This window comes from Rattus rattus, chromosome 7 (genome assembly GCF_011064425.1).
Source record: "Rattus rattus isolate New Zealand chromosome 7, Rrattus_CSIRO_v1, whole genome shotgun sequence".
Taxonomy (NCBI): Eukaryota; Metazoa; Chordata; class Mammalia; order Rodentia; family Muridae; genus Rattus; species Rattus rattus.
Genome location: NC_046160.1, coordinates 38,575,516 through 38,719,694, shown reverse-complemented (window position 1 = coordinate 38,719,694; position 144,179 = coordinate 38,575,516). Strand labels below are relative to the sequence as shown.

The window sequence follows — 144,179 nt, the reverse complement described above, 5'->3', positions numbered from 1 at the left end:
CTCTGTCCACCCCTGTGAATTACAGATTCTGAGGCGTCACGGCCTCACTCCACCCTATCTGCCACTTCTCCACGGAACTGAGAATCAGGTATGAATCGAATAATTGCCCTCTCTTAATTGAAGTCCCTAACCCCAGTGCCTCAGAGTACAACCTAATTTGAAGGCAGACTTTACCCAGGGATAGTCGAGCTAAAGGGAGGTCTCTAGGGTGGTCCAGGTCGACCTGACCTATATCCTTATAAGAAGGGGAAACTTTGACACAAATATGCTAAGGGGATAAAATTATGAGAAAAGAGAGCTTTGACCAGCCGAGGATAGAGGCCTGGACTGGCCCTTCCTTACATTTCTCAAAGCAACCATACTTGAGCTCCCACTTCAGATTCCAGAACTATAACGTAATACATTCCCATTATACATACAGTTTGAAGTATTTTGTTGCAGTAACCCCAGAAAGCTACTGTAAATGCAAGATCTGAAACGCAGAGGGGTCTATCCATCTGCCCCAACATCTCAGCCCTATCTTGGCTACACGGCATCCCAGATAGTCTTATTCAAGGACAAACTTCCACATCCAGGGCCTGAGCTGTCTTCCTTGGTGCAGACTCACGGACGATGACCCCACTGCTATGCACATCTGGGACCCAAGGTAACGCTTTTAGAGAAACCTGGGTAAATGACGTAGGTTTGAGGATGGTCACAGGTCGCTCACAAGGTCTTTGGGGTAGCAGATGACCCAGAGGTAGAAAGGGAAGGGGAAGAATGTGGACCTCATGAACTCAGAAATGGGCCCTTCTCACACCCCACATCCCAAGGAGACTTGAAAGCAACATGTCTAGAATAGTTGCCTTCATCCCTCAGTTTCCCCGGCAGCCTGCCTCCTCAGGCTCAGCGCCTCACTAAAGCTTGCCTTTTCTCTCAAATCACCACGCCCTCGGCTAAACACTTGGGCCGTCATCGAGGTTTTGTTTCCTTTACGTTACGAACGCCCATCCCTTCTTCAGAAGCCTGCTTTATAACAGCCAATCTGAGCACTGCTGTCACGTCAGAAAAGCTATTCGCCCTTTAACGACTGAGGAAAGGAAAACCATTCACAGGCTCCTTAGCAGGGCCGCCGCAGGCTTCTTCACAGAGTTTCACTTGGGTTTCTTCCATCATTGTGATGAAGTGACTGAGTGTGTGTGTGTGTGTGTGTGTGTGTGTGTGTGTGTGTGTGTGTGTCCGTTCATACCTGTGTGCACACATGTGTGCTTGTGTCCATGTATGAGTATGTGTGTTTTGTGTATCTACATGCGTGTTCACACAGATCATTTGGCGAGAACATTCTGCGGCGGCATTTTTTCATTCTCTGTTGATGTCTACTCCGTCCCTGGCATTCAGGCTCTCCACCAGCCTCATTACTGTTCCAATATTCTTACCTCAGGGCCTCTGCCCCTTCCTGCTGCCCCCCTCCCAGGTGTTTCACAGCAAACTCCCTCACCTCTTCTTCATCCAGATGCCCCAGCTAACAAACCTTTGTTGGAGGAACTGGGTAGTGTGGTATCTTCAGTCCACCCCAGACCCTCTCTCCCTCCCTTACAGCCACTGCTCTCCTTGTCCTAGCCCTTCCTCAGTCTTCCAAACTTCCTATTTTAGGTACTGTCCCACAAAGTCGATGGAGACCTGACCCCATGACCCTTAGAACACGTGGAAGTCCCCAGGACACGCAGACCCAAAGGACATGACACTCCTGCAGCCAGGGACTCTTTTCAGACTTACAATTTATTGATACCACCAACACTGCCCTAGCACCTAATAATTCCAGTTTTTAATTTGTGTTTGTCTTTGTTTTGTTCTGTGATGCTAGGAATCAAACATGCTAGAAAAATGTCCTAATATTAAACTCTAATCCAGGCCAATAAGGCCACTCACTAAATAGATGGCCTCTGACCATAGTCTAAGAAAATCAGGCAAAACATCATAGCCAACTTTGAAGAGTTTGCTTTCAGGCAGGGGCTGTACCAGGCCAGGCATCAGGACTAGTCAAGGTGAGTGCAATGGGCAGGAAGATAGGGGTGTCCTGGAGGGGAATTGTCAGAAAGGCTTAACGATGAAGGACGATTCAAGGAGGTTCTTGAAGGAGGAGATTCTCCGTGCAGAGAGTGAGAGGCAGTGAGACCAGGGGACAGCCAACAAAGCCACACAGAGAGGTGGCTGGGCCATTAAGAGCACTCTCCAAAGGAGTCTGTCCTTTCTATGCTGGTACTAGTCATTACAAACAGCTCTGAGTGAGAGAACTAGGGTCTTGAATGCAGACTCTAAGGTGGCACCTAGAGTGACTAAGATAAATCGCATTTTATTGAAGTATGTAAGAAATCAAAACCAGTCCAAAAATCCATGCTGAGCAATACTTTTCGTTGTTATATGTATGGGTGTTTTGGCCCCCTCTATGCCTGAGCTCCCTATTCATGCAGTGCCCACAGAAGCCAGAAGAGGGTGTTGGATCCCTTGGAACTGGAGTTAGAGATAGTTGTGAGCTACCAAGTGGGTGCCGGGGATTGGACGAGGTCCTCTGGAAGGGCAACCAGTGCTCTTAACCACTGAGCCACCTCTCCAGCCCTAGATACGCAAGTTTTAAAGATAGGAACAATATTTATAGATCTGGGTTCTTTCTTACTTCCACCCTGAAAAAAAAATGCAGCCTTTCGGATGTTTCAAGCTATGAGTTTTAAAAGATTTGCTTTTTGTCCCCTTTGCTGTTTTATTAACGGTAACCTCCTTGGTTCTATTTCTAGGAATAGTGAAGGAAAGACAATATCCACGACCGGGTACCCGAAGCTCCTTCATTCCTGTCTTGATCTCCAGACTTGTCTCCCTTCACCTCTTGCAAAATGAAAACTTCTCAGCTGACCTTTCAACTCAGGAGCTGGAAGATCTCTCGCATGGAATCCGTCTCAATGAAGCTCGTTTCCTCTGTTACCTCAGGCCCAGCCCAAAGCCCAGTCCACTGAGTGCCAACCTGGAACGAGCGGATGCCTGTGCGTCCTGCAGGAAGTCACGGCGCTGGGCCGGAAGCGGCGATTGTGAAGGAGGTCAGGCTCGAAGGAAGCTGGACCATTCTGGTCCGAGTAACCCAGGGCTGAGAGAGGAAGGAGTGAGCAGATGAATCTGGTCATTAGGGGCATTATTGAAGATTTCTAAGGAAAGGGAGGAGGTGATTTGAACACTCCAGGGATTTAATTAAAGGGACAGGCTGAGCCGACACTGGGCCGGTGCCAGCCAGTGCCAGTGGCAGAGCAGCCACATGCTCTGTCCCCAGTCCTCCCAACTGAACTGCCAGCATAGGCCCGTGCTAGTGTCAAGGTGCCTTCGCGACCACTACCCCTGTGCAGGTTATGGGCATGTTTAATTATGGACACTTTTAATAAGGTTTCTTCAATCTTAGCAAAGAAGCTGCAAACTTATTATCAGAGTTGAAGAAAAATCTCCCACGGGCCACTAATCTTTGACATGGCTTTCCACTCATTACTGAATATTGCAAAGCTCTGCAAAAGTGAGCTAGCCAGTTCATCAGGGCTCTGGCAGTACACAAGGTAAAAAAAAAAAAAAAGAGCCAATTTGAGAGGAAGAATTTCCTCCAGGTGAGGGAGGGCCCTGGCCTGCCTGCCATTTTCCCAGTTCTCTGGGTGATTTGTTTTTAGAGTCCCCCACTAACCCAAGCAAGCCAGGAGCCCTGTGGTATCCACTCAAAGCTCACAGATGTCTGCTGGAGCAGAGCCTAAGAGAGGCTCTGAGAGAAAGGTGTCTCCCTTTACTGACCCCGAAACAGACCCATTGTCGCCTAGTGAGCCATAAACAAAAATCACAGAAGGTGGAGACAAACGGTCACTGTTTTCATAGCATAGCAGAAAGCCAGCTAACTTTGGGGTCATACAGCAGCAATGGAAGGCTACGACATACCTGTCCACTTTCCTAAAGTCCATATAGCACCCCAGTGTCTCCCCTGAGACAAAGGTTAGGACTAATAGAGAACCCTGCCCTGCCCTCTCTCTGATTTCCTATAATCTATGATGCAGGCGTCCCAGCCCTCGCTTTCATCCCTCCCTCTGAGCTGTCTATCCAAAGGTTCTAGGGAGCTCTCCAAACAGGGAGTGGCGATGAATCTGATGTCATCATTCACCTGCCCCAAATCAGCACTAAAATACCCAAGGGAAACACAGGGCACAGGGGGCACAGCTCCAAGCTGCAGTCCCTTAGGATGTGGCCTAGGCTGAAGCCCTCATCTTAATGCCTACCCAAGCAATTAGACCAAGAGTGTAGGATTTGTCACAGCCTCATCTACATATCCTTGACCCTTCTGTTCATGTCCCCAGCAGACTAAGCCCCAGTGACCCCTGACACCAGCATCTGAGACTCAGAAGCCTTAGTTCTCAGTGCAGGCTGAACTGAACCCCTGCTTTGGCCTTCCTGTCCCTTGAAATTCACTCCCTTGTGTTACAATGTACAGTTGTGTGATCCAACTCACTGATAAAAATGGTTTCCTATGCTGCAGACCGAGCAGTGGCCACAGCACTGATATTCAAATCGAATCAATGGATGGAGTGAGTGAATGCATGAATCACCCCCATGGCGCTTGCACAGCTGTTTATCACCATGCCTCTTGGCCTTTTCTAAAGATTCATTTTATTTTTAATTATGTGGAAGTGTGTGTGTGTGTGTGTGTGTGTGTGTGTGTGTGTGTGTGTGTGAGGAACTGTGTGAGAGAGACTGCATTTGTGTGTGTGTATGAGAGAGGAAGAGACTGTGGGTGTGAGAGGGACTGTGTGTTTGCACACGTGTGAGAGAGTGAGACTGTGTGTGAAAAAGAGACTATGTGTGTTTGTATGCATGTGTGTGGGACTGTGTGTGTGTGTGTGTGTGCATGTGTGCAAGAGACTGTGTGTTTATGTGTGTGAGAGAGATTTTGTTTGTATGTTGAGAGAGAGAGAGAGAGAGAGGTTGTGTGAGAGACTGTGCGTGTGAGAGTGACTATATGCAAAGAGACTCTGTGTGAGAGAGAATGTGTGTGTGTGTGAGATTGTGTGTGTGTGTGTGAGAAAGAGATTGTGTGTGTGTGTGTGTGTGTGAGAGAGAGAGAGAGAGAGAGAGAGAGAGAGAGAGAGAGAGAGAGAGAGATGGGGTATGTGCATACAAGTGGAGACCAGAAGAGGCATTGGGTACCCCAGAGTTGCCATTATAAACAGCTGTGAGTTACTGGACATAGATGGATACCAGAACTAAACTCCATTCTCCTGCGAGAGAAGTATCAATTCTTGAAGGCTAAGCCATCTCTGAAGCACGCCAAGACTCTTCTTAAAAATGGTGTCATTAGCCATGTGGCCTGTCCTCTAGGCTCAGAGGCCCTATACATCAAGTATTACCCGATGTCCACCTGTTCCAGCTCTTGCTCTCGCTACCTTCAACAAAAGCCAACCAAAGCTAACTGCATTGCTGCTTCCCTCTCCTACCCATGAGATGCTAGGACGCCGTACCCACTCGGTACACCGTTAGCTCTCTCTGCAGTTTGATCCTGACTGATCTTACTAGCTCGTCCAGAAAACATGAGGACTTGATTTTCTCCATAAACAATGACCTTTGTATATACATTTCCAAAAAGAAGCTGGAGTCAAAACTCTCCCACCAGTGTCCAATGTACTCAGCATCATCGGGCCCAGGTATCTTCTTTTGGTCTGTTAGGAACAGCAATAGAGTCAAAGCTGCCTCATGACTGTCTGCTACCTCTCACACCCAGGTTTAAAGAAGCACCAAGCAGCCAATGCCAAGGGGACATGCAGAGGCTAAGCTCTGCCCTAAACTCCCATAAGCACTTAACAGTGATGTGGTGTCCTTAATTCCTTCAAAGGAATCACTGGCTTGGTAGAAAGAAGTGACTGCAGACTGGGAAGACAAGGGCCAGAGGGGTCACATCTCCCTCCAAAGCAAAGAGAGTCAGCACCCTCTGCAGTGTGGCACCTTACAGGGAGGGGGAGAGGGAAGCTACCCTGGGAGATTTCTACATTGGTGTATTTTGCTGTTGATACCTTGCACATAGGGCCAAGGCTGCCCTTCCTCACTTGCCTTGGAAAAGGTAGACCTCTGTTAATGGGAGACCAGACACTCCAGATCATCAGACACCTTCACTGGGAGTAGGCTTCTCAAGAAATGACAGTAAAACTGGTGCAGAAGGATGGAGCTGGGTACCACCTCCGTGGATAAAGCACTGGCTATGTAAGACCTGAGCTCCAGTCCTAAACTCTATGTCCATGATTGAAGCATGTTCCTAATGAAAGAGGTGAGGCAGAGACTGGAGAACACACACACACACACACACACACACACACACACACACACACACACACACACACACCAGAAAAGCCAATGTAAAGGGAAACGCATGCCCCTTCTCTTGAAGAGGCAGCACTTTTCAGTGTTGGGCAACCCAACAGTTAAGCTCTGTTGAGCAGCTCCACAGCTCCAGTGATTCCACAACTTGCCTCTCCTCAGGAGATAAGGAGGTTTTTTGTTTTTGTTTTTGTTTTTGTTTTCATTTCTCTGTGCTCTTTCATGGTTTTGTGCTTTTTATTCAGGCCCTAAACTCCGTCCTCCTCGGGCCTGGAGTTTCTGAAGTGGAAAACTGTCCAATAATCCCACCAACATGGGACACTACTCCACAGGTATATGCAGGTCTTTTGTGTCTTACCTACAGACTGATTCCATTTCTGCTCAGAATAATATTTTGAATGTCTATGCCCTTGGTCCCAGTGCTGGATGCCAGAAATTAGCAGTAAAAGGGAGACCCCATTGGCAGGTCGCTAAGTTTAGTGCAGAAATAATGGGCAAATGAGTAGCAGATACTCAACGGGAACTCACTGGTGCCTTTCTCACCCAGGGTCACCCAGTCACAAAGGAGAAACTGGGCTGCTCTAACCCAAGGGCTAGACCACACAAGGCGCTGGATATGGCTTGACAAAGTTGCACCTGCTTGTAATCCAAGCACCCCAACAGGCTAAAACAGCAATTACCATGAATTTGTGACCATGGACTATAGGATGAGAAAAGAAACCTTCCAGGTCAGAGGGCTGGGGGACCAGGTCTATGAAGAACTGGTCCAGGGCTCATGCTGGAATATCAGGCTAAATAAGGAAGCAGTTTGGTGCTGGAGTATTACTAAAGGAATCGTTGAAGAGGAAAGATATAAAAACTTGACCAATTCACTGCTATTCTTAAATCTTCAACTCTACCACTCGGAAGACTTGGACATGAAGATACATCAAAGCAGTCATCACAGGTAGTCTAGACGGGAAGGTGAGACCCAGGCGATATGACAGGAACAGTGCTTCCAGGCTGGGCTGCACCTCCAGGCATCCAGGCTGCACTCCAGGGAAACTCAGAGGAGACACTGAGGAAATCTAGTGTTCTGAGAGGCATCAGGAGTATACTGTAAGACCAGAAAGGGGGCTTTTGGGGTTCCAGCCTCAGAGGAAGGCAGGCTAGATGCTTTGTCAAGTTCTACCGTCTTCTTGTCTGCTGTAGAAGCCACCCAGAGACTTGGATCCTGTCTTAGTTGCTTTTCTATTGCTGTGGAGAGAGAGAGAGAGAGAGAGAGAGAGAGAGAGAGAGAGAGAGAGAGAGAGAGAGAGAGAGAGAGAGAAACCATGAACAAAGCAATTTATAAAAGAAAAGGTCTTTATTAGGAATTAAAGTTTCAAATGGTGACTCCATGACCATCATGGTAGGGAACATGGCAGCAGGCAGGCAGGCATGGTGCTGGGGCAATAGGTGAGAGCTCACATCTTGATCTGTAAGCACAAGGCATGGAGAAAGGAAACTGGGAACCTGGGAACAGCTTGGGGTTTTGAAACCTCAAAGCCTGCCCCTAGTAACATGCCTCCTCCAACAAGGCCACACCCCCTGATCCTTCCCACACAGTTCCACTAACTAGGAACCAGACATTCAACCACAGGAGACTTTGGGAGCCATTCTCATTCAAACCACCACAGACCAAGGCATCAGTAAGACCTTGATGTCCCGCTTTGGAGAATGACTTAGTTTTGGTAACTCTCATACCATTACCTGGAAACGTATGGACAAAAATGAGAGACTAAAAAGGAGTTTGTATGCCAAGGCTTAGAAAATCTATACAAGCTGGAGTACTGATGTTTTCTCCAAGCCCAAGTCCTTCCTTGCTCCACCTCCAAGGCTCTCAGAAGGAGCAGCAGGAGGAAAGAAGGAAACAGGGAGGAAGGTGGAAAGAGGAGGAGGAGGAGGAGGAGGAGGAGGAGGAGGAGGAGGAGGAGGAGGAGGAGGGAAAGGGGGAAGTCAATCTTGAAACATATCTCCCAGGGGAAGGCATCTCTCCTGGGGACCAGAGTGTCTGAGGTACAGGAGAAGGGCAGAGTCAACCAACTGACAGCCACATTCTCCAAGCCTGGAGCTACCCCCAGGCAGACCGCCACTGTCTCCAGCAGTGTGTGACCTTGATCTAGCCTTACATCACTCCAGACGATGGTTTCTCAACTGACTTTAGAAAGAACACGAAATGACCTTAGGGCTCTTCTCTGACAATATTTTATGTTTATGGACATAACAAATTAAACAGTCTAGTCAGACAAATATGAATGCTACCTACAAATTATGAGTTACCTCTCCCACTTGGGGTCTAGACTTCCACATGCCCCTCCTAGTGTCATCAGGATGCCCCGGTATCTCTTAATCCCACCAGATACCAACTCCAGACATCAGGCTGGAGGCCTCCTCTCCTGCAGTCTGGCCCAAGTCTTGTCCTTGATAGGTTTGTTCTCATGGTTTTAAGCTGTAGTGACAAACTTTTTCTCCTCTGAGTTTGCATTCGGACACAAGGTCACCCTTGGTGGTTTTGAAGTACCTAGAATATAGAGTGAACATGAAGCAGAAGGCTGTCAGAGGAATAGAAAGACATGGCTTGTTTCCCATTCTTATCCCCACAGGGTCCAGAAGCTACTATGCGGTACCACTGGGTCACATTAGACCAGCCCAGGACAGTGACTCAGCCAGAATGGGCCTGAGAATGGGCATTTCTAAGAAGCCCTTGGGTAATGCTGATGTGCTAGGTCACAAAGAACTGCTGCCCACTTGTATCCAGAAGAGTACAGAAAGCTGATTGTCCCCAGATCCTGTTCCACCTGTCACATATATGACACTGCCCTGGACCTCATGCCTCCCAATAGAAGGAGCTCAAACAATGCTCTAAACTGTAGTAAACACACATAGATGGGCCCTGAAGAAGGGGGAAGAGAGAAGGGAGCAAAGCAGATCCATCACAGAAGACCAGAAGAGTAGCCAGAGGAACTGGCCTATGAGACCTGAATGATTAGGAAAGGTCAACCAGATTAAGTGGGGCATGAAAGGTGGTCAGGGAGAGGGATAGGTCGATCTTCATAGATAGCCAGTGTAGGTGCCGGTCTTAGTCATCATTCTATGGTGTGAAGAGACCATAACCAAGGCAACTATTATAAGAGGAAGGCATCTAATTAGGGCTAGCTTGCAGTTTCAGAGGTTTATTCTATTATCATCATTGCAGGGGGCATGGCAGCATACAGGTAGATGCTGGGGCAGTAGTTCAGAACTTCCCTCATGATCCATGAGCAGAGCAGGAGATTCTAGGCTTGGCATGGACTTTTGAAACCTCAAAGCCCCCACAGTGACACACTTCTTCCAATGAGGTCACACCTCTTAATTCTTCTAATCCTTTCAAATAGAGCCACTCCCTGGTGACTTGGTCAAATATGCTATGGGGACCATTCTCATTCAAACCGCCACAGTTTCTTGGAAAACAACAGCTTTAATGGCACAGAGAGAAAGAATCTAGGAGAACCTTCAGCCGGCCAAGTATGTCTGGACATCATAGACATGACAGAGCCAAGAGTCTTGGATGTCCACCATCAGCCATAGAAACTAACAAGTCTGACATCTGTCAGAACAAAAGCGATGGCCCCAAGGGAGAGGGGAGAATGTGGTTGTGAAGGTCAAGGTTGACCAAGGGGTCTAAACTACCCTTCTGGGCTGAGCTCAGTGGCAGACTGCTTGCCTAACATGCACAAGGATCTGGCTTAGATGCCGAGTCCTGCAAAACAGAGCAAAGCAACCTCAGTGGCTAATTTTCTATTGACTCTGTAGGTCATCTATTGGGGCTTAGCTGTGTGTGCCTGACTCTAATTTCCGCTGCTTCCACATTGACTCCATCCATGTCCTTCTGCTTCTAAGACTTGGGGTTCCTTATATGACCATGTTGTAGCACACAGACATGCTCGGTACACCAGGCGTACAGATCTGGGGGCACGACATATCTCATTCTAAAAACAAGAGTCCATGAAGCCAGTGGGTAATGTGATGAAGAGAGAGCTTCCCAAGTGTACTGTCCATGCTCACCTCTCAGTTCCACATACTCCATGCCAGATATTCTGGGATATCCAAAGCTGGGGCAGGGCACAATGAAGCCACCTGCTTTGGTATCAAACCCTGAATCTAAAGTTAGAATCCTTAAATAGGCTCATCGCCAAATCTAGATGCCTCACCCTTGACTCCCTGCCCTTAAAACATTAAACAGACTCCCAAAGCAATTAGAAATGAAATGCAAAGGCTAGAGGTGTAACTTAGGGGTAGAAAGTGCTTGCCTAACTCTTATGACACCCTGGGTTATCCCTAGCATTACAAATAAATTAAAAAAAAAAAATAGCAAGAGAACCCTTCCAACCTCTCCTCCCCATTGGCTGGCCTAAGCAGCCAGTTCTTTCCAAAGCATAAGAACCCAGTCCCACTGAAGAAAACACCCAGCTTTGAAAGAAGGAATTCAGCAAACAGTTTTGGATGGTCACATGAGCTCCACATAGCATTCCTGAGGGACAGGAAGCCAGCTCAGGCTGTTCTTTGAAGCAGGCTGAGCAGAGACCCTGAAAGAGGTTCCAACTAGCTAGCCTCGAAAAGGAGGGTATCAAGAAGGCCAGTGCCCCAATCACCTTGGTAGTCACAGCAATGAAAACCCCAACGTCGACTTTGGAGTCAGCCAAGTCCCAGTGTTTGTACGACCTTGTCAAGTGGCCATCTGTCCACGTAGCTTACAAAAAAGAGAAGGTCAACATGTTACATCATCTTAGAGTTTGGAATAAACCTTATCACTTCTGACCAAGAAAGAAGAGTCCTGTAGTAACCCCTGGCCTGGACCGAAGCAGCAAGGCCCAGACCCTACCTCCCAGTATCTGTCTGTCCTAAAACCGGTCTCTAGAGTGGAAAGACATCTGGCTTTCTTTTTTTCCTCTCATTATTAACTTAGAATTGTTCTTCCAAATAGCATCAGCTTTTATCCTGCACTGGATATGTGGCAAATTATCTCGGCTCCCATGGAAAGCCAGGTTGTTAAGTCATGCTGAGTCACTGGGCTTCCAGGGCCCTGAAGAGGTCACTAGCAGGTTGGGGCAGGCTGGGGCTGGCAGTGTCCTCTCTGCCTTCTGTGCCAATGAAGGCAGAGCTTGGAATCAGTTCAAGAAAGGGTGCACTAGGGCCGAGGCATGGCAGGTCTCTCTCACAGGACTGGAGGTGGTACTGGCTGAGCTCCCTAGAACATGCTGCAGAGATATGGGCCCAGTGAACAGGATAGAGAGAGTCAAGAGAGAAATGTACCCTACACTAACAAAAGGTGAACTCGTTAGCATCAAAATGGAAAGATGTCTTTGATTCAGAGCTTGTTGGTGTTTGTGAGAGGTCTCACTTGGCCAGGCTGGCCTTGAACCTTAGTCATTCCACCTCCACCTCCAAGCAAGCACTGGGATCAGAGGAAAGTGCCAGCAGACCTGGCCCAACTTAGTTAAAAAAAATGTAAACTGGGGATGAGGAGGGCAATGAGCAGGCTTTGCAAGTAATGGTCTTGCTGTTAAGGCTGAATCTCAGTTCTGTACCCAGAACCCAGATAATGCAAGGAAAGAACTGGCTTCTTGCAAGTTGTCCTCTGACCTCCACAGGTACACACACACACACACACACACACACACACACACACACACACACACACACACACAGAGGCCACAGACACACACACATGTACACACATGTATACACATGCACACATGCACACACATGCATACATACACATACACATGCATACACACATGTACACACGTGCATACACATACACATATACATGTACACACACATGCACACACACTCATACACACACATACACATATACATGCATAATCGTAAGTATACACACATGCACGCGTGCACACACAAATACACACACATACACACACATACACACACATACACACACACACGCATACACACATGCACACACATGCACACATACACACACATGCACACACACAATCATACACACATGCACTCACACACACACATGCACATACACACATACTCACATGCATACATACACGTGCATACACACATGTACACATGTGCCTACACATACACATATACATGTACACACACATGCACACACACTCATCACACACATACACACATACACATATACATGCATAATTGTAAATATACACATTCACGTGCGCACATGCACAAATACACACACACATACACACACATGTACGCACATGCACACATACACACACATGCACACATACACACACATGCACACACATGCACACACAATCATACACACACGAACATACACACATACTCACATGCATACACACATGTACACATGTGCATACACATACACATATACATGCATACACACATGCACACACACTCATACACACACATACCCACATACGCATATACATGCATACATGTAAGTATACACACACACACACACACACTACCACCACCACTATCACCATTACCAAGAACAACCAACCACTTCCAACAACAATGACAATAATATATGTAAAAATTTGTTTTAAAACCTGTAGGCTGAGCAGGTAGGGACAAGATTATCATAGTCCAGAGCCTGAGTCAAAAGAATAACATAAACCCAGCCTGGGAGACATAAAAATCCTTAGTCTCAAATAAATGAATGAAAATTTTATAATTGCATCATTCCTTCTGATATTAAATTATCTTAAAAAACGAGACAAACTAACAAACCGCTGGGCATGGTAGCACACACCTTTAATCCCAGCACTCCAGAGACAGGTGGATCTGAGTTCGAGGCCAGCCTAATCTACAAAGCAAGTTCCAGCAGCAGAGCTACACAGAGAAACTCTGTCCCAGAAAACAAACTAACAAAAACAACAACAAAAAGTGAACTAATTAACCCTGTTGGTGAATAAATGATAATTTTAGTGGTGTGAGGTTAATTGTTGTAGTTCCTTCGAAGTTCCCACAGAAGCTCCATGCTGTTCTCACGTGGCCATTTCCAGCACCACTGACCGTGACCATCGAGAAGCACAAATCCGGGTAATGCTAGGCTGCTGCCAACACCAGCCAGTGGGCCAGGCTCTCCAGTAGGGGATGCATGCACAGGACCAGCTGGAGACCCTGAAGTATAGCTCCATGGTCACAGTTCACTTCCGCATGAACCAGAGGTGGCCGAGAGTTTCGCTTTAACGAATTCCTCCCATCGCTGCAGAGATGACCCAGATTCTTACAAGCTGGGCAGGTCTGGATGAGACGGAACCTCACGGTCCACAGTTTCTTGAAGCTTGAAAGTCCTTCTGACGGCTTGTCACCCTGAGCAGACCAGACACACGGAGTGTCACCTGTGGGTGGCATTGCTCCTCTCCATCCTGAACGACCCTCACCAGTTACCCACATTTAATTGAAGAAAAAGAATGAGAATGAAGTGAAGAAGACAGCCGGTGGTTGGGGCTTTGCGCCCCAATCTCTTAGCAACTCTGACCTCAGACACGTTGCTTCACCTCTCGGAGCCTCGGCTCCTCATTCGCCATTAAGATGGAGCCCCTCCCCCCCCCCCCGAAGTTTGGTGGCTTCCATCCGTTATCTGACCCTCTCTCTACTGCAGCCAAGTTCAAGCGGTGTGAATATCGAAAACAAGCAATCCTCCTCCAAACGGTGGAACTTCAGGAAGGGGTGGGTGTGCCCTCCAGAGTAAGCATGGCCTTAACCATCCGAAAGCAGCCGGATCGCCGAGGCGAGCCCTCGGCAGGTGTAGATTCCAAGAGCCCAGAAAAATAGATGTGTGCCCCTCCCCCTATCGAGACTGGGGTCATAGGCCTGAAAGGCAGACAAGGAAAGAACACAGAAGTAGTCGAGTAAGGCACCTGAGCACCGTTGTCCCACACCTACTCACTGTGTAACGGGTCCAGAGAAGTCATCTAAATCCCTTACCCTCCTCACTGGGGAGATTACACACATATGCCGCAGAGGGCAGCAAGGCTTCTGGTCTCCACAGAGCCAATCAACCAGTCCTGACTGCCTAGACACAGATGTTTAAAAAAGGGTTCAGAGGAAGCAGATATGTCACAGAGAGCGGCAGCTTAAGCTCTGTGCTGGCCATCGCACGGTGGCAAGGCCTCTGAACTTTGGTGTGTGAGCCCATCTACCCTCTCGTGGCTCCAGGAAGTTAAGTACCTATTTGTGTGACTTAAGACCTGGATCTTGCTCACACCTACACACTCAGCTTAGGAGGAATCCCAGACCTGACATATGAGGCAAAAAAATGGCAGGACTCTAGGACGGCACCATGGAGACCAAGAAGGGCAGTGGCCATCAAGACCAGTGATAAAAAAATGGGATGTTTGTCTACTGGGTTCAGAGACTCACTTGGGAAAGGCAGAAAGCTTCCGAGAGGTGGCCGTGGCGATGGTGGCACAGGGACGTGACTGCACGGAAGGCCATTGAAATACACGGTTTAAGGTAAAATGAAGCTGGAGCATGGTTCTATATACCTACAACTGCAGCACACAGAAATCTGAGGCAGGAGGATCACAAATTGTACTTCTGTCTTTCTCTCTGTACACTGAGAATTATGTTTGAAATAAATAGTGCTTACAATAAATCATACATAAGGCCCCTAGGGCCCACTATATTCCTGCCACACTGGTCATTTCCATCTACCATGGACACCTGTGCACACATACCTTGGACCTTCTTTGCTGGCGGTTCCCTCTTCCAGAATGCTATTCCCCAGATCATGTCATGGATACCACCTTGCTTTCTTCAAACCTCCCTTCAATTGTCACCTTCTAATGTAGCCTCCCAGGGCCACTTTATCCAAAATCGCTTCAGACGCTTCTCATTCTCAGTCCCTGCCTTGTTGTCACAGCTCCGACAATCTTACCATAAACTGTTCATTTATTCTCTGGTGTGCTTGCTTTCTCTCCCCCACAGGAATGAGTGAAGACCCTGATGGTGACAGACTTTTGTCAGTTCTGTTCACCAATATTTTATAACCTAGGGGATTCTTCTGGTATATGGTAGGTGTCCGGTACGTACAGGATACGTAGATGGGTGGTGAGTGGGTAGATGAAAGAGTGGATGAATAGATGGATGGATGATGGATGGATGGATAGATGGACAGATGGATGGACGGATGGATGATGGATGGATGGATGGATGGATGGATGGATGGATGGATATGGATGGATGAGCAGGGAGGCTGAGAACATGGAGAGGAAAACAGATGGATAGTTGGATGGATGAGTGGATGGGTGGGAGAATGGATAAATGAATAGGTAGGTGAATGAATCAATGAGTGGGTAGGTGGTTGTGGGTGGGTGTGGGTGGGTGTGGGTGGGTGAATGAATGGATGGAGGGACGCAGAGACCATGAGAGGGAGGGGTGGGTGGATAGATGAATATGTGGACGAATGCCTAGAGGAGTGGGTGGGTGGGTGGGTGAGCATCTTTGAGCTCTATTTCCCTGGTGCTGTCAGTCACACTAGCTGCAATTTCTGTGTCCAAGAAAACCTGTTCTCTTCCCACCCTGGGGTGAGACCTGATTCCTCCTGAGCCCGCCAACTTCCCTCTGTGTACCGCACTTTGTTGTTTTACTCCTGATGCGTTTTCAACGCCTCTGTTTGCGTATTCATTAACTCATGTAAACGTTCATAAAAGGACTATGAAAACAGCTCCTGACATGTTTCCTCTTGCTTTCACTCAGGACTAATTATATGATCACCCAATAGGCCATCCAGGCCAACAGGGCAATCCTTTTATTGTGCTTCCAAGTGACAGCTCCTCTCTGGGAACGCACCCACATACCACATGTTTACCTCTCCTGCTCTCTCCAGCACCTTCAGCTCTCTGCATGATTCAAGGGTCCTCAGGGAAGGCATAGACATCATAACCCCCTCCCTCGACTCTGCCACTGGCCTTACTCATTCCCACCCTGGTTGGAGTAAAAACACCCCCACCTTTAAAGGTGTTGTGCATTCAAAAGTGAGTTCTAAACATGGCTGTCTCCTCTTTTCCTGTGTCATCATCTCGACTATATATATATTTCATTAACACTGGATGCTGTTAAAAAAAAAAAAAAAAGACTGGGGTTTCTCTTGTCACAGTACTGGGATCCAACAGCCTGTCACCCAAATTTGTACTGCATCCTCTCTCTCTCCCCATTCCCCCACCTCAAGAAACTGCAATGGTGTCTCAACAACATCAGAAGAATTGGTAAGTCAAAGGTCACCATGAAAGAGACTGACCGTCCTTCCTTTCTGGGATACTGGAGCCAAGATCTCCCAGCCTCCACTGCAGTGAAGTGTGGCTATTAAGACTGACTTCTGGTTCTCAGCCATAGCCATGGCTCTTAGTCACGTGAGAAGACATCTTTGATTGTCACACTGGAAGAAGAGAGAATTCTTCTTGAACCTAGTGAGGAGAAGGCAGGGGACATCCACTTGACAGTGCAGGAGGCACAGTGAACAAGCCAGCTCAGGGTTAACCATGTCCAGGGTTCTAAATAACAAAGTAGAAGCTGGTCTGTCTCACATCCCCCATGTGGGTCATCAAGCCCTGTTCTGTCTTCAGATCTGATAGAATCAGATGCAAACACCTAAGGAACCCTATAGAGAAGATGGTAGACATATTATAAAGCAATGTTATTGCCCCAAAGTCATTGTTCCAATGTAGCAACATGTCATTCAGTAACACCATCTTCGGGAGACTTTCTAGAATGTTCAGAGTTCTGGGTTGGCTCAGTTCAGCAGCTGGCATTGCCTTAGCTAACTCCGACCATGATCTTCCCTAGGTCTTTAGTTTGTTTGTTTGTTTTTGTTCTTATTTTGTCTGTTGTTTCAAGACAGGATTTCTCTGTGTAACAGCTCTGGCTGTCCTGGAACTTGATTTGTAGAAAAGGCTGCCCTCAAACTCACAGATCCACCAAAGGCTGTGCCACCACTCCCCAACTATTTCGTTCACCTTCAGCAGATTCTTCTGCATGTTCAGCCATGTCTGAGTAAGCCACACACAGCAGCAGACATTACCTGGGAAGTATCTGGAGTCTTTGGTCCCAAATGTAAGAGGGATCTCCACTAGGGAGCATCTGGACACCACCTTATAATTGATACAGTGATCTAGTTTAAGCAAAGGGATGGGAGCACTCCGTAAGCAACCTAAAAAGGACTTGTGAATTTGGGACTTGTACCCTAAGCTCTCCAGAGTTCGTCTCTGGCCTTTTGGTCTTAGAGGACTCCATAGTAGAATTTCTTTCCTCTGCATTCTGAAAGCATAGCTAGAGGCATCTTCTCTTGCCCAGGCAAGATCTCTCATGTGGACCTCTTTTTGAGAGAGAGAGAGAGAGAGAGAGAGAGAGAGAGAGAGAGAGAGAGAGAGAGAGAGAGAGATATATATATTGTGCCAAGAGCTAGGAGGAGATGCTGATAGAATTGTAAACACTCTTAAGAGCCAAGCCATCCACTAAGAATATCTTCTTTCCTATGATCAATCACCGAGGTCATCAGACTTAACAGATAAATGCAGGAGCACACTCTCCCTAAAAACAATTACTCTTTATCTGTCTAAAATTTAAGCTATCAATGGGTGTCTGTGTAGCTGAGTAATATGCTCTCTCAGGCATTTTGTGGGAGGTGCATGGAGCAGTCAAAATAAAGTCACAGGGAGGTGCTACGATCTTCTTCCTTCTCAGAGGTGACAAAGGAATGTGGTATCATCAGAGTTGGGTACTTTCCCAGGGCCACATCTACCTGCCACCATGCAGTACAGGAGGACACAGACTACTGACACAGTCTGGGCTCCTCTCTCTTAGCACAGCAGGCCATGTTTTCTCTAAACCCCAGGGAGCCTGGCCTTTCCTCTCTGCAAGGACAGTGGTTCCCAACCTTCCTAATGCTGGAACCCTTGAATACAGTTCCTCATGTTGCTGTGACCTCCAACCAGAAAATTATTTTTGTTGCTACTTAATTCTGTAACAGTAATTCTGCTACTGTTATGAATCATAATGTTGGTATCTGATATGCAACCCCTGTGAAAGGGTCATTCAACTCCCCAAAGGGGTCGTGACCCGCAAGTTGAGAACCATTGCCCAATTAACAAGACAGAGTATTGGAGGACTGCTAAACATATCTGTTTCAAAATATGGCCTTTTGAAGGGACCATAAAGCATCTGTGGTAAATATTTCCTTAGTTAAAGCTAGCATTTCTCCCAAAGAATTAAACAGATGTGGAACATTTCCAGAAAGTTTTAGGTCACCCAGTACAAAGTCCTGGTACGCATTCTTTGAAGTCAGGAAGGCCTGGGCTGGGCTCCTGGGACTAAGGTTCTGCCCTCCAGTCTGGACTGCCTGGCAGAGGAAACCTGGGCACTGGCTCTCAGCCATACCCAGGCCTATGAGCAGGAGGGTTCAGTGAAGACGCAGACTGAGAGGCCTGGCACTCTCCCTTTACAAAGAGAGAGCCATGGGGCCCACGGTGACTCACCTGAGTGGACACGTCTATATTGGGACGTAGATGTGAATGGAGCCGGAATAAAGACATGAAGGACTAAGCAGGGGGTGCTGGATATTGCCACAGTTTAAGTCACTTAGAAGGTTGTGGCAGGGAGATCATGTGAGGCCATGTAACCTATTGAGACCTCGAGGAAAGGAAGGAGGAGGAAAGGGGGAAAGAAAAGGAAGAAGGGGAAAGGAAAAAGGGAGGGTTGTATAGAGGGAGGGGTGAGCTGCAGCCTCAGCTGGGTCCCACCTCTCTGGCTGTGCATGCAATGGTAACATTAACTAAAAGAGCTGGCCGCACTTAACAGGGGTTTACCCTCCTGCAGTGAGGCGACTCCTCATCCCACCCACCCCCAGACGAGGTCTTATGGCAGCCTCTACCTAGGGTCTCCCATATCTACCCTCTGGAAACTCAGGGTCATGAGTCTGAGCCATGAGTCATCCAATCTCCCTATAGGAGGACACAGAAGTGTGTGTGTGTGTGTGTGTGTGTGTGTGTGTGTGTGTGTGTGTGATTTGTATATGCATAGAGATATGTACGTGTATGCTTTTAATGGAGTTGCCCCGCATGGGATGATGCTGCCCACACTCTAAGAGCCAAGGACTACCTAATCCCAGTGCCAGGCATGAGTGGTTGGCCAGAGGTTAAGTCTCCTAAAGCAATACGGGCTCTTGCCACTGCCCTCAGCGTCCTCCCAGATAAGACTCTTACTGAAGACTACACACAGTTTGGACAGCTGACCCAGATGCCTCCTTCAGGAGGATTGGCTTTTATGGTATTGGAAAGTGCTCTGCAAGCTGCCAAGGGAAGGAGCAATGGACAGTCCTACCCGCCTTAAAGCCCAAGAACCACACCCATGACTGGGCCAGCAATACATCCCCATCGGTGAAATAATGGCACTTTACCCGTTTTGGCCAACACTTTTTAATCACTTTTACCAACAGCTGTCTAATTAGATGTATGTCTATCTTACAGGAGGGAGTTCATGTCTAGCACTGAAAACTTAATGAAGTACCCATGGCTAGAGGTGACAGACCCTGGAGGTGAGACTAGTAGAACCATTTTCCTAAATCAGTAGACTTTCACAAATAATTTGTTTTTATTTCCACGTGCATTGGTGTTTTGTCTGCATGTATGTCCGTGTCAGGATATTGGATCCTGGAGTTATAGACAGTTGTGATCTGCCATGTGGGTGCTGAGAATTGAACCCCAGTCCTCTGGAAGGGCAGTCAGTGCTCTAAGCCGCTGAGCCATCTCTCCCGTCCTGCTCTTTCTAAATACTTCTTACCTCGTTTTTAAAAAGCTTCTTTTTTTGCAACAGATGGAGATTGTTACTGAGATCCACAACTGGTCCGAATGCGGAGAATAAATGACTGGGCAGTGCCTAAACTCTCTCCCTATACCTGAGACTCCTAAAATTAACACCCAGAGGTCCCGATGCCTGTTGCTAAACACTGTCCCCTAGCATGGAAAATACATTCCCGAAATCTTAACAATATGGTTTCCTGAATGAGACCAGCATGGTGGTGACAACATCACATGCCATGTGACTGGAGGAAACCCCACGTGGTCCCACACCTAGGTGTAAAGGGTAGTCGGTGGCCACTGAGAGAGAGCAAGTTGGATATCTCTAGGGAAGAGCTCCTAGATAGGGTGTCCAATCCCAAGGGTCGGCCCTGGATGTGTGTGCATACAAGCAGAGCTGCATGAACTCAGTAGTCTGTGTGTGTGTGTGTGTGTGTGTGTGCGCGCGTGTGTGTGTGCGTGTGTTATATACATATAGCGATCGTAACTAAAGAAGAGACCGCGTACTGGGGAGAGGATCACTGTGTTTGGACACGGAGGGAGGGATGGGAATAATGCAGATGCGGTGCTCATTTAATAAGTTCTCAAAAGAAAATTAAAATATAAAATAAAAAATGAATGTGTGGTCTAATTCACACGCCTTCCCTCCAGGCTCTTGCTAAAGGGCAAATCTCAACCGGCCACGCCCAGTGCCACGGTGCCAAGAGGATGATAGGGTGAGTTAGGAACTTCATCAGTCTGACCAGACCCACCCGAATTCCTGGGTCTGGTTCACAATCCCTGAAAGGTCCTGGCTTTCTCAGTGAACTGTAGTCAACTCTCTGAGGATGTGGCCCAGGTCCTGCCCTTTCCCACAGAACAGGGCAATGGAGACACGTGCCTGGGGCCAGGGGTGGGGGCAACAATGACCCGTATGTGGCGGCGGTGGTGGTGGTGGTGGTAGTGTGTGTGTGCGAGGTGGGAAGGAGGTGCAAGACCCTCGTGTGCTTTCCTTTAACTGCGGAGAAGTCTGTGAATTACCACTGGGGAGGAGGGAGTCTTGGGGAGGGAAATGCCTAAAAGTTGAGGGAAGTAGAAGAGCGTCAAACTTAAAAAAAAAAAAAAAAAAAAAAAACAAGTTTCCCCACCTGAATTGGAGCACCAATGTCCAGAGAGATGATGAGCCCAGTGGCCTGCAGAGCTAGCAAAAGGCAAAGCCCGGAGCTGCAGGCTCACCCAAGCAGCTCTAGCGGCCCCACCCCGCCAGGGGCGCGGCAGGGGTGCCCCGGGCGCACGTGGTGCGGGCTCCGGGCTCGGGTTGACTGCAGTCCTGGACTTGGCTGTCTGCAGTGCGGCCGGCGCGCAAACGAGGCTGGAGCCAACCAAGGCGGAGGCAGCGCACACAATGTGTTTCTTGTTAGGGACTCCCAAGCCGGGCCAGGTTTTGCTTTTGGTGCGGCATTATAATATTAAGAAGCAGTTTGATTCCGGACAAGCCCGCCCTTGTTGCAGGCTGCTTGCGGGTTCCCACGGACGCCAGTGGGCAGACGCGGGTGGCCTGTGCGCTACGCTCTCTGCGCTTGGAGGGCTGGGGGGCTCCCTGCGGGCTGCGGCCTGGGGTCCCCGCGGTGACCCCGGCTCCGGTGGTGGCCCGACCAGCGGCGCGCGCCTCCCGGTGGCGCAGACTGGGCGACGCCAGCCCCGGCTCCCGCCAGTTCGCAGGCAGCCCGAGATTGTTTTCCAAGACATATCGCTCAGTCCAGTTAATTTTCCTTTTTAAATTTGGTGACCGGAATAAAAGTCGCAGGAAAATCCTTTGTCAATGCCAAAAGCAGCCGCAAATCGGAGCACTTCACAGTATTGGTAACAAAATATTTGCGGCGCTCCGTAGTTTAAATCGGACCCTTCCGCCGAGTTTCCCAAACTTGGCTTTCTTTGAACCAGGCTGGAAAGTGATCCTTCTAAAAGGGGATCAGACAGTGGCACGCAATTGGATTTGGCACGGCTTTTTTTTTTTTTTTTTTCCCCCCTAGGACTCGAGATCTGCAGGTAAACAGAACTGTGAAGGAATCCTAGAAGGAGTTATGGCCGGAATTGTGGCGAGGCAAGGGCGGGCCGACCTATGGCTAAGCCATTGTAGTAGCTGCGACACTTCGCTAATGCCATTTATTAGCTGTGTGTGACACGAAGTGTAAGGGTCTTCAAAAAAAAAAAATTACCCCAAAGAGAAAAACAAACATCCTCTTGTTTGCTTTAAGTGGCTTTGCTCTTTTTCCTTCAGTCCTAGCGCCCCTCATCTAAGGCCTTTTTAAACCCAAATTCGGTTTATCTGGTTTCAGGATAAGGGCTCCCTCTTGCCAAGGTATTAAATAAACACGAAAAGCAAAAACTCGAATCCTTATACAACCCAGATGCTGTTTCCTCGAAAACCACAACAAACTCGGATAAGCCAGATAACAGCTCTGGCGGGTTGTGAGCCGCAACCCCCTCCCCCCAAATCCCCAGCCCTCCCACCCTCACCCTTGGGTTTTAGGGCCAGCAGAAGACGACTCTGCCGGACAGGCGATGAATAACGGCTGCTAACACTCTCAGCGGTGGATGAGCACCCTTGAGGGATCCGGGTGCCATAAACTATCCGGAAGTGTTGGCATCTGGTTCCTAAAAGGGAGCTTTCCCTGGAGATAAACCCGGACAGAGGAGGTGTCTGTGTCTCCAGGCTGACTTACAAGTTTCTGGATTCTAGGTGATGTCAGGAAAAAATTCACACTATGAAGGGGCTAGGCCTGCCCCCCCCCCCGGCCCCCGCCACACCTCTCACCCCCCGCCGCTCTCGTAGCGGAAATGAGCACGCAGATGCGGGAGCTGCACGCTGAGTCTCAGAGTGGCTAGAAGACCTCAGGCAGCAGTGCATCCTACCACCTCTCAGGGTGGAGGTGGGGCTGTTCGGGAAAAGTCTGATGCTTTTTGCATAACCACTAAGGATTCCTAAGAGGATGTCAGTAGAACCGGGCGCGGGGTGGGGGTGGGGGGTGAGGGGGTCGAGGATAAGGGTCCTTCAAAGACTTTTTTTTCTTTTGGAGTCAAAGCCATCCGGGCGAGAACCAAGAAGATCCAGAGGAATAAATAAATCTTGTCCCGCGAAGAGACAGTGACCTCCTTTGCATCCACTGCTACCCTCCCGCCAGCTCCACGCCTCTATTGCAAAAACAAATGAAATAAAGCAAAACCTTTTGCTTTGGCAAGGTCTAAGCCGCATTACCCCCACCCCCCACCCCCTTTTGCGAAGGAAGAGTTCTTCTCCCTCTCCCGGCCTTTTTTATTTTTTTTTCCTCTCCTCCTCTTTTACACTCCCCCCCCCTTTTTTTTCCCCTATTCTTTTCTTCTCGGTCTTCCTTCTTCCCCCAAATCACTCGAAACTTAAGACGTGCAGAGGCTGCAGGTGCGCGCAGGCTGACGGCCCGGTCAGGGCGAGCCTGGGACCGCCGGGCCTTGCAGGCATTGATCAGCTGGGCGCGCGCGCTGAGTGACGGCGCGGTTGCTATGGCAGCCGCCTGAGCGGCGCCGCGAGGACAAGGCTGCAGGGCGGCGTGAATGGGCGGCGTCACGCGCCTGGCGCCAGAGAGTCTGCTCCGGGGCTCCGGCTCCGGCCCCGCCGCGGCCTGGCCCGCGCGCCGCTGCCGCCGCCGCTGCTGCCAATTCATCACCTGTCAGGGATCACTCGGGGGGTCACGGGCGGAATGGACACAGCTGTGAGAACAAAACCGAGGGGAAGAAAGGCGAGAGCTCCCAATTGCGCCAGATGTGCAGAGAAGACCTTGAGACTCGCCCCCGCCAAGCCGGCTCCTCCCGCCCTCGTGGCATCACGCGGGGATAGTAGCCAAGGTGGCTGGGCCGGGACCTGCTTCTGATTATCGCGCGTGGCCTGGACATGGTGGGGGATCCGGGGGCCTGGTAGCAGGGTTCGGGCAATTCCAAGCGGGTCTGTTGCTTTAAATGGGGGGCGTCCCGGTGGGTAGCAGGGGCGGCCAATATCACACACACACACACACACACACACACACACACACACACACACACACACACCGCCGGAAGCCCTTCACACCTTCCCACCACCCACGGATCCCACCCTTTCTGCATCTGGGCGCGTCCTGCAGCTGGGACCATTTGAACTTCAGGGCTCTCAGATGAAAATCCACACCAATGAGCCGATTTTTATATACCATTATAAGCCGTCCCGAAAAGGGCTCCCACCAAATCCCCAGCCCCAAAACATAATTTTAAGAAATGTCAGCCCAGGCTTGCTGTGACAGACTTACTGGTAACTCCGTCCTTCTCAGTCATTAACTTATACAGTTTCACAATCCCCTTAAAATGATCTTTAAATGAATGCAAAAACTGGGTAGCGTGCCAACAGAACCCGATTCAGCGCAGCCCGGCAGACTGGACTCTGGCATGGCAGCCAGAGAAAGAAACGCCAGAAAACTTTCACCATATTTAGCAATTTTACTATATCAGGGTACAGGAATGGTCTTGGGAGAAGGCGCTCATGCGTCGTCGCTGCCAGTGTGTCGAGCGATGCTGCACAGCGCTCATTATCATCCAGCCCAGGGCCTTTCTGTTGGAATAATGAGGCTGGCACCGGTGCTAACATACGGTGTCCTTGGAAAAAGCTAAGAATGCGTCAGTACCGCAGAGATGCAATGTCCAAGAATCATAAGTAATAATTTGAGAATCCCAGAGATGTTTGTTTACATTGGCTATTATTGTAAAATACTCAGAGTATAACATCATGAACCAAAAGTGTCAAAACAAAATCTGTTCCGCTGTGGCACGTATGTGACAGAAACACATGCACACAAAGTACATCAAGAGGCTCGAACTGTGGGGGGACTCAGATAGTAAATCACTACCAGCTTAATAACAGGACAGTTGTCAATAGAACACTGTCACTGAGTTTCAGGAGGCAGTGCAAGCCTTGTGCAGATTTCTCTGCAGGGCAGAGTCCTCCTGCAGCCTCCAAACCGAGATGGCCGGATTTTACCACCACTACACCACCGGACTCTGCCTCCTTAGAGAGAAGCCCTGGGGCACATGGCTGTCACGTGGAGGTCAGAGACTGCCTGGCCCACCAGCTGAGGAATTAATCATTAATTGAAGGGAAAATACTGTTTCTTCACCACGGAGCTTTGCCCGGATTCTGCATTCTTTCTCTTTATTGCATTCAGAGGATGTGGGGGATTGAGACCAAAAAAACCCTTTCTGGGCTTAAGATAAATATTGTTTTCCTCTAATACACGACTAATATACAGTAGTCTTCAGCAGAACAAGAATTCAGAAATTAAAGCGCTGGAGTCAAGAGCTCCAAACTTTTTCAAAATGTTGCTGCATCTAGGAGGGGTGCTGAAAGATTCCAAACCTCGTACGTAACAGAATTTTCTTTAAAAAACAGCGATAAGCTGTCAGTCAGTAGCTAGGACCACCTACCTGACAAAGAGCTTCCCAAGAGCTGTAAGTGCTGGAATGTGACACCAGAAATCACGATTTGCGCATAATTAATCGCATCACTTTGCCACCTACACTGAAGGGCACAGACCAAGGGCAATGTATGTAAATGTAGTTCCAGTGTGCAAACCCCACTAATGACCTTCGATTAATGGAGTCATTATACTAATTCTGCCTCGTTCTTGAGGAGGAGGGGGGGTCCCGGACGTACCAGGTCCCTCAGGGCTCCTCTGTGGTCTGAGGGAGACCGCACAGTGCTCCCTACAATTCGTGTCACTGAGTTTCCGAGAAGGCCTCCCGCGTTGCTCCAAGTTGCAAAACCCCACGCTAAACCTGTCGTGAATGTGTATGTGGGTAGGTTTCCCGCCCCTCCTCCCCTTAAATAGCTTTTGCTTTATCTTAAAAGAAGGAACTCTACAAATGTGACTTCCCAAAGGCGCGCTTCTTTTCCCTTCTGCCACAGTCGCTGTCTTCCCTAACGCTAGCGACCTGTGACTTCCCGTCTGCTGTGCGGAGACCGCGGGGCTGCTGGAAATCCTGGGGCGGGGATAGCCAGCTCCGGGCACACCCCCGGGGCAGGGGTCCTGCCAGCTTTGGGAATTAGAATCAGGAGGGCACAATTGCACACTCAGGCCCCCTGGGTGCCCAGCGCACACTGTACTCAATTTACCACCCCAGCTGGGCTCTCGCCCGCTCCTCCCACCCCACGGGCATTGGCTGCGAACGCGGAAGAACCGAGAGCTCTCACTCACCAATGGGAGGATTCGCCTGGTATGATGGACGGCACCCCTCCCACCAATGGCGATTCAGGGATGCCCGATTGAGCGGCCAGGGCGAGTGCACATAAAAGACGCCCCGCCCGGCTCGCGCTTCATTCTGAACAGAGCCTGGTGCCTCGCAGCCAGCTCAGCCCCCTGCGGCGGCTCCCTCCCGGCCTTTCCTCCTACGAGCAGCATGAAAGCCTTCAGTCCGGTGAGGTCCGTTAGGAAAAACAGCCTGTCGGACCACAGCTTGGGCATCTCCCGGAGCAAAACCCCGGTGGACGACCCTATGAGTCTGCTCTACAACATGAACGACTGCTACTCCAAGCTCAAGGAACTGGTGCCCAGCATCCCCCAGAACAAGAAGGTGACCAAGATGGAAATCCTGCAGCACGTCATCGATTATATCTTGGACCTGCAGATCGCCCTGGACTCGCACCCCACTATCGTCAGCCTGCACCACCAGAGACCTGGACAGAACCAAGCGTCCAGGACGCCGCTGACCACCCTGAACACGGACATCAGCATCCTGTCCTTGCAGGTGAGACTCGCTTGCAAGTACCCCGCTGCCCAGATGCTCCGGGTCGCCCGAACTGTCACTCTTAAAGCCCATCGTAGAGACAGGTTCATTAACTTTATTTTTAAGAAAACTGTGCATTGGGCGTCATGTAAGAAATCGCTACTTCTAAGTTCTGTGTGGGTTGCGTCTGGATCTGCATTGTAGCATGAACCTGTTTAATGGGACTTGTTGGCACTTTCGTAAAGGGAGGAGGGGGGCTACCTTCCTTTAAGATTGCCTAATATCCTGCTTTTTATCCTCTTTCTCTCCAGGCGTCTGAATTCCCTTCTGAGCTTATGTCGAATGACAGCAAAGTACTCTGTGGCTAAATAAATGGTGAGTGTTTGCGGGTGCCTCCTGTGTGCGCGCTTCGGTAATGTACTTGTGTGTCTGTTAAATGTTTGGTTTGGTAAATGCATGCTTACTTCACCGTGTTACGGGTGCCGCTTGTCCTTCCAGAGAGGCATGAAGGGGCTTGTCGCTGTGGTTGCTCCGGATTACGGAACAGTTGCCGAGAGAGAGAGAGAGAGAGAGAGAGAGAGAGAGAGAGAGAGAGAGAGAGAGAGAGAGAGAGAGAGAGAGAGAGAGAGAGAGAGAGAGAGAGAGAATATGAATATATGAATATGAATATAAATGCCAGTAACTTACTATAAAGGTGTCAGGACAAAGTGTTATTGGCTTTTATGAGCCCAGTGGTGGTGCTATGAGGTACTAACCTCAGCTCTAATTAATCTTATCGCCACAAATTCCATAGTGATTCTCTTCCCCCTAAACTGAAGTCCTCTGAGATTTCTCTGGCTAGCTGAAAACGGCTACCCGGAGCCTTACCCCTGTGCTCCGGGATCCAGCTTTCCCTATCTGTTAACCAAAGGGCTGTTTTCAATCAAATAATTGTTACAAGAAGCAGACTGGCGCCTGTGAGCGCGCTGTTAGAGATCCAAATGGGAGACTGGGTTTGGGAAGTTTTCCCCTTGAGTCTCTGCTATTTTCATGTTTAATTTGTGCTGTTGGGGCCGGGTATGTGCCGCATCTGGACGCCAGGGTTTGGTTAAATGCTCAAACTGTGGCTTCCTCTGGCGCCAGGCTGCCCGCCCCTGCCCTTAGGTTACAATCTCCTAAACTGCCTTCTCTCTCCCGATCTTTTGCAGGCATTTGGGGACTTTTTTTTTTTTTTTTTTTTTTTTTTTCTCTTTTTCTTTTGCACAACGAGAAGTCTACAGGATCTTTTAAGACTGTTGTTTTGTTCTGCTTTGTTATCAACCATTTCACCAGGAGAACAAGTTGAATGGACCTTTTTAAAAAGAAAACGGAAGGAAAACTAAGAGTGATCATCTTCCCCAGGTGTTCTCCGGCCTGGACTGTGATAACCGTTATTTATGAGAGACTTTCAATGCCCTTTCTACAGTCGGAAGGTTTTCTTTATATACTTATTCCCACCATGGGGAGCGAAAATGTTAAAAAAAAAAAAAAATCACAAGGAATTGCCCAATCTAAGCAGACTTTGCCTTTTTTCAAAGGTGGAGCGTGAATACCAGAAGGACCCAGTATTCGGTTACTTAAATGAAGTCTTTGGTCAGAAATGGCCTTTTTGACACGAGCCTACTGAATGCTGTGTATATATTTATATATAAATATATATATATATATTGAGTGAAACCTTGTGGACTCTTTAATTAGAGTTTTCTTGTACAGTGGCAGAGATAACTTTCTGCATTGAAATGTAATGACGTACTTATGCTAAACTTTTTATAAAAGTTTGGTTGTAAACTTAACCCTTTTATACAAAATAAATCAAGTGTGTTTGTCGATTGCTCGCTTTATTTCAGACAACCAGTGCTTTGATTTTTTTTATGCTATGTTATAACTGAACCCAAATAAATACCAGTTCAAATTTATGTAGACTGTATTAAGATTATAATAAAATGTGTCTGACATCAATCCCTGGATTCTGAATGGTTTTTGAGATGTCTCGTGTTTGCAAGGGCTGCTCTGTACCCTTGACTTCCTTCTGATCTCTGGCCCCCTCTTCCACATGTGTGTCCCGTGGTGGCCCTGTAGACCAAAACGTTGTTGCTGTTAGGGATAGGGACTGAAAACTCAACATACCTAGCAGGTTGCTTCTGTGTCTGTGCGTTGGGACAGGGTTTTAAGCGGGATTGTAGGGGGAGACTCCTTTAAGTTGGGCCTTTGACGTTAAGTGTACAGTCTAGAAAGACACCTTTGAAGCAAGATCCAGATTTAGAGTAACGGGGCTTGGGCTGTCAGTGTTTACCCCTGGGAATTAAGCTGTTAAACCTGGCCGCGAACCCCAGAACTCCCTCTCCTCCTCCACCTGTGGCTCACAGGGCCTGCCTGGGCCAACTGCTTTTCCAGTCCTGTGGCTATTGAGTGCTTTTCACCCTTGACTGCACTCTGAACTGCAAGGAACAGAGGAGGGAAGGTGAGAGAAAAGCCCCTCCCACTCACACACACACAAAAAAAAAAGGGTATAACCATTTCCTTCCAGCCTGGGGGGAGGGGAGGGACACTGGGCCGCTAATTTGAATATGCATTCAATAGGTGCTTAGATTTATCTCCCAAATTGGGAGTGACTTGGTTGGGATGGGGTGGTTCTGCAAGGTAGTCCAGGGAAGACAGGCACACCTAGAGAAAGGATGGGACAAGGGATCCGAGTGTGTACGTCTCACCTGGTGCCACTTTCTAGGCCAAGCAGGTGTTTGGGTGGCGCCTGCTAGTCTGCCTTGGCTGAGGTGTTTCCTCTCCCCTGACACCGAATCCATCCTGGTGAGTGGAGGAGGGGCAGCTTCGGTTCCGGTGGTCCCCGCCTCCTTCCTGCAGGGCGGGGTTTCCTTAATGAATATACCCGGGATGCACGCTTTGACCACTACACCTGGGCTGGAGACTGCCTGAGAGGCCCTGGCAGGCGCCCAACACACTACTCACCTGTTGCCTACTCTAGCTCCTGCATGCACACCCGGCCAACCCAGCATGTACTCTGTCACCCCACCCACCACCACCCTTCTGCCCCGCCACGCACAAAAAAGCGGGAGAGAAGTATGAGAGAACAAGTTACCGCGCACCACCCTTGCCGGATCTCAGACTCATGACTGCCGGATCTCATCCTTCCCTCCGATGGCCTTGGGGATCTATCTGACCCTGAAGTACAATTGTACGGTCCGAGCCGAGAGCCCTTCGGAGCACCTGATGACTTCTAATCAGCTACAGCCTGGGCAAAGTGGACTTTTGGAGGGGACCTCTAACTGCTGCTGGTCGCGCCGTGGAGGCCGAGCGCCACCTTCTGGCCAATATGAGGATCGCTGTTGGCCCACGGTTCTGCTGTACCCGGGCGTGGACGCTAGCCATAAGCAGGTGGCCGGCAGCATTATCCTGACCGAGTCCTGGCCATGTTACCTTCTAAAAATGATTGATGTCATCTCTAACGACTCTGCCTCTAGCACGAATATATAGAGCCGCTCCACCTTTTTACTGCCCACAACCTATTTGCCAATTAGCATCTCACACTATGGTGTCTCCCACATACCAGCTTGTGACACAAAAGTGACTGCATAGTTGTCAGGTCAGAAAGTTTGGCTGCATTCTGCTCTTCTGTCCCTAACTTTGCCGTAAACGTTTCTTTTTCCTGAATTGCTTCATGCCTTTCAACCAGAACCCCAAGCATTACCTTACCACAGTGGTTCTCAACCTGTAGGTCGTGACCCCTTTGGGGTTGAACGACCCTTTCATGGAGTCATATATAAGATATTTACATTACGATTCACAACAGTAGCAAAATCACACTCAGGAAGCAGCGACGAAAACAATTCCACTAAGATGTAGGTCTGCGTGGTTCGTGCACATTTTACCTATTTCAAAAACTCAGCTTCTAAATTTGAGTAATTTGAGAATTTTAAGAAGACTTATTTATTGTATGTATATAAACACACTGTAGCTGTCTTCAGACACACCAGAAGAGGGCATCAGATCTCATTACAGATGGCTATGAGCCACCGTGTGGGTGCTGGGAATTGAACTCGGGTCCTCTGGAAGAGCAGTCAGTGCTCTTAACCACTGAGCCATCTCTCCAGCCCCCAATTTAGAGATTTTTAAACTATAACAGTAAGTCAAATTTAAACACTCTCATTCTTCGTTCATACTTCTCAGAAAGCTCTTTCTGTTCTTTAACGAGCTGCGGTTTCTAAGGTAACTCTGACTCCCTCGTGAGGCCGAGGTTGTTCCTTTGGTCTGTGGTGATGTCTACTACAGATTCCGTTAATGCAGTAGTTTTTCTTGTAATTTTGAGGAATAAAGAACTTTTTTCTTGCACTATCCTACCCTTAAAATAATGGTCACACTGGCCGCGGAAAAATAACGTCAAACAATACTGTAGGTTAGTTCGTTCTCGGCGCTCAGTGCTGGGTTAAGATCCTTAAGAGACAGACAGATGCGGATTCCTCCTGTAGTCTAGAAGCTGGCCCACACACAGCCAGTCAGTGGACCGACTACTTCAGTCTATTGTTGCTTCCTGTTGAGAGAGAGGGGCTTCCAGGTTAGAATTTAACAGCCAAGACTGTATTGTTCTTGCCGGTGAAAAGCTGATATAGAAATTCTTACATTCAGTGATCCTTTGCCCCAGAACTCCTCCTCAGCCTGATTCGTCACGTATCCTTCGGAGTTCTGCTCACTTGCTGTTAGAAGCGGGGCTCCAGGCTCTGGGTGTCCCCTGGCATTAGACCTACCTGGCACAGCCATTCCAGGTCTTAAAGCAGAATAGTGGTAATGGTATAGTATAGAGGGCCTTGGCCTGAAGTCTGCAGTAAACAGAACAATCCAACTGATAGCTAGGTCTGTGGTAACAAGTGCGAGCTTGGGATTGTCCTATATAAAGGGGGAGGAGCCAGAAGACCCTGGCCTGAGATTCCGGGTGGTATAACCGCCTGCCTGTGACTGCCCATAATCCTGTAATAACGGTCACCCATCTACGGGTTCAGCTTTATGGAGTCCTCCCTCCGTCTGTGAGTCTTTACATCTACCCAGGACATGGCAGGGGTCCTACAAGCAATGGCAGCGAGATGACCGGAGAAGCCTGGAGGTGGTCACTGTGTTTAGTGAAGTGGGCCCATGAGGACACTGGCCAAGACTGCAGGAGTGGGGGGTGGGGGGACGGGACAGAGAACAGGGTGGTAATAAGCAGTGTGCATACCTGGGCCAGCCCCAGGTAAGGGGACCCCCGCTAAACAAACTGGAGCTTTGGCCAACACAGGATGTGGCAAGCTGGGGGAGCAGGCTGGATCAAAACAAAGTAGACCGGATGTGAAATATACCAGTAAAGTAACCCTGCTACCTGGGGCAGTTCCCCCTTGGAAGAATGTGTCTGCCCCTTCCCTGCAGGATACCCCCAGAGGAGCTCCTGTGTCCTGTGGGTAACCTGGAGTCAGGCATTTCCTGGTAGGAGAGATAAACAAGGCACCAGTACTGCGCACACACTCTGAGAGTTACTGTCCCTGAAATGTCCTGTCAGGAGGAGCCCTATTTGCCATCTGTTGAAGTTAGGCCCTGGTTCTTCCTTCTGCCCCTATGGGCCCAGAAATAAGACTCAGACTCAAAAATATATTTACAAACACTATATTGGCCATATAGCTAGCTCTTCTCTGACTAGATATAACTTAAAATATCCCACTCATTCTCGCCTACATCCTGCCACGGAGCTGGTTACCTGTGCTCAGGTACCCTGTGTCTGTCTTATTACGTCTTTCCAGGCATCTCCCGGATGTCCCACCTTCTATTTCCTGCCTAAGCATAGGCCACAGGCTTCTTAATTGACAGGCGATACATCCAGACAACACACAAGACATTCTCTCTACAACCATCTCACGATGGACCATACATGTGCTTAAAACTAAAGGGGACATACGCCCAGTGCAAGGGCAGACTGTCCAACCTTATAGGACAGTTCACCTGCCAATCAAGCTAAGAATCAACCCCACTCCTGACCCTGAGGACCAGCTCCTCCCTCCGTCTAAACTCATTTTTAAAAAAACGAAAACAAAAACTATAAAGACCCTAGAGCTCTTGAGCTTCAGGCTTACTCAAGCCAACTTTCATCCTGCACATTGTATTCTGTGCTAAAACCTCTTACTTTTACTAAAACACACTTGACCAGTGGTCACTGTGAGACGTGTCCCATTGTTTTAGACACTAAGACCCTGTGTGGGAAAGAAGTTTCTTTTCTTTTTTTTTTTTTCGGAGCTGGGGACCGAACCCAGGGCCTTGCGCTTGCTAGGCAAGCGCTCTACCACTGAGCTAAATCCCCAACCCCAGAGGTTTCTTTTCAAATTCACAACTAGATTGCGCTTATGAAGTGTAGAGATTCACACACACACACACACACACACACACACACACTTACTATAGGGATGTCAATGCTAGTAAGACTTAATTAAGATTAAATTATCTAGCTGGTGACACCCTGAGAACCCAACTGACAAAAGTGGGCTCTTTTTCTGGTAGAGAAAATGCACGGATTTTCTCGTCTATAATGGCTGCGTGGAAGGCAGTCATAATTGAAAAAGATACAGCCGGCACTGGAAACGACTTACTGGGTAGGACGTGCAGCACGCACAGCGAAGAGGAAGATCAATGTAGACCATCTAAGCTACGAACAGAAAAGTTAGCTATGAAAAGAATACGCTGGCTGAAAACATAAGAAAACCGCAAAGTGCAATATAAAGACAGAAAGGGGTCAAATGAGTAAAACAGAAGGAATATGGTCAGTGTGGGCGAAAATAAAAAAAGAAACACAAGGAAAGGAAAGGGAAGGGAAGGGGAAGGGGAAGAGGAAGAGGAAGGGAAAGGGAAAAGGGGAAAGGGAGGGGGGAAGAGGAAAGGGGAAAGGGAGGCGGAAGGGGAAGGGGAAGAGGAAAGGGAAGGATTGCTCCTAGGTGTGGTGGAGGAGAAACATTTATTGTAGAGGTGGAGGAGAGCACAGCCAGAGGCAAGGACGTCTGGGAGAGTCCAGAGTGGGGCTAAACTATGTGGGGAGGTGTGAAGGGAAATGAGAGGGGGGGAGGGGAACCAGGTGCAGCAGCCAAGAAGGGCAAAAGGACAAAATGACTGGACTGTGTAGGGAAGGGCAGCCCAGCCCCGGGGCTGCAGAAGTTTAGGGTAGGGGGCAGGGTTTGCTAGCCATACCTTGTAACAGGTAGGGACTGAGGGATGCTGGGAGAACCTGGCCAGGTCCACTTTGATTTGTTAACTAGGTACCTTAGCCCTTTGTCCCAGGGTTTGAGACTTAACACACTGGAATTCAAAACTCTATGCATAGGTTAAGATCCAGGTTAGGAACTGCTGAAGAAAGAATAGATACGCGGAGCGGAAGATAGGCCCAAGGAACTTGCACAGGGAGAAAGCTAGTGAGACTCAGGAGGACGAGGAGGCTACCTCAGGAGGACTTGGCTGAAAGCTGCTGCTATGAAAAGTATTCACCCCAGCCGGTAACTGAACGTTAGGCATGCCTGGTGTTAATTGGGGTAAGAGTTTGCACATCCATCTGCACTGTGGCAAATACTCTTAGAAAACAAACGCAGCTTATTTCATAGGCTAAGAATTCTCCACTCCATAATCCTTGGTGGATTCCACAATCCTGGCATCTCCAGTATGCTGGGATTTGCCCTGCAACCAAGACAGACACATTCACCAATAGACTTCTTGCCTCTCTTCAGGAACTTTGATCCCGCCTCACCGTACCAAGCTTCAACCTCTCTCCACGGCCCTTCACTCCCCCAGCTTCCTTCCACCATGCCCAGAACACGTGGGAGAGTCCACACATTACCAACTTTGGCTGCCCGCTTGCGATGCCCCACAGCTCTGCGCGCGCTGACCCTGAGGAAATTTTTTCCCAGAAGATTTTTACTTCAGCGATGCTGATTAACCACAGCCGAATCTTTGGCCCCAGCTAATGAGCCTCAGTTGTCCAATAAAGCAGAAGTTTCACTTCCAAAGATTCTTAATCCAGAACACCCACAGCCCTGACGAAGTTTTTGCCTCCCTCTGAAACGTCACAAGCCAGGGCTCCACGTCTGAACCTCTCTCAGCAGGCCTATCTGTTGAGCTCCCTTAACAGCTCATTAAACTCTGAGTGCTCAATAGTCTTTTCTAGCCAGAAAGTGCTCCAAAACCCTCCCACAATCCTCCCCAAAAAGAGCATGGTCAGGCAAGGCCCAGCTCTGACTTACAGTTTACCATGGAGAGAAGGCAAGGCAAGAGCTTGGAAGCAGGAACTGAAGCAGAGGCCATGGAGGAGTGCTGCTTACTGGCTTGCTCCCCATGATTTATTCAGCTTGCTGCCCTCCTCCTCATCCTCCTCCTCCTCGTCCTCCTCACTCTTCCTCCTCACTCCTTCTCCTCTTTCTTCTCCTCCTCTTCCTCTTCCTCTTCTTCCCCTTCCCCTTCTTCTCCTCCTTGTCTTCCTCTTCTTCCCCTTTCCCTTCCCCTTCTTCCTTCTCTTTCTTCTCTTCCTCCTCCTCCTCCTCCCTCCTCCTCCCTTCTCCTCCCTCCTCCTCTCTCTTCCTCCATCCTCTTCCTTCCCCTTCTCCCTTCCTCCTTCTTCCTTCCTCCTCCTCCTCCTCTGTCCTCCTCTCTCCTCCCCCTCCCCCTCCTTCTTAGGTCTCACTATGTATCCTTAGCGTGCCTCAAACTTATAGAGATACCCTGCCCCTGTCCCCACACCCACACCAGATTCCGACATTGACCCCCAGCCCCAGCTAGAACCCATCCTGCAGTACTGAGATCAAAGGCACGCACCACCTGCAGTCTCAACTTGCTTTCTTACACAACCTAGAAACACCTGCCTAGGGAATGGCACTGCCCACAGTGGGCTGGGACCTTCCGAATCAATTATTGATAAATAAAATTACGCACGATTAATACCAAGTCGGTCGAAGGTAGGTAGGCAGGAAGTAGGTCAGGATGTATGATTGTCCCTGGCTGGACAAAGATAGGACAAAGGAAACCCTGTGGGTTTTACCTTTATAAGCCACTGTCGAATGTAATTCGGCACCATACTCAGGGGATCCCAGGTATGCACCTGGCCATTATTTAATAGAGCATGCTTCAAATTTGGCTCAAAAATGATGGGAGTGGTCTTATTCTCACTCGTGGGATTGACATGCCCACGTGCAGAGGTCAGAAGACAACTGTGTAAAGTCAGTTCTCTTCTTCCACCTTTACAAGGGTTCCGGGAATAGAACTTAGGTCTCCGGGCTTTTGTGGCAGGCGTTACCTGTTGAGCTATCTTATTGGCCCCTAACTTGTTCTAAAACTGGATGTCTAAGGGAGATAGCCAGTCACTCACCACTGCCTTTGAGGGGTGGGCTGTTAGGATAATTGATTTAACATGGGATACCAAAGGTCAGTGTGTTAAATCATATAAGTCAGACTCAGAAGCCAAATAGTATGTGATTTCTTCCATGTGTGGAAAGGTGAACATTATTATTATTATTATTATTATTATTATTATTATTATTATTACGACAATAATAACAACAATAATAAAGCTATGACTTGTAAGAAGTAGAAGGACCACTAGGATTAGGAAGGTGGGGACAGAGGGAGAGAATAAGAGAACAGAGGCTGAAAGGCAAAAACCAAACTACCCCTGCGTGGCCCCAGCACAGAAACTCTCCGGTCTATGCAAGGGTCTAGCTGTTGACAAGTCATGGGTACCACCGTTCGCTCTGTGCAGACTGACCTTGATCTCTGGGTCCCTTGACCTCTTGTCTCCGAGCTTCCTTCCACAACTGGCAAGAGCCTGTGTGGCTATGACAGGTACCTACCACAGTCCCACCAATGGCGATCAAAAAACACAATGGGGAAAATAGTGGTCCAGACCTAGAGAATCCTTTCCCTTCCTCCCATGGCCGTTTTCATTATGGGGAGAGAATGCAGGTGGGCACATCCTTCAGAGCTCAGAGTTCTCCACGTAGAGGCGGGCGGCGCTGTAAACTGTTTCACACACACACACACACACACACACACACACACACACACAATTTTAAAGAATTAATATTTATTTATGTATTTACGTATTTATTTATTTTATGTATGTGACTACACTGTCACTGTCCTCAGACACACCAGAAGAGGGCATCGGATCCCATAACAGATGGTTGTGAGCCACCATGCGGTTGCTGGGAATTGAACTCAGGACCTCTGGAAGAGCAGTCAGTGCTTTAACCGCTGAGCCATCTCTCCAGCCCTACCCCCACCACCCGCACCCAAAAAACCCATTTTTAATGTCTTTTTAAAATATTTTATTCACACCTCCTACTGTGCCCCATCTTGCTGCTCCCTTGTGGTTTGACGACATATGCATTCCCTTACTCTTATCCCTTCATTCCTTCTAGACTCTTCCTCTCCCTCATAATCTCCTGTCTCTGTCCATCTCCCGCACACGCACATCTATCTAGATCCTGCATGTGAGAAAAACAACTGTCTTTCCTCTCAGGTTTGCCGCACGGGCAGGCTTCGAAGTCAGCGTTAAGCGCTACATGTCTCCAGAGGAAAGTTCATCAAAACTCAAACATCTCTTCAAACTCTGTCTCAAATCTCCTATGGGAGTAAAGCCAGGCCCAGATAGGAAAAGACCATTCTTAGCATTCTGGTTTATCAGAGCCTCCTGAAGCCATCAGTTAAAAAAAAAAAAAAAAAAAAAAAGACACATTAGAAATGCCAACTGAAATTGTAACTCCCTAAAGTAAAATGTTTTTAAGTGAAAAAAAAATCTAATATTTGAATTCAATCCAAACTGATTGAGTTGCTCTGATTTACGATGTCCTCACTAGGAAATAAATTCCACTTTCTGATCTGATTTTGTGCCTGACAATGGTTTCTGAGAGAGCTCTCGAGGCAAATATGTCATCTATGCTTGCAAACATTGGCTGATAGTAAGTAATTCTAATCATATGGGTGGGACCTGACACAGACAGGACGGTCCCCAGGGACACTCCCTGGCCTGACAGAGAAATGCAATAAAGAAACAGAAACCTTTGGAGAGAACCAAAAGCCTGAATGGAAATTTCGTCACTTAGCCACTTTGTATGGTTGGTTTCCCTAGGTCAGCTGTGGTCTGAAAATGTTAAATGGAAAATTCTAGCAATAATTCATACATAGTTCCAAGGAACTTTTAGCGCCCGATGTTATGATTGCCTGGCTTATTAAACACTAAAAACTGAAGTGACTTTACCCCCCATGGTGTAGAGAAAAACCGCAGCGAGCCTGGGGTTCCATTCGGGGTTTCTGGAATCCTGACTTTCCTGAGCAGAGGACAACTATGTGGATGGAGGCAGGCCTCTATATGCTACCAGTTCATATTGAAATCTGTCCTCTGTAGGAAGAAACTGCCCACCCCAGCTGAGCAAGCCTGGCTCCCCAGCCCTGGGCTGTCTATCCCTGAATAGAGCTCTCTGCTCCACACACAGCAGCTTGTGCATCGGTGTCTACTGCGCCACGCCGCCCTACCATGCACCAGTGCAGGACTCCCTGTCCTAGGCGGATGGCATTCCAGCAGTGGGAGGACAGGCTGTGATCTGAGGACAAATGAGGGGCATAGAGGAAGAGACTCAAACTCGAGACTAGCTAGGCTAAGCCGTTGCTTCAAACCCATGGTCATGTCCTGTTCTTTGAGCTGCTTGAACTCTGTGGGTCTCAGCTCAGAGTTGGGGTGAGAGACACCAACTCACGAGGGCCTTTCAGGAAGCAGGGGGTGCCGCTGCTCTGCCCACCTATGATTCCCAAAAGCCGCAACCCCAACCAGGGTGGAGCGAGCGGGGAGCAGCCTTTCTAAGACTGGAAAAGTCAGCTCAATGGCTGTCCCTTCCCCCAGCCGGTAAGGACCCAGCGGGACCCTCCCTTCCTAAAATCTCTAGCCCAAGGGCTGGAGACGTCCCCTGCAGCTATTTTCTTGTTCGTTTACTTGTTCATACTCGATGCTTAATTGAACTTCGCGTCCTCTAGCCAAGTACAGGACCGTCTAAGGCTCAATAAGAGCAAAAGGCCCTGAGACAACAGAACGCCTGGAAAGTTTGACGATACAGAGGAAGCAGGATCCAGTGCCGCCCGGAACAGGAGAGACTGGGGAAGTCCTCAGAGGGAGAAGCTGGGTGGGTGGCTGCCCTTCTTCAGCTTGCTTGAGGGCTGAAAGCTCTCTGCAAGAGGAGGACTGAACTCCTCTGGGAAGTTCAGCAGAAAGGTAACAGAAGCAAGTTGTAGGAGCAAACCCCTTCTCAAGATTCTAACTCACAATGCCCCTGCCTGCTGGTATCAACGCCTTAATAAAAGAATAAACGATTAAGTTGTCACAATGGTAACGCTCAATTTCATATTATAAATTTTGATCCCTGGACAGCTTTGCCATCCTTGAAATCAATATTACAAAGGAGGGGAATAAAGCAGTGTGTCCCCAAGGTGTCCCTACAAAGCTGGGTTGCATGCAGCACAGACAGACAGACAGTTATCCTGACAGCGATACTGCGGGTACTCAGTGTGTGGGGGTGCGCGTGTGTGCGCATCTCTGTGTGTTTGGTTGGCTGGTTTGTGAGCAGGGTCTGTGTGGCTTCTATTGCCTGGAAACTTTGTTTGCAAACCCCGGTGCTCTTGAATTCCTGATTTTTCTGCCTACACTCTCGAGTTCTAGAACTATAGCTATGAGCTTACCATGCCCAGTAGTTCAGTGTTTGAGACAGGCTCCGTCAGCCCAAAGTTGACCTCAAATTGGCAGTCCTCCTGCCTCTGCCACCCCAGTGCTGGGATTATAGGTGTGTACAACTACATCTGTCTTTTGTCTCCACTTGGTTTGGGGATCAAATAAACCAAGCACTCAGTAGACTAAGAAGGACACGCCAACGTGAGGACCAGAGTTCAGATCCACAGACTATGTCAAAGTAGGTATCGAAATCACCTGTAATCCCAGTACCCTGGAGGCAGAGACAGAATCCTCAACACCAATGGCTTGCTGGACTAGTCCACGAGCAAGCTCTGGGTTCCACTGAGAGGCCTCAATAAATAAAATGGGTAAAGGCCAAAGGAGACACCAGATATCAACTTCAAATCTTCATACATGTGTGCCCACATACACACGTGCAAACACACATACATGCATGTGTGCATACCCAACATACTCCACCCCCTCAAAAAGAGCCAAGTGAAATGAAGACACATCCAAGAAGCTCGTAAGTATGTGTCTGGGTGACGGATGTCTGAGAGGCAAACAGGAGAACGACACTCTGACAGCTCTGACAGGCTGTCTGCAAAATGGATCAGTTACTAACCTGGAGGGTAGATCTTGTTTGAGAGATCTCAGCACATTAAGCTAATGTGTTTCTACATTTGATGTGGATTGTTTCTCTCGGGATTTTCATAACTGTAATTACTGCATGGCAGCGAATGCTGAAGGCCAATGCCTCGTTTACAATGTATTTCTATTGTTATTCTGGGAATAGTGTCTAAATAGTGGGCTGCCAAGTGTGGGTGCTGGGAACTGAACTCAGGTCCTCTGGAAGAACAGGAAAATCTTCCTCAAAACCTCTACCCTAACTGTCCAGTTCCTCCTCCAGGCCACGTTCTCCTTCGTGGCTGCGGCGTCCTTCAGGGTAGCCATCACCAGTTCCTTGGTCCTGACTGCTTCGTCCCTGCGCCGCGAGTCCCTTTCCGGCATCTCCTGCAGCATTAACTGCTTCTGTAGTTCTCCTGGGTCACTAAAGCAAACAGAATAGAACCCACACCAGCTCCCGCGCCTAGCACTGCAACTACAGCCAGTGCTTTATGAGCTGCCTCCATAGCAAACTACACTACAAACGAGACGCAGTCTGTATCCTCTCACAGCCTAGAAGGGAGCCATGACATCTCCTGTCTTTTTGGTTTTTTATTGGATATTTTTCTATTTACATTTCAAATGTTTTCCCCTTCCCCGGTTTCCCATCCACAAACCCCCTATCCCATTACCCCTCCCCCTGCTTCTATGAGGGTGCTCCCCCACCCGCCCACCCACCCCTTTCCCACCTCCCCGCCCTGACATTCCCCTATACTGGGGCATTGAGCCTTGGCAGGACCAAGGACTTCTCCTCCCATTGATGCCCAACAAGGCCATCCTCTGCTACATATGAGACTGGAGCCATGGGTCTGTCCATGTGTACTCTTTAGATGGTGGTTTAGTCCCTGGGAGCTCTGGTTGGTTGGTATTGTTGTTCTTATGGGGTTGCAAATCCCTTCAGCTCCTTCAATTTTTTTCTCTGACTTCTCCACTGGTTGGTTCTTCTCAGTTCAATGGTTGGCTGCAAGCTTCCACCTCTGTATTTGTCATGTCCTGGCAGAGCCTCTCAGGAGACAGCTGTATCAGGTTCCTGTCAGCAGGCACTTCTAGGCATCAGCAATATTGTCTGGGTTTGGTGGCTGTATGTATATGGGCTGGATTTTCAAGTGGGGCAGGCTGTGAATGGCCACTCCTTCAGTCTCTGCTCCTGAATTTCCTCCTATGAATTTTTTTGTTCCCCCTTCTAAGAAGGACTAAAGCATCTGCACTTTGGTTGTCCTTTGGTTGGGGCATCTTTTGGGTATATGCCCAGGAGTGGTATAGCTGGGTCCTCAGGTAGTTCAATGTCCAATTTTCTGAGGAACCTCCAGACTGATTTCCACAGTGATTGTACAAGCTTGCAATTCCACCAGCAATGGAGGAGTGTTCTTCTTTCTCCACATCCTCACCAGCATCTGTTTTCACCTGAGTTTTTGATCTTAGCCATTCTGACTGTGTGAGGTGGAATCTGAGGGTTGTGTTTGATGCCATTTTATCAGCCAGGCATTTGGGGCCTGTGGCTAAATTTAATTTTAAAAAGCATTATCTGATTAAAATATAGGGCTGGGATAGGGAGACTATCAGTGGGGAAGAAGGTCAGAGTTCAGATACCCAGCACCCACATGGTTGTGCTTGCCTCTTACCCCAGCATTGTGGAGTGGAGACAGGTGAATCCCAGGAGTCTCTGGCCATCTACTCTGGCCAACAGAGGTACAGCGATTAAACCCCTTCTCAAACAATAAGGCAGAGAGAATTAGAAGACACTCAATGTCTTTCTCCAGCCTCCACAGACAGACAGACAGACAGACAGACAGACACACACACACACACACACACACACACACACACATGCTAAGACACAAAACAATGGTAGAAAATGAGGCACGAACTGTTTGCAGGAACGGAGCACTCAGGAGGCAGAGGTGGGAGGATGGTTGTAAGTTCAAAGCCAGCCTGTGAGCTGGAGAGCTGGCCCAGCAATTAAAGTACTTGCCCTGCAAACAGCAACCTTTGAGAACCAGAGGTCAGATCTCCAGAATATATGTGAATACCTGGTGGACAAGTCAGCTATAATTCCAACAGCCCAGACTCAGAGATCAGGGATCCCAAGAGCATGCTGGCTAGTTAGGCCAGTTAGACTAGCCACATCAGCAAGCGATGGCTTCAACTGAGAGACCTTGACTCAATGACTAAGGTGAAACGTGACCAAGAAGTACTCCAGAGATCAGCATAGAGTCTCTACACTATACACAGACACACACACACACAGAGAGAGAGAGAGAGAGAGAGAGAGAGCACCAGAGCAACAAAATTAATTCAAGGGCAGCCTGGGCTACAGACCGAGATCTTGTCTTGAGGGGACAAAAGCCTAGCCTGACACTTATCTCTAGAATGTTCTGTAGAATGTCATCTTCAGGGCTCTCTTTGGGGGAAGGGCACTGGTCTCATGTGGCCTGAGGACCTGGGGCAGTAACCATGACGGGCACCAGGCTTGTGGGAGGGTACCTGCAGACAACACAGGGAGGAGGAACAAGAGACCAGAAGGTCTCTGGGACACAAAGGGGGCTCAGCTCCCAGGCTCAGCCCTCAGAGTGCAATTCCTGTCACCAGAGCCATCTGTAACTGCCGTTGGGGTCTGCCTCGCTGATGCCTGTGCCTCCTGTCAGCATGTCAGGAAGCAGAGAGAAGCGGATGCTGGGCACTGCTTGCCTTCTCCCTTATATCTTTATTCAGCCCAGAAGCCCAGCCCATGGGTAGGTTGAAACTCCTCAGGTAAGCGTCCCCCACAGACATGTCCAGAGGTATATCTCCTAGGTGACGCTAAATACATCCAATTGGCAGCGGAGATGAACCATCACTCATGTCTTATGTCACAATGAATACCAATAGGAAGAAGAGGAAAGAAATAACAGGGTTGGGGGGTGTCAAAAGTGACATTTTTTAATCACTAAAGAAGACATGCTACCCCCGTGTTTTAACACTGGTGATCACGGCTATCAAAGGGCCCCGCTAGCTAGCCCCTTGGGTGCATTTGCAGAATAATGTAATGTTTTGCCTCAGAATCTATTTTGCAGACATTTAAACCGATACAAAAATTGTAGATGGCAAGGAAAGACGTGTGAGAATATACGTATTTTCACACAACGCGGAGGGGTTTGCATGAACAAAAATGTTTAGAGATTATAATTCTAAAATGCTTGATCTCTTTCTGTTTCAGACTGTACTCGGGGTATCAGCTATCGCGTTCGAACCTACCCCAGATGGGAGGGTGTAAGACAACCGTTACATATTGTGTTGGCAGTATTCTGTCTCACAATTCTACGGGGCTCTGGAGGAAGGGAGCTTGTCTCAATCAGGTGTCTTCTTGTAACTGCGCTTTATTGGTGCTGAAAATGACTGTGAGTGTCTGCACACCTGTGTACGGGAGGACACTGGGTGTCCCGCTCTGTCCCTCTGCTTCACTCCTTTTGAGACAAGATCTCTCACTGAACCAGGGGTGAGGCCAGCAGCCAGCAGACCCCAGTGACCCTCCTGTCTCTGTCTCCACAGTTCTGGGGTTACAGGTGCATTTAGGGTTTTATACGGGTTTGGGATCTGAATGGGTCCTCGTCTTACGCACTGAGCGCCCACTCGCCGAGCCATTTCTCCAGCCCTAACCAGATGTTCTTGTACAAGGTGCATCCTGTAGTGCGATCAGTGGGGAGATAGGGCTGAAGCATCTCAAAGCTGTTCTCAGACATGCTTTCTGATTTTGAGACAGGCTGCCCTATGTAGCTGTGGATGGCCTGGTACTCACTCGGTAAACCAGGCTGGCCTCAAACTCACAGAGACCCACAGGATTATGGGTGTGCACCACCTTCAATGGCCGATGCTAGCTGTCACCAGCAACTCCTCGATGTCTGGGTTTTCATGCCTGGACTTCCTCCCAAAATGGCAGCTACATACACACACAGCATGGAGGTCTTGAGAGACAGGCAAATGGGATAGCTTTTTGTGACCTAGTAGCGAACATCATGGGGTATCACTGTCACTGCCTCTCACGGGAGGGGGTCGTGAGGTCTATCCCAGGCTTAAAGGCAGAGGGGCATGAAGAGCGCCCCTCCGTGAGCTGTGATGGTGCACTAGAACTGCTGTACAGTCACAGATATTTTTTAAAGATTTATTTATTTATTATATATGAGTACACTGTAGTTACATTCAGACACACCAGAAGAGGTCATCAGATCTCATTACAAACGGTTGTGAGCCACCATGTGGTTGCTGGGATTTGAACTCAGGACCTCTGGGAGAGCAGTCAGTGCTCTTAACCACTGAGCCATCTCTCCAGCCCAAGTCACAGATCTTTTTGTAGCCAGATTTAGGAAATACAAAGGGCTACAGATCACTACAGAGAGGAGAGGGACAAATGCCCTCTTAACTGTTGATCTTTCACCGCAGGAAATGTAGGTGAAAGTCCCCGTGCTCCACAAGGGTGCTCCCAGCCTATTTGAGAAACTGGGGTCTTCTAGGGGCAGATTGCATGACAGGGCTGAAAGGATTCCTGGTGTGCTTCTGGGGAGATGGAAACCCAGCCATGGGCACACGTACAAACCTGTAGGGATTGAAGGGCAAGCATGCTGTGTCTTCTTTGACCTTCCTCCCTTTGCAGTCCTTGGTGTTCCCACAGTGCCCGTGGGGTTACTATGCCCTTTGAAACCAAGTGGCCTTCTTCCTTCAACACAGAGGCCATCAGTGTTCTCCTCCTATCTGGCTGCCCCTCCCCCAGTGCTTTTCTCTTAGTTGGAAAATGTCAGTTAAAATTCACACCCATAGTACAACGACAGAGATGTAAAAAATAGAAGCAGCTTTCTGGTGAGACGCTGTCGCTGTGTCGCGCTTTTGCATATGGCTTCCAGTACGAATGTTGGTTTTTTTTTTTTTTTTCTTCTCCTTCCACTTCACTGATGGTTTGGCTATAGGTTCTCGAAAAACTTGGGCTCTTGCCTATAGCTAAGAATATAAAGGCCTAACAGAGAAAACGTTAAGCATATAAAAATCTTTAATATATACTATCTTGGGATCGAATATCAACATCAGATATAAAACTCAAGCCCCTTCCCTTTCCCTAGTGACGGTAAAACTACCTCCTTCCTACCTGTGGAAGGGGCCGGAGGGCCTGTCCAACATTTTCAGAACCTCCTTCCTTTTGTTTATTTCAGCTGGTCACTTAGACCAGAAGGGTCACTGACCCTCAAGAGACTGAGGGGTTGGGGATTTAGCTCAGTGGTAGAGCGCTTGCCCAGCGCAAGGCCCTGGGTTGGGTCCCCAGCTCGAAAAAAAAAAAAAAAAAAAAAAAAAAAAAAAAAAAAGAAAAAGAGACTGAAACGCTGTGGTGTACACCTTCAATCCCATTGCTGGGTAGGCAGGGGTTCAAGGCCAGCCTGGTCTATAGAGCGAGTTCCAGGACATCCAAGGCTACACAGAAAACTCTGTCTGGAAAGAGACAGAGGGGGGGGGGAGAAGGAGAGGAGGGAAGGAAGGACTTGAGGGAGGGAGGAGGAGAGAGAGAGAGAGAGAGAGAGAGAGAGAGAGAGAGAGAGAGAGAGAGAGAGAGAGAGAGAGAGAGAGACTAGAGGGTAGAGATGGCTCAGTGGTTAAGCGGTCTGGCTGCTCTTCCAGAGGGGCCATGGATCCTCCCTGGCAGCTCACAGACACCTATATTTCAGCTCCAGGAGATCCAGAAGCCCTCCTCTGGCCTCCTCCGGCATCAGGTGTGCACAGGGTACACGGTATACATGCCAATAAAACACATACACACATTTTTTAAAAGTAATAATTTAAAAAATAGAGACGGAAGAACAGTATCAATGGTGAACGTTTCCGGAAACAGCGAGGCTCTCCCACGGCTGTGCTTCATCCTCACGGGTGGGCGGTGGGAGGAGGAGCTCCTGAATGGTATCCTTGGCTAATGTCCTAGGAACTGAGTCACCTTGGTTCTACGTCCGCTTTTAAAACGGTCATTTCAAGTCCCCAAAACCTAATAGTAAGACTTTCTAAACTAAAAACTGAATCTGTGGGGGCTGGGGAGATGGCAGTTAAGAGCGCTTGCTGCTCTTTCCGGGGATGGGGGTTCAGTTCCCAGCACCCACACAGTGACTCGAAACCATCCGTGACTCCAGCTCCAGGAAATCAAACACCCTCTACGGGCTCCGTGACTCCTGTATGCATGCACTCATGCAGGCAAAATACTCATACGCATTACATAAAAACTGAGGAAATTGTCTAAACCCTAATATAAAGAGAGTTTACTTTATATGTATATAAGTCTGTGGTGGCAAGGATAATTTGGGTATATCTGACACACTCACATATATTCTACAGCTCACATTATTAGATGTAACACATATTTTGTCTTACAGATATGCCTGAATTACCCATGGCACTGTGGGAATAGAAATACTATCATCTTTCACTTCTGCTCAAAGTCCAGCCAAAACTCAGGAGGTGTTTGATCAGTGTAGGGGCTAATATTTGGGGGAAGGTCGGTGAACTCATGACTTACGGTGTTCTACAGTGTGCACTTACATAACTGGCTATTTTCTTGGGTCTAAATCCAAGCTAAGTGGGGCCTGGTAAATAACTTTGAGATAGCTTGACTCTAACTAAGAAAGACACATGGAAACCATCGACACCTAGACATTTTGGCAGCTGTAAGAAATGCCAGCATCTCTACTAAATGGAGAGCTTTAGTGGCACAGCAAGATAAGCCTGGAGGAGTTGCAAGGCCAAATTTATCCCTGCCATTTCCACCAAATGTTTCTGCAGAGCATGGAGCATGGCGGAGTCTGCAGTGGAAAGTTAGCCTTTTTAGAAGGGGCGGCTTCTGCCATGGCCCTGAAGGACAGGGTCTCCTCTCATAGAGGACCCTGGCCTCTGCACATGAGGTGGTGTCTGCAGAGACTTGCCTTAGTTGGATTTTTTTGTTTGTTTGTTTTATTGCTGTGACTGAATTCACAGCAAGAAACAAGGCAAGGGAGGAAGGGTTCCTTTAGCCTCTGGTTCACAGTTTGAAGGCACAGTCGGCCCTTGCAGCAGGAAGGTGGGGCTGAGGAAGTGGCTCAAGGCTGTGGCAGTGGGCAAGTGAGGCTACTAGCTTGCATCTCTGAAAAATGGGAAGGAGAGGGGAGAGAGAGAGAGAGAGAGAGAGAGAGAGAGAGAGAGAGAGAGAGAGAGAGAGAGAGAGAGATGCTGGTGCTACTCCAGTTTTCTCCTCGGTCCTCTTTCACGCAGTCCATCACCCCAGACAAAGCGATGATGCTGTCCGCTTCCGGGATTGACTTGTGATTTTGTTTTGCTTGTTTGGTTTGCGTGTTTTCCAGACAGAGTCTTACTCTGTGGCTCTGAAACTCACTCTGTAGACGGCCAGCCTTAAATCCACAGAAATCACCCTGCCACGGCCTCCCAAAGGCTGAGAGGATGGATCCATCCCAAAGGGATGAGTCTTAATCCCTCTATGGAAATACCCTAACGGATTCGTTTTGAGATTACCCTCAACCTATCTCTCTCTTTTTAAAAAATTTTATTTATTTTATGTATATGAGTGCACTGTAGCTGTCTTCAGACACACCAGAAGAGGGCATCAGATCCCATTACAGATGGTTGTGAGCCACGTGGTTGCTGGAAATTGAACTGGGGACCTCCAGAAAAGCAGCCAGTGCTCTTAACTGCTCTCCAGCTCCACCCTCAGCCTATCTTAATCCCATCAAGTTGACAATGATGCCTGGCACAGCACTCAGCCCCACCAACCCAAGGTTGCCTGAAAGCGCCATTCTACCCCCTGCCAAACCCCCTCTTTTAGCAGAGTTGGTTGGTGTGACTAACGGTGATGATGGGACACTTCAGAAACAGACTGTTAAAAAAAAAAAAGTACACCCACCATGGGGGACACTGTCTCTGCGTGTGCTCTACACTGAGGATGACAGCTGCCTTATTGGTATCCCTGTGAGAGGCTCATCTGTCAATGAAACTGGACCTTTGGGCTAAGTGCCACAGAGGAGCAGAAGCCTGCAGTGCTGGAGTGAGCATAGTAACATGTTTGACTGCCTAGCCCAACCTTAGGGTGACCTTGGTCTCACAAACTGTTCAGCTGCAACCCCCACCCAGACCCCTAACCTCTGACACAGGGCATGTTAAATGTGCGTTGTGTTGAGTTACTAAGTTTGGGGGGAAGAAGGGAGTGTGCACATGCACACAAGTGTGATGTGCGTTAAGTTTGATTTATGATAAGTTCCCTCACGGTGTGGTGGGTTTCACTGCATGTGGGGACCCGGGGCTCTGGTTTTGGCCTGGGAAAAGAAAGAGCGATCTGGAGGTTGTCTCCACATGCTTGGGGAACCTGGAACCAAGCACAGCAGGGAAGTACAGGGAGGGCTGCAGGGTGAGCTAAGGTGTCCCATGTCAGTCCTGGGGAGCTTCACTGCATTTGGGATTATATCAGCTCAAGGTGAGAGGCACCTGGTTCCCAGCCCCAGGCTTGTGTGTTCACACACTCAGGAAGTATTTAACATGCGTGTACAACATCAGCTCCACGAGGAGTTAGGAGCTGGAGCATGTTAGCTTTTAGCCTAGCCAGTATGGGGGAGCATGGGGTTCAGGGAGAGACCTTACCTCAACGAAAGATAGAGGACACTCGATACCCTCTTCTGGTCTGTGAGTGTGTGCACAGGCATGTACAGTGGGTACACACACATGCTCATACACTTGCACACACACACACACACACAAAGAATAAATCAATACAGTTAAAGAGGAGAATTTGCAATAGCTCAGCTTAAACATTTCCCCACCCTGAGTTCTGCTTCTCCCTCTCTGGAAGCTGTGGAATTGACTGCATCACTAGCAGCTGGTTTTACTTTTACTATTAAAGTGTTGCTCATTCCCAGACAAAGCTAAAAAAAAAATCCCACAAAAAGCCCATTTGATAACCTTTCCCCCACATGTTTTGATAGAATCCTTCTTTTAGATGGGATTTCAATATATTTTGTCACATGAGTCACAGAAATCACAAATGCCCTCACGAATGAATATGTCCCTTCAGTAAAAAGCCTTCATTAACAGATCTTGAAAACTCAGAAATCACTTTGTGTCATTAACAAACTAGTTTTACCTTTCAAATCAAAATTCAAGTCAGAGTGTGGTCTAGTTACTAAGATATGTACAGACATGGCTGATGGCCGAATGATTTAAAATAACACTTGGTCTGAAATACATGAGACAATATCACAGCGTGTGAGCCATTCATCCTAGTGTCCGCTGCACCAACCTCAGAAAGACAGGAGTGGTGCTCTCTCTTCAGACAGCCTGAGAAGCCTGGGAGAACCACAGGAAGGGGGCCTGGGCAGGCTGGGCTGTGCCACTTTCTGTTTTCCCTTTCATTATTAATCAAGGTAAGAGTTTAGAAACCCAAACTGACCAAAAAGACCAATGCCGAGTCCAAACACCCACACCTGTCGGTCCCGCCTTAGGGGCAGCCACCTCCGGTGGCTACCCTGGTTTCCCTGAATGGAGCCAGGCAATCAGCACACTGTCCTCAATGATCAGCCCTAGCAGTTGTGGTGGATTGAGAGGAATGATGAATTGGCCTCGTTGGAGGAGGTGCATCACTGTGGAGGCGGGCTTTGAGGTCTATGCTCAAGCTAGGCCTAGTGTGACAGTCTCCTGCTGCTACACATGGGCTAAGTTGGAGAGCTCTCAGCTCCTTCTCCAGCACCATGTCTGCCTGTGTGTCCCCCCCCCGCCCCCCCCCCGCCATGACCAGAATGGACCAAGGTAACTCTTCTAAAGGACAACACTTAACTGGGGCTGGCTTACAGGGTTGGAGATTCAGTCCATCATCATCAAGACAGGAAGCATAGCAATTGTGCGTGCATGCTGGAGAGAGAGCCAAGAGTTCTACATTTTGATCAGAAGGCTGTCAGAAGACTATTCCTCCAACAAGGCCACACCTACTCCAACATGGCCGCTCCCAATAGTGCTACTCATATTCAAATCACCGCAAGACCAAGCAGCAAACCAAATTTGCGCCTCTTACTGCGTGTACTTTTAGTTCTAAAGCTGATTCTATTTCCTGCCTTTCTTACAAATTTATCTTATCCAAATTTTCCAATACACCTGACCCTCTTCCCCCTCCTTCTCTTCTTAGAATAGTGACTTAATTTCATTAGTTTATTTTTTCCATTATGATTTTTACCATCTGTTCTTTCTTTATGTTCTCCATAAACTTAAACACATCAGTTTTCTTTTTCCCACATGAGTCTCCCTGCCCCCGCCTCAATGCAGGGCTGCCAGTATAAAAGGATGAGTCTTGACATACTCAAGTCTCTTATCTGGGAGATCCAGTTTCCAAGACTAGATAGCTAGTTGTTTTTTTTTTTTTTTTATTTTTTTGTTTTGTTTTGTTTTGTTTTGTTTTGTTTTCTTGGCTTACTGTTCTTGTTTGACTTGAGTGTATCCTTCATAGCTCCCAGAAGATCCATGTGAAATAACCTGTTTCCCTTGAGGGTCAGTGTGACCAAGCCGAGATGGAGAGAGATGCATGGGACGGAGCTCCCACCCTTTGGGGACAGATAATAATAATAATAATAATAATAATAATAATAATAATAATAATAACTTGTGCTCATATTTGCCAAATTAGATGCTTTATACTCTGGGGTGCCGTGGGTGGGCACTCCTCTTTTGCAGTTGAGTCAAAGAATAATGGCAAAGATTTTTCTTTTGATACGCTCAGTGCTAAGCACACTTTATGGAAAGTGTCAAAAGTCACTTGGGGGAACCCCCCCTGCTAAGCAGAGTCTTTGGTTGGAAGATCCTGAAAAGGGTTCATTGTCCTGGTTTACAGGAGGATAGAGTGTGGATCTTCCTTCCCAACCCAGTTTAAAGTTCTCACCTCGGGGTTTATTCTGAAGCCAAATATCGGTGTCCACAGCCTAGGAACATAGATTCAGGTCACCCCAAATGCCATGTGACAATGTGGTAATAGCTTCAGGACATTTTTATAGTAACAGAACACAGAAAGTCACCAGTGGAGGAAGGCACTTCAAACACACGGGTTGCAGCAACTCAGGAGAATTTCTGCTGCGTTGCTTTCAAATGACGAACTGATTAGTGGAAGGTAAGGATCTGTTCCTGCATTCCAAAAGTACTGAGGGATGTTAGGGCTCACACCGAGGCAGGGATGATGGCTAAAGACAGCCTGAGATAATTGTCTCTGGACCTGCCACATTCCTGTCCCCGTCCCACCCGCCCCACCAGGGGAGTTCTAATCAGTCTGTTGGCCTTGTGCAGTGTTTATCTCTCTCAGAACTTCAGTTCTCATCCTGAATGGAAGTGATTCTAGACTTGCCAGAAGTAAACATATAACTTGTGACTCTCCAGCTCTCTCTCTCTCCCTCCATCCCTTCCCCCACCCCTCTCACATCAATAATAAGCAAAAGCTGTTACAATGAGTTGACCTGTATCATGGGTCTTGTAGCCCTGCTCTAATCCGTTGTTGATATCAGGCAAGGTCTCACTCCACTGTAGGCCAGGTCAGGGTAGCCTCAGGCCCCTCTCCCTGGCTACTGAGGGTCAGAGAAAAGGAAGGCAGAGGGAGCTGGGAAGACATAGCACTGGGCATTGCCGCTGCTGAGTGAGGGGACTGGCATTCACCCAGCTCACTCATGCCCTCTTGATTCGGCCCAGAGCCTGGCAGAGAGCTCACCTGCAGCTGCCACTGAGCTGGGCAGTCAACTGGGCAACTTCGTGCTGGGTGCTGGGTGCTGGGTGCTAGGTACCTCTCTTCCATGACTCTCAGTCCTTTCATTTGCAAATGAGAAAGTCAAAATGTTGATGTTTGTTTACTTCTCCTGATTGTTTTGATTTGACAAGTTGGTCTTAGTCTATTTATTAGCTAGCATGTATTAATTAGACATAATGGGCCTCCTGCTGACACTGTCACATGACACTGTCACACGGATGTATAACGGACTCTGACCACACTCATCCCTCCGGTGACCGGTCTCACCTCCTCCCACTCCTACTGCTGCGCTTCTGATTGCAGAGGACCCTCGACTTTCGTGCTTGTTAACCAGAGCTGGGGCCCTTTGTAGGATAAATTAATGTGTAAAGAAAAGAGTTTGGATGGAGGTACCCTGTGTGAATGGATAAAGCTGCTCCCGGAAGCCGTGGGATTGACTCTACACATTCGGTAAGGGCGGGTAGGCTAGTCCATGACAACTGCTGAGAGCTGGGTCTGGCTTTGTAGGAAGCACCGAGGTCATTAGGCAGATGGTTACACACAGCTGAAGTGGCCCTGACTGTCCACTGTGACCGTGCTGTCAAATTTTTAGCCTTGGCGACTGGGAACGAGGCCTCTGGTGTGTTTTCTCTTTCTTAGGAGACAACTATCGTAGTCATTAAAAAACTCAAAAACTCCACTTCAAAATAGGAACATTCTACTTCTCTAAGAACGTTTACTAGGCATTACTATACTTCATCACGGAGTATAGTGGCATTTAGAACTGTGATCTAATACACAGCACTGACGGTGGGCATAGGAGCAGAAGCAGAGCAGGGACTGGAGGTCAGACCAGCACAGCAGGCTAGGGTGTGTCCAAGCCGCAATTCACTGATCTAAGTCGGGAAGAACAGCAGGACAAGAGGCAGCAGCATGGAGCCCGTACATTTGTAAACGAAAATAAAACGTTGCACAGCAATTAGTTGGATTTAAAAATATTAAGATTCTTGTCCTCAAAAATATAATTTACATGGTGATAGGGTTTTGAGCCTTCCCTTTCTAAGTTATATTTTTGAGAGCCCCAGACTCTGTTTCAAAGCAGGAAGGCAGAACCCACGATGATGCCGTGCAGTAAAGCTAAATCCGATGTATATCGGAAACACATAAGAAGTAGCTGGTTAAACTGTTAAAGAACAATAAGACACATAGCAAAGGGCACTACGGAGCCTCAGTGCATGGACCCAGCCTCCGGCTCTACCATTTAGGAGCTGTGTGACCGTGTGACTCACTAGCTCTGTCTCTGTTTCTCTGTTGTGAACCGAGGGCAGGGGGAACAATTGTGTGAGGCTGTTGCGACAATTGGATTAGTTCATATGTGAAAAGGTCTTAGAATGCTGTCAGGCGCAGAGGTGAGCTATTTTTCTTCTAAGCAGTCTCTGTACTACCTCGAATACCTGAATGGACATGGGATGAGGAGTAAGTGCTAAAATACCAGACATAAAGCGCTGGATTGTGGGCCACGCACAGGGGCGGGGGTGGGGGTGGGGGTGTCCAAGGGAATATAAGCCACTACTGGTCAACCTGCTGGAGCTGCAGCTCAACATGGCTGTGCCACACACGAGGACAATAGCGCACTGAGCTAAGCAAGGCCCCATCAATCTTGGGATGTGCGATTGCTTTCAGAATCATTAAGAAGAAGAAATGCTACTGTCGACATTGCTTGCTGTGGGACATTTTATAATAATATTGTGTAAGCCAGAACGTGGGGAGAAGGGGACCTCAGAATTAGAGAAATTCAAACACAAAACACCTGGAAAGTGGTCAGTGACGTCAGATGGCAGAAGGCTTTGTTTACAAACAAGAGTGCTGTCGGCCTGTCTGTCCACTGGTCTCTAAAACTGGGGGCTCAATTCCTATTGTAGGAACTCTCGGACACTGGAGTTTACCTTCCTTCTTGTTGGTAGCTGTGCTCCAGCCAGGTCCTAGGGCAGTTAGAGTGAGTGGGAGCCTGACAGTGTTGGACCACAGTCTCTGTCTCTGTCTGTCTCTCTGTCTGTCTGTCTGTTCTTCCCCTGAGATGGTAAGAAGCACCATGTATTGTTGCCTTGCCTCCCCTTTGAACATGTAAGCACGTTTGTGATCCTACCTAGGGCCTGCCTCTGTGGCAAGGACTCACAGGTCAGGCCAGACTAGATCACATGGTAGGAAGTTGGCTGACCCCCTGGAAAACCTGTTAAGAATTTTTATATAAATAAACAAATAATTTACTATTATATCTATTTATATAATCTATATTAAACAATAATTAGAGAAAGAATGAAAGAAAGACCATTCTCTGTCCTTTCTTCTGGAAACCCATTGTGCTATATATACATGGTGGCTGTGTCTAATTCAGCCCCTATGGATCTGAAGGGAAGGCTCTTTTCTCAAGGTCGCATCATGTGCCCTCTGGGAGTTCTCTTCTGATGTTCCTCTGACATAAAGCCTGGTACTGGCTGACCTGGTTGTGAGACTCTGTCTCTCTTACTAAAGCTCATTCCGAATGGCTACACTCAGGTCAGCATCTTGCCACAGGCTTCCCGCTTACCCCGATGGCTGGAAGCACAATCCGCAAATCTGCAGGTGTAGGCAGCCCCACATGTGACCGTGGCCACTGCTGGGGAGGCAGTTCTAGAATCGACTCTTAAAAATCAAGCACATGGTGGGTGTGTCTGGTGCCACGAGTACTTTAAATGGCAAGGGTCTAGGGGGTTGTAAAGCTTTCTTTGCTCCATTCACAGCCTTCACAAATCTCCTTGCTCTGCTCCCTACTTCTCAAAACCAGGGTAGAACTGGCTGATTGAAAATCCCCTGAAATTCCTCCCTGTCAGAGGTCAGGATTGTAGTTAACTTTCCTATCATGATAAAAACTGTACCAAAATAAAATATTAAACAATCTCACCCAAAGAATTAACTCCTGTTAGTTTAATGCAAGAAGACGCCATCTTTAATAGGGTAGGGCTAATACAAGTCATGTCTATGTGCTCACCTCACTGGGATCTTCCTTCGGGGCACTGAACCACATCTAACTTCCCAGCCTGCCTTGCAGCTCAGCAGGAACCCAGGACTCGAGAAGCCAATGTGCATAAAAGTTCAAAAGTACCATTCATAACACTGCGGTCTGGACGGTTCATGCTTCACTGTTGATCCCTTGCCTCTCAGCCATATTATTGATCGAATACGTAGTGGGCCAGAGGACTCTGCTTGCCTTGAGGATGGTGGAGCCACAAGATAATGGAGCTGTGGTTTTATGTGGACTTGGGTAACAATGAACTATTACAAACAACATGAACAATAAATTATGTTGGTGACAGCACGATCCTACTGCTGACCACGCTGTGTACCGTACCTGAGTCATAGAGCATGATGAATTCAAGTTGATACATCCATAGTGGCTCGTTTTCGTCTGCAAGCTGCAACAATGGCTGGCCTAGCAAGACGTGCCCATTGGTCCAATAGGGGCATGAACATTATGAGAACTGTCTTAGCCAGGGTTTTACTGCTGTGAGCAGACACCATGACCAATGCAACTCATAAAGTTCACACTTCATTGGGGCTGGCTTACAGGTTCAGAGGTTCTGTCCATTATCATCAAGGTGGAAGCATGGCAGCATCCAGGCAGGCATGGTGCAGGCAGAGCTGAGAGTTCTACAACTTCATCTGAAGGCTGCTAGTGGAAGACTGGCTTCCAGGTAGCTAGGATGAGGGTCTTAAAGCCCAAGCCCACAGTGACACACCTATTCCAACAGGGCCACACCTCCAAATAGTGCCACTCCTTGGACCAAGCATATTCAAACCATGACAGTGGCCAACCACTTTCTGATTGGATTTGAAGCCAGTTCCACACTATGAAACCTATGCCTGGCACCATGACTGGGCCACCAACCTATGGTTAGACAGGTCATAGGTCTAGGGGAGAACCTACTATTATGTTGCTAAGTGGACATGGTATTAAACCAATTCCTAATGACTTTTCATCATATCCATAAATCAGTGTATCTCTCAACCCTTATCTGAAAAGCTTCATTTGCAGTAGGTGGTGATCAACACAGAGACCTGTAACTGACCAAGGTGCAGAGAATGAGACTACGAAATGTTCAACCCTAAAGGGAACACGTAAGGCACGCACGTACACACGCGCGTGCGTGCGTGCGCGCGCGCACGCACACACACACACACACACACACACACACACACACACACACACACCACTACACTCCCTTCCCAAGGCTCAGGGATCATTGCAGGAGAGGGGGTGAAAAGAGTGTAAGAGATGATGGATGACTAGAGAGGAACACCTTCTGGACACAGTAGGGTAGTTGCACACATGAACTCATGGTGGTTTGGACAGAAGTGTGTATAAAACCCATGCAAGTCCAAGCCAGACCGAATCCCAGCACAGAGCAGCACACAACCCCACTGCCAGTGGAGAAACTGGCAGTTTGTTCGCTTTTGGGAAATAAAGGGCCAGTTTGCTCTGAGAGTTTAGCCTTTGGTAAACCAACCACATTCCAGTAGAAAACCACACATCCAAGATTATTTGGGGCAACATAATTTGTCTTGGAAATTTAAAAATAAAATTTAAAAAGGATAAAATATAGAGTTGATGGGGAGGGGGAAGTAGACATGGGAAGGACTGGGGGTGTGCAAATGTGATTCAAATACATTGTATAGAACTCAAACCTCTCAAAGAGCTTAAAACTGAAACTCAAGTGCATTTGGTTAGTGAGACTGGGGGATTGATATTAGGAATGATATGCCTGCCACACATGGTAAGGAGATCTTCAAACAATGCATAATCAGGTGTTCATATGAAATATAGAACCCTAGCACAGCATGCCCCTTATAGGTCAAGCAATCGGAATGTCTGAGGTGACAAATGATGGGGTGAGGGTGGTCCCTGAAAATAGCCCACTGAAAGGAAGGATGCAGTCAAGTTCTGAGCTCGCTAAGGTAAGCTGGGCACTGTGATGGTTCTGGCGTTAAACAGACTCACTGAAGTTATAAACCTGAATTGGGGGTTCACCACAGCTAACTCACACTTGAATATAGTTTTCAAGGTTCTAATGTGAAGTTCAGAAATACCAATTTAGTCTGACTCTGGAATTACATTGATGCATGAGATGGGCATCTCCACTATACCAAGAGTTTGACGGGCACAAGAGGATTTTAAAACACACGAAAACACGTTGCATAGCACTTTAAAAAAAAAAAATGTAGTCTACCATGGTGCGCTGTGGGTATCCATCTGTGGGAATTTTTAATCAAGCATGGTATTACATCTTGAAAGATCACTGGGATCATAAACAGAGAAGCTTACTAAGGCGAGACAGGTGACAGGGCAGGTATAAACATGGGAGAAGGCCAGCCTATGAGGAGCTGTGTGGTGAGGGTGCAGGGCAGGACATTTTAACACACTATGTAGGACGCATGCAGACTCTGGCAGTCTTACTAGCTTGGTTTGGCTCTGCCTTATTCGCTCACAGACAATGCTGCCTACTGTCCTGGGTTATCTGAAATCAGGTTTTTCTCAAAAGTCATGTTGAAGTTTCTTCTTGAGGTACTGTGTTAACAATGTCTTGTGGTAAAATGGGATGCATAGAATGCAGCCTCCAAGAAAACACAGACAAAAGAAGACAGAAAAGAACATGGGCAAAACATGGAGAAAACAGAATCCAAAAAGAAAATTATCTCTTTCAAAATAAAGTAGTTTAATTTGCATTAAGTAAAAACAGCATGCCTTCTAAAACTTCTAAGAAATACAACTTGCAGGCATAAAGAACTGTGACAATTTTGAAAATATCTATGTTTTATTAGTTATCTGACCAAAAGTATGCTACAGGACAGGACAGGAGAGGAGAGGCTGGATTATTTACATTTTTCTTTTTTTTTTTTTTTTTTTGCTATACATTGGGCTTTTGCCTAAAATCTCATAGAAGTAACACTTCATTAAGAACTAACTTAAATCCTACAATTACAGAGAACAGATAAATCTGGTTAAGGTGACACATTTCTTCTCTGGCTGAATGCATGGCAGGGCTAGAGTGGTGGCCGTGTCTTCTTCACCCTTACATATGGTGAGGAAGCCAGCTGGGACTATTAACGGAACTGTCAGGAGTGAGAAGGAAGCGCTGCTTGCTCTATGGGCAGATACTAAGGTTCTAGAGCCCTTGGTGCCTTGAAAGAGAAGGAGGTAGATAAGTGTAAATGGGTAAAACTGGAAAATGAGCACGAATAATCAAGACCCTAATGGCCTTAAACAGCTTAACGTAAATAAAGGGCACATTCTGTTGTGTGAATGCAGTTTCACACACTCTCGTCTTGACAGTTTGGTAATTCGTTTTGATGTGCCAGTCCATGCCTTATGAGACTGCAGTAAAATAAGTGACATTGCAAAGGACTGGGGAGTAGTCTCTGTCTGCCAGTGACCACAGGCCATACCCACAGGCAGATTCAGAGTATTTTGTTTTGAAACAGTAGCACTGTGTTAAACACTGTATACTGTTTTGTGTTGTGTGTTTCGGTTTCTTTGTTTTGTTTTCTCTAACTTCTGTTGCTCTTCACTTCAGTTGCAATTCCACACTTTGCTGTTTCTGGGAATGCAGATGGCCCTTCACTAGTAATACTTCGCAATACACACCAGCGGATGCCACACTTCACATTCCAAGTGCTGGCCCTTGCTGGGGCTGGTGGCAGTGCACCTAGGCAGCAATGGCAGTGTGGGAGAACAGAGGCATTCTACAGGGACTGCAGTTTTCTGATGGGGAAAATACTATCAGGGGTGGAATCCTATCAAGTCAAGAAGCATCAGTAGATGCCCTTCCTTCTTGATCGACTTCTCTCATCACTTTCCAAAATGTTTCACTTTCCTGGGAGACCAGAACAGTGCTCATCCATCCTTTGGCCACGGAGGCCCCTTTCAGGAAGGGTTTCAGCTCTGAGTTCCAGAATGTCCTCAGGAAGCCTTCCACCCACAGCACCCACCTAGGTCAACAGCCAGAGGACCTTGAGACCAGGACTGTGGTTTGCTACTTCTTTAAAAATTGAGATCATAATATATATCACCTCCCCTTCCCTCTCTCCCAACTCCCCCCATATGCTTACCCCTCGCTGCTCTCTTTCGACTTTTCATTAACTACTGTTACATACATATAGGTATAGTATATTCCTAAACACACAGGAAACCTGCTCGGTCTGTACAGTGTTACTCATGTTTTCAGGGCTGTCCATTTGGTGTTGGATGAACAACTGGCGTGCTCTTCCCCGGTTAAGACCGTTTCTCCCACTGCCAGCATCCCTTGTTTCCTGTAGCTCTGTGTAGGGTTGAGACCTCAAGAGATTTCCCCCCCACGCCCTGCCCCAATCCGTTTTGGCAAGCCTATTGCCCTTGCTCAGCTCATGCTGAGAAAGCCATGGGTTGGTGAGACTTCATAGGCATAGCTTGACAGTCCTGGGAGACAGGATCTCATGGTAGCAAGGTTTGCTGATTATTTTAAAAACCCTTCAACCATGTGGGTGACAGTGGAACCAAGTGGTTTCAAACACTTCTTACTTGGAAAACTAGTTTTTTACATACCTCAGTTTAAACTGGATCTTCTGAACCGCTGTCTATCTAGCACAGGGGCAGCGTTTTCTTCCTAGGCAGGAAAGGGTTTAACATTACGTAAGACTTTAAATCTCTTTCTACTTAATTAGTCTCAACCAGGGATTCTCAACCTTTGCCAAGCGATGAGCCAATTAGACCCTGTCCACAGCCGGCTCAGTGCTTAAATCTCTAGTTCTCAATTCACTGGTGTAACTCCAGCCTAGGCTTCTGCTTGAGTGCCCGAGGGTACTCATTTCAGATGGCTCACCTGCCCCAAGCAGGAGGGGGGTCCCCATTCGCTTTGTCTTCTGCTGTGTCTGCTAAGCCCAGGAAAGAAGATGGGGGATAAGGCGGGATGGGACCCATAGCACATATTTGCCAAAAATGTTAATTTGATTGCACCCTCCTTTCTACCTAATCCTTTAAGGTCATTCACCCATAAATTAAAGGGGGCCCTAGATTCTATTTTCCTGGTAAGTACATTGATCTATTCAGGAGTTTGCCAGGAATTCATGGATTTTTTTTTTTTTTTTTAAATTCGGGGATGTTTCTAAAGAGGCTGAGAATTCCTGGTGTAACCAAAAATTATGTGGTCTTAATACCTTTTAAATTTAATACTTTAGCCAGAGCAAAAGAAAAATAAGATTTAATTTCATTCAAAAAAAATCCTAATGATTAGTAAGAAAAAAATCATGATCATAGATTATTTTATTACAGCCTAGAACATGCGAATTAGCTTGAGTTCTCGAGATGAGTATTAAAGCAAACACAACTCTTAAAGTTACTTTGGTTAGGCAATTAAGATTATCCTGACTATATTTAAAATCTACACAAAATAACACACAAAAACAAGTTCTCTCATTGAAGCTATTTCAGATTTGCATTTTTAGTTTTGTGAGATAGGGTCTCACACAGCCCAGGCTGCTCTCAAAATCTCTATGTAGCTGAGGTTGACCTTGAACACCTGATTCTCCTGCTTCTGTCTCCTGAGTACTGCAATTACAGGCATGGATCACTGCGCCGGTCGAAGCTTAAAATTCATAGTGTAGGATTCTTGATCCTTAATCATCCAGCACTGGGAAAATAGACTCACACCTTTAATGCCAGCACCTCGGAGGCAGAGACAGGTGGCTCTCTGAGCTCAAGGCCAGCCTGGTGTACAGAGTGAGTTCCAGGACAGCTGGGACTGCAGCTATACTCAGAAAATAATCCCCCAGAAGGCCATGGTGTCGGTGTCAGGACGCCATGTCAAGACACCCTCTACGGCTGAAGGTGGAGCCAAGCGACTCAGAGTCTCTGAGACTGGCAGGGTTGGAGGCTCACTTTTCTATTATTTCATCCAGCTTAAAGCAGTTTGCCTGTGTGTGAATCAGACTGAGCTATGCTTTATGGACACAGACACACACTGACATGCAGACTCAGGGATAACGGTGACTCAGGAATCCATCTGGCCTGTCACTTTCTGTATCAGTAGGAGAAAGCAAGTTTGTCCACAATGGTCGTGTAATCAGCTGATATTCTAGAGGGATCTGGGCCATCTGCCACTAGCTCAGATATGGGCTTCTCAGTGCTGTGGTGCCCGTGCACTGTGGACGCTGAGCTAACACCGGTTAGGCACAGGGGTTTCACAGCCACTCTCTCTCAGAAAGAAAATAAGGGCTGTCTGGAACATTCTGTCAATTTCATGACCTGTAAGTCTTTACATACTTCAGTCATAGGACAAACAGACACACAGACCGTGTTTTAATTTTTAATCAGAATGGGAATTATCATTGCTCTAGTGAATAAAACTCCATGAGTCAGAATGGCATGCAAGTCTTTATTGTTCCTAGTCTCCGTGTGCATTTGGCACTCCAGCATCGACTTCACAGACAGTGTGAATAAAGGACTCCCATGACTGTGAGCTATAGCTACTCACCTGGAAAGAAACCAAACTGCCTCTGAAGTACCCATTACATGATACTGCATACTACTAATGCATAATGTCAGTAACATCATGCTGTTCTTAATGTTTAAAAATACCTGTTAAAGATCATGCAACATATACACTTCATGAAAATGCTCAATTACACTCAAACAGCAAGGCAGTGTTTCACGGAGCAGCTACAAGTAAACCACACAGGTCCAGTCAGAGATGGACATCTCAACGAGCACTAAACCTGCCACCTCGCCATCTACAATCCTGCCCATGGCTCAGGACATACTGCTAGGACTGGTCTACATAAACACACTATAATCAAAGGACAAACGGTCTCAATGCATGATGATGACAGGCACGCTCTAGCCTACATGATACTTAAATGTACGTGGTCATTCTCCTAGCTTTGCTAACAATAATGGGAAGTGTCATGGTCACACCAGCTCTGACTCTGTTCTTGCTTCCCTGGATGCTTTCAAATTCCTTCTTAAAACCATGCCTCCATTTTGTAACCCCCGCAGAACTCAAATGCTGATTTAGGAACAGATACTAAACTATTGCGGTCCAGAAGGCAGTGATTTAATGTCAGCAAACTAAATACTGTCACTTGTCTAGTGTCACTGTCACTAACCCCTTTAAGGGAAACACTTCCCGACACCTTCATTAAGAGTTTACTGGACTCTTATGCCCATGTCTTTCCAGATCTCTGGAAGAACACATGTTTGGGACTGGGGATGCAGTTTGTCAACTCGGGACTTAGATGTGGGAGGTCCAGAGTTTAATCACCAGGACAACTTTAATTTTTTTTCCTTAGCCATGAGCTGAGTTAGGTATGTCACTTAAGAGTTGCAGAACAGACTAAGACGGTTTTGAGGGCACAGGTGGATGGTGTCAGAAGCCAGGCTGGGTCTGGAGAGAGTATCCCAGGAATATACTGCCCTCCCCTCCTCCTCTGCTAATGAGTCACCGCGGCCCAGCACGGCTTTGGGTTCTGCTAACTCACTTTCTCATCAGCTTTTATCGCCTTCTTGAGTGTATATTTTCTACTTAAACTTTAAGCCCTCTGAAAAGCAATGATTCCTATATAGAACACTGGCTATCCATTTGCTAAGTATTCACTTTTAGTCTCTGGGCTACTCTAAAACTTATAAATCTGCACCAAGATTAAACACTAACAATAAAATTGGTTTCTGCTTCATCTAACACTGTATCTTCCCTCAAATGGTACATGAATAGTTTATAAAGGAGATCTCTAAGTTTTTTCCTTGTGATTAAGCCCTTTCAACTTTGAATACACTTCTGACCTATTTTGTCTTCAGCCTGCTCTCATCGCTCTGCCTAGCTGTGTGCCTGGAAAGGCGTAACAGTGGCAGAGAGACTTTAAAGTGCCTGGGATGACGGTGACAATGAAAGTGACTGGTGACTGTGCTCTCAGGCCTTCCTGTCTGCTTCCAGTGCCTGACCACCTATCAGGTGTCTGTGATGCATAAACATGATGAGTAATGAGGATGGGTCAACTCAAAGTCTGTCACACTCTTTCCACTTCTCCTTCCTCAGAGAATGCTCTCTCTCTCTTCTCCAAAGCCTGTGCTCTCCGAGGAGGCTGCATGCAGCTCAGACGCATCTTTCGAGAGCCTTGTGTAACTGGAGCGCTGGCTTCGCTTGTGCGCCATGCTCTTCAGGTTTTCATTCTGCACAGCAGTTGGGTTGGGACTGGGCCCAGGCCTCAGAATGACCTGGGGCGTCTCCCTGATTCCCTCTCTCTCATCGAAGTTCTGATTGGCTCTGTTGGTGGGCGCGGTGTTGTTGTTCAGCGTCACAGTGCTGGGCGTTCGGTTTAGGTTGTAGGCCTTCTGGCACGCAGGCCAGCTCTCTTCAGGGCTGCTCGCAATCAGGCTGCACTCGGAAGGGCTTTTCTTGTCTTCCGAGCAAATGGACATCCGAGCTATAATTGGATCTTGCAAGCCACTCAGACTGTGTGGCATCCCCCGCTTCCCACTGTGGCCCTCATCTTCAAGCTCTATGAGGTTTGCCTTTTCCAGTTGGGAGTCGTCTGCTGCCTCATTGTGGAGAGAGTGGTTGGGAGAACTCTCATTGGACCTCACTCCCGAATCTGAGGAATCCTTTTTGTCAAGGAGGGCATCGGACAAGTACTCTTTTGCTTTAATGAATGTTCTGATGGGCTCGGCACTGTGCTCTGGGGACTTGCACACTCTCTCTGCTTTGCCTTCAGCCTTTTTGTCCTTATCATCTTTGAGCAGTGGGGTGTTATCTGACTCTTCTGTCCCCGACTCATCTTCATCACTGGGCAGTTTCTGGTAGCGAAGACCACCCCCCTTAAGCTTCAAGTCTGTCTGGAAGAGACTGGGCCGTTCTGAGGATTTCTTGCCTGGGAGTAGCTTACTACCTGACTGGTCGGATTTCTCATCTTCTTCAGTAATGGGGTCCAGGGGTGAGGCCTCATTAGTGGACACCCCTGATGAGGAGTAATCTATGACATCCCCCCTCTTCATTAAAAATGACTTCCGCCCATCCTCCTGCTTTAGCTCACCCTCCTTCCCCCTTTCCTGTTCTAGAGTAGAATGGATGGAGCCCCCTGAAGAGCTCTGGCCTATGTAGTATGTGCTGTGTGGAGAAGATCTGCCGCTTATTGTGGACGACCCTGTGCCCCCTTCTAACTGGGACATCTGAGCAATGTACTCTCTATAGGCGTCTCTATACTCGGCCTGCACCTTATCAGTAAGCTTTGAAATTTCAATACTGGAGTCCTGGGAATTGAGACTCGAGAGACTTGGGGTTCTGCGAGTTTGTGACTGTGAAGACAGAAAAAAAAAATTTAAGAATTCAAATAAGAAGGGGAAAAGACATAATAATCATCAGCTTAGGAAACACATATGTACACTAATAATGTAAAAGTTATCACATTACTAGGGTCTTTTAAAAAATCAACCTAACAGTTTAACAAAAGCTATGAGTTTATTAATAAATCTGTAATTAGCTTATAAATTTTTAGCAACATTAATTTACTGTTTATATTTAAAAGAACAATTTCAAGCTGTATAAGTCATCTGAGCATTTATGTTTAGTAATTTCAAATTGTTTTATTTAAGGTAAAAGCACCTTCTAGAAAGAATTCCTCTTAGAAGAGATAAAGAAGAAATAAAGACAGATCTCAAAAACAAAACAAAGTCTTTAACATACAATAAAGGAAACCATCCAAATTATTTGATAAAATTGGAAGTTCCTGTCCAATTAATTCAGAGAAAGGAAATGTTCTTAAAACAGAGGAGAGGGAATAACAAAGGTTTGCAAAAGACCGCAGTGGGGGTTGGCAGGGTCCCAGTGAAGACACATGGGAAACTTCTAAGTTCAGTTTCTAATGCTGGGTTTAAGGCTACAGCTGCTTAGATCCTAGAAGAGCTAATAAACGAGCAACCGAAAGCACAGATGAGAAAAGGAGGCAGGGAATGAAAGAAGCTGTGTCAAGAGAGCTTACGATCAGACCTTAGGAAAGACTGGGACACGGGCATAGAGAGGCAAGGCCACCTTTTCTCTGGAAAGGAGACAGTGTCTGTCTCCTTAGGAGGTCCTACAGGATGCCATCAGACTAGAAGAACGATGCCTCCCTCTCCCCACTAATGCAGCTGTTCCCAAATGCTGTGTGAGCCCCTGTGCAGGGAACCCATGGGTCTTGAACTGCACTCTGCAGGACATGATGGTGTTCTGTGCCTTTTCTCTTTCATTCACACAGAAGTGTCCAGAGCTACCTGTGTTTGTGTTGTCACAGGAGATGTGAGGGAGGGAGTACCTGGGGGACCCAGTAGTTTTCTATGAAGCCAGCCCTTAAAGATATGTGTAAAACATTCCCATTCTTACTGGACTTTTTTGTTTGAAAACATAGTATTTTTTTGTAAAAATATTATTTATGTTAATATATAATTACTTAAAAATATTTCAAAACATTTTTAGGTTCTATTTCACTATAGTATGTCGCAGCTCCCACGGACCCACGTGGAGTGGGAATGTGCGGGTACTGGTAGCCACCGATCCATTTTTATTTTTACCACAGTGAAGTTTTCTGGGCCCTGATAATTTTTATTACGTGTGTGTGCGTGTGCGTGTGTGTGTGTGTGTGTGTGTGTGTGTGTGTGTGTGTGTGTGTGTACGTGTACGTGTAGGTGAGAGGACAACTCTGAGGAGTTGGTTTTCTCCTTAAAGCATGTGGGTCCCAGGGACAGACCACTCAGGTCACATCTTTTTGCAGAGCCACCCCAGCCCACTGACTGACGAAGGCTAGGCTCAAAGGGCACTGTGAAAGCGGCTGTGCGGGGGAAGGGTCACCAGAGAAAGCACTTGCACAGTGGGGTAAGGAGGAGCAGCTTCTCAGAAAGCTGGAAAGGTAGAGAACTGCTTCTGTCAGAACAAAGAGACCAAAGGACCAAGTGTGACCTTAGCACACTGTAAAGCAATTCTAGTCAGCACTCAGTAACATAATGGCTTGTATTAGTCAGTACTTAGTAACATAATGGTTCCTTCACTTAAGGTGCACAGTATGGAAAAAATTAAAACTATTTTCACTGCTAGACAGAACCCCTGCCAGGAGCACCCGCGGGGCTCTGGTCTTCCTATTCGGTCTAGAACACAGCTTCCCTGTTACTTCCTCATTACTGTCTCTGCTCCCTGCACCCTGCTCTGCTTCCCTCACTTCTCCTTACTCTTCCCTCCTCCTCACACACATCCCACTTGACCTTCTGCTCCTGATGCCTGTGCCTCTCTGGGAATATCCCCACAGAAAACGTGGTGCAGGTCTATGACCCTAGCCCTCGGGATGCTGCTGAGGCAGGGGAATCTCTTGAGCCCTGGGGTTGAAGGCCAGCCTGAGCAACATGAGAGAAAGAAAAAGTGTGGTGTGTAGTGTGTGCTCCTGTGTCATGGGAAACCAAACTTAAGGTGTCAGTAGGACAGCGGGATGCTAGCTTCCCATACAGATGCACTTTGGCTAGTAATTACTATGTAGACAAGGCTGGCCTCGAGCTCCGAGATCCTCCTGCCTCTGTCTCCAGACTGCTGGGATCAAAGGCGTGCACTGCTTTCACTCTTCTTGTCAATTCTGAATAACTTAACTTCTCCCTGTCCTTTGCTGATGCTTCCCCTTCAAAATAAACCCAGCTCCCTGAGTAGGTGGCCCTTCCTCTGGCCCAGCTCCATCAACACTGTCTGAACGAGTGTGCTAAAGCACCATGAAAACTGACACGGAAGAAATACCTGCCAACTCAGGTTACTGTGCCTCGGGGCTCCCTCATCAAGGCCGAGCGTGTTCAGTTCTTCAAAGCTGAAGTTCAGGGTGTATGGAGTCTGGCTGGAAAGCTCCGTGTGAGGCAGCTCACTGTGAGAAGAGCGGCGAGCAGACTCTCCATGAGGAACTGGGGCACTGGAGTTTTCATTGAGAAAACGAGGGTCTTCAGGGACCACCTGGTTTTCCACACTTCTCATTTCTAAGACCTTAGGAGAAGAAGAATCATCATGTGCATTGCCAACCCATTACAGAGGCTTCTGAGAGCACTAACGGTAAAGTACAGTACAGTTATTGTAATAGGGCCAAGAACGCACTTCTCACTTCGACGGTCCAGTGACTTTATGCCACATCTTACCTTAAGCCTATTAACAATGCTAAGAGAAGTTCCAGCATTCTACTGTACAACTTTTAAAACTTAAAAACCAAGATTCAACTGTAGTATGTAAAGGAGCCCAGAGCTAAAGCAGGGAGAATACAGTGATGGAGATGCTGACCTCAGTACAGAACCAGTTCTACTCCAAACCAGCCACAAGTGGATGGTCACCCCACTCAGAGAGGGTAGGGTGGGGAAGCTCAGTCTTCAAGAGATTCTGGGTAAACCAATTTGACAAGATTTCTGAAGACAGGCCAGGGTGATCAGACTTCACCGGGGAGTGGATGGAGGACGACAGGGAACCAGAGGAGAGCAAGGGTGAGCTCATGTTGGAGCTGGGCCCTTTCTACAGTGGCTGCTGTGTATGCTGCTTAACACAGAGCACTGAGCAAGGACAGACACTGAAGGTGGAAGCCTAGAGGGCCTGGAGTGGCCCACCTGGTACTGGCCAAGGAGAGCATGCTTTGTTAAATGAAAGCATGGGAAACCCGTGATTGCCTCTTCCTCAGAAAGGACAAGATTCCACATGCTGTTGTGACTATTCCCCATAATACTGGGTTGAATCCAAGTTTACACTCAATGAAAAACAAGTTACACACACAAAATGCAAAGCTTTTTAAAATTAATATGGGGAATGTCACTTTGGCCAGTGCTTCTTAGTTCTCGGGTCCTAAATGCTGCAGACAACTTTACCCAGGAGGATAAAGTACTGTGGCATGGTGATGCTGCAAAAGCCTTACCATGCTTCTGAAGAGATGCCAGTCTCCAAAGTTCATAGCCATCTCCTTCTTCAGCTCATCAATGTTACACTGAGACAATACCCGGCCATTTATGTTCGCCTGTGTGAAAACGAAAACGAAATCTAGAGTGTTCTGAATCACTAGTGATTATAGGTCTGCTTCCATCCAGCTGCAGAGTGGCTGCCCTCACAGCGGCCACCTCTCTCCATGCAATATAATGAGTCACGTATCCCAGCCACACAGACCGCTCGACATTTTCTTAAGTGTCAAGCACTTCAGTGAGACAAACCGCGCTTTAAGACCAACCAGACTCTCACAGGTTTTCCCCTGCTCAGCCCTGGGCAGCACCAAAACCATTACCTTTCCTGTTATAATCTGAGGAGATATGAAGATGCCAAGCGCTGGAAGCAGCAATGGTTTCTAGGCTCGTGAGTGATTTCTAACTGCCGAAGATCTAAATGAAGTGAGCCCAACGAACCAATCCACTTCGAATGGACACAGAATGTCCAGCCAGGATCTTCCCAGACCATTAAGATTATGATAAAAATGTGCTTTCAACCTTTTGGGCCCCTGTAATTTTAGCTGCACTTAAATGAGAAACAGTAGCATAATTACAGGGTGTCCTTCTGATTTTACGAAAATAATGTCTGACTGCTAACTGGTAAAGCGAGGTAGCACTGTGTCTGGGATTGGTAAGATGCTCCATTTCTAAGTTAATTCAAAGGAACAAGCATGCAGAGCCCATGCATGGCAGACTAGGAGTTGACCTTCCTGACACCTGCCAGTTGCCTGGAGGAGTGGGGCTGGTGGGCAGTAAGGAGGTACTGACGCAGACAAGCAGGGACAGGCATGGATTAGCTCTGTAAGAAAACGGGCGTGTGCTAAACTGCTGCCCAAATGCAGGCTTAGGTCAATACAATCATACGTGAGGTGCACATAATTCCTTAAAGAACATAAGCAGCAGAGGCTCCTATCAGTAACTGTGGTGTGGAAGCTCAGGTTAGAACAGTCTGTAACTGCACTCAGTTAACTTTACACAGGCAATGTCTCTCTTGTACCTCCTAGCAAGGGAGAATCAACTTCAGGGTAACTCTAGAACTATAAAAGTTGGAAGAAAAAAACTTCATAGATGCTTCAGCCTTGCAAGCCCAATCTATATGGTCCTTCAAACATGACAAAATCATAAATGTCATGATACAAAATGACAACTTGTGGGAAATGAGGCTCACTCTGTAATTACTACGAAGCCACACAGACACATACCACAGGCCAGGCAGCCTTCCCCACATTGCTTGGGACCAAAACTGCTTCCAAGGGCAGTGCTTCCCACTAAGGGAGGGATATTCATTTGAATTTTACTCACTGAGCATGCAGCGCAAAGTCTAACATCCAAAACAGCATCTGACTTGTGCTGATCTCCGTGCTCAACAGTTTCCCATGGCAGAGGTTTCAGATAGAGCTGTGCACTGTGCGTGGTTGAAGGTAATGGACGGACGGTCCCACGCAGCCGGCCAATGCTCTCGGCTCCGTGAGCTGTTCCATTTTTCACCATGCTATTTTGTTTTTACTTATTTTAGACACTGGGTAAGTAAAACTGTAATCCAGCTACTCTTTCTTTAATCTACTCATAGAGTTGAAAAAAGAGCAAGTGTAGTTCTAAAAAGGGAAGTTCCCATTTCACTGAGAGGTGTCGCCCTGCGGTGGCTCAGAGCAAAGACGTAGGAAAAACGCGCTGCCCGCCTCCCGCACTCTCAGTCCTTTCCAAACCTCAGATGTAAATGCGCGTCACCTTTTTGATTGTTGTGCAGTACTGAGGCATCATGCTCTGGTCCAGCCCTTCTATCTGTCTCAGTTTCTCACATATGACATCCACGGTCATTGAACTCAGTAGCAGTGAGCTGCCTGCGGCAGGGACGGCTGCCTAGGTAAGTCAAGGGAAATACGAGTAGCATTAATATGAAATGCTTGAGGTCATGTGACAGGAAAAGTCATTAAATTATACTGCTGAAATAAAGGAAACACAGCCAATGCATATAGAATTTAAGAAAAATCTCTTAAGTAGATTCAGCCATCTGACATGTAAGGAGTAGCATTTACTGCAGTAGAGACAGCCTGACCCAAATGTGGACCAGACCTACACCAAGTCCTCAAATGATTACACTGTAAGACATAAGGGCACTGCTCTTAATAAGAGGTAGAGAACTTAAGGGATAAAAAGAAGAAAATTGGGGTTGGGGATTTACAGTGGTAGAGCGCTTGTTTAGGATAGGCCCTGTCTGGTCCCCAGCTCAAAAAAAAAAAAAAAAAAAAAAAAAAAAAGAAGAAAATTACAGACACTTAGAGAATACAAAGACCTGTTTAAAAGTAATTTCCAAGTGTCTATATCAAACAATCTTAAACATTCTATGCACTACCTTGGTAGTCTATGATTTTAGAAGTATCCAAGAAATCTAAATTTTCCTCTCTAGACCCTACAACAGTCATATGATCTAATCTACAAAAGCCTGTTTTCATTTAAAAAGGAAATCAAAACAATAAATCTAGCTTATTTAGACTAACACTTTCGAAGAGGGCCTCACTGTGTCTGGCTCTGTGTGCTTCTCTTCAGTCCCAAAAGTGCACATGCAGGTCTGGGAAGGTTGGCTTAGGGCTTCCAGAATGAGTTATCTAGAAAGTGGTGGATTCGGACTGAAGCCAAGCTTCAGGTTTTATGTAAATGAGCTTTTTTCTTTGCTCCAACTATTTTAAGACAAGGTTATGGAAGCTATAGCCGTGATAAAGAGAAGTCAACTGACATACAAGATAAAGAGAACAGCATTATAATCTGCCCTGTTTGGCCTTCATGAGAGAAATAAGATTTATCACCTCCTTAAGAATATATGAATTTGGCTGGGAGTGGTGGCTCATGCCTTTAATCCTAGCACTCAGGAAGCAGAGGCAGGTGAACCACTCTTAGTTCAAAGCCATCTGCATAGTGAGTTCCTGGACTGCCAGGTGGGGAAAAGGATAATTAAATATTTCAAGTATGTTCTACTGACTCTGGTGTCAGGAGACTGTAAACTATCCTATGGTTTAAAAACACCCATGAAGCACAGTTAATAACTTATTTGTAATATGAAAAAATATTAATTGTACTACCTCAGAAATACATACATATGCATTATGTGTATGCATATGTGTCTGTGTTTGTGTGCATACACGCATGTGTGTATATATGTACATATTGCATGCACATGTGTGTATGCATGTGTGTGAGTGTGTATGCATCTATGTAAACTAGGCTAATCTTGAACTTACAGAGATAAGCTGGTCTCTGCCTCCCAAGTGCTGGGACTAAAGGCATGTGCCACCATGCTCAGCCTTAAAACTAAATACTTAAGTAAATGAATTAGGAAGAAGACACTTTTCCTTATAGAATTCCAACTAATACACATGGCAGAGAGAAAGAGAAATTCCCCACCAGGCAAACACCATCTCTACAGCAGTCGTATTATAAACTTCATCAATGGCCAACAATTACTGGGCAAAAGCCAAGCAAGTCGAACAGGACATTGCAGAGTTTCAGATATCTACCGCAAGAATGTATTAGTTAAAAAGGAAGAAAGAACGCTGTAAAGTATTGACACCTAGCAGAGGCCACCTCAACAGGGAGTTACGATCACATCCGACTCCTATTTGTAAGTCTTTATCAAGCAATAAGTTACCAATTTGAAAACCATGTATGTTCCAATAATTTCTTTGAATGAAGGAGAAATGTGAATCGCTTTCCAAGCCTTTTCTAAAGTAATAATATATACTGAAGTTACTTTTAAATTAAATGGATCTTATAGACAAATAATAAATTTTTAATTGAAGTATCATAAAAGAAGAATATGCAAATTTATTAAGTTGCTAAATTCTTAAAAGAAACTAAGTATATTGTTTTGAGAGGAAACAAAGAATTCAAAGACTAATCCTTTAACATTTATATGCCGTCTTCCTTGAAATCCACTTGTATAATCCAGAACAGATCACTTCAGTAAACTGGTTTTCTATGTCATAATTTATTTCTTTATCTTTCTTGCTTGGAGAATTCAACGCAGCACACGTTAGCTTGTTCAAATGGAAGCTTCGAAACGCATCTTAGTCAGAATTCCTCCAATCCAAGCAAAGCTATGAAAACACTAGTTACCTGAGGTGGCGGACCTGCTTTCCGGTGTCAGTAGATTAACAGTACACTCTGAAATACCGTATCGTCAGTCAATTTATTAGAGAAGCTAAAAATCTGATTAGTCAGCAGTGAGTGCCATGCAGGGGCTGAAAGCAGCTATGGAAAGGAACCCAAGACAGAGAATGAGGTAGAGCTATAGACAGCCCAGCAGGAAGGAGCCCATGACCATCTAACACCTAGTAAGGCAAGTGAGGTTTCACCCGGAGTTTCTGTACCTGTCTCTGTTTGTTAAACCCAGAGTCACACGGCTTTAAGGAAGGAATAAAACAGAGTGAAGGCCATGAGTATGAAATAAATCATCAAAGCACACACATCACATAGATATACAGAGCCCTTGCTAAGCCTCTTATTTCCCCTCAACTCTGAACAAACCTTGGTATCAGGAGCACGGAGCAAGGAACACACATGCATGGATCCGCTTTATTAGTAGATACTTAGAAATTTTAAATTACACTCTTAAAACTTATTTTTTTCATTAAAAAATCATGCATGATTTAACAATAAAACTGGGTAAATCATACTTTCCCATGAAAAGCCAATATTCTTTCTATATAAGGTTAAAATTGTCAAGACATTTATAAGGCTTAATTGTGTAGACTACCTTAAAGGACAGTTAGTAGTGAGAAACCATCTTTAAATATGTGTTACTTCACTGACTATGCTGATTCTGATAGACGCCTCAATTGCCTGTTCAAAAGAAATGTCTTGAAATCTTCGTTTTCATGCAGCTCAACAAATTAGAAATGTTTTTTTAAAAAGTCACATTCTTTGACTGACATACTGTAAAACTTTAAGAATTCTATTTCAAAGCAACAACCATTGTTGTTAATTATTCTTCTGTACTTATTTAAAATATCAGTGGCAAACAGTTTTAAGTACTTCAAGCAGTCTACCAATGACTGGCAAATTTAAACAGTCAACTGAACATGTTATTTTAGTGACAAGGGGCAGGGGTGGGTCACTAGGCTCACCTCAGACGTCTGTCTGTGAACATGACCAGTGTCCGCAATCCACAGTGGGAACCTCTTCCACTTTCTACTATCAAACTCAGTACAGATAAGTTTTTAGAAGACAACTACACACACACTCATCCACTGGGATGTGCACAGGTATCAGACGAGTGCAGAGAAGTGGTTTACTCTAAGATGTCCCCGAACAAGAAGCACGAGCTGTTAATTAGCTGGACACGCAACCTGACCCTTCCTCCTCCTGTCCTGTGTGTCAGGCTGCTGGAGAAATAATTCTGTCAAAGCTGATGACTAAGGCTCAACATTGTAGTTTAAGGACTTTGCATTAAAAAGGGCCGGGGAACAAGTAGTAACATGTTTGTCTGCTTTGTAACCTTAAAAAATGTTTTAAATTTTATTTCTTTGTATGTGTATGGATGTTTTGACTGCATCTGTCTATGTATACATTAATGCAGTGTCCATGGAGACCAGAGGAGGACAGTGGATGCCCTGGGACTGGTGTTACAAGTAGAGCAGCCATGTGTGGCTGGCTGGAACTTGAACCTTGGTCCTCCAGAGAAGCAGTCACCATCTCGCCACCCACTCCCACACACTTTTTAACTTCCAACTATACCTAGGACTTCAACATTACTATAATATCAACTATAAAAATATTGTAATCCATTTACTTGAAATTCAGAGAAAAAATTGAACTGAAACCTGACGTAAAGACTTCCATGCAGAAAGTAAATACATTTTTGGCTCTATTTCAATAAAGGAGGGGGGACCCTAGCACTTCCCCCTAGTTCAAGTAGAATAATGAAAATGCACTTCTTCAGTACTATGGAAGATGGTATAGTAGTTGACACTACTGCAGGTCTCTGAGGGTGATGGGCGCATGTGTCACCCAGTCTAAAGAAGGAGTGTGGAGCCTGAACCCTTACCTGCATCATCTGCTTTCTTGTCCAGCTCCTCTCCTGAGCAAACAAGAGACAGCTTGGTTCGGATGTCTGTTGCCTTGAGCACAGTTTACAAGCTCCAAAAGCAGCGATGGAGATAAAGCACCTTCAGAAGCAATAGCTTTTTATGCTTTACTGCCTGAGCTGGAGCCTGCCTAGGAAAAGCTCGGACCAGCGTGTGTAATGCTGCTATTAAATCAACAGTTTTCGCCAATCTCTAAACCCAGTAGTAAGAACACACTGGAAATTGTGAAATGATTTTAATATTGCCTATGCAATCTTGAAATTTCTTTGCAATTAAACTTGATAGTAAATACTGTCGTGTGTTTTCAGTGATGTACAGAAGTGATCTCCTGGAGGTCAAGACAGAGACACTGGTGAGCCCTTGGAGGCCTGGGAACCTACAGGCTCTGAGGACAGGATGCCTCCTGTTTTGTCTCCCTCTTTATCCCACTAGATAGGGCCTTCACATGCTCAGTAAATATGCTGGGACAATGAGTGCTCCCTTAGTACCAGCCAGGGGTATATACTGCTAAGTCAGTGAAGACAAAACAGATAAAAATTTAAAAAGATGAAGAAATGCTATGGTTTTCCTTCCTTTGGGGGAAAAGTGTCTGCCAATGAAATGCAGTCCTTACCACGAGTTAGCAAACCCGAAGATGCTCTCCAGAGCACCTCTGCACCACTAACAGAATGGCACTCAGGAGACCTAGACCAAGACTGGCCCTCATAAGGTCCTTCCTACCCTGGGAGCATCAGGAGATTCGCTTTGCCACTAGAGCTGACTGACTCCTGAGCAATATGGAGTTAGGGAACCAATGCCCCAAAGTCAGAAATCTGGATAGAGCTCTGGGCTCCCTAAAACTCTTGCTAGTAGCTTGCTTCTAAGCAGAAGTCTAGCAGAGAACAGTGGGTCAGCCCTTATTTTTCATGCTACATGTAGAAGGTCTTACCTTTGTATGCAGTTTCCTAGGAAGATAATCTTCCCATACTCCCACAGCATTTTAAGCTAACTCATGAAGCAGCAGGAAATGGCTACAGCAGCCAGTTAGGGCCTTACACTGTGCCTCAACTGCATTTCCATTTCTTTCACTGTGAGTCTGCCATGCAATGGTCTTGGTGTTCATAAACATGGATATATTTTAATTATTTAGAACTAATTTTTTCTCTGTGTGTGTGTGTGTATTAGGATAGTGAATACTTTTATTATATATGACAAACCATTTTTTCTTACTTTTCTGGTATTTCTAGACAATGCCTTCTAAGAGTGTTTTGTGAATTCTGTACATCTTTTTCCTCAGAGCAATTCACATCTATGTGGAACCACACAGTGCAAACCTATGTGGAGGGCAGAGGACACGCTGGTGAGAACTCCTCTGAGAGTAGTATAATCTTCCAGAAAAGCTTCCCATTCCCTAACATAGTCATGAGCCTCCTAGCACTTCAGTCAACCTATGAGAGACTATGCTAATGGCAGTCCACTCTAATGACGGTGTACCTGCCTTGGTTTGTGTAAGTGCACTCCACGTTCACAGGACTGCCTATGCGATTTCCAGATCATACCTGTCCTTAAGAGATGTACGGGCATTTTCAAAACCTCAAAACTCATCTAAATTATGCCTCTTGCACCTAAGAAACATCAATAAATGAAACACCTGTGCTTACGTAAACTGTGAGCATGTACACTGCTTTGCACTGCTAGCAATTCTGCCCAACTGAAGCAGTTTGAATTCTGAGTCTTTAAGGATCTGGGTATTCTTAGTAAGTAATAATGTACCTAAACATGCTAAGTGTTAGTAATATCTAAATCAGACCAAAGACACTGGCCTGCCTTTTCAGGACAGTAAAGCACAGAATCAGGGTAATGTCTGCAAGGGTGGGGACTACAAAGGCTGCAGCCTGTTCACACTCTGGGAATGGGCAAGGCAGACCACAGGGATGGCTGCATTCTGGCTCCTTCCCTGCTACCCTGCTCCTGTATCCTGGTGTGAGCCCCTATATCTCGCCTTTTCCATGGAGGCTAGACCAGACGTCAAGATCTCAGCTGTGCCTACAGAAACATCAGAAGAAAAGGGAGCTGCTCACCCTGCTCTTACGAACTGAAGTACAGATTAAACTTCAAGTGTGAAAAAGGAGTTCTCTAACTTCAGACAAGGACAGATTAGTCCTTTCCAACTCTAACACTCTGGGGGCATATCTCAGATCTAATATGATCTTCACTTTCACAAGATCTGGCATGCATATTCTCCCAGCCATAAAATTACAGGGAGCAAAACCAGCATAGAGCTTGTATTTCAAGCCCCTACTTTGTGAAACACTCAAATATTTATCTATAATTTACCTGCTAGTTTGGCTATATTTTGTAGGCTATGATCTCCATAATGTTAGTGTGAGAAAACTTATTATTTCCATCCATAAAGATCTGCTTTCCAAACGTTTGTCAAAATTTTCTTGTGGTAAAAATAGACAAGCTCATCTATATTTTGCAAAGACCACAGTTGGTTAACTTGGCCTCACTTCCCCTCTATGTTATCATGGGTCTGTATAATACCACATTTTGTTCTGAAACATTCATTTAGCTACTGGCTTATGTGTAAGTGGCCCTTCTCATCAGGCTATGCAGGGTATGCTGGCCAATAACCAGCCCTGCTCTCCCAGTTGGGGCTGAGCAGTTTTCAGCACAAAGGGCCACCGACTCTCCCACTGGCTGCTGGTTCAACTAGTAGTGTGGTGGTTTGAATAAGAATGGCACCATAGGCTCATATATTGGAATGCTTGGACACTAGCGAGTAGCACTATTAGGTGTCACCTTGTAGGAGGTGTGCCCTTATTAGAAGTGTGTCACAGGGAGCTAGACTTTGAGATTTCAAATGCTCAACCCAGGCCTAATGTCTGTCTCTTTTCTGTCTCTCTTCCTTCTCTCTGTCTCTCTCTATCTCTCCCCCCCCCCAGCCTGCCAATCTAGATATACAACTCTTAGCTCCTTCTCCAGCACCATGACTACCCGCACACCACTGTGCTTCCCACCATGATGACACTGGACTAAACCTCTGAACCTATAGGCCAGCCCCAATTAAATGTTTCCTTTATAAGCATTGTTGTGGTCATGGTGTCTCTGCACATCAAGTAGGTTCTTCATTTTCCACCACTGCTTTCATTGGCTTTAAACAAATGTCGGCTTGCTTTTCCTAAGTCTTCTACAGGACACAAGTTAAAAACTGTTGTCACTGTTAATTTCTTAGAAGCACGGGCAGCATGGTGAGCATTTGTTATCCACTCTACCAACTACGAACTACTTTTTAGTGCTAAGAACAAGAGATGCGTTATCTTATGACACAGACAGTGTTCCATGTGAGTCCTATTTGTTGAGCTTCTTTATGTCCTATTATTGAGCTTCTAAGCATGGCTCAGGAACTGCATTATTCCCCTTGCTCAAAAAAACTTATTTTAAACCTTGTAGAATGCTCTCCTTAATGGACCCAAAAAACCAACAGACTGACAGGTTTTAATTACAGTGTTTGCCTACACTGTGTACATGGGAAGAGCTGCTATTTCCATATTTCTGTACCATCAGAGGCATAAATCTTGCACAGTATCTGATTTTCATCAGAAATTCACTGAGTACTTTTAGTCCCTAGAACTGAATTGCACACATAACCCTGTAGTAAAGGCTCTCTGAATAAACTGAAAGTCAATTTTGCATACAGTGGTGATGCTTCATGGGCCACAGAGTCCCTCAGCATCCAAACAGGACCGCTGTGATTCAGTATGCCTGTCATTTGTAAATAACTGAATTATCCCAGCAGTTCAGCTACAATGCTAATGACTTAAGAATCAACTCCTTAATGAAAACAACAAAATGGTTTCTTTTTTGTCTCTTAACTAGATTAATTCAAAGGAAGTTAAGGTTTAAAAATATACCACCTATTTAAATGTATGTGTTAAGTTAAATGTTCTTCATAAACTAGGGATGTATTACCTCGGCCTGAAATTCTCCACTGCTTAGAACATTTTAGGATTAGATCAGAGAGGCCATGTTTACATGTGATAACATATTCTGAACATAACATACAAGCTGTATTCCTCAACTGCATACTGACTGACTAAAGTAAGACATCATGGCTGCTCCCCACAGGCATTTCCTGTGAAATATAAGGTGTGGAAGGATTATTACTTCAGTGGCTTCCTCTACAATCAGTTGTGTGTTTATATATAGTTAAACGCAGCTTCCTTTAGATGCTGCACCCGCACTAGGTCTGTCCAGACGTTTTTCTCATCAGTAACGGAAGTAGTGCTGTGGTGGAGAAACCTGAAGCAAGGGTGAAGGGCTAGGGGCCTGCTGTTTTGCAGCACCCAGCTATCCTGTCCTCTAGTGTCAACAGTGCTGTGTGATTCTTTCAAAGCTATTCTACACGAATCATACCAAGTACAGACTGTAAAAACCAGTTAGAAAGGTAAACACTAAGGAAAAGTCCCCCTGAATACGTGTGTGACTCCTGGAAGCAGCTCTCCCTTACCGAAGAAAGCAAGCCCCTCCCACACCCCTGAGAAGGGGAGATGCAGGAGGAAACATTAGCTGTGGAATGATTCATGAGCTGTAATTATTAGTGCTTGGCTACTCTATACTGTCCATCACACCATGAGTGAGTTAGTGCCAATGCGTTAGGACGTCATTACTGCTGCAGAAGCAACCAGACACTGTGTTCCACGCCACAAGACTACTCCATTACCCTCGAGGAGTCTGTGGGTGAGGGAAGGCCCTCAGCGGCATCCTCCGTGATTACTTCCTAGCAACATAAAACAGGAGAGTGGGCGACAGGGCAGGATGAGCGACATGGACGATGAATGAGCACAATGCTAAGGTAACACAGGTAACTCTGAATCCCAGGGTGACTGAAATCCCCCTCTACCACCTTAAAACATAGTTTAAATTACGTTAACAGGAAACTTGTTTTTTATAGTTACTTTAAGTTTGTCATAAGGAGCCCCTAACATACTTTGCACAGATGTGTTTTGTTTTGGATTATTTTATTCAATGGTATGCTTAAACAGTCTCATTCTGTGGACTCCCTGCTGCAATCTGAAATGCTCTTCTTGTACTGCACTCTATCCTCTAAGCTGTAATGCTAATGTATCACACAGAGAGATAACATAGAAGCCCTTTAAAAAGACACTAGAAATTAGCAGTTATAAAGATCTAGCTTTTAAAGTTTTGGTAGCAAACACTGCATTACAAGCCAGAGATCTCTGGTTGTAAAAACTCAACATTTAGATGGCTCGTCTTTCATAGATAATTACCAGAAGTGAAAACATACATTTTATATTTGTAATAGCTTGTTTTTCAAAATTATAAAGTTAAGTTGTATTCTTTTACTTCAGAAAGGAAAATAAAAAAAGCTTTTAATGGTATCCATGTTCTTTTATGAGATTAATATTTTAGTTACCCCCTTTATATACTTACTAGGCCATTGTTCTGATCTCTGGGCAAACTCGTTTTTACTGATGAACGTGAGATGAGATGTTGGGAACCGCCAGGGTAATACCTTGGCGTGTAAAGGTATGGGGCAAAGAATGGCTATGGAGAAACATGTAACAAAAAAAGGGCATGAACAATTACAGAAATCCAAGTGTAATGAGATTCATCAAGTGAAACTAACCAACACACTCCAAAGTTCAAAAGCAAGTGACAACACATAAGGCTCGTGCACCCTCTGGCCTTGAGATCCAGACCAGAGTTAGGACAATGACACTGTCTCCTTCATCAGATACAGGCTTAAAACACAGCTTGAGTTTTGTACCTTGTGACTTAACACAAACATTTGTTTTATATTTAACATCTTAACAAGTTTGCTGTACATGATTTGTATGTATTGACTAACAAATTCTTCTTTAAAGCAGACTAGAATGTTATTAGAATACTCTGCCTTACAAAAAAAAAAGTTATTAAGACCCAAAACTGCCCTGGTCATTTGGGAACAACAAGCAGTGTTTTCAAGGACAGTCTCACTGGGGGCCCTGGAGCTCAGCTGTGTCCCAGCACACTGGAGTGCGCTCTGCACTATAAGATAGACAGCCTGCTCTCTACGCAAGACTTAACTTCCACATTCACATTTCAGATTATATGGACTGGGAACATAATGGTCATTAGGGCTTCACTGCACTGAGGTGGCCGCGTCTCTCTTCTTTGCTCTTGACACTTTAAGAGAATAGAATTACTATGACTTTTAACAGTATGACTAATACCATTAAACAATAACAGAAACACTAAACCTAAAAACAAGAGAAATTTTAATGTCTTAAAAATAATTACTTTAAAAGTATATTACATTATTGCTCTTAAAATAAATGCATGTAAGATGCCAGCAGAGATGATTTTGCACATCCTTTTTTCAAATAAATGCATTTTCACACCTTTAATTAGTATTAATTGAGCCACCTTATGTAAAATTACAGCAGATTTTAAGACTAGTGACTGCAGATCTGTATTCTGCACCACCTACCTACCACACAGTTAATTTTGACAGAGAACAAACATTCTCATAAATGCTATTGGCTATTCTTGTGTTGTCTTGTCCACACAGAAAACTGGATCACATTTTTTAAGGCTCTACAAACAGCAAAGCTAATTATCACTATAGATACTTAAAAAATAAAAATTTAATTTAAATTCCCAATTCCTTCTTTGCCACATTTATACAAAACTCTTTGTTGTTAGATCATTTGGATAAAGTCCTTCAGTCAGTCATCCTCTACAAATATTAGCCTATGTTTTCCTCAAGTTACACTAACCAAGGAGAAAAGAAGGATTAAAACTTACAGTAGATTTTACAAGTATGATTCCACAAGGCATGCTATAGTCATGATCTGTTTCCACCAGGAGATGATCAGTGTCATTACATGACCAGGGTCATTAAGGTGAGAACAGGCGCTTCAAACAACTACATCCAGCATGGTTTGGGTACCACTGAAACTGTGCTTTTATTTTTTAGTTAGGAAACTGTGTATTAAGCAAAGAATTACATATGACTAAAGATACTTGAAATTAAAATGGCTTTTCGTGGACTTAACCGGCAATAACATTTAATCCTTCAAGTAGTAAGGACCCATTATTATTTCACATTTGTCTAAGAACCACGAATGACTCTAGGAATTTATCACTGTTATAAATGAGATATAAATTGCTATAACAAAACATACCAAAGGAACCATTGTTGTCATAGTATTTCCTTTGTCAAGAAAATGAAAGCCAATATTCTTATATTCACACTCTTTAGAACTCCAGAACACGCTAAAATCCAAGACTTGGGATTTTAAAAAAATCATACACTTGTACATTTAAGCCAAATCATAGTTCCAAACCAGTGCCAGAGTGCACAGACAGAGGAATCCTGGTGCCCTCGGAAGCTCCACTGTAAAGCCATGGTGCTGGCTCCTACTCACCCTGTTGTAGAAGGGGTGCTGGGGTCCGGACAAGCCGCTGTAGTAACTGCTGTGGGGCTGTGGGGACACAACCCCGCCTGGGAACGGCCCGTTAAAAGACGCTGAAGAGCAGACAGATGCAGGCTGACTGTACCCAGAAGGTGGCCGAGGAGGGCCTTCGTGCAGAGGGAGCGGGGGATAAGCCAGGCCTCCTATGTTGATCTGCTCTCTTGCAGCTCGGACATCTGAAAGCAGAGAAGAGCAGGACATGAGTGATGAGTGCTGTGGCCAGCTACTAAGCAAGGACACACTTTCCCAACTGCTAGTGACCAGCTGAGCTTCAGTGAGTCGACAGGACATCTTATCTAGTCCACAGACTAAGTAAAAAAAAAAGTCCAATTGATGTATATAAAAGAGGCTTTTTCTTCGCCCTTGAATAGTTACCATACTTCGATTCTTTCTTCAGTCACCAAACACTGTAATTTTTGACTCTTTAAAGATATATTTGTGTTATGCTAACAAAAGACTCAAATTTGTGAGCTAAACTGTGGCCTACAAACTGAGACAAGCCAGCCTCTCCACACAGAACACACAGCCACAGAAGCCATCAGCCTCAGAGTAAACACTGAGAAAAAGAACTTGGTGGAGTTTGGAGTTTGTGTTGTTACAGATAACTACATATTTATGGGCCAATATGCTTCCTTAATAGATGTATATATCACATAATGCTCAAACTGAGGAAATGGACATATGCCTTTGTCACCTCAACACTCTTTATTTGTCTGCGACGAGACTGGCTGAAATGGCCTTTCTGAGGATTCTGAAGCTCTCATTAAGTCGTAGCTAACTGTAAGCATCCGCCGTGTAAGGAGAGTCAGGAATTACCCTACCCAAGTGTAGCTCTGTGCCCACTCCCTGTCCTCCTCTCTACCCCCCTCAGCGTCCACACATGGGCCAGAGCGGTGTGCGCTTGTGAAGCCATTACACTCTATGGGACTAATTGAAGGTGATCCCTCCACAACTCCCGAAAGCTCAATTATGGTCTGATGAGCAGTATCACATGAAGCCCTTGTGTTTCAACACAGCAGTACATGCTCCAGTGCACACCGGCCTCTCAATGGCCTCTCTAAAACCCAAATGCAAACCAGATCTGGTAGTTTGGGCTCTAAAACCAGAATGCAAAAAAAAAAAAGTTTAAGGCCAGTTTGGGCAATTTGACAAGACCCTGTCTCAAAATAAAAATAAAAGTAAAAAGGGGTAAAGGGGTGAGGCCATATTCAGTGACAGAGTGTTTGCCTAGCATGCCCAAGGCCCTGGGCTGAATCCCCAGCATGGCCATAAAATAAATTAACCCTTAACAGTTATATTCAAGTCCTGGCTTATAAATTATGTTAAAAACCTAAAATGAAGGTGAGGGGCTTTTTTTGTTTTGTTTCCTGCTTAATTTGGAGGTCCCTATTAGAACAGAAGATTACAACACTGGCATCTGAACGTCAAGACTCTCTGTGAAAGAACAGAAGTTCAATGTCCCAAAGGGAGAAGTTGGTGAGCAAGGACCAGACACAGTGGAGTAAATAACTAATATCTCAGTGCCCCACGCCTGGGCTCAACAGCCCAGTCCCACTCCAACTGAGTCCTCTGCCGATGCTCCGTTCAGATTTCTTGAATTTTCATAGAGCAAGATAAATTAGATAGCTAGGTTAGAAACAGGAAATTCTGCTGGCATGGTGGCACATGACTGTAATCCCAGCATGCCAGATGCCAAGGCAGGGAGACAACAACGGCTCTGGGTCCAACCTCAACTCAAAACTAAAGGCAAACAAATAAAAACAAAAGCAAACAACAACAACAGGAGGAAGGAAGGAAAGAAGGAAGGAAGGAAGGAAGGAGGGAGGGAGGGAGGAGGAGGAAGGAAGGAGGAGGAAGGAGGAGGAAGGAAGGAAGGAGGAAGGAAGGAAGGAGGAAGGAAGGAAGGAGGAAGGAAGGAAGGAAGGAAGGAAGGAGGAGGGAGAAGGAGGAAGGAAGGAAGGAGGAAGGAAGGAAGGAGGAAGGAAGGAGGAAGGAAGGAAGGAGGAAGGAAGGAAGGAGGGGAAGGAGGAGGGAGGAAGGAAGGAAGGAGGGGAGGGAGGAGGGAGGAGGAGGGAATGAAGGAGGGAGGGAGAGGGAGGGAAGGAAGGAGGAAGGAAGGAAGGAAGGAAGGAAGGAAGGAGGAGGAGGGAGGAAGGAAGGAAAGAGGAGGGAGGAGGAGGGAGGAGGGAAGGAAGAAGGAGGAAGGAGACGAGCAGCGGCACTGCGGCACCCACCTGCGATGATCTCCCGAAGTTTGGGATCCAGGTTTACTGTGCACGGCAAAAAGGTCTTTACATCTCGAGCCACGAGAACTGGAGTCCTTGAAGACAAGAAGACTTCAAAGTTTCTTATATCTCCATCAATTTCAAGAAGCGGCTCAACATCTTTACTTGTTGGGATATTCTTCGATATTCTTCAAAAAGAAAGAGATGAAAACCCCATTAGTGCTGCTCTCAGAGTCAAATTCTTCACTCTTAAACCTCGATGCTTCTGTCCACAAGGAGCACATTACACACCTGGCTCTCAGTTTAAAAATATTTTTCAGATAAGAAACCTAAAAGAGGAAAAAAATAATAATACAGTTCCAAAACAACTAAGGTGACAACGAGGAACTCAGAACATCATTGATTTTGTCCAAGAGCAGGGTGTGGACCAGGGAGACAAAGAGAAGGGAACTCACACACTAGGTACACACAGCCAGCGGCTCCCTCGGCTGACGAGAGCTGGCTATGAGAACGGTTGCGCCCACATCACACAGTGAGCGAGAGGCTGGTTCTGAGACCTAGGCTTTTCAATGTGACACCAACACTCATTTTTTTTTTGCAGGAAAAAAATTTTTTTAATAAGTCACACAAACTAAAAGTGTCAGCACAGTATTTTCTTTATAAAAAGCTATTTTCTATTGTTAGTAATATATGCTTATTGTACAATAGATATGATAAAACACAGAAGGTAGCCTGGAAAGGATAAGATTTGGTCAATCAAATATAGTAATATATTTGTATTCTTTTATTGTGTGTCCATGTGTGTGTCTGTGTGTGTGTGTGTGTGTGTGTGTGTGTGTTGATTTCACACAATAAGCAATTTTGGATCAATCAGAAATTCTCAAATATAAAAATAAGTGAATTTTAGTCATTAAAAGCACTTAATAGACACTGTTACAATGATCAATATGAAACTGTCTTGAAAGGAGACAAATGACCAAAATGTTCAAATTCCCGGGTTCTCCCTAAACACCATGGAGTAAGTAATCTGATCTAAGAAACATGAGAGTAAGGGAATGGAAACTACAATGGAGAAGCTCAAATAGACAGACAGGAAAATCGGGAGAAGCCCCAGTGTCCACTGACTGACAGGTAGAATGGACGGAGGTCGATACCACAGAATACAAGAAAAGGGAATGAACTAAGTTGAACTTGACAGGGGCAAATCTCATCATAAATTATGTTAAGTAAAGAATCTGGCCAATGTGCAGGAAGCAGATCACAGTTCCCATGAAAATGGGGTGTGGGTAGGGGGAGTGACAGAGGATTACAAAGAACCTGCAAGAAACCTGCCCGGGTGGTGGGGACGGTCACTTCTGACTGTGAGGACAGCTCCGCGGATCTAGGCAACACTATCTGTGAAACTGTATGGCCTCAGCACAGTGGTTCCCTTACGGTAACTGCACCTCTGGAAGCTCTTCTAAAGCCGGGCGCTTGCTCTCCTCACAGCACTCGCCCATTACTTAAGAACACGTGCTCTCGCGTTGCACTAAGGCTCCATTTTAGGGAGAAGAACATTTTCCTGCTCTTTCCAAGCGGAGATGGAACCCTGAGATTAGCAACAGCTGCATCTTTTCTTTGGGATCAGCACTTTATTGCTGAGACCCAGAACTTGGCTGGTAGCCAGATATTAAAAGTCATCCGAGGGAAAATCCAGAGAACAAAATTAGCAAACAAGGAAAGAATGGGGTGCTCGTGAGAAAACAAGGCAAGTAATTCGTCTGTGGATTTCACAAAGTCCTGCTGCAGACTCACACATGCACAAAGCAGAAAGTTCTTTAAGATACGATTACTTTCAATACGGTAAAACAGCACTCGAACCGATTATTAAATACATTTAAAGTGTAATGAAAACCTGGAAAACAATCATGTGGTATCACTTGCAAAGGTAGAAAACGTACTAGAAATGGAAGTTAAAAAGGCAGTTCATTTTTCAGGAGTGTGACAGAAAAAGAGGAGGCTAGGAAGATTAGATAAAAACACACAGCTGACAAGTCACATGAAACAAATTAACCGAATCCTAATGCCAGCATCGCTTTCAGCCTGAATGCGAACAGTGTTCTCAGCGTGGCGAACAATGCGGCTGTTCACAAGCCAAACGTCTACTGCTGCTTTCCAGATTGGAGTCTCTACTCTAACCTTTTGAGCTCAATGCATTAAGCCCTTCTGTTAAAAGAGACGTTTATGTAAATGATAATCTTTTGGCAGTGGGCCATCAAAATCATATGGGCTTTTATTTTTCAGATATTTTCTCCAAAGGTTAGCATTTAAAGAATTTAAATAACTTCACTTTTCAATTAAGAGCGAATTTAAATTTTCAGCACTAGGACTCATGTGAACTAAAGTTGCCAGCAGTTAAATGGCCCACAGAAAGCATTTTTTACAGTATCAGGCATCACTGAGCTCCCAGGAAGTTTAAGTGCAGTTTCTTTTGATGCTGCTAATCGAACAACACTTGTTAATGCCAACATCCATGTAAGCTAAAGCATTTTGATTACAAATGACAGGGCTTCATTATAGAAGATACAAACGAATTACTTGGCAGAATTTACATAAGCCATTCATGTCAATTCCATTCAAAGTAAGGCTCAAAATTAAGGGGAAAAATTTCCTATCTTAAAGTATAAGCAGGTCCATAATGTATAACTTATGAGAAGAACATTGTATTTTTGCTGAAGCTGGTTGTCTAATAATGTGATTATCCGATAGGCATTAAAATTAGACTTACCACATTACCTCACCCCTCATTTTTTACTCACCGATGATCAAGCGCAGGGCTTCATGAACGCTAGGCAATCCAACATCTTTATAAATTCTTGCCTGCCTTGGGACCGTGTTACATCTGAGACACACGTAACTTCCAGAAGACCCTCACATTACTAAAGACAAAAAGCCCACCCATTCAGTTCTGGGGACGTACTTTAGAGAAAGGGCTCTTGCTTAGCGTCCACACAGCCCCAGGTTCAATCACCAGCAGTGAAGGAAAAAACAACAAAAGCCAGATCAGAAACAAAGGATGCAACGCAACTTGTCTCTAAAATAATTCTAATAATATATAATAGGTGCATGTGCCTGAATGTGGATATACATGCACATGAGAGCAGAAAACCATGGCGGCCAGAAGCATTGGAGTTCTCGAACTAGAGGTGCCGTATGTGTACTCAGGACTATACTTGAGTCCTCTGGCATTCAGTAAGTGCTCTTACCTGCTGAGCCATCTCTCTAGCCCCATCAAACTCATTTTTATGACCACTCGTTATCTGTTCAAGACAACCAAAACCCTAGACACTCCCCCTCCTGTCTTCACCCATCTAATCCGCAGTCCTCCTTTGTATTCAGCACAACCCTCTTACTTAGGGAAGCCTACCCGAAGGACAGCTCACACCCCTCTGTGACAACACACTCTCCTGCATGCCATCCATATATCTACTAGTGCAAGTGCCGTCTTCCTCCTCCTCCTCCTCCTCCAGACTGTCGTTTCCATCAACGCTGGGAACAAGTTCAGCCTTGATCCCTAGTACAGCTCCAGTGCCTAGCACTTTGTCACAGCACGGGTGCTTAATAAATATCTGCCAAGTGAAGACACACACAGACAGACACACGCACATGTTCTTCCTAAATACGTCTATCCCTTCAGAATAAAATAATTTAAATTTTACCCTTTTTTAAAACAAAGATTCATTTATTTATTATATATAAGTACACTGTCACTGTCTTCACACCAGAAGAGGGCATCAGATCCCATTACAGATGGTTGTGAGCCACCATGTGATTGCTGGGAATTGAACTCAGGACCTCTGGAAGAGCAGTCAGTGCTCTTAACCACTGAGCCATCTCTCCAGACCAATTTTACCCTTTCTGATACTGACAAAATTTTGTGCTTGAAAAAGAATAAGTGAGGGACTAGAGAGAGTTCCCCACAACCACATGGTGGTTCACAACCATCTGAAATGAGATCTGATGTCCTCTTCTGGTGGTCTGAAGACAGCAGCAGTATAGTCATATAGATAAATAAATCTTTAAAAAGTAGGTGAAGCATGTTGATGACTTTTGTCTGCATCGTGAGATAAGGATGAGCGTGGGAATCTATTGTCTAAGAACTGTATTGAACAGACTTGGCACTCATGCCCCAAGTGACATGCCTAAGTAGCTGTAGTTGTCTGGATTTACTCTGTTCGATTGCCTTGTGTGTGTTCTTGATCTCTCTGCCACTCTGTAGCTTGTGTGAGCTTTGAAATGGGGGCCTTCAGATTCTGGTTTTCTTCAAAAATATTGTCCTTTCTGCACACGAAAGTTACTGGGATTTTTCAAAGATTTTTACATTGGCTCTGATGGGAACATTTGATAGCCCCGATATCCCAGTTCTTTAATTTCCTTGTTCATGGACACTGAGTGTCCTCCCATTTATTTCATCTCTCTTAGCAATGTTGGCTTTTAATGAACATTCTTTAACTGCCTTGGTTAAATAAAACAATATCCTTTCAGATTATCTACATCATGAGAACAGAAGCACAAGTGATCTTTCTGCTGATCTGTATCCTGAACACTGTTGGGCTTATTGATTCTGGAAGTTCCTGTAGACTTTTGGGATACTCTCTATACAGTATCATAGTATCTGTAATTAGAGATAGTTTTACAACTACTATATAATTTGAGTCCTTCTATTTTTCTTGTCTTGTTACTCTGGCTGAAACACCAGTTGGTACAATAGAAATAATTTACTGTTCCAACCAAATATTATGTTTTTAAATCAACTTATCTATTTCTTTATTATTTAAACATATGAATGTGTTGTCTGTGTGCATGTATGTGCATTGCACACACACTTGGTGTACACACTTGGTGCATGGTGTCGAGAGAGGCATTAGATCTCCTGGACTTGGAATGGTTGGTTGTGAAGTACCGTGCTGGGAGCTGAGCCTGCCTCTGCATGAACAGCAAGTGCTGTTAACCACCGAGCTACTTCTCCAGCCCCTCAGACACTGCTCCTCACCATAAACACTGAAGTCAGTGTAAGCCAGCAAGCATATAATTCTAATGGTCACTAATGTGAAGCACACCTGACTGTCCCCACGTGACATATGAGTGCCTAATTATCTTGTCACCTGGCAAAGGCCACTGCTACTTTAGTCTTTTGAGTGTGTGATCCAGGTGAGGGTGCCACCTGCCCCTGCCCCTGCCCCTGCCCCTGCCCCTGCCCTTGCCCCTGCCTCTGCCTCTGATCCTAAAACAGGCTGACTTTAGCCAGTGTTTTTGTTCGCTTTCTGAGTGGATGTGGAGATGAAGCATTGCTAGCACAGCCTGTCCAGATACAGAGCTTAAGTTTGGGGTTTTTTAAAGACCAGATTTCTCTGTGTAGCCCTGGCTGTCCTGGAACTCACTCTGCAGACCAGGCTGTCCTTGAACTCAGAGATCCGCCTGCCTCTGCCTCCTGAGTGCTGGGATTAAAGATGTACATCACTGCAGTCTGTCTTTTAAATGGAAGAAATAATGTAATAGAATACTGTTGTGTGTTAGATTTTGGCACACTAAGCATTACCAACACAAAGAGTTCCACTAACAAGGCCTCCTGACTTTGTACTTGTGTTTTGTCAGAACTGATGTAAGAATAGAGTCGTGTGAGGAAAATCTGAGTACTTGTGAGAAAACTCCAAGAAACCAATACAAGAATCTTGTGAGCTCAGTTTCTTCAAAAGTACAGAACTGCTTTTGGATTATGCTTTCAATTCCTCCCAAGTGTAGCAGATAGAGTAAGTTTACCTCAGAGAATTCATTATGACTAGCTACTGCTATTTGTCTGTATAGCTCCATGGAAACATATTTTGCCACACACAGCTTGCTCTTGTAATTGGATGAGTACTAATTGTCTGGGGCTCTGAGTAACGTTAGCTATTCCATGAGACTTCAGTCTGCCTCCTTTATCAGCTCTGTTCTTCCAGGTCCCTTTAACTACCTTTAGAGCGGTTACCAGTTTCAGATCCTGGGACACAATATCTCCTCTTCCTCATCCACACAAGTATATTCTTTCACTATTTCCTAAAATATAAGCCATTTCTTGCTCATAAGGTTATATAAGAATGCATGCTCCTACCATAGCCTGTGTCTAAGCATGAGTGCCATGGTCAGAGTAAAAGCTGTTTTGTGGCCCGAGTGACAGGATCATGGTAGAGAAGCAGGACTGAGCTTCAGTAAGTACACACTACACTGTTGGTGACTCCTTAAGAACAAAGGTTTCCAATCAATCCTATAAGTTTCTAGGTAAGACTAGAGGAGCACTATATCGTCATCAAAAAGGAAGATTAAAAACTGGCAACATTAGCCTCTACTTACAATGACAAGTTTTCTTGGTATAAAACTAACTAGAGATGCTTTAATGAGCCTGAGATTACAATCTTAATACATAACTATAGTAAAAAATATTAAAAATGATGTCCCTGGATGAAAGACACACACAGCCTTTGTTTTTAGACATGCCTTAGGCAGCACAGTAGCTGGGCCCACCCTCCATGCTGCTAGAATCTGCTTTCCTATCGATAACCTGAGCTATCATGTACTGTTTACTGCGTTCCATCTGGGCTGCTCTAACCCAATTGGGCAGCCCTCTGGGCCACATTCTTTTGGCCCTCAGCCCATGGCTGCTCTCCTTTACCCTCCTACTCATCCTCTCCCACCCAAGCCTGTAAAACCTCAGCCCCAAATCCTTTTCTGTCCATCTATTGGCTATCGGCATCCTTATTCCCAATCAGAATTAACTAGGGAGCAGGGTCCCAGAGGCGAAGTGCAGACTCCAGGTCTTGGTGTCGCACTTAGCATTACAAAAGAGTAAAAGACAAAACCTCGACACATAACTCTTCCCTCTCATACATTCTTCAAAACAATTCAGTTCTCTAATTAACTTGCTTTAATTATTTAATTTGAATAAATTAGTTCTTATGTACTATTTTATTTAGGGATTCTGCATAGGATTCAATTGGCAAATGTTTCACAGTATGGATATCCGTGCGTTACAACACAATGCCTGCATGGGAGTGAGCAGAGGATGGCAACAGAGATGACCAAACGATAATGTTAACCTAGGATAATAAAATGTTTTCAATAAAGAGATGAGAAGCAACATAGTTCATAAGAGCCTGAAGTTGAGCACACAGTTGACAACTGAAGATCTTAGCCTGATTTCTGGCATCGGAAGTCTGTATTTTAAAACACTCAAATGAAAGTAAATGAGATAAAAGTTCTAGTTTTTTGAGGCAGCACTGACTATGACAATATTATAGGTTCCTGTCAACTGATAAGAGATGTCAGGCACAGCAAATGGGAACTCTGAATGCAAAGCTAGTTTATGAGTGTTACAGCTTAAAGCAAAACCTTCACAAATTACCTTAAAGATTTAATCTTTAATAAAGTCTGTTGTGATGGTTTGTATGTGCTTGGCCCAGGGAGTGGCACTATTAGAAGGTGTGGCCCGGTTGCAGTAGGTGTGGCCTTGTGAGTGTGGGCTTAATACCGTGGTTCTAGGTGCCGGGAAGTGAGTATTCTGCTGGCAGCCTTCAGATGAAGTTGTAGAACTCTCAGCTCCTCCTGCACCATGCCTGCCTGGATGCTGCCATGTTCCTGCCTCGCTGATAATGGACTGAACCTCTGAACCTGTAAGCCAGCCCTGGTTAAATGTTGTCCTTTATAAGAGTGGCCTTTGTCATGGTGTCTGTTCACAGAAGTAAACCCTAAGACAAATGTTTACCATTTTATTTGTTTATTTATTTACTTATTGAGATTTTTGGGGGGGAAAGAGGGTGTTATTTGCTTTGTTTTTGAAACAGGATCTCTCTATGTAGCCCTGCCTTGGAATTTTGTAGACTAGGCTGTCCTCCAACTCAGAGATCTGGCTCCCCAGTGCAGGGATTAAAAGTGTGGGTCACCACATCTGGTATATTTAATATTTTTAAAGCCAAAATATGTAAGCAGGCAAAAATTCTTTCTTGTTCAAATTTATGGGTTTTTCAAAATTGAACTTAATCAAATTATAGGAGAGCACTGGTAGATCAGTAGTAGATCACTTACTTAGCATACACAACCCCCTCTACCCACATACTACATGTATGCATGCACACACACGTACACACAATGATGATAAATGTCCCTATGATGGGAAGATGGCTTACTCAGGAAGTACTTATTCATAAAGTGTAGGCAGGCTAGCACATACATATCCGTAATCTCAGCACTGGGAAGGCAGACACATGCAGTCCTTGGAGCTCACTGGCCAACCAGCCTATCCTTCCTGGTAAGTTACATGCTACTGAGAAACCTTATCTTTCCAAAAAAGGTTATCTCTCAAAAACACCAAGGTAGACAATTTCTGAGGAATGACATCCAAGGTTAATTTCTGGTCTCCACATAGCACTCCCACACATGAATGAATGAATGAATGAATGAATGAATGAATGAATGAATGAGTTAACGAATGAATGGATGGAAATTCAACCTTCCATTACAGCCTCCCATTTTCCTGCTAGAGAAATGGGAAATCAAAAAAAGCACTTCACTTGGCTCACAGCCAGGCATGCTAACAAAGTTCCCAGTGAGACAGCCCCATCTTGTGGCCTTCCTGAATACTGCAGCATGCTTTCCATTAGTGCCTAACATTAGTTTCAAAATAAGCTACACTGTTACTGTACACTGGCTGTTTTTTCTCATACAAAAGCGTTAATAGTTTATTTGATCTCTAAAAGGATGTCTTAAGACCTCTAGGGAATGTGGGTCCTTCAATAATTGAAATTGTTTAAAAAATATATGACATAATTTTTCCATGTTTTAAAATAGTCAACCTGATATAAATCATTTTTGTATATTAAATGTATGTTTATACATTAAAGCACACTTCAGAGAAACTGACTTTCCTGTTTGTATTCAGTATACTTTAGTTTCATGTTAATGGTATTTACACAAGACTTCGAAGCATTTACAATTATTTCTTAGTTTTCTATCAGCAGTTGATGATGATACCATGAATTTAAATGCTGATAAAATACTTTTAAAATCAACTTTATCCTATTAGAATCAAAACAAGATCTGGAGGAACAATTCAGCAGTACAGTACACAAGATGAGCCCTAGAAGTCTGATCCTCAGTCAGTCCTGCCTGCCTGTCTGTCTGTCTCTTGTCTCTGCCTCTCTGTCTCTGTGTCTCTCTTTCTCTGACTCTCTCTCTCTCTCTCTCTCTGACTCTCTCTCTCTCTCTCTGACTCTCTCTCTCCCTCCCCTTCCCCTCACCTCCCCTCCCCTCTCCTCCCCTCCCCAGACCAGCAAAAGAAAATCTAGAGAAAACCCTACCTAGAAAAATCAGCCACTAATGCACATAAAGGTGTAGAAGCTTAAACAAAGTGCCAAAGAATACCGACAGCCTTCTGATCTGACACTTTCCACCTCTGACACCATCAGAGCTACGATGTGGGCTTTTCTGTAGTTTGCAAAGCCTGCGTTTTTAGTAGATATAACTAATTTAATGTTTTGTACCTGGGTAACACGCCTACTGCCATATATTCTAAAGACTCATGCACATCACTGAGAACTGTTTCCATCACAGACCCACAGCCATCCCTGCAACACAGACAGGCGGAGGAAACTCCAGATGCATCGCGGAGATTGTAGGTCCTGCTCTCTGCTTGCCTTGGTTATGCAGAGCGCAGCACAGGATGCTGGGCACAGTGCCCTGTCCACTGGACGCCACCTACTCAGGGCAGCTCAGGCACCACAGTGGCAGTGCTGTCCTTAGCAGGCACCCAACACAGGTCTAACTGTAACAACTGTTTGGTTAGCAGAACAAAATGGAGTCCTCCGAGCACACATGACCTTCACTCACATTGATTATTTATTAACTTTTAATGTTTTGCCGCATGGTTTTGATGTGTACAGATGGCCTTAAACTCTGAGCAATCCTCCTGCCTTCACCTCCTGAGTGCTGGGATTACAAGCATGTGCCATTCTCCTCCACACACTGACTCTGATAGGACACACAGATAATCATCTGTAAGAAGATCTGTACTGGGGAAGACACTGTCTCCAAGTCACAGTCTGTGAAAAGTCTACAACCCGCTGCTTCACCACAGGTTTATAAACGTGAGATCCTAGAAACAGAAGCATGGTTACCGGCTACAGAAACACTGCTGTGAGCTTAGTGTCAGCTGCTAAAAGGAAGGAGCCACCAAACTTTAGGTGAAGTACGTAGTCCCCAGTCATGGTGTGCTTCACTGACAATAAGCTTTACAGTAAGACACAGTGATTCACCCTCAGAACAATGAGGCGTCCGTCCAGAGGACCCCACTCTTAAGCTAAAGCAAAGCTTGACATCGGCCACCTTGAGGAAGCCACGCTTTTCTCAATGCAAATGCACCATCAGACTTCCTCACTCTTTCAAAAACACTCACTCTGCTCCTTGCATGTGTGTGAAAATGGAAGGAAGCTATAAGCTGTGGAGTTCACCATCTTAAGGAGGAGACAAATACTGCTACAGAAAGAAGAGTAAAGCAGACCTCGGTGAGCAAATCCCATGGCGGAGCCTGTGAAGGAGCACCTGAGCAATGCAGTAAAGAACCTGAAATGGGTGCCTGCTTTATGACAGGCTTCCCACACGAGCCATGCTTAAGACACCAGAAGAGTGAGGTGGGAGACAGGGAGGGTGGGCCAGACAAAGAGCAGGTGTAAGATCAAGGGGAGAACGCAGACGGCGCTGTGGACAGTGCTCGTGATGTGTGAACTCCCACAGATAGTTCTGATCAATTATTTTCCCTATCCTTAGTGCCCACTGTGTCACTCAAAGTCTATGACTTCTTAAAATTTTATTTGTTTACTTATTTACTTGTTTTTATGTGGATGGGTGTTCTGCTTGCATGCATGTATGTCTATATACCGTGTAGCCTGGTGCCTGGAAAGGCCAGAAGAGGGCACTGGACCGCCTGGGCCTGGAGCTACAGATTGACTGTGAGCCTCCAGAGAGAAGTGAATCCAGGTCCTTTTGGGAGAACAGCAGGTGCTCCCGCCGAGCTCTCTCCAGCACCCAAAGTCCATGTTTTGATTATCCATAATTCTATTCAATATCACTCCAAAAGCGACCCATTTATGTTCTGCTACCTACAAGGCGGCTAGCAGTCTTCAGCAATACAGAGGCCCTCTCAGCTACTAGAAGTCTACTTGGCTGTCAGCACTTGTGTGTCCTTGCTTAGCTCTCTTCTCAGTGAGGACTGCCATGCCAGCCGCACTATAATGTTTCTCCTTCCATCCTTTCCACAGGACTTGTTGCTACTCACAGTTTGTATGTTGCTCGTGTGCAGAACTCCCTGGGTCAGGGGTCTCTGCCAGCCTTGCACATGGGTATCCTACAGTAACTATTACTGCCACAGTAGTGTCTCTTCATAATAGGCTCTCATGAGCTATTTCCCGGCAGTCAGTTCTCTGTGAGTTCGAGGCTAGTCTGGTCTACACAGTGAGTTCCTGGCCAGCCAATGAGACCCTATCTCAGAACAAAACAAAACAACCAGGAACAATTTCCTAAATAACAACGAATTCTAAGTTGTTTTTTTTCCTCCAGTAATTTCTCTAACACCCTTCAATTGCCTACAAATCCAGGAACAATAAGAGAACAAATCAGAAGCAAAACACAATAACAGATAATTTAAGAATGGCCTAACATGCCTAGCTAATCTCTCTTTTTCTTTTCTCCAAACGATGATAGTAGGCATGTTCCAAGTGCATCGAGAATAAATTTTTAAAATTCTTCCAGGATAGAAAGAACTCAACAGTTAGGAGCACTGGCTGTTCTTCCAGAGGACCTGGGTTTGATTCTCAGTACCAACAAGGTGTCTTACAACCATCTATAATTCCAGTTCCAGAGGATTCTGGCTTTTGAATGCTTGTGATGCACAGACATGCACATGCGGGCAAAGCACCCAAATACGTAAGATAAAAGTAAATGAATGTTTAAAAAATTCTGCCCTTCATTTTTATTTATCTTTAAAACTCTGGATTTAACAACCACATACTTTTAATCCCAGGACTCAGGAGGCAGAAGCATGTGGCTTACTGAGTTTGAGGCCAGCCTGGTCTACAGGGTAAGCTCCAGGACAGCCAGAGCCACACAGAGAAGCCCTGTCTTGAAAAATCTAAACAAACAAACAAACAAATAATCTGGATTTGTCAATTAATTTCTATCAAGAATATAAATAAACAATGTAAAATCAAAAATTCTCATATAACTGTCAATATTCTACCTCACTGTACAGTTTGCAGGCTTACTCTTAATATTAACACTTACCCACCCTAAAGTAAGGCTTCTGTTATAGTCACGGAATCTTTATTTCAGTGCAAACCTACTTAGTTTTCTCTCTTATATGAAAAAATGATCAGGTGATTTTTTTGCAAAGAACTAGATCAATCTCTTTCACAGACAAAGATACTCATAAACATTTTACCTCCACATTCTGAGCAAATGTGTGCTGGAAATATCCACAGCATACGCTTAGAAAAATAATTATATACTAAATAATAAGAATTTAATAAGTTTTAAATGATGGCAACATCAAAAAGCCCTACCATATCAAAACTATAGAATCATAGTAAGATTCAAAGCTGTACATAAGAAACACCTTAATAGCATCATGAAATAATGTTTTAAATAGATATTCCTAGAATCTTCCATTTAAGACAAAAAAATAAGTACAAAGACATATTTTGTACAAGGAGATCATTCAACTCCAAGGCATGACTTAAGGATAATCACAGATGAGCTTTCAAACGGCTTGCATAATCCACCCAAGTGATAACAGGTGGAAATGGAAAGGAGCCATGCAGGAGATTGGTGAGCTTTAAGGGAAACTAGGGAGGCTAGACGTAATCAATTACGCTTTTGAAAGCTTTTGTTGATTATCAGAAATGAATATATGATATATTTGCTAAAATATGACTGCATAACTTAACAGATCGATCCATAATATCGATGTCGAGGGTTACTCAGCAAACAGCTGTTTCCAGTAGATGGAAAGTGGCCATCATTCTTAAACACTCTTAAAACTGACTCATTTTAAGGACTCAAGTCTATCAAAAGGATGCTACCTCTCACACAAAGTTCTGCTGTCCATACCTTCTCCACTAAATCATTGCTTGAGCAATGTCAAAACAGAAATTTAAAGTATTATCTTCATGAAAACTATTTAAATTGATCCTTTAAAAGCCTCTATCATTGCTTTAAGTGTCTAAAATATCAGAAATAAACTTTTATACTAAAATATTTCAATGATTATCTAAAATGCTGTACTAAAAGGTAGACAGAAAATCTTTATCTACAGTTTTTATTTAACTTTCTTTCTTCTTACTAAATGTATGTTAACAAAAAAACCCTCAAATGATCTAGACAAAAGCTTTTAGCTCAACACATAATTGCAAGAAAATTACAATAATTGTACCAATTAAAATAATCTTGAATGAACAGTATGTCATCTTAATGTTCCAATGGTTTATAGAGGGATTACTTAATTGGCTGAAATTGCTTTCCAGTGTTAGTATCAAATGTCATTTGTTAAAAGTTGAACAATTTAGAAAATAATTTAACAAAGCAATTTTACCAAACACCAAGAACCAACATTTTCTTTTTCAGCTGAATAAAGCAAGCAGATGTGTCATCAAATTACTATAAGAATAAATGAAGCTTTTTATGGATTAAAAAAAAATAAATTTTACTACTAGCGTTAAAAATACTATTTTCCGATTGTTTATACCAAATCAGATTTCTTTAATAAAACAAATGAATATCAATTATATACTGCTGCTTTTTGTCAGCTGTAAATAAAACTTTTTATTATTCAAATGACAAGCACCAAAGAACTCAGCCGTGGGTAAGTAGAAACAGACAACCAAATTGCTACAGCAAAAGACGGGTTTCCAATAAGTTGAGCAAACTGTCTTCCTACAGTTGTTCATTGCAAATTATTTTATTTAATTATCTTAAGTAAAATCCTTTATGAATTTTCAGATTTCTTTCCACACTATCTTTCTCTTTGTTGGCTAACTACAAACACTCTCTGTAAGTAGTTATAGACATAGGCAGATTTAAAAAGAAAAGCATCTCAGAGCCATGCTAAATCAGTCTGCTCTCTGACAGCAAGGCCATCAGGGCTGAGGTCTAATGTAACAGTTTGACTAAATCACAAAAGGAAGTTGGCACGGTCTCATTTTGTCTCTAATACACATTATTCTATATTGATGTGATCAAAATAAAATATTCCCCTAAAAATTCACTATAACTTGTATTCATTATGATTTAAAAATTTCCCCAGCCCCAAATAATTCTTTCACAATATTCTATTTTTTCATAAAAGGGTACAATTGCTATTATCTTTAAGCAACGTGCACGTGTTCCTCTATACCTTCTTGCCTCAAGACATATTTCAATTTAAAAACTGAGAAAAAAATTAGAACTACCTATAAGGTTCAGATGGTGGACTCTATAATGCAAACTTTAATTTTCAAGCAAAGCACAGGCAATTCTTTCTCTGTTTCTTGTCTGCCACAATGAGAGCAGCTCTGCTCTCCCAGGCTCTCCTCACCACACCAGACAGAGACCTCTGAAAGCATGAACTAAATACCACCATCCTCTCCTTAGCTGCAGTCACAGCACTGAAAGTCTACTAATACAGAGAATGAGTACGAGACAAGCAGAGTGACTGCTGTGGCCATCCACCTGGTCAGCAGGAAGAGTCTGGAGAGGCTGGGGCTGTAAGCTGGAGAAGCCCCAGGATGCCTTAAGGAGAGCTGGTGGGCTTTAACAGGGGAACTGGAATGTGGATGGGAACAAGAGCGGTAAGCACTGATTATCAGGCTGCGGGCACAAAACGACCTGTGCTGGGAACAGGAGGGAACTAGAAGGCCACACACATTCTGTACTACATTCTGGCAAAGATCCTGTCTCCATTAAAATATTTTTTAGACTTATTTCGTGTGTATGAGTGTTTTACCTGCATGTAGCACATGCGTGCCCAGTGCCCACAGAAGTTGGAAGAGGGTATTGGGAACCAAACCCAGGTCAGCTGCAAGAGTCATCTCTCTGGCCCAGTCCTGTCTGTTTTGTCTGTGCTTTAAGACTTTAGAAGAGGCTGAGTTGCTCTTGCTCTTGCCTTCCTGCCCCTGCTCTGTCCTCTCGTCCCTCCCTGTGCCCCCTCCACATGCTCATGGCCCGCCTCTAATTCTCTACTCTTCTCTCACTCTCTACCTTTCTCTACCTGTACTACCCTCCTAACTCCCACCGCCATGCCCTGAATAAACTCTATTCTATTCTATACTGAGTTTAAAGAATGGGCTACGTAACCCAGCAGAGGAAATGCCAAGAGCTACTTTCAGTCGTATTTACAGGAAGAACTGAGAGCAAAACTGGACCAGAAGGATTTGAAAACCTTAGTTTTAAACAAGTAGCACGTGTAAGGTTCTGAAGAAAAGGGAATGAGCTGCTGAAGGGACAGGGACACGCCAAAACATGTGAGTACTCTGCACACTTCGGTGTCACCTATCTGATGCCAGTTTTACAGACATACAGAATGGAAATGTTACAGGTCATAGACACTACACACGAGTTTTTCAGAAAAGCCTAGGAAGACAAGCAAAGTGTGACAGGGTTGGTGTGAATGCAGGTGGCCCTGGAGGAAACGATGCACACATCGTGAAGGCAGAGCTAAAGACACAAGAGCAGCTGAGGAAGTTATACCTCCCAGGTGCACGGGACAGACACCTGAATAAACAGCAATCCCGAGAAAGGCCCTGGGGCTACGATGGCAAAGCTGTAGGGACAAGAGCCCTGAGCCTGTTGGCGCTCGCATCACGACAGCGCATGCTCAGATGCCTGACCTGGATCTACTGGATTCAGAAGGAGAGATTTTGCACGCACTATTTGTGTTTTAGAATTCAAAGCAGAGTTAAGTGCAAAGCAGTCAAATAAAATACCTCTCATAGATGGTCTTTAAGGTCATCTGATCAGGGAGACCTTCAGTCTCTTCCAGATATAGTATGAGCCAAGACGTCCGGTACGGCCACTGCTCGGTGAGGTTGATCCAGCTGGCTAGCCTGTCCCAGTTGAAAGTAATCTGATTGGCTCTTAGTAGCCGCCCTTTAGCAAATCCATAAACATCCAAAAATTAGTAGGCATATTAAGTAAAATGTTCAGCATAGTCACAAATAATTGAAATATTTGAAAAATTTGACATTTGGTTACAATACAGATTTAAACCAAGTATTTATATGCTTTGTAAAATCCAGATTTTAAAGATTCAGAGGGCACAGTGGCAGACATCAGTAATCCTGGCACACAGGAGGCTGAAGTAGAAGTCTTGAGGCCAACCTGAACTTCACAGTAAGGCTGTCTCAAAAAATAAACCAACAAACAAAATAAAACACCATGGTAGTTCTCACTGCTGACTGCTAAGGACCTCTCCAGGTCCTTAATGGAACCCAAACATACTGGTCTGTCTTTGTTTTATGGCTTAATTCACTTCCCTTCTTACCTACTGGGATAGATCATATTAATTACAATGAATCTAAAACTTGTTGTCTACATTACTGATAAAAAGAGCCTGTCTGTAGGGTGTTCGGAGGACTGGACTCAGCTCTCCTCCCAGGGCATGCTATCTGAGGACAACTGAGACTGGCGAGCTTTCAGAGTCAAGGCTTCCTTCCAGTGTTTCATCGCCTTCACCTTGACAGGACCGCAAACAGGCTTGGCTCTCACATAAAAACACCAGCAGCTCTATTCTCGTATCATCAGGTCAGTCCATACCTGGACTCACATCCACCTGTCTGACAGGCTCTCCTGGGAATCCTCCTGACCCACCTTCACTGTACAGACGATGACCCTCACCCAGCTCTTCCCTGCCTCAGACCCTCACTGTGCATTTTCCCCACTGACCTTCCTGGAAGGTGGGTCTGCTTTGCTAGGGGATAACAGGATGTGACTCCTCCATCCCAGTGAGCTATGTCTGCCAGCTATGGACCCATGAATACAATACTAACTCTGCGGTAAAACCCGGAACAGAACAGATGATACAGTCACAGCCTTCCTGAGAAGCATTCACTCGGCAAAGCAGATGAGAAATCCAACAAACACACACCACCCTGTGAAGTAACTAGATGAGTATTTAGCTGAATGTGTCTTTGGGGTAACAATAAAAATGAAAGTCCGAGCACTGAAACAAGCTTGACAATATACTTCTTGTAGAAGGCTGAGTTTTTGGTTTTTAAAACATAGGGTCTCATGTAGCCTGGCTGGCTCTGACATACCTATTCTCCTGCCTCCACTCCCAGAGTGCTAGGATTACAGATGTAAACCTCCACATCCAACTCACTAAGTTGCCCAGGTTGGCCATGAACTTGAGAGCCTCGTGCCTGAGCCTGGGGAGTGGCTAACATGTTGAGTCTGTGCCACTGGCCTGGCTAGCATTTAGAGGTATCAGGCCAGGTCTCTTTGGCATACCTGAAGATGTCAGCAATCTAAAGTCCTTCCCGTTTCGGAGCCATAAGGCCTCGAATGAGCTGCAGCTATCTCACACCACGTCACACCACTCTGCTCCTACGACTCCTCCCAGGCTGGCACTCTAGCTGTTCTCAGAATCCAGCTCACAGCCTTTGCAGATGCTGCTCCTTTTCCTCAGAACGCTTCTCTCAAGAAGCATGTAAAGTGTGGTTCTAACTTCATTCAGGTCTCTAACTCATTCACAATCAATCCCAGATGCTGAAGTGGGTACAACAGTTAAGCAGATCAGACAAAGACCCTGGCATGAGGGTGTCCCCTTCCAGAGAGCAAATAGACAAAGACAGTGTCTGTCGGAAGACAGCTGTTTGGAGGAGGAGGATCAAATGTGGAAGGAGGAGGAAGAGTCAGTCCATTTGAGATGCAGGAAGGTCTCATGGGGAAGCTCACATGTAAGCTAGAAGGGGCAGAACTGAGCAAACTCACTGCTCACACAGACGGAGAACCATGATAGGCCATGTTAATGAAACCAGTCAAGATACAAACCTGATCCCCAAGAACTGGGATCACGAGCAGCCCAAAGTTAAAGAGCAAGAGGAAACAATGTGCTAACTGGCACAGTCAGAGGGAAGTCATTTCTACAGCTGCTTGTGGGGTCCAGACAAGGATGGGGCCCTGGCCCTGCGTGCTCCATGTGGGAAGTCTGGGAGGCCTGGGTGGAGAGCAGTATGAGAGAGTGTACTCTACCAAGGAGCTGTGCTGAGAGCAGAAGCGAGGGCCAAGGCAGGGCAGAGCCAGAAGTCCCAGGGAAGGAAGGCAACGAGTGGGAGAGCTGCTGTCTTACTTCCTGTTTAATTTCTACAATGTCCAGACCAACCCTTTGGCATAAGGAGGATGATAGGACCTATTGCCAAGTGAGTATATCAGTGTTAGCAATAATAGCAGGAAATAGTTCCTCTGTCGAACCAGCATGGGAAGGTTGAGGTCTCATTTAAAGAGATTTAACTATAAAAATGCTATCTTAGGTATGATCCCACCAATAATACAGTTTATGTCATGAGCCCTAAACTAATATAAAATGCAATTCCAGTTGACAGAATCAACACTAGGAAATACCAGAAGGTAGTAGGCAATACCATGCAAGGGAAGAAACCTACTCTATAAGTTAAATGGCAAAGTGTGTCTATGACTGCTTTAATGCTAGTCTTCACATACAGAAGAGCAGCATCCACACAGAATTCAGTCACAGCAATAAGCACCTTTTGGGGAGCGGGCGGGGCAGGCTTGGGGGTGTTCGAGACAGGATTTCTCTGTGTAGCTCTGGCTGTCCTACAATTCACTCTGTAGACCAGGCTTGCCTTGAACCTGATCAGAAGGAGATAGGCTTGCCTCTGCCTCCAGAGTGTTGAGATTAAAGATGTGTGCCACCACTGCCTGGCTAACAGTCCCCATTGCATTACAAACATTTTTATTCAAAATATCATATAAAAACTGAAACAACATAGCAGTATATAAAAATCTGAGTTTCAGCACAAATATTAATTGTACTGTTATGTAAACTACCTAAATTTAGCCTAAATATAAAGCAAAAGACCTTTAAAATCATGAAATTTTAAAATAAATGTCCAAGTGATATCAGATTGTCAATTACTACTGTCAACTACTACTACAAACAGAGCTTATACTCAAAGCGCTCTGTTAACTTTAAAGCTTGTGGTGGTGGCTGGGGGATAACTCAATAGCAGACCATTCACAGAGCTTGCACAAGCCCTGAGTTCAATACCTACTACCTCAAAAAAATACAAACAAAATAAAAACTATTATCTATCACAGAACATGGAAAATAAAAGTCACCTGTCACAGAAACAATATTGAGTAACCGTCTCATGGTCTGAGGGCTGATGTCACTGAACCAATCCTCAGTGACCAGCAGCTTTGTGAGATCAAAGGACATCTGCCTCGTGATGGTTCTCTGCATCTGTCTTCTGCGGTAAGTGTCCTGAAACGACAGCGCCAATGAGAGAGAAACACCCATCCTTGAGGGTTACCATGGATGCGTGTGGTAGGAACAACAAAACAGACAGCAGAGGACTCAGTGGGTAAGAAAAACACAATTCACAATATTAACCGAAGAGAACAGTTACAGGCTAATCAAGTGTGGGTGCTTCTAAGGCAGACACTTTCCAGAGCAGCTACACAGTAGTTGGCAGGTTCTAGCCCATGTGCACTGACAACCGTACAGTGAGGGAAAGCTTAATGTCTCAGATGAGAGGTACTCAGAACTCCAGAAAGAGAATCACAGTCAAGCTCCATGAAGCCGTGCTTCAGGAACCATAAAACAATGAAGCAGGTAGGTTCCTTCACGGTTCCAGGGACTCAGCCTCTCTGTCTTAGGCTGTTTCAAAGTGTTACATTGTTTTATCCCAGGCACAGCCACTCTTAACTTCCCTGGCATTTCCTCAGAGAGCTGAAGGCACTCTGCAGAGTAGGGGAGTGGATAAGGAATCCTGGGTCCTAAAGCATGGAAAAGGTCGAAACCATTGGTACCCAAGAACCGGGGCTGCCAGGAGAGAAATTCACAATGTGGAATCACACACTCCCCTGACTTTGGCTATATCATTTGTCATTCATATTAACTCTGAATTCATAACCTGTAAAGCATGTGGGCACAAAACCAAAGACATGAGGTTTAAAAATTAATGTCCAAATGGTAGCAAACAAGAAGAGAGGCAAGGCCAGTGTAAGCCCATGTTGGCCACCCCTGAGCGACACGATCAGCAAGGCTCCCTGCCAGAGAACATTCTCCCACTTTATGAGCCTAGATAAATACATCTGGTTTTGCCCTACAAATATTACGAATGGACAGAGTCTGAAGTAATGAACCAGAAACCCAAGGAGACTGGGAAGGGCTAGAACCACAGCTGGGTGTGGAGATTATGATCCAGACCTTGCAAATGCTGGGCAAGGAGGAAGAACCTGGAGAGATAAAGTAGGGATGGCACCTGCTCAGGAATGAGTGTGAGGCCACAATCATTTGCTGGCTATGAGTCCTACTACTGGAGGAGCAGTCAGCTCATGACCTGGGAAGAGGCTGCCGAGGAGCAGGCCTCCTCCCAGAGCACGGTCCTTACTGCCCCAGGCAGCTCAGAGGCAGCTGATCCTGATAGGAAGCTCAGCACTGATGTTGATCTCAGGAGCTTACCACCATGTTTACTGAAGAACATGAGGTGTCACTCACTTAACTTTATTTGAATGACTGCTAAAAAAATAAAAAATCAGAGTCAGGGTATGGCTAAGTGGCAGAATATTTGCCTAGCATGCGCAAGGCTTTGGGTTCAACCCCAAGACTCTGAGGAAAAGTCAATCAGACCATTAGGTTAAGTGGCATGAATGGCACCTTACCCTTCTGTTGAGAGCCGTTTTGCTCCCAAGCTTTGTCATCTCCCCAAGGCTGTTCTGTGAAACTCTTCTGTCAATGTCCTCCTGTGTTCCTGGAAGAAAGCATCGAGACAGCGCTGTGGTGGTTAAGATGAGTTTCTCCAGAGTCTCGGGAGTTTCAGCACTTGCCCCCACTTGATGCTGCTGTTGGGGAGGTTTGGGGTGAGGCCTGAGGAGGAAGTGTGTCCCCAGAGAGACGGTTTTGAGAGTTTGAAGATGCATGTCATTTGTGTTTGCTCTCTTGTTTCCTGCTCGCAGTGTGAGATGTGAACTCTCGACTTCCTACTCCAGCCGCCATGCCGTCCACGCACTGCCACACTTCCCTGCGTGATGGTGCTGGACTCTTATCCCTTTGGAACCATAGCGAAATAAACCCTTCCTTCTACACGCTGCCTTGGTTATGGTGTTTCTCAGCAACAGAAGTCATCAATACAAGCACTGTGTGCAGGGTTGTTTTGTGTGATATTAAAGAGATGTAAAACAGAAACATTTTTCAAGGCAAAGAGAAACTATAAAAAGCCTTCCAGATTACTTCAAGCCTGAGTACTGTAGGGCTGACGCTTACCTGTGGTGTCTGAGCATGTAACGTCCCCGTTTGTTGCTGAAGTTACAAGGAATTTCCTTGCATTGCTAAGCCCACGACTATTAAGAAAAACTGGTAAGTGAACTATATTGCGCATGTAGTCATGTCCGTTTATATTTGAGTCACGAAGCACACTATTCAGGTTCTGGTTGATGGCCTTTATGATAATATGCGGATCACTTGCAAAAATGGCAATAAAAGGGCCCTTTGAAAACAGAACTCGGACCTGTGGTAGAAGAAAGGTATGGATGTGACACAAATTTTTAAAATGTACAAAAAAAAATTCCTTTTTAAAATCTGTACTATCCTTTGGTGCTTTATCTTTTTTTTTTTTTTTTTTTTTTGTTCTTTTTTTTTCCGGAGCTGGAGACCGAACCCAGGGCCTTGCGCTTCCTAGGCAAGCGCTCTACCACTGAGCTAAATCCCCAGCCCCAGGTGCTTTATCTTTTAATATCATTCATTTCTCATCAAAATGTATTCTCTATAAAAACAACTTTTATAGATGGCTCAATCTTAGGGTGCTGTCATTACCCCAACAAAGAGAACAGTTAATGGGGTTTCCTTCTCAGACACCTGGAGCCTACACAAAAGCAAGCTCAACATGCGAGGCAACTTTCCGCAAGCACACGTGAGTTCTGTACACTCGGTTAACCACTGCTGTTATAACAAACCTCAGATTACAGCAGTCTGCTTTAACAACACTACAAAATCTATGGGTCCCTCTGTCATCTCAGAGTACAAACATGACAGCCTGCACAGCTGAGCCACGCTTGTCATTTAGAGATACTCCGTGTGAGTTTTTGCTGTATTTTTTCCTAAAGCACCATCAGGCTGAAAGGATTTAAACATTCTTGATCAAACATTAACTTTTGCTATAATTCTGAATTTTAAAATATAGTTCTTATGAAAGAGAGTTTCACTAGAGAAGCAGTGTTTCTTAAATAAGAAGCAGTTTCCATCCTAACTGAGATATTTTGTGAGGTCATGCATCCTATGTGGCCACAGTGGCAAGCTCAGACAGTGAGACAGTGAGACATACAGTGTCCAGCATCTGAAGGACTTTATCCTGCTCACAGGCATCCAGGCCGTCAATGATAACCACCAGCCTTGTCTGGTTTTGAGTGAAGCTGTCAATGGTCTTTGCCATCCTGGCCATCAGCTCCACCTCACACTTCAGGACCTGCACAAAGCACAGAAGACACAGAAGGTAAGGTCCACTCCCTTAGAAGCACAAGAGAAACCCATCTAAAGGGAGGAAGAGAAACCCGAAGTTCTTGCTGCTGGCAGTGGCTCCATTTAAACCTGTTGCAAGGGTTTCAGCTATGGACTGACAATACTTGACTCTTAGAATGTCATCAGGGGATGCTATGGTAGGAATTCACTGACTTCAGAGGAGGCTGAGAGACTTACTTGCCAGAACTAGACTCTGAATGACAAAAGCCTTGGACTTGAATTCCACCCAAAACACCTACTAAAGGCTACAATGCCCTTAGCTCCTTGGTGGCATCTAGTTTTAAACAAAGTTAAATATACTCATGCTATAACGTTCAGTAATTATAATTCTTGTTATTTATCAAAAGAGCTAAAAAATTTACATCTACACAAAAACCTGAGCACAGATACTTATAGCAATTGTATTCATAACTACTGAATAAATGTACACTCTTCATTCAGGCAACAATATTCATCAGGCCTAAAAAGCAACTGAATTTTAAGCCATGAAAGGGATGAAAGAAGTCAATAGGAAAGGGCTACATACTGCATGGTTGCAACTACATGACATCATGGGAAAGACGCAGCTACTGAGTCGGTGAACTCCTCAGGGTCTGACATGTTTGGGGAGAGACAGAGGCTGAACAGGGAGGCAGGCACTTTCACGGCAGTAAACATACTGTAATCTTGCATGTTATGTTATCAAACACTTATGCAAACCCAAAGAGTGTGCAGCACCAAGGCTGAACCTAATGCAAACTGAGTCTGACTACGATACAGGGGACTGAACAAATGCATCACTCTGGTGACAGCTGTTGATAGCAGAGGATACACAAGATACATGGGGTAAATATGGATTTTCCTATAAACCTAACAAACTAACTAAATGAGGTTAAATGCAACAGTCTTGGACATATAACTGAGTGGTAGGGTACTTGCCGGGTGTACACAAGATCCCAGGTTCAGTCCCTACCCTTAAATGTAACTCTAACATTTCAAGAGCATGTCCAAGTTGGCATGGCAACAGCAGCATGTTCCCAGTACAGTTTTTCTGATGAGAGCACTTACTTTCATGAATCCTTCACTTTTCAACTTGTGTAATTTGGAGGCAGCACTATGGAGGCGTTTTCTCTGAGAATTCAGGAGAGAGTCCAGCACTTGCCACCATGTTCGACAGTTGAGCACGAAGGCCAACCCCACGACAGATGCGATGGAAATGAGGATAGCATTCACTGTCAGATGTTTCGGGTCAACTCTGAATATAGCCAGAAGGGTGATCCCAGCAATAATGCAGCCAACAATAAAAAGAAAGATGACAAAAGAGGGGAGGCAGCATGTTTTTTTCCATTTCTTTTTACCTGTAATAGAATAAACGGTATTAACAAAATCTTTATGGTCGAGAGCACATGACGACTCTGAGGTTCAACTCATGGGCTCATGAAGATAAATGAACATTTATTTCCTTCCTCACCCCTAGAAACATTCCAAGGAGGAAGGAAGGAAGAGGGGGAGGGGAGCAATCCTACCCTGAGACTCTTCAGTCCTGAAGACTCGAAAAAGACGGGTAGCCAAAAAGCCGAATTCTCTCTCACAAGCATCTGAGAGGGTCGCGATCATTTCAGCCAAGGAAGTTTCTCCTCCCACACTGGAGAGTCTATTGTAATCTGTAAACAAAAACCTGGGGGGAAGACCAAGCCCGATGTTACTCTGCTACTAAATGCAGCCATTTCTAACATACGCACACCATCTCCATCAGTTATTCCACATTTCCTTTTTTTTTTTTTTAAAAAAGATAGTGCCTGTTTCCTCTTCTAAAAATTATTTTAATTTTTATTTTATGTCTACGCACCACATGTATCCCTGGTATCCACAGAAGACAGAAGAGGAAGTCTGATCCCTTAGAAGTGGATTTACAGATGGTTGTGAGCCACCATGTGGGTGCTGGGAATCACCCCCAGTCTGTGCTCCTAACCACTGAGCCATTTCTCCAGCCCCCATTTTTCTATTCTTTTTTTTTTTTTTTTTTTAATTTTGGTTTTCTTTTCAAAACCTGCTTTTAAAAGTTCTAAGGTAGTGGGAGCAGATGGGTGATTAATTATCTTCTCTGAGCATGTCATTCTCTCAGGAGAGACACGAACATGTTAAATGTGTGTGTCTGGCCAACGGCAAGCGGGAGAGTGATGGCAGAGTTTGGCCTGTGTCAAAATAGGGGCAAAAGAGAAAGTGCTCGAATGCCAGCCAAGGCCATCAGAGCAGGAGAGTCTTCACTAAGACAGGAATTCCAAACCCAAAAATATCACTTAGAAGCAGGGTTTCTGCTGGAGGGGTGGCTCAATGGTTACACCAGCTGCCCTTCCAGAGGCCCCAGGTTTAGTTCCTAGCACCCACCTGGCAGCTCAGTCCAGAGACCTGACATCTTCTTCTAAACCCCATACACACATGTACATGGTGCACAGACATACATGAGACAAAAATACGCACACACAAAATAAAAATAAACCTAAAAATAATAAAATTAACTTCTCTAATGTTTTATTTTATTTGTAGCTCTAACATATACCAGGTATTTAGAAATAATTGTAAAATATTCTTTTCAGAGTTATTCTTCAAAAAAAAAAATTGATTTCCTGACATCTGCAGTCTCAGAATTCATTCTATTCTTTTCAGAGTTATTCTTCAAAAAAAATTGATTTCCTGACATCTTCAGTCTCAGAATTCATTCTTTTCCTTCCATGTCTAAACTAAATTCTCACTTCAACCCAGGAGATAAAACATGTTTCAAAATTACAGTCTGGAATGACACTTTATTATATATTGTGGTCCTAATTGATACTATGTTGGTTGTTCTGTTTCAAAACTCCCATCTTGTTCATTTAAACTGTTTTAATTTTCTGCAAAAGTTTCCTCTATTGTTATCCTATACTGTACGCTTTACCTATTTTTAAAAAATATTTACTTCATGATGTGTGTGTGTGTGTGTGTTTACATACACACTGTATGGATTCCTGTGGAAGCCAGACAAGGATTATAGATCCCCTGATGCTGGAGTTATAAGTGGCCGTAAGTCACCCATTGTAGGTGCTAGAACCAAACCAGAGTCCTCTGCAAAAGCAGCATGCACTTCTAACCATTGAGCCACATCTCCAACCTCAAATGCTTTCCCTTAAAACTTCTCAGTTTTAAACCTTTTAATGCTTAAATTTACATGCTGATCACAGTGGTTCCTCCGTATTCATGGGTAGCTGGTTCTAGGATCAGCCCAAGTCTCTCATACAAAAAAACAAAAGGCACGTAGTGCAATCTACTTTAAAGCATCTCTGGATTCTGTATGATGGCTAATGCAATGAACATGCTATGCTCCGTAAACAGTAAACATCAGTAAACAGATGCTGTACAACACTGTTTAGTGCATGGTATCAAGGAGAAGGCATTTTAATTCAGGTACAATTTTTTAAAATATTTTTGATTTACAGTTTGTTGCATCTAGAGATGCAGAACCCAGGAGTAAATAAGGCCAGCTGTGTTTGTAAATTTTTTTCCTAATTTTTTAAAGGGTGTTTTGGTTTTTTTTAAGAGTTCTTTATTTATTATTTATTTTATGTATATGAGTGTTCTACCTGCATGTACATCTGCAGGCCAGGAGAGGGCATCAGATCACATTACAGATGGTTGAGAGCCACCATGTGGTTGACAGGAATTGAACTCAGGACCTCTGGAAGAGCAAGCAGTCAGTGCTACTAACCACTGAGCAATCTTTCCAGCTCATATTTATAATTTTTTAACCTTTATTTTTCTCACTTATATACCTAGCAGAGTTTTGATGGTTATAATGACTTATATTCATCTAAAATTATGCATATTTTATCTTATTATAATTTAAAACTTCATAACTTTTAAAAGATTTTTAACTCTTTTTTCCCAACCCCACAGAAGCTTTTTGCTCTAAATTTTCTAGCTTAAAAAAAAAAAGCCTTTCTTTCATCTAGAATCTCATACCTTTCGTTATTCCTTTATTACACTTTTTCTCAAGATTCCCTTTTTGAGATGCTCAATTATTTTAGACACACATGTCTATTTGCAGAGATGAGGAAAGAGCAGCTCAGTGTGAGCAGGGTTTCCAGGGGTTACTGCTCCTTCAAGGAGAAGCCAGGCTTTCACTTCAGACCTCTATCTGCCAGGATTCACCCTGAAGGTCAATACTCCTTCCAGGATATCATCAGAAAGGACAGTTATAGAGGCGAGGTGTGGCCCCATCATGGAGGGTGACTCGGTGAAACCCTGGTTTAAACCCTGGTACTGCTCCCAGGAAAGCCCTAAGTATGTAACAGGTACAAGGAAGAGGGAGAGGTCTCTGTACAAATAAAATATCATAAAAAACAGCAGATTTCAATTTGTGGAAAAATGGCCTCATACAAAGGAAGGGGATATACTATGAAGTACTGAGTATACTCAAGGTACTGAAACATACTTTTGCTTTGTTCGACTAAAAGACTAAGGTACCAATTTTGTTTTGGAATATGATGACCTGTAAAATTCTTTAAATTCTTTTGTTACCTTTATTAAAGATTCCTTCTGTCAAAAGACCAACTCACCTCACAGGTAAAGCCTTTGTAGTTTGCTCCGGCAGTTCAGGTGGGTTCACAAACATCAGTTTGAAGAGGAGCTCCAGGTACCCAATGTGTCTTGCCAGTCTGGTACTGAGAGCCCAGGCCCAGTTCCAACTCTCTCCTTCCCGCCGTCCACCGAAGTAAATGACGACTGAAATTCACAGTTTGAATTAGTTAGGCAGCCTGTTTTCTTCATAGTCAAAAGCAGGGAAAGGAGAGGCAACCCTGTGTAACTGGTTATGGTCCATACTAATTCTTAAATAACTCCTCGAAGAATCCCTCAGGTGACTACAGGAAGTGTGTGTGTGTGTGTGTGTGTGTGTGTGTGTGTGTGTGTGTGTGTGTAACTGGAAACTAAAGTGTGGCACTGGAATCATAGGCAAAGCTTCCCGAGTCCGGCTGGTAGCTGTGATGCACAGGAGCTGGGTGTTGTCATGTTGGCAACGGCTGGGTTACTACTTCCTTCAGTAACGCATCTATTTCCTCTTTTGTAACTGAAGACTATTTTGTTTTCCTAGCTTATTTCCAGAAAAACTAAAAATCATAGTAATGGTCAAAATGCCCAAGAGCTGGCCAGCAACAGACACGGAGCCTTCTCTTCGGCAAGGTCCGATGAAGTGTGATGAGGGTCATCACCACGTAACAGACACTGTGTGAGTGAGAGTCAGCCCTGCTGCGTACCAGCAAGTGCACTGGTGCTTAAAGTCACTCCAGTCAGGGATGTACACTGTTACCCTAAACCAACTTATGAAGCAGTGAAAAGATCAATTGTTTTCAGCCAATTATAAAAATCGAGTAGATTTTTAAGAGACAGATGTTTTAAGTAACAAGCACTCAGTGTTTTTCTCCATTTTTGAAAAAGATTTTAAAAAACCAAAGACTTACTGAAGAATATATATATGAGAGCCAGGAAACTCAATGAAATGGCTATGGCGAGGTTTGTATCAACCGTGAAAGCAAACACTAGGCCGAGCCCGCCACACAGCAGCAGGGTGAGGAACACTATGAGCCACGAGAACTGGAAGAGGGGCTCGATCTGCTGTCCTGCAAACGTCTTCATCTCATCTGGAAGGAAGGTCAACGTGAAGTTTTACTTGTTTCGCTTACATATAACTTTTTTTTTTTTTAAGATTTATTCATTTTATTATATAAGTACACTGTAGCTGTCTTCAGATACACCAGAAGAGGGCATCGGATCTCTTTACAGATGGTTGTGAGCCACCATGTGGTTGCTGGGAATTGAACTCATGACCTCTGGAAGAGCAGTCGGGTGCTCTTAACCGCTGAGCCATCTCTCCAGCCCTACATATAACTTTTAACTCACTAGATAACTTTCCTGTTTTAATATAAACTTGTGCAGAGCACTTAACAGGTTTTACTGATCTTGGCGTTTATGGTTTGAACTAAATGAAATATTGTTCCCATAAGCAAAAGCAGAAACAGTACTCTGTCTCCAAACATCAGCACCACTCCTCAGAATCCCTCACCCCTGACTGAGGTTCTCAAAGGTACATGAAGCCTAACGAGAACCACACATCATTGTTTCAACAAAACTTGAGGCCATTTTTATTTGCAATATTGAAGCCTGTCCTTGAAGAGCAAGAATGGCTTCTAACAGAAAAGGCCTCCTTTATTAACAATGCGCTTAGTCCTGACTGCAGCACACAGCTCTATGGAGGATCTGCAACTTGACAATGAAATGCACTCCCAAGGCTATACTTAATGCTGGCCCACAACTGGACCTGTGTGAGAAAGAAAACATGGGAGGATCGACTAGGAGAAAAATGCCAACCACCACAGCAGACTGTGTGACAAGACAGCTACTCACAGAGCTTTACTGCACAACGAAATGCCTTCACAAAACATGCCTTTACCTTCTAGTTTCTTGAGTAAGAAAGACTTCCCACTTCCCCACTGTGCATACAAGCCCACACAAATGGGTGGTTGCATGGTGGGTTCACTGAGAATATCGGCCAGGGCACTGCTATACAAATCATAACCAAGCATGTCGCCATCTGTTTCCGTAGGAGACAAGTGTCCTGTAATTAGAAGCATACCATATCCTTACATTAAACACTGGTATCACTGTACATGGGGGATTGAGGCAGGGGCAACCTTATCTTGAGCATTTAAACCTGCAGAAAAACAGCTTCAAAGATTCCTACCTAAACACTATATTTGGAGCAACATAATGTATCTATTATAATATATCTATTAGTTAATGATAAGATACGTCATCTTGAAGTATAGAGAAGAAAGCGCTGGCAAATGATGCTTTCTTCCCTATCGCTTGTCACACTGTCCAGAGCTGGGGACACAGTCAGCAGTTGAGCACTGGCTGGCATGCATGAGCCTTGAGTACAATTCTTGGAACCATGGATGGGAAAGAATTCAAGACCATTTCAATTCTAGAAATATTTAAGTACATTCACTATAAAGTGTTACTAAAGAATACAACAGATGATCAACAACAAAATAATTCTTTGCAGAAAGGTTTGACGACTCAGGCACCTAAATGAAAACACTTTTTTAAAAAGCCATGAGAGCAGTTTTTAGAGGAAAAGCCAAGAGGAAGTAAGAGGAGCTGGGGCTGGCTCCGGAGTCAGCAGGGCTTCCTGCTCTTCAGGTGACACAAGGTTCCAGCATCTGCAGGGAGCAGTCCAAAGTGGTCTGCAGCTCTAGTTCCAAGGGATCCAACATTCTCTTATCCTCCACAGGCGCTCACGTACATGCACATGCTCATGTGCACACATGTGTACACACACGCACACACACACACACACACACAGAAACATACAAACTTAAATAAAACTTTTAAAACATTTTAGAAGTGTAAGCATAGCTAGGAAGCATTCAATTATGATTACGACCATAGGAGAAGACCACGGTATATGTGGGTAGGTCAGGGGACAACTCAGTGGAATCAGCTCTATTCTTTCACCGAAAACTTGAGTTTCAGAAATCAGGCTCAGGGCATCAGACTTAAGCAGCAAGATTATCTCACTAAAAATCTCATGATTTTTAAAAAGTCTTTGTTGGTGGGCAGAATGGAGAGACATATATACATGTAGATAAAACACTCATGTATAATAAAAGAAAATGAATAAAAATAATAAAAACTTTTAAAATCTTTTTTGGGCCAGGTATGTTGAACAATTTATTTTCCATATGTTTTTATTGGAAATTCATCTTTTAAAAATTCAAGTTTGAGTTGCTCGGTGCTGAAGTTTTTGCCTAGTATTGGCAGGGCCCTGGGTTGGACCTCCAGTAAAAGACACATGCACACACACACACACACACACACACACACACACACACACACACACACACACACACACGTGCATGTACAGGCTTAGTCAGGAGAAAACCCATTACTTACTGGCTCCAAATATTTGAGTTAAAATGCTTTTCTGGTGGCTGCAGTCAATGTTGTAGGGAGTCTCGCCTGCTTTGTTGGGTCTGTAGAGTAACCGCCCATCTTTGGGGTTCCGTAAAAGAAGTTCGGCCAGTCTCCGGCTCCTCCCTCGGATGGCAACGTGCAGGGGAGTGTCCCCTTTCTGTAAAAGAGCAACCCAGGCTGCACTCGCTCATTCTCAAAAGCAGCAATGAGCAACACTTTCAATGCCTCTGTAAAGCAGACCATCTGGGGGTTTGCACTCCTCATAAATCTGCCTCTCTGTTCCTCACAGTTCCTTTCCCTAGACCTGTAAGAGTTTCTCACAGATACCTCCTTCCTACCCTCTCTCCAGCTTCTAGAATGTAGTTTCTCACCCTGCAGCTCACTTAAGAACAACAGCCTTTGTCATGCATACCTCCCAGGCCAGAACTCCTCCTCGCACCCTTCGGTCCACCAGAACAGTCACTGACCAAGGACATCACCAGCCTTCCTCAACCAGTGCATACTCTAGTCCATGCCTTTTTTCTACCAGGCTTCATGGCAGTGCTCATCCATCCTGATCAACCCCAGCACCCAATACACCTGCCATTATGGATCCTTGATGTCATACCTTTCCTCTGAGCACTAGGGACTCCTAGGCTCTCCATCTTCCACTCCCTGCATTAACTGCCTCTTCCCGATGAGGCTCCTCCATCACATGAGTAGTCACACTCCACACTAAGAAAGCTCACACTTGTGAAGGGCCTCCCCAATCTGCCTGGTACTCCATTTACTACTTCACCAACATCCCCTTGATGGAAAACTTAGGAATGAAGTCCCCAGCTCTCATCTACACTGATCGCTCTGAGACACTAATGGAAGAGGCCTGCATGTCTTTCCCAGGCTCCCCGGAAGGCCCTTATCCAAGGTGCTCTTCTGCTTCCTGACTGTTCTGTGCTCTTCCTGTGCTGTGCATGTACTGCGATAACTGCTGAACTCAGTCAACGTAAAGAACTGTATGTGCTGGGTTCACTGGAAGATGCGAAGACAGAAGACAAAATGGTTCCGACTTTATGTAGCTGATGACAGAACAGGAAAAAAACTTCATGACCAAGAATAATATAACCCAACAACACAGCACACACTCTTGCAGGTAAACGCTGGCCGCTTTCGATGTTCTTTACACTTCTATGTTCATCGCTACCACTACTCCCACATCCCGCACTAACCCAAGTCCCAACCTAGATGTCTCATCCCCAACTGCCTAGCAGTCCTCAATCCCAACATATCCTAACCACCCAACTCCATTCCACACCCTCAAGCCTGAGAGAAGGCAGAATATCCTCAGCACACAAAATCTCTGGAACACACGAGCAAACTCACAAATACGCTGAAAATAAACACAGAGCAAGACCAAGCATCTTGCTTCCCAGTTTCTTTCTGTGAAATGGTCTATGCAAAGCCAAATTCAAGACTCACGTCAGTGTCACTCGGACACTAAAGGACAGTGCCACAGGTCAGTGGAATAGCACGTGGCTTTGCAGGTGCTCAGGCCCTGGTTCTACCTCCAGTATCACAGAGAAGAACTCTTACAACCTCCTCTTGCCCCAGCACAAGTGGGAATGCTATCAACTCCAAGTACCAATGTACTCAGTGCACAGCTACTCGCTTACCATGAGCATCTGCCCAAGTACATACTGACACACACTCCCACAGCGGCACACACTGACCACAGAACAATCACTTACAACGTGTTCCATGATGCTTCAATATAGAGAATGTCAGTGTGTTTCTTATTCCAAAAGGAGGCTCAGTGTCAACTACGAGTCAGTGGTACAAAAAAGAAGGCAATTCTGGGAGGCTGTCCACAGTAGAAGCAGGTCATACAAGTTTTCTTTACTTTTTTTCTGTTTTTGTTTTTTTGTTTTTGTCCTTGTTTTGGTTTGGATGTTTGTTTGTTTGTTTTTGGTTTTGTTTTACTTTGTTTTGAGACAGTGTCTTACTCTGTAGCTCTGGCTAGTCTGGAATTCTCTCTTTGGGTCAGGCTGGCCTCAAACTCACAGAGATCAGCCTGCCTCTAACTCCTTTCTGAGTGCTGGGTTTAAAGGCATGTGTCACTGCACCCAGTAGAAGTTTCCGACTTCAAAAAGTCACTTTTAACTTTATGTCCTTCCTAATTTAAATTTTTTTAACTTTAATTTATGTGATTCTGTGTGGACATGTGCATGTGAGTGTTGTCCTCGGGGAGACAGGAAGAAGGTATCAGATCTCCTGGAGCTAGAGTTGCAGGCATTTGTGAGCTGTTCCATGTGGTGCTAGGAAATAGACCTCAGTCCTCTGTTGGAGACAAGCAATGCCAGTCTATAACCTACTTGGAGAATGATTTTCTCCTGGGATAGGCTACCCCTGAGATGTCCTCCTTATGTGGTGGTCAAGGACAACTCCTTAACTGTCCCTAACAGCTGGTTATGAATCACAGAAGAAAAACAGATAACACACCAAGCCTCCTCAGTCCACAACATGATGTTGAAACAGAATGAGAATCCCCCATGTGCAATCCCAGCTGCTCATCCCTCACACACAATAAAAATAGATCTCCAGTACTTCCACCAGATGTGCAGGTCAGTGCACCGGCTTCTCACCACGGCACTCTGTGCTCCTCCAGATGTGCCTGTCGGCCTACCAGCACCTCACCACAGGCGCCATGCACAGCCCTGCTCTTACCTTGTCCACAGCAGACACCTTAGCCCCCTTATCCAGCAGCAGCTCCACCACTTCAATATTTCTCATCTTGGTGGCCTTTATCAGTGGTGTCTCGCCATCCTGTGAGCACAGACAAGGATTAAGGTCAGAGCTTTCCTTTCCTTCAGTGAGTCCACATTTGAAAGATTCTAAAGAAAACATAATCTGCAAACTGACAAGCGGATGCCTTTCCTTTCCCAACAGTGAACTGTATGGAAATAGTTATATATTACTAAGGCACTTTAATCTTCTTATAGGAATTACAAATATACTTCGTATAGGACATTTTCACACACAGCTAACTACCAAAGTCTTGTACAGTTTCACGTGATTAGAGTAAAGCTAAAATGCCTGATATGGGGTACCAAACAGGGAGGTTGTCTAAAGCAAGTGAGTTCTGCATTCCCAACAGAACATAAGGAACACAGGGAGGCAACCTCTTCACGGTTTGTGAACAGCTGCCAGTGGCCCAGGACACCAGCACCACAGCGCTGGAATCATCCAGCTAACAGAACAAAATGTGCGCTGTACCTTCGTGCATATTTCCGTGTCCGGATTGCACTGCAGGATATCCCTCACCATTGTTGCATTTCCCTTTTCAACAGCCCAATACAGCGCGGTCTTATTGTCCTGTGTAAGGAAAGGAAATCGTGTGAGATGCAGTACTAAAACTTGCTGTTTATGAATGTCAAATATGAATACTTATATTGGTGGGAGGGAATATCAATCTACATAGTATCGAGGATTTGCTTTTAAGAAACTCTTTATGAAAGCGTCCTAGAAAAACTTAGTATTACTTAAGTAGAAAAGGAGTAAACCACAAAGTTGGTAAGTGGTCTTTTGTTTTTGTGGTGCCTGGCGGAGGCCAGGGCCTCATACACTCTAAGCGAGAACGAGATCACTATGCCACATCCACAGCCCTAAAATATACTGTGTTTGCCATGCAGTCAGACTTCAGGGAGAGAAAACAGGTTACAAGTCACCAATACCTGAACTCTGCTATGGACAAGTCATTATTAAATGTGCTGGCCCAGTGAAGACAGTAAGAATGTGTTTCTGACAGACACAGGCATTCTTTTCGTTAATTCTGTTCACCTATATTTACCCTGCACCCTATACTGTCTTCAACAGCTCCTTCGGTAACCTACCTGGCTCAAAAGTCACACCTTTGGTTCACACAGACCTAGAGAGCAGAGCTTCAGAACATCAATTAAAAACTGATTAAAAACAGACGCACAAGACTGACAGACACAGACTGATCAGTAGTCTGAAACAGGTGATCTAGGGACCATCCATTAGTGAAAAGACGGCTTTAACTGAGGACCGACTCCTATAGCTGGCACACGGGGTTTCCTGTGTCAACACTTCTCTAAGGGTTTATCAGCATCAGCCTATGAGGTGCACAAGCCGCCCGGCGCAGTCAATGGGCCAAAGCTCATCATGTGCAGAAGCTCAGAGACCAGAAATGAAGGTCAGATCCCTTGGAGCTGGAGTTAAGGCGATCTGGGAGCCTCCAGCATGGGTGTCCTCTCCAAGACAGCAAGCACCCTTAACCAGTTAACTACCTCCAGCCCTCGTTTCATTTTTGAGACAGGTTTCACTACACAGCCTAGAATGGTGTGGAACTTTTTGACTTGTATCTGAGTTAAGTGGACATTAATTCTGGAACTTTAGACTAGTGCCGAGAAAACATAACAACAACACACAGCCAATGAATTAGGCCATACATTTTTTATCTCCACAGAAAGTAGGAGGAGCAACGTCCTGACTACTTGACACAAGCATTCATCGTCACCACAATCTGAGCATACATACCTGCCCTCTAATGTCTATATCAGCGTATTTTTGGAGAAGTGCTCGAACAATTTCAACATGACCACCTCTCACAGCGCCGATCAATACAGTATCCCCACTCTAAAAGGACAAAAAACAAGGTCAGTTACTAAACAAAGAACACAGTTCTGAAATTAAGGTTACTCATTTATCAATGCACTAGATTTGGTCTAAAAATCTCTCTGAAATGCTTATCGCCCTGTACAAAGCCTAAGTCCAAGTGGATCAAGGACCTCCACATCAAACCAGATACACTCAAACTAATAGAAGAAAAACTAGGGAAGCATCTGGAACACATGGGTACTGGAGAAAATTTCCTGAACAAAACACCAATGGCTTATGCTCTAAGATCAAGAATCGACAAATGGGATCTCACAAAACTGCAAAGCTTCTGTAAGGCAAAGGACACTGTGGTTAGGACAAAACGGCAACCAACAGATTGGGAAAAGATCTTTACCAATCCTACAACAGATAGAGGGCTTATATCCAAAATATACAAAGAACTCAAGAACTTAGACCGCAGGGAGACAAATAACCCTATTAAAAAATGGGGTTCCGAGCTAAGCAAAGAATTCACAACTGAGGAACTGTCGAATGGCTGAGAAACACCCAAAGAAATGTTCAACATCTTTAGTCATAAGGGAAATGCAAATCAAAACAACCCTGAGATTTCACCTCACACCAGTGAGAATGGCTAAGATCAAAAACTCAGGTGACAGCAAATGCTGGCGAGGATGTGGGAGAAAGAGGAACACTCCTCCATTGTTGGTGGGATTGCAGACTGGTACAACCATTCTGGAAATCAATTTGAGGTTCCTCAGAAAATTGGACATTGAACTACCTGAGGACCAGCTATACCTCTTGGGCATATACCCAAAAGATGCCCCAACATATAACAAAGACACATGCTCCACTATGTTCATAGCAGCCTTATTTATAATAGCCAGAAGCTGGAAAGAACCCAGATGCCCTTCAACAGAGGAATGGATACAGAAAATGTGGTACGTCTACACAATGGAATATTACTCAGCTATCAAAAACAATGACTTTATGAAATTCATAGGCAAATGGATGGAACTGAAAAATATCATCCTGTGCGAGGTAACCCAATCACAGAAAAACACACATGGTATGCACTCATTGATAAGTGGCTATTAGCCCAAATGCTTGAATTACCCTAGATGCACAGAACACATGAAACTCAAGAAGGATGACCAAAATGTGAATGTTTCACTCCTTCTTTAAAGGGGGAACAAGAATACCCTTGGCAGGGAAGAGAGAGGCAAAGATTAAAACAGAGACTGAAGGAACACCCATTCAGAGCCTGCCCCACATGTGGCCCATACATATACAGCCACCCAATTAGAAAAGATGGATGAAGCAAAGAAGTGCAGGCAGACAGGAGCCGGATGTAGATCGCTCCTGAGAGACACAGCAAGAATACAGCAAATACAGAGGCGAATGCCAGCTGCAAACCACTGAACTGAGAACAGGACCCCCGTTGAAGGAATTAGAGAAAGAACTGGAAGAGCTTGAAGGGGCTCGAGACCCCATATGTACAACAATGCCAAGCAAACAGAGCTTCCAGGGACTAAGCCACTACCCAAAGACTATACATGGACTGACCCTGGACTCTGACCTCATAGGTAGCAATGAATATCCTAGTAAGAGCACCAGTGGAAGGGGAAGCCCTTGGTCCATAAGACTGAACCCCCAGTGAACGTGATTGTTGGGGGAGGTGGTAATGGGGGAGGGTGGGGGAGGGGAAGCCCATGGAAGGGGAGGGGAGGGGCTAGGGAGATGTTGGTCCGGAAACCGGGAAGGGGAATAACAACCGAAATGTAAATAAGAAATACTCAAGTTAATAAGACTGTCACTAACTGATACTATCTAATATTAGTAACTTCTGAGTAAGACACAGAGGACATGAGTCCTTAGAATAAGGGCTCATGAAATCCCATGATGGAAACTTAAAAAGATAAGTTACTCAGGTGGAATCTGGTCTCTCTGAAGACTGGTCCCACGTACATATAATTGAAATCGCAGACACTGACAGTTTGGATGTTCAAAGACTGCCACGTGATAAAAGCAACAGGCTCTAAGTTGCTCTCATGGCTCTGAAGGAAGCAGGCCTGGCTCCCAGGCCAGTGTCTGTGGATACAGCCAGTGGCAGCCATAGGCACAGGACGTACAGCTACTTTATCCTCCTGTACAGGAACTGTACCAAGTTAATACCTCACAAGCACAGCTCCTCAGATGACATTCATCCGGCCACAGCCATTTTGAATCACAGCTTCTCACTACTTCAAATACTAATTTTGCCATGGGCTCGGGTACCTTGTCATTTTATTGCTAAACGGCAGGTCAGCTGTAGACTTCTGTGCTAAGGGAGCCTGCAAGCTGTTGCCTGCTTCCATTCTGAGGACCCCAACACTCTGCCAGTCACCTAAGTCTAGCATCTTGGTGTAGTAGCTTAGTGCACCCCAAACGGCAGACATAAAGGCAGACTTGTCATAGTTAAGAACGTAGGCATCAAAGTGGATGAGGACCAGTACACTGGTAAGTAAACCATTCCTGTCACAGTGTGCCAAGCACCATTCTAGGTGCTGGAAAACAAGAAGAAAAGGTTCCGGCTGTAGGCGAATTTACAGTCTAATAGAAGACGACACACGATTAAAATGAATAAACCCAAACGAGCACTATGCAAATAGAATAGCATAACTGATCAAAAGTAATTAAGTAGGCCTCTGGACTGCAGAGCTAAGATGACCTTTCCAACTAGGTAGGCGTAAGTAAAGGCAGAATGACAAACAGAAGCCACCATGTATAGGCAGCACTCTAGATTGAAAGCACAGCTGGGGCACATAGCCATACCTCACAGCAGGACAAGATCATGTGCAAAGAAAGAGAGGGGACTTAAGAGGGCTACAACCTTCTAAAGCGGGGAGGACAAGGACTCAAGTAAGGACACTGACATGCAGGGTCTGTAACTTCAGATAGATACATATCCAAAGCACAAGGGAGAGCCTTGGGTGGCTCCCACAAAGGCGTGTGTGCAGTTAGCAGCAGAGGCAACAGAGAATCCGTTACGATCCGATCTCTTTCAACAACAGGAGAGGGTGGCTTGGTCAGGGAAGCAATGGTGGTGATGAAGCCAGAAAAAGGACAAGTTTTACATCGAGTCAACAGAACTGCATGAGGTAGGGAAAGAAAAGAGAAAGCACCAGGGTGGGTGGTGGGCCCATGTGCTGAGACAGAGAAAATGGTCTGCAGTAGTGAAAAGACAAAAACGATCCCATTCCATTTCATTTTGCTGAACGTTTTTAAAAGCTCACTCATATACATTTGAGTGGAGAGTTCTGAACACATATGTGAAACCTCAGAGAAGAAGTCAGGCAAGAGAAAAAAAACCTTAAGCATAAAGGTACGATCTAAGTACTAATGAATAACATCAGCTCTGAAAAACACCTAAGGGATATTCATCAAAGAGTTACAAACTAGCCATGTGTGGGACATGTCCAGTAACAAAACTAGCTGACAAAAATAAACAAGGACATTCTTTAACAAGACTGGAAATTTTAATTTATTAGTTTCAAAGGTAGGAATAAAACTTCTCTTCAAACAAGTTCACGTCATGTATGAAGAGTCATGATGATAAGGAGCCACTAGCTAATCTTCTGTCTATTTCACCACCACTGACAAGCCTGAAGGAGGCCCCTACCCTGTCAGGTATGTTCACGTATGTTCCGGCGTCCAGCAGGTCCTGCACAATCTCAATATGTCCCTCCTTCGATGCGATCATCAGAGCTGTGTTTCCATCCTTGTCAGTTAGGTTCACATTTGGATTCCTTTTCAAAATCTCTTTCACGGACTGTGTGTAGCCTCCTTTCACTGCCACGATAAGTGCAGTCATCGAATTCTTAGAAAGAGAAACAAAGAAACTAGTGAGCTCTAGGGAACATATCATGCATGCCATAATCAGAAAACTATTTTCAAACAGGGGAGCTATTTGCAGATGCTAGAGAGATGACTCAGTGGTTAAAAGGTTTTGCTGATCTTGCAAAGGACCGGAGTTTGATTCCCTGCACTGATACTGGGTGACTCCAGCTCCAGAGAGCCCAACGCCATATTCCAGCCCCTGCAGACACTCCCACCACTCACGTGCATACATCCACAGGCAAACACAGGCACATATGTATAAGTTTTAAAATATAAATCACATTTTAACAGTTGGCAGTGCCAGTTTGTAGTCCAGGGCCTTGAGCACACTAGGTAAGGGTTCTCCCACTGTACTGCTCCTCCAGTCACTAGGGGTCATTTCTGATAGGACCAGCAAGGAGACTCAACTGTAAAGACACTTGCTGCCAAGCCTGATGGCCTCCATTTGATCCTTCGGACCCATGTGGTGAAGGAGAGAACCAACTCCCACAGGTGTCCTCTGAATGCCACATGTGTGCAGTGGCATGCATGTGCCCCCTTTAATATACAAATGTATAATATAAATAAACAAACTTATTTAATTTTTAAAGTTATTTCTGACAAAATGCTAATATACATAACAGACATATGCCAAAAGTGGCTGGAGGTATATGTTCAGGTGTTTAAAAAATTGATTTTTACATTTTTTTCTTGTGCATTCATTTAGGCATATGCACATGTGGACATGTGGAGGTCAGATCAGTCTTACAAGTTCATTTTCTCTTTGCAGCACATGAATCCCAAGGACAGAACTCAGGTCACCATGCGTGGCAGCAGGTGCTTTATCCGCTGAGCCCCGAGCCATTGGTATTTTCAGTTTTCAAAGATACACACTTCTGTTACGTAACATATGGACTACCGGAGTTCAGTTCTCTCAGCGATAACCTGCACTGAAGCTACATGCAGGGAACAAACCCTCTCACTCATGTAACAAAACTGAAAGGCACGCTTAACAGTCAACACTTTCTAGTTTAAATAACCCAAAATAAAACAGATCAAACTAAAACTAAGAGGTTTTTTATATAAAACATTTAGGGAAAAAGCCACAAACAATGAATTAAGAATTAGAGCATATCTCAATGAAGGTTTAATAAATGATGTCTAACAGTTCCTAAAGTCCATTAACATATTCTACAGAGTCCTTTAAAACACTGGACACCTTCCTGACATATTAAAGCGTTCCTCACCACCGAGCCATCACCATAACCAGCCCTCATCTGCTCGACAGCTCAGGAGAGGTCAGTGGCCCTAGGACCCCACTGTGATTCCAGCAGGGAGAACAGGGCCTGGACGAGCCACTTCACCCATCATGGAAGAGAGAAACACGGGATGCCATTGATCTAGGACGGCAGGTACGAACTACAGTTTAACTGGGCTCCAGATGTCCTGAGATTTGGTGGGATCTCCTCTCAGACTCCCTCACGTGCTGTCTAACCTAATATAAAAATACTAGTAACAGCCCTCAGTACTTTAAAACTGCTTGCTGCACACAAACATTGGCTCCTGAAATGTCCCTGGGACCTTTAAGAAAAAGCTGTTATGAGACTCCCTATGGCTCTCCAGCACTCTTGGCAAGGATGAGGTACACAGCTGGTGGTCAATAATGAACTAATAACTGGTAGTCAGTTAGATTCGACCCCATTCTTTAACCTTCTTTTTTTTTTTCTCTCTCTCTCTTTTTCTTTTTTTCGGAGCTGGGGACCAAACCCAGGGCCTTGCGCTTGCTAGGCAAGCGCTCTACCACTGAGCTCAATCCCCAACCCCATTCTTTAATCTTCTTAACAGTTCACTTCTAACTTCCTCTGTTTATTGAGAGGGAAATAATAATTCATAGACCCTACCAAGTCTAACATCACTTTACACTGTTTAGGAAAAGGCATTTTACATCGTTAAGGAAAAGGCATGGGGGTTGGGGATTTAGCTCAGTGGTAGAGCGCTTGCCTAGGAAGCGCAAGGCCCTGGGTTCGGTCCCCAGCTCTGAAAAAAAAAAAAAAAAAAAAAAACAAACCATAAGGAAAAGGCATTTTAAATTTTTTTTATTAATTTGTATTTATATGCATACACTGTATGCTATCTTCAGACACACCAGAAGAGGGCATCTGATCTCATTACAGATGGTTGTGAGCCACCATGTGGTTGCTGGGATTTGAACTCAGGACCTTTGGAAGAGCAGCTAGTGCTCTTAACCACTGAGCCATCTCTCCAGCCTGAAAAAAACATTTTAATGGAGTATGATGTTTGCCTACAATTACAATTAAAACTCAGCTTGGCACAGTGACATATATCATTTGTCCTAGCACTAAGGAAGCAGAAAAGGAAGATCCCTGTGAGTTCAAGGCCTGCTTGCTCTAATACAAGACCAGAACTACATAGTGGGGCCTATCTCAAAAAAAATTTTTTTTAATTAAAAGGTGGGGTGGGAAACTACTTGATATAAAGAATTTTTTATTTTGTCTTTTTTTTTTTTCTTTCGGAGCTGAGGACCGAACCCAGGGCCTTGTGCTTGCTAGGCAAGCGCTCTACCACTGAGCTAAATCCCCAACCCCAAGAATTTTTATTTTATAAATTACTAAAAATTATTCTAGAAGGTTTTAGTTTCTCGAAATTTATGTATATTAATTAACATCAGATTCTCAAAGACAGGTATTCATTATGGTTTTTATAGAATAGCATTATTATTTTCTTTTTTAATTTATTCATTTATTTTATGTATATGAATATACTGTCCATGTCTTCAGACACACCAGAAGAACCCAGATGCCACTACAGATGGTTGTGAGCCACCGTGTGGTTGCTGGGATTTGAACTCAGGACCTCTGGAAGAGCAGTCATGCTCTTAACCCCTGAGCCATCTCTCCAGCCCCCACATTATTATTTTCAAAGTTAGTAACATTTAAGAAATATGAGCACTTGGGAGACAAAGGCAAGAAGTTCATGAGCTCATTGAAAGCCTGGACCCACACAGTGAAGTCTATCTCAAAAAGGAATCATTTAAGATTTAGATTACAAAAGAAGTCACTTAAGAACTGCAGGGAGTTTCTCTAGGTTTGTGCTAGCTTAAATACTCCCTTAAAGCACAAACGTCGTCGCTCTGCTAGAACGGCTAAGGGAGAGGTACTTACAGCTCCTTCTTGATCAACATCAGCTCCCATGGCCAACAAGTGCTTCACACATTCCAAATGACCCTTTCGGGCAGCCCATACCAAGGGGGTTGTTCCATACTATTAAAACAGGTAATGAATTCAACATTACTTTCAGACATGTACTAAAAGAAAGCAGCTTGAAACTAAGTTATATTTTGGTGATTCTTAGGTAAATATTTATACCAATCAATCCTAGGTAAAAACCTATTTCCTTCATCTTATTTGTCCTGAATAGTCATTTTTTGCATGAAATGTGTTTTGGTCAACTTTATTTAACTTTATAATCTAGATAACCCTTCCACCACAGTCACACAGGCCCTAATTCTCATTGCGCATGCACTGTTTCCCAGACTTCTGGTGTGATGGAAGGCTTAATGGTCTAAAGGAGGCAGACAGCGAGGTGGAGTGCACAACTCCACACACTCAGTTAGGTCTGCAGTCTTTATCACAAGTCACAACAACACATTTTCACACAAGAAAGTGAGGCTCCAAAACAGGGTCAAAGTAACAAAGCTATCAGGAGGCAGAAAAAAACCAACATTTAAACCCAGCACTCAGAGGCAAAGAAAGGTGATCTCTGACTCCAGCCTGATCTACAGAGCAAGTTTCAAGACAGTCAGGTATCATGGAGAAACCCTATCTTGAAAAACCAAAAACTAGCCCATCTCCAGAAGAAAGTGCGGGATGATATCCCACAGTCAAAACTCTGACCCATAATTGTTCCTGTCTGAAAGAACTGCTGGGATGAAAATGGGGAAGACCTGAGGAAAAGCAGGTTCAGTGACAGGTCCAAAGTGGGATCCAGATCAAGGGGAGGCCTCAAGGCCTAACACTATTATTACTCAGGCTATGGGGTAATCACAAAAAGGGACCTATCATGACTGCCCTCCGAAAGACCCAACAAGCGACTGAAAGAGTCAGATGCAGATATTTATACCCAACCAATGGACAGAAGCTGCTGACCCTTATGGCTGAATTAGCGGAAAGCTGGAGGAAGCTGAGCAGAGGGTGACCCTGTAGGAGGACCAGCAGTCTCAATTAACCTGGACCCCCAAGATCTCTCAGACACTGGATCACCAACCAGGCAGCATACACCATCTGATATGAGGCCCCTAATACATATACAGCAGAGGACTACCAGGTCTGGGTTCAGTCAGAAAAAATGCAACTAACCTCAAGAGACTGGAGGCCCCAGGGTCTAGTGAGGAGAGAGGGTAGGATGGGGACATACTTGGGAGTTGGGGGCACATGGGGCAGGGAGGAGATATGGGATATGGAGCAGTCGGAGGGTGGACCAGGAAGGGAATAAAATCTGGGGTGTAAAAAATAAATTAACTAAATTAAATTAAAAGAAAAAACCAAAACCCAAAACCAAACCTAACCAAACAAAAAACCCATGGACCCACCAAGCTTTGAGATCTGCACTTTTAACCATAACCCCAAATCAACTTGTATCTTTGACATCTTCAGCCCAGGAACTGTTCAAAACACCTTTTATGAGGCATGATCAGAAAGCATCGAGAACTATAAATCATACTTAAAAGTAATGCTGCCTCTTGAGAAGTCTGCCAGTCAACAGACATGTAAATACCCACAGTGACCTTTATGTACAATAAAATTTATACATGATCATAAACATTTAATAAACCCTGATAGCCTGTCCAGCAAGGATAAAACATTCCCTATTATTCCACACTGCTCAATACAGTAAGAAGCCACTAGTATATATGACTATACATATGTAAAATGTGGCGAGTGTGACTAAGAAACTGAATTTTTACTTTTATTTCATTTTAAATTACATCTAAATAGCCATATGTGGCTAGTGTCTATGAATGATGTCAGACGCGTTCACGACCACGTTCCTGGAGACTGTACCCCACAGTGCCCTCGATAGAGGGGTCCTCATGACAGACTAACGAGGATATGGATGCAGCAAGTGGGACTAGATGCCTAGCGAGAGGAGAAGGCTGTGAGGGAGAACAATAGTCTTAGTCACTGCCTCAGAACAGACTTAAGGCCATGGGTAAGGGACGCAGGACAAACTCCCCAATTTCACTCCTACATCTGTAGCGTTCCTAGTCTCCTCCTTTGTAGGAAATACATTGTCTGTCTGAAGCATCTTCTCTAACCCCACAAAACAATACCCAGCTATCACCAACGCTAAAAGACACGCACATTCACAGCTCATCCAGACATCCTAGCTGTCTGAACGGGGCCTAAGCTGGTGTCCTTGAACACCTACTGCATGTGTTACTTCCTGAGACTGAGACATAGGAGACTGATACACGTGCTAGAATGTCTGTCCTTTCTCTTTCCCATCCCGCTGGCCAGCCTACCCTGACCCTGAGGAGCAGATACTCTCACTTACATCATTACAAACAACTCTTGCTACCTGACAGGAACGTCCTTACCTTGCTTCCTGTCTACTCCAAGGGCTCTTCAGTCAGTGCTCAACCACCTCAGGAAATGTCTCCACTTTCCTCAAGTTCAAATTCTGGTCTCCCTCTCAGTGAACTCCTTTTACAGACACATTCCCACAGTCTCAGCACATAGGCCAGACAGGCTGTCACCTGGTGACCGTCCTGAGGGCTAGGAATCTCCGTGTGTCGCCCTGCCAGGCTCGCTTCTCCTGCACCCCAGTCCTATCCTCCTCCGTTTCATCAGGACATACTCAATGTCTCCTCCCCAGCCCATCCTCTCCTTCTGCCCCTCCACTCCTGTTCTCTCTAGTTCAAGTCCTGACAATTTAGGCTTTCCTTGCCTAACCAACTTTCTACCAGCCTTTCCTCTTATGAGCCTGCCCTTCCATCTACACTTCGGATGCCATTCCTATTTCCAATCTCCATAACACCAGCTTTAGAATTCTAAGCACAAGAGATAGAACTGAACCTGAATTGTAAGATCGCTGTCACACAAACACAGCAGATAAGACAAAAAGCAGGAAGAAGAGCTAAAATAGAAAACTTCAAACAGTACAGATGTGAGTTCATTAGCTCTGTCTTTTTTGAGAATAATAAATTTAATGTAATAAATATTAAGAGAACACTTGGTCCATAACACAAATACAGGACCCATCTATAACCTGTGAATACACAGGTGAAAATGTTGAAATACAAAAATAAGATACATTCAAGATGTTTCAAATGAAACCATTTATAACCTGGAATATGTGACCATAGCACAAAGCAGAACCTGGACAGACTCTGCAACTCACCTTGTCGGAGCAATTGACTTTCGCACCATTCTGCAGTAGAAGATGCACTATGTCGGCATGGCCTCTGCCCGCTGCCCAGATGATTGGGTAGACACTATACTGCTGGGATACACAGGTACGCGAGGATGGGGGAGAAGACAGTCTTTAGATGGACATTTGCAACACAAATTCACTAGGAAAATATCAGCAGGAGTAACACAAAGAGTGATGGTTTCTAATTCAAGTTAGAGACCATTCTCCATTTTAAAACACAAATACTCATATAACTGACAACTAAGATGTGTGAAGACTTAATAATGCATATATTATCAACACATTTATTTTTGCAGAGTTAACTTATTTAATGTGATTACCTAGCTGATAGGAAAGATTAATAAGTAGAATAAAAGTTTAAAAATTTAGAAATGTATACAAGGTAAGAAAAATAGAATGTGTAGAAAAAATGGTATGACTTCATGGTAAATGTCTTTTCAAGAAGCACAGAGTAAGGATGCACAGATAAGGTAACTAAGAAATTCACACTCCTTCTGAAATGTTACACAATTATGGTTAACATTTGAGTTCAAAGACTTGCTTTCTCATTAGAAGATGAGAAAAAGACAGTGTACAAAATTCTCATTGTCTTAAAATTCTCACTGGGTCTTAAAATAGCATTCTATATGACATTCAGTATGATATGAAAAGTCTCTATCCACCATGAAGTATAAAAAGCCTGCATTCTGTAAGAGAGCTTACCATTCACATTAAAAGTTCACTTTTTGTTAGTGCTTACCAAACCAGTGACACTTGGGTTGGCACCATGAGAAAGAAGCAGCTCGACCACATCGGTCCTGCCTTTGTAGCATGCCCACATGAGAGCTGTCCATCCGCCCTGTAGAATAAAAAGGGGCATGGAAAACCGTATCATCCCCAGCAAGGAACGACTTCAATCAGGCTCCTCTATGTACATCCTTGTAACATCACTATTTCATAACAACAATAGTCTTAAACTCTTACGCCCCTCAGAAATATACAACTAAACAAGAACTGAACAAAATCTGCTAAGTCTACAAGTGATCACTGCAAGTTTGTAGAGCAAACACCACAGAAGTTAGACTAGGGATGTTCATGCTTCTCAGAGTCAGTCTGGCTGACTGACCCAGAAAGCAAGGAGAAGCAGGGAAGGGGGAGAGGGGCCTAATATTCGGGGGCATGTCACATCCAAGCTAAGAAAAGTACTATCTCCCTAGGTTTGAGAACATAAGATCATGGAAGTAAAATTGTGGCCTGGTCTACTATGAAGAGAGAGACAGAAAGCTGCAGTGTCTTTGAAACGCTGTAAACCTGTCAGCTGAGGGATGGGATGTGTGCTTTATGTGCCAAGGCAGATGATTTCCTTCCTTGCTTAGATTGCTAAAATTGACTTCCTAAAAAGTTAAACATCTTATAGAATAAGACGGAAATTTTCCTTTTTCTCCCTCTTATGCCTTACCCAGATCATGACCAAACAGGAGGTAGGCAGTAACTACAGACCATGTCCTCTGAGACCTGCAGTGCTCATGGACAGCGGCCTGGACAGATCGAGTTTATAAATCAATCTACTGACATTCCAAAGTCTATAACTTACCCAAAACATTTAAAATATCTGATGTACCTTTTAAATCCAATCCAAATGAAATAAGTTTTCTTTTTTTAACTCTTATTTATTTATTTATTTATTTATTTACTTATTTGTTTGTTTATTTATTTTGAGTACACTATAGTTGTCTTCAGACACACCAGAAGAGGGCATCAGATCCCATTACAGATGGTTGTGAGCCACCATGTGGTTGCTGGGAATTGAACTCAGGACCTCTAGAAGAGCAGTCAGTGCTCTTAACCACTGAGCCATCTCTCCAGCCCAAAATATGTTTTCTTAAAGTACTAAGATATGAATCACACACCCCCCCAAATGAGCTGAGAACGTTTAGTCCTGAGATAAACTAAAGTAATGACTATTCTAAACAGGAGACACTATAACACCAGCGTTTAAAACATTTTTGAGTCATTCCCACATCCAACCTCAAGTCATAAAACACTAAAAGACCCTGTCTTAGAAATAGAGTAATAGACGGTTTCCTTTGTCTGTTACTGTCAGTAACTGTCAGCTGACCAATGCCGCCCTGCGAACAGCACACATACCATGTCTCGGTGCTCCAGACTGGCCCCGCTCTTCAGCAGCTCCTCCACGATGTGGATGTGCCCCTCCTTAGATGCCGATATAAGGGCAGTCCAGTTATCCTTGAGAAACAGGCAAAACAGCGCGTTTCAAAGTAAAGCACAGCATTCCAAAGTGAGGGAGGCACCTGGATTTATAGCCCAAATGATCGTCCAATGGATACCATGTGAGCCACTCTAACTTCGGTGGAACAAAGGAGCTGCCTGAAGATGTCGCCTGCCTATCTGTGCCAGGACTGTGCAGAGAACAGTACCACCGTGGCTTGTCCAGGCTCGCCCTGGACCTCTTTCACATTCCATTTTGTAGAAAGGAGAGAAGCGGCCACCAAAACCTAAAGGGCAATCCGCAGCTAGCAACTGTCCCACAAATTAAAGAGCCTGCAATCTATCATGAGGACACACTCACACACTCGCACACTTGCACACTCACTCAATCGCACAGAACAGCTGCACGTGGGGACATTAAAAGACTGTGACAAAGAACTATGAGAACAGAATTGTCCTAACTTTTATTTAGGGAGTGAATTAATTCAAATGATCACTCCGGGGATAGTGGCACACGATTTTAACCTCAGCACTAGAGAGGCAGAAGGAGGTCTACACAGTGAGACCCCGTCTTAAAAAACAAAAAATTCGAATGGTCACTCAAAGCAAAAGAATATAGCCATGTGATCCTGAAAGTGACTCCAAGAATACTGGGAACTCAAAGGAAACTGGATGATGACCTGTCCCTCAGAAGCAGTATCAGAAGGGACCATTACCAAGAAACAATATAACTAGAGAGAATCACTTAACAGCATAGGCCATACAGTGAAATATTCTACCGATACTTGGGCCCACAGATATGAGCTGCAGGGGTGCCATGAACACAGGAAAAAACATGAGGTGCTGAAATACCTGCTTATAAGCAAAAACTTATCATTTGATTAAAAAGGCAAACAGACAAAACTAACAACAAAAAACCTGGAGCACACTAGGCAAAGCACTTTTTAAATATTTATTTGTTTGTTTATTCACTTATTTTGAGCCATGGCTCACTATGTTGCCCTGGCTAGCCCTGGAACTCTATGTAGATCAGGCTGACCTGGAACTCAGAAACCTGCCTGCTTCTGCCTCCTGAGTGCTGGGATGGGGATTAAAGGCATAAACTACTACATTCGGCCCTCAAAGTACAACTTTTAATTCTTTAAGCACTTTTTATGAACAAATTAAAGGAAAGGAAGACTAGTGAGTAAATGGTTGTATGCATACCAGATCTTCCAGATTGCAGTTGGCTCCATTCTTTAACAGTTCTTTCACTATTTCCACATTGCCCTGCTCAGCAGCCAGCATCAGCGGCGTCTGGCCACACTGGAGAACAAACAGGTCAGAATGTTAGCTTAGCAACAGATGTGCTCTCACTACAAGCCACTACATTGACCTTTTCACAAAGGTACGCAAAGCACTGGTGTGCTTCCTGTATTTCTTTAACTTATCAACAGCTTTAAACCTATAGGTTTGGTTTACTGATGATTTAAAAGTCATAAACTTAAGAGTATATAGCTCACCAATAGGCATTTGTCTCAAATGTACAGAGCCCTGTGTTCAATTTCCATAAAAAAATAAATGAATATCAAAGCCACTAAAAACGTAACCCTCATAATATTAGTAATCTCTTTTAGGGGCTATGAATTCATTCAGAATCACTAAATATGCATAGTACTAGGATCTGGAAAACAATTACCACAACATACACAAAATCTCACAATACCTATGGTGACCTAATTTTCTAGATAGAATATGCTATAGAATAGCATTTTAATTATACACATTTTATCTCAGAGACAGAGAAGATAATAAAAACTAGATGTTACACATAATGACCTGCACATGTAGTTTAACTCATGAAGCATATTTTCCACCTTCCAAACGTGAATGCAGAGCTAGAGAGCTTCCTTGCCCAGAAAACAGGGGCAGGGCCTGGACAGATGGACCTAAGATAAAGCTCCAGCAAGCACAGCACAACATGTTCATTTTCCATAGCGGTCAGTCAAGACACGGAACAGTCTAGGAAGCACCAAGTTAAGCCATCAGCTAGTAAACATCTAGTATTTGAGGCAGAAAAGTTAAAAAAGGGAAAAGTTTGCACCAAAAATTAAGTTAATTATATAAACATTTATGCACCTACTTACTGTGTATTGATGTGAGGGGAAATATCTGTGACTTTACTTTTTATTATCTTATGCGTATTGGGTGTTTTACCTGTGTGCATATCTATGCACTGCATGTGTGCCCTGTGCCATGGACACTAGAAAAGGGCATAAGATCATCAGAAGCGCTGGAATTGGAATTACAAGTGGTTGTAAGCCATCATGTGCATGCCAGGAATTGAACCTGAGTCCTCTGGAAGAGTAGCCAATGCTCTTAACTGCTGAGCCAACTCTCTAGCCCATGTGATTTTACCATGTGGGGTGTGTGTGTGTGTGTGTGTGTGTGTGTGTGTGTGTGTGTGTGTGTGTGTGTGTGTACGCACGCATACATATGGAAGCCAGAGGATGATCTCAGGTGTCATTCTCTGGAACACCATCCAGCTCCCTGGAGACAGGGTCTCTCATTGGCCTGGAGCTCACCTACTGAGCTAGACTAGCTGGTCAGTGAGTCCTAAGGATCCTTCTTTCTCTGCCTCCCCAACACTGGGCACACGTGCCACTGTGTTCCTTAGTTTTCAAAAACTAATCTTTATGCATTTGTTTATGTTCTGCATGGTGTGTGGTGATCACAGTGTAACTTTTGGGAGTTGGCTCTCTCTCCACATGGGTTGTCAGGCTTGATGACAGGCACCTTACCTGCCAAATCATCGTGCCAGTCCATGCCTGCCATTTTTACTGGGTTCTAGGGGTCAAACTGACTGAGTTATCTCTTCAGGGCTTTGGTTTTTTAATGCCAAACTGATATCCCTGTGCTTCAAACCCTCAGTGTTTTTCTCTAATCTCCGAGACAGCAACTTGAATCTTTACCAGTGCTCCAAAGACAAAGGAGGGCAGGTCCGCCTCTCCCCCTCACCTCTGTCATCCCCACATGGCCTCATGGACCTTTCTTCTTCCTTCTTATGTATTTAAGCCTCATTTACTGTAGCATTTGTAACTATATTTGTAGGATTACCAGCTGGTTTTAAAACTATTTTTTGCTGTATGTGTACAAGCGTTGGCCAACATTTACATCTGTGTATTGTGTGTCTGCAGTGCCCACAAAGGCCAGAAGAGTGCATCAGACTCCCTGAGACGGGAGTCAGAGACAGTTGTGAGTCAACAAGTGTGAGCTGGGAATTGAACCTCAGTCCTCTGTGAGAGCAGTCAGTGACCTTAACCATGCGTCCAGCCTCTCCCAGCTGATGTTTATAAGTGATCCTCAAAGTTCCTAAAACTCCATCCATAAGGGTAGAACACATGCCTACTGTGTTTTGTACTCAGTATTATAGATGGAAGGAAGGTGAGTGCCACCCAGATACTCAAATATTTGTTGACTAAAATGAATGAGTGGACAGAAATATCAAGAGTTTAAAACTCTTTTAGAAACAACAGTCAAACAAGCAAAAAAATATATAATTGGCAAACTTTAACAAATGCTATTTATCAAGTAACGAGTTAAGCATAAATACTGGTATAAAAGAAGTAGAAAGTAAATCACATAAACATAGGCATTCTTGCAATGACATTAATTATATGTGTGGCCACATCACTCATTAGAGGCTGAGGTACCATGCATAACAGATTTTTCAAGTGGAAAAGTCTATCATTTGAACATTAAATTTGTTAATTGACTATTCAAAAAAAAGAATGTGCAAAATGAGCTCACAGAAACTGTAGCAGCATGCACAAGACCTGGACAGGTTCAAGCCACATGAAGGTCCCAGAGCTAAAAGGTCAAAGTAGACACAGCTTCTACCTCTAACCAAGAAGTCACAATCATTTGATACCAGGCTGGCAAAGGGAAAACCAGGTTGTTTTTTTTTCCAGTGGAGTGCTGTAAGTGTTCTGCTCAGATGGAAGGGTATCCTGGGACTCAGACATCCAGGAACCAGGAACCACACAGCTTTGAGATGTGACAGTGACAGTGTCCCAAGGGAAGCGTATCCTGAGACTCAGGAGCTCAGGAAACTTAAAACTCTGAGGAAGTCTCCTCAGCAGAGGCCATGCAGCTCCCAGGGGAGGGTATCCCCAGCTGAGTTGAGGAGCTCAGGACCACATTCTGTTGCTAAGCTTGCTGTCCTGTCTTCTCTGCTGCTTTTCTTCTCAGCTTCTTCCACAGAGTCACTCCAGGCAGTAAATCTCATAAAGGAGATTTACTGAAGGGAAGAATCTAGGAGGAAGGACTAATCCAGGGATGGCTGTCAGAGCAGAAACACTTACAGTGTCACTGAGCCTACAGACCATACTCCAGGGCAGGCCCGTGCCCAAGAGTAATTGGCAACACAGAATTAACCCATGGTATTCTGAGAGCTTTTGACTTTGCTTTCCTCTGGTGTTTTGTTGTTGTACTGGCTTTTTGTCTGTTTGCCTTGATTTCTGTTTTTGTGGAGTTTGTTTGTTGCTTCTTGTTTTAAAAGAGAGAAAAAGAAAGAGAAAGAGAAAGTTGAATAGGAAGATGGGGAGGATCTGGGAAGAGGTGAGAAAGAGGAAAAACAAAATTAAAATACTGTATGACAAACACTCATAAGAAAGCAAGCTGCACATCACAGTTACTCAGAGTAACCCAAACACTGCGTTTATGACTCTGAGTCGTAAAACTGCATCACTTACTATGCCATACACACCTTCAAGGTTCGTATCAAGGGTCACTGGTACAACACAGAAAAATGTACAGCCAAGAACCTAAATTCAAGTCCTCAAGAATGCATAAATTGGGGCTGGGGATTTAGCTCAGTGGTAGAGCGCTTACCTAGGAAGCGCAAGGCCCTGGGTTCGGTCCCCAGCTCCGAAAAAAAGAACCAAAAAAAAAAAAAGAATGCATAAATTTTATGTAATAGTTTGCAAAAATGACTCAGAAGAATTTTCTGGTTTGGGCATGACAGTTACACGATAGCTCATAGTCCATGAAGTGGGGTTTTAAAATGTAATTAAATACCTATTAGACAAATAAAAAAAGATGGGTTTGACCCAATTAACTGGAACTGCCTGCTGTGAGAAACTTAAATAGTCATATTTTCTCTTACATAAATTAGCAGCTGTTCCTAGTGTCCACAGGGACAGGACTTTGTTGGGAGTGGCTCTAAGCTCAACTGAAAAGCCTCAGATCATGACTGTTGCGTGATGAACTGTCATAGGCTGCTGTGACACTGTCATATCGTCCAGTCTCTCAGGCAAGCTTTGCCCTCTTCTTGTCCAGTCTATAGGCAGAATGCTGGGTTATATTAAAATGGATGAGGGGAAGAAACTGACAGTAACACATGCCCCCCAAAAAAGGGAGCCTGGGTTCTCAGGGTGTCCTGAAGTTACACACACACACACACACACACACACACCACCTCAGAAAGGTTCTTCTAGCTCAATATGTGAGAAAAACAAATCCTCACTTGTTGTGATTTGCCGTGAAGTTATCTGTATTTTGGTGCTAATTCCACTGCCACAAGGACAGCTGCCTAGTCACTACTCAGAACTCAGCTGACTTCACCAGAACCACCTCCCCGTTGAATTTGTAAAGTACAGGTGAGGAGCAGGTACTGGATAGAAGGAGGCTGTCATTGGAGGAGAAGGAAGGATGGGCGGGAGAGAAGTTTGAAGGAAGAGGAGGAGACAAGGAGAGAAAGGGAGAGACCCGAGACAGAGAGAGGGTGAGAAGCCATGGCAGGTGATGTTAAGATTCTGCTCTGTGTATTTACAGGTTGTTATTAATGTTCTCTAGGGATGGATGGTACCGGGCTTTGTATGTTTAAGTGGGCAATTATATCTTACCAATTGGGTCAAAGGTTATTGTGTTGTGTGTTATTTTATGTGATGGTTTGAGTGTAGGAAAGTGTATGGCAGCAAGAGACACTGGGCCGCCACGGAGTTGGGATGTGTTTCCACCAAGATATCTAGCAGATATCTTGGGGCACTGAAGTGCCAGACCTAGAGCGGGTAAAAGACAGCTATACCCTTTTTTATTTTTATATTTCTACAACAACACTCACTCTCCTAAACTTCAAGGCTACACTAGCTAGAAAGTTTCAGGAAAGGCTGCCAAGGAGTCTTGTTAGATTCCTAAAGACAGAAGAAGAGTTACCTTGAAAACTGAATCTTAAAGCCTATTTATAGATTCTGCTACTTCCTGTTCAACCCACCATACAGAGCTAAAGAGATAAAAAGTAACTTGCTATTATGGGAACTTAATGCCTTACTAAGTCTCTTCCATACCTAGGCTTACATACTCCATCAACGCCCAAGCCCACTGCTTTCTAAAGTCAAGAGGATTAAAACCCCACTAACCCTTCATTATTAGTTGAATGTATCCATCAAAATTCACATGTTGAAATTCAATACAACATTACTGAGCGGCAGGGACTTGAGGAGGCAACCAGATCATGGGAGCACAGACCTCGTGGACAGATCAGTGTCATTCCTGTGTGAGTGGGTGAGTTGCTGTAGCAATGAGAGCCTAATAAAAGGAGAGTTGGACTCCCTTCCCTTCCCTTCCTTTCCCATCTAGTTCTTTTCCATATCCTCTTTCACACACAGGTTCTCTTCTGCTATGTTGTGATGCAGAAGAAGGGTCTCACCAAATGCCAGCCTTTCATCTTGGACTTCCTAAGCTCTAAAATAAAACTATGTCAGAAGACATTACCAGCCTATGAAATTCCATCACAAATACACATAAGCTGACTATGATGCCTCTCCTCTATATTTACTGTGATCTCAGGCCCAAACACACCAAACAACCAAACCCCCGCAGCAGCTGAATTTCTCAAGGGGTGTCCTCTCAGCTCCCCTGTAAGGCGGCAATGCAAACCACCTACATGCGGTTTTTCTTCTAATTCCTAGGATCTCATTTCTATGCCTTTTGAATGTGAATCAGACCTACATAATTACTGCCCTTAAAGTCGTCATCTCAGTGACTGTATTCTTCTTCCAACAATGATAGTAAAACCAAAGCATTTTGACGTGCTCTCTTGAAATCCCCTCTAGAGTGTTTATAAACACATGCAAAATTCATCTCCTAAAGTCTGGCTTCATGTTTTTATTGAGTCAGCATGTGCAGCCTCAGTCCACTACAGTCCACTACACAGCCTACTCTGCACCAGGGAAATACCCCAGCACAAGGGTGTCCCATGTGACACACCGGAGCTGACACGGTGAGATATTTTCAAGTGTTTTCTTTTTCTTCTTTGTTGTTATTTTATTTTTATCTTTTGTTTTCTTTTGGGGGGAGGTAACAAGGACAGAGGGTGGATATGGAGGGAAGGAGAAATGAATAGGAGTGGGGTTCATGATGTGAAATTCACAAAGAAGCAAAAAGTTTTTAAAAATCAAAATTAAAAGCATGAATTTTAGGGCTATGGATACAGCTCAGCAGTAGTACTCTTCTCTAGCATGCGTGAGGGCATGAGCTTGATCCCTAGCCCTGAAAAGAGAAAGAGGGGGCTGGAGAGATGGCCCAGGGGTTTAGAGCACAGTGGCTCTTACAAAGAACCCAGGTTCTAATCCCAACACCCACCTGGGGCTCACAACCATCCCTTCACTCCAGTGCCTTCTTCTGACCTCTGCATGTACCAGGTATGCATACACATATGCAGGGAAAACACCCATACACATAAAACAATAAAATAATCTAAATATCTTAAGATATTTTAAGATTAAATACATGCTTTGACAGTTAAAAGCTTACTATTTCCTAAATGCCTATCATTAGTTTTCAGCACCACGCTATGTCTGATGAGATACTAGCTAGCAATGCTTTTGCTCATACCACTTAACAGAAATATCTTAGGTAAGTTAACATTTACTAGTTAGTTATTTAACAGTAACATAACTTGTATAATACTCTCCAAACCATGCAGCATCTAAAGTCCAAAGGTGTGTGGAACGAACAACTCAGACTTCAGTGAAAAAAAATATTTAATCCTAATCCTGCCTGGTTGGTGAACTTGAAGAAAGAGGAGGGCATACACTCTATAAAGCTTCCCAGAGGTGCTCTGGCTTTTACGCACCAACCCTCCGGAGTACTTACTCCCTCATCAGGGCAAAGGTCAATAAGCCTAAACTCAATATTCGACAATTCATATGAGCTGGAAAGAGTTTTTAAAAACAGACTGAAATAGTTCAACAGGAAGTCACATTGTGAATCCATCCTTCACCCACAGCACAGCGCCCTGTGCAGAGAGCAGTCGCACATCCGTGAAGGGTTTAGTCTCAGCCTCACCTCGTTCCTCTCATCTACATCTTTGCACTTCTCAAGAAGAGCTTTCAGAGCAGGAATATTCTCTTCTTCCACATAATTTATCACACTCTGTGATATAAGAACCGACATTTTCACAGAAATCTATTGCCGACTTTAATTCACCTGTAAAAACAAGTCAGACAAAATGTACATTCTGGTTAGAAATAAACTAAGTTGTTATCAAATATACTTCAACTTTACCCCTAAATGTGTTCAGACATACATCCAATGGTAGAAATATTTTTAAAAGATCCCCACAGCCCAACTGTCAAAATGCTGACAAGATACCCTTTCCCAGACTCATGGTGCATATCAAACTTAATTCATCCAAAACCCAAGTCAGATGCACCCCAAGCTTCATCACCGTTACCCCAAGCACAAGGGAGGTGGTGCTATGCCTATTGCTGATCCCCACCTCAGGTCACAGCAGCCCAGGACTTAGAATTACCTGTGCCTTGGCCTCCTCACCTGATACCGAATCCAATATATGGCCTACTGTAATATAGCAAGCCCTTCTGGCTCTCGTATCTATTCTCACTGCCCCCATGACTACCGGCACAGTACAAGCCATCCTGACGTATCTCAAAGCTTCCTAACTAGTTTCCCTACTTCCACGCAGCCTCTCTGACCCTCTCTGTCTATAAGGCATCCATAGTAAGCTTCTAAATGAGTTAGGGGATACTGCAGGGGTGTGGGGATGGGCACAAAAGAGGGATAATGGTTCAACAGTACAAATTTTAGTAGGACCAGGGCAAAAGGTTCTGTGGTCTGTATCTTCCATTTATCAATAACATATAGTGTTTTTTTAAGTAGCCAATGGGGTCGATTTTAAATGTTCTCATATCAAATAAATTATAAGAATGTGAGGAGATGAACAAGTTAATTAGCCTGAGTTGATCATTCCATAATGCATGCACACATGGAAACACTATACCATAACATGTAAGAATATAAAATTAGTATTTATCAATCAAAAACAGAAAAGAACCTTTAGATATACATGCATCAGAATCATTGGAAGGGCTTAAAGCATAGATCCCTGGGCCCTCCTCTCAGAACCTTGACTCAGTAGGTATGGGTGGGGTCTCTGAATCTAAGTCTTTGACTACCATGCAGGTGACTGATGCTGTCGCTGAGATGTGTACTGTAAACTTACTAAGATGGACTGACGCCTTTCACTTAAAGCCCTCCAATGGTTTCTCAGAAGAGAAAAGTCAAATGTTTTCCTCTCAGCAGAGGACTGTAAGTGGAATGGCCTCTAACATCTTTAATACCTATGAGCCCACGTCCTACAGCTTCCTCAGACCCTTGACTATATGGCCACGCACTATTCTACTCAGGCATTGGTGCTCAGCTGCTAAATTCTCTTCGTCAGACACACCCATAGTTGGTCCCTCATTCTGCCAGGCCATGCTCTGAGCAATTCCACCTCACCATGGGAAGTTATAACCTCAGCTGCCCTACAGTAACCCTGCATGCCCACTCCTTGACCACTTCCTTGCTCTCTGCCAGTCTCCACCACTAGAAAAGCATACTGTTTGCTCGAGGTGGCAACACCAACACTAGGATGTGGGTTTGGGAAAGTAGAAATTTGAAGGGTATCTGGAGGAAGTGGAAGGGGTGGGGTAGGTGTACAATAGAAGATATATTGGATACATGTATTAAATTGTCAAAGGATAAATAAGTATATTCTAAAACTGTTTAAGTAGTCTGCTCATGGGACATCCAAATGCAAAACCTTCAGCCCTTACTGTGCCGGCTATACAAGTTCTAACTGAAGACTAACCTAAATCTAACACCTAAAGCACAACACTGCTATAGGAAAGCACAGTCTCTGTACCGCTGCTCCAGGAAACTGCTTTGACAGAGAAGTGAAAGCACGGTAGGTTTAAAAATGAGAAATCACCCTAGATGCCTAGAACACATGAAACTCAAGAAGGATGATCAAAATGTGAATGCTTCACTCCTTCTTTAAAAGGGGAACAAGAATACCCTTGGCAGGGAATAGAGAGGCAAAGATTAAAACAGACACAGAAGGAACGCCCATTCAGAGCCTGCCCCACATGTGGCCCATACATATACAGCCACCCAATTAGACAAGATGGATGAAGCAAAGAAGTGCAGGCAGACAGGGACCGCATGTAGATCTCTCCTGAGAGACACAGCAAGAATACAGCAAATACAGAGGCGAATGCCAGCAAAACCACTGAACTGAGAATAGGACCCCCGTTGAAGGAATCAGAGAATGAACTGGAAGAGCTTGAAGGGGCTTGAGACCCCATATGTACAACAATGCCAAGCAACCAGAGCTTCCACGGACTAAGCCACTACCTAAAGACTATAGTCTGGACTGACCCTGGACTCTGACCTCATAGGTAGCAATGAATATCCTAGTAAGATCACCAGTGGATGGGGGAAGCCCTTGGTCCTGCTAAGACTGAACCTCCAGTGAACGTGATTGTGGGGGGGAGGCGGCAATGGGGGGAGGATGGGGGGAACACCCATAAAGAAGGGGAGGGAGGGATTAGGGGGATGTTGGCCCGGAAACCGGGAAAGGGAATAACACTCGAAATGTAAATAAAAAATACTCAAGTTAAAAAATAAAAGTAAAAAAAAAAAAAAAATGAAAAATCTGATAGACCAGGGCTCATCAAAATAAAAAACTTTACCTCTGCTAAGAAACTTGTTGCTCCTCCCAACCTACTCTGGGAACAAATAACTTCCCTTTTTGTCTGATTGTTTTGTTACATTGGTTAGTTTTTGTTTGTTTGTATGCTTTTGAAACAGACTCTTAATACATATCTTTGGCTGGCCTCCAACTAGATCCCCCTGCCTTTACCTCCCAGGAACATGATTACAGGCATGTGCCTGCAGCCTGGCTGAGTCGCAGGCTCACAGATGGTCTGGGTTGACTGTATCACTGACCCTCATGCTGGATTTAGAAGATGGCATTAGAACTTGCCAAGCTTATGGGACTTAACTGAGTTGATCCTCCCAGGAGCTGAGAATTCTGGGGTCCTTGATAGGATTCATGGTTTATATGCAGGAAGTACCTCGGGGACCCGGGGGCAGATACCATTATTACATTATATAAGTCCGTGCAAACATAACCTTCTGGAACAAGAACCACCCAGACCAGACAGGAAAACATCAGGAGTTGCTAGGGTATAAGACAAAAGATGGAATGCAAGAGAATTGGAGAATTAATGGATATTTCTTCTTCTTGATTATACCGATGTTATATAATCATATGGACCTGTCAAAATTCAAAACCATACCCAAAGGTACATTTTATAACATGTAAATTAATTCTATCAATATGCCTTAATTTTAAAAAGTTAGTTGATCCAATAATTTCACACCTAGGAAGCAATTCTAATACTAGGAAAAATGTGGACAAAGTTTCACAAGGACACAGATCTGAGGAGGAAGAGCACTTACTGCCTTTACAGAGGATCTGGGTTCAGTTCCCTGCTCACAGTCTCTTACAACTCCAGGGGAGCCTGCTTCCCAGGGCACCTATAAGCAAATGGTATACACAAACTCAGGCAGTACAGGAGCACAGATTTTAAGTCTAGGGATATACAAACTGACAAATCTGCACAGGGAATTGATAGATTGTCATCAAATGTTTCGAACAAACCTGCATTGGTTGAAAATGCCTATGCTATATGAAAGGAGGGGTCTAAGAACTGCATAAGCAGCATCACGACTATTTAAATGCATACACTGTTCAGTGCTAGAATAAAACCCAGTATCGAATTCGTGCATGGCACTCCTAGCTCTAGCTTTGAATCCCTTGCTTCAACTGCCCCTTCTCCTAGGTTCGTCTCCTACTAGTCTCTACTTCACTCTATTCAGGCCATCTTGCGTTTCCACACAAATGTTACCTGATCAGAGCACACCCAGCCTCTAAGTATAAAACAGCTCTTGCCTCCCACTACTGTCACCATTCCATTACTCAGCTTTATCCAGGATAGTGTCTAGCATGACTCAGTATACTATTTACCTATTTAGCCTTCTTTTCCTACCCCAACAAGGAGTTCAGTAAGAATAAGGGCTCTGTT

General features: G+C 44.9%; 2 protein-coding genes across 17 annotated transcripts; one reads left to right on the top strand and one right to left on the bottom strand.

The window, feature by feature from the left end:
- Positions 1-26,525: 26,525 nt before the first annotated feature.
- Id2 (inhibitor of DNA binding 2) lies at positions 26,526-28,919 on the top strand. Its single transcript, XM_032907547.1, has 3 exons — positions 26,526-26,963; positions 27,254-27,317; positions 28,130-28,919. The coding sequence occupies exons 1-2, from the start codon at positions 26,616-26,618 to the stop codon at positions 27,308-27,310; spliced, it is 405 nt and encodes a 134-aa protein (XP_032763438.1). The 5' UTR covers positions 26,526-26,615; the 3' UTR covers positions 27,311-27,317; positions 28,130-28,919.
- Positions 28,920-61,501: 32,582 nt separating this feature from the next.
- On the bottom strand, positions 61,502-140,262 carry Kidins220 (kinase D interacting substrate 220). Of its 16 annotated transcripts, XM_032907542.1 has the most exons (31): positions 140,095-140,262; positions 132,973-133,071; positions 131,686-131,784; positions 130,298-130,396; positions 129,526-129,624; positions 126,288-126,386; positions 122,909-123,106; positions 119,170-119,268; positions 117,886-117,984; positions 117,337-117,435; positions 114,616-114,793; positions 113,111-113,275; positions 112,122-112,301; positions 111,222-111,387; positions 108,156-108,307; positions 107,698-107,987; positions 106,457-106,597; positions 105,400-105,643; positions 104,799-104,887; positions 103,251-103,395; positions 99,878-100,040; positions 83,868-84,046; positions 81,586-81,809; positions 79,607-79,720; positions 78,876-78,932; positions 74,131-74,163; positions 72,455-72,487; positions 69,819-69,950; positions 68,030-68,128; positions 66,886-67,122; positions 61,502-64,433 (listed from the first exon to the last, which is right to left on the bottom strand). In XM_032907542.1, exons 1-31 carry the CDS (start codon positions 140,200-140,202, stop codon positions 63,174-63,176), a joined length of 5,379 nt encoding a protein of 1,792 aa, XP_032763433.1. In that variant the 5' UTR covers positions 140,203-140,262; the 3' UTR covers positions 61,502-63,173. The 16 variants fall into 16 exon arrangements, with proteins under 16 accessions (XP_032763433.1, XP_032763434.1, XP_032763435.1 ...); XM_032907543.1 differs by lacking the exons at positions 72,455-72,487; positions 74,131-74,163 and having other exon boundaries at positions 129,526-129,627; XM_032907544.1 differs by lacking the exons at positions 72,455-72,487; positions 74,131-74,163; positions 78,876-78,932 and having other exon boundaries at positions 129,526-129,627.
- Between the last annotated feature and the right edge of the window lie 3,917 nt (positions 140,263-144,179).

What these genes read in the sequence shown, in the direction of transcription:
- Kidins220 (XM_032907542.1), bottom strand. Translation starts at nt 140,202, where the DNA reads ATGTCGGTTCTTATATCACAGAGTGTGATAAATTATGTGGAAGAAGAG. An exon ending in ACCCAAGTGTCACTGGTTTG is followed by an intron (nt 129,625 to 130,297) that starts GTAAGCACTAAC and finishes GTATCCCAGCAG; the next exon opens with TATAGTGTCTACCCAATCAT. An exon ending in ACGTGAACATACCTGACAGG is followed by an intron (nt 119,269 to 122,908) that starts GTAGGGGCCTCC and finishes TTGTCCTTTTAG; the next exon opens with AGTGGGGATACTGTATTGAT.
- Id2 (XM_032907547.1), top strand. Translation starts at nt 26,616, where the DNA reads ATGAAAGCCTTCAGTCCGGTGAGGTCCGTTAGGAAAAACAGCCTGTCG. An exon ending in TCAGCATCCTGTCCTTGCAG is followed by an intron (nt 26,964 to 27,253) that starts GTGAGACTCGCT and finishes CTTTCTCTCCAG; the next exon opens with GCGTCTGAATTCCCTTCTGA.